Raw genomic sequence first — 120,924 nt, forward strand, 5'->3', positions numbered from 1 at the left:
ACCGCACGTCCAAGTTCACCGAATAACTTTTCTCTCAGCTTCCAGGAGCCCCCATTACACGCCCGGTAGCTCCACGGCTACACTGAAGGCTAATCCCTTGCACTGTAATTCTATCCTTTAAAGAGGCAAGTCTAGATAGATAGACAGACCATCCATGGACGCCAGTCGGACAGGAAAATAATGATAACTTCTAGAAATCCTCATTTAAAATATTAATTACTACGTTTGAGACTCATGAATGCCCAGACGTCCAGCTACCCAGGACAACCTTTCCCAAAGTGACCGTAGCCCCAAGACTGCCCTAAGTCTATGTTGAAGTGTGGGGGTTACGACCAACTTAGCGCTACGATATCGCCTTGTGAAAGAGGACTAGGATCAATATACGACACTGACATTAAAAGTCCCAGCAAATGGGATATCAAGCTTACACTAATCCTCCGTGTCAGTTCAGTGTTTGATAGAGAAAATCACCAGTGTCATATACGCAGTGAAAACCACCCCTCGTCACTCACCGCGTTTGCAGTGTATGGTTTTTACTTGTTTCTTGTAAAGAGATGCGGGCTGTTGAGGGAATTGTGACACAGTGATTGACACGAATCGTCGATATGTGTTTCTTGCACGTGTTCCCTGAATAACAATTAATACCAGTGTGTTAAAAAGTGTCAAAAATTCTAATAAATTAAAGTGCTACAGTGTGCTCGAGTGACGCGTAGGAGTAAAAGTCCAAAGCTGGAGAGTGAAAATTGAAGGCATATGCCGAGGACGGTGATGTCGCAATCAATTTGAACGGGACATCTCTTACATCTTCCCCTCTCACTCATTTTCTTGCCGCTTTCTCATATATTTTATTTCACTGTCTTATATTTCATCGTGAATTTCTTTATCTAAACGTAACTCAGTTTGCTTGACTAAATGCCTCAACGGAGCACTAATAGCTGAGCTGATGAAAGCACTTTAACATATTAATTAATTTATAACTCAAATTTATTTCGTAATCCAGACACACAGCTGAATGAAACATGTTTTGGAATCATATTTCTAGGGTGTTGTAACTTAATCGTGCTCATTTTGAATAATTTACATTCAATTAAAAGTATCAAATTTAACATTAACAGCACTGGATTGAAATATATTTACAAATAAAATTCTACCTTGATAACATATCTGCAGTAATGTGAGAAGAGTGCTAGTGTTTTTCAAGAGAGTGTTTGTTTGTTTGCTTGCTTGCTTGAGTATTTAACGCCGCACTCAGCAAGAACGTGTGTCAACCATGTCAGCATCCAATCCCGGTAGTCACATGTTGAATCAGTTCTAGCCGGGATCTTCATGGGTTCTCAAGAGAGTGAATTTCTTTCATGCAACAGACATTGACATATGGACTATGCTGGCTCAAACGTTGTGACGAGATATTTGAAGAGTTTATAGAGTTGTTTCCCTTGTTTGTGACAGGACTCGCTGTTACGCTGATTTGTCCTGATTATGAACTTTGTTTTTCTTACTTGTGTTTGAGGGTTTCATCGAAGGATCAGTCGTTTATCACCTTTGTCATTTTCCTCCCAGATCTAGTTGACGCTCATTAACTGAAAACACTGTGATAAAATCAACATTGATGTGCGTTCATTTGTATACTCTGCCGGTGGGATAGCCTTGTGGTTAAAGCGTTCGCTCGTCACAATGAAGACACGGGTTCGACTCCCCACATGGGTTTAATAAGTGATGCCAATTTTCTGGTAATATTGTTGGAATATTGCACACTAAATATTGTAGCATTGCAAATCTTATACATACAATTGGTGAGCATTGTCAGATCTTGGTAAGCACCGGTGATACCGACACTGTCATTTAACGGCAATCCAAAAAGTGAGCAATCTCAGGGTCAAGGTCACGTAAAAGGAAATCCTGCGAATGGAGGATGTCTTACGGGGAAGTGGAGTAAAAGTTCCCTCTACCTGAACTGCGTCCCAGTAGAGCGTTTGGTAAGCAGAGGAATGTAAGAGTGCTTTATCCCAGGCATTCTTTTCTTGATCGTAAATCGCCTCTGCGCGAAAGATAGGAGGGTCAAAAACATGCTTACCCAGATCAAACAACTCTCCCACAGGGACACTCAAAAGTCAGGGAACTGCTATTTGTATACGGCCACACTTTGCTATTTGGTATGGACTCTATCCTGCAAGATGGAGAATAGGACTCGCTGGAAAGTGGGGTTTCACGACGGTTTGCTTGTCATCAAAGTTGACTCGTTTGTACCAAAGTACTGATCGACGGGGTAGCCTTGTGGTTACAACGATCGCTCGTCACACTGGAGACCCGGGTTCAAATCCCAATATGGGTACAGTGTGTGAAGCCCATTTCTGGTGTCTCCCGCCGTGATTTTAATGGAATATTGCTAAAATCTATAACGATACTCACTCACTCTTCTGTAGGTCCCTATGATACAGATCATATTGATCTTCCTGTAACTGCTCACGATCTATAGGCAGTTATAGAGTTTATTGTCTTGTATCGAAATAATTTTTAAAGTTACATGAACCATTTCTCGTGACGTCACGGTGATACTGCAGGCATATTCCTAAAAACTCCCCCAAACCTCACTCATTCACTCCTCTACAGCAGGGCTGATTCTATTGACTGTTTCCTTTGAGTTGCCTTGGCATCATCAAAACTTACAGAAGAATAAGCACAACAGAAACGCATTTAATCCGAAATCCGAGTACATATGATACCAAAGAGTCACAACCCGAGTACAATTGATTCAGTTGGTTCGTAGCTCCTCTGAAACTGATTCAAAGGAGTAGAAACCCGTATGCAACGGTATCAAAAGGGTCGAATCACGAGGGTAGCAGACTGAAAAGTGGCTGAAAACCAGAAGGCAGTTGATTGTAGAGCAACCGACTCCAAGGAAGCAGAAGTCCATTCAAAAGGGTCAGAAATCAGAGTCCATTTGATTCAAATAAGCACTTTTCTTAAATGCCGACCCTAAAGCATGTCATTATGTGGACTAAGACATATTTAACAGCGAGCGTTTCCCAGCAACACAATTCATGAGTAGCTGCACGGTACACACCTCCTAACTGTCCTCGAATAAAAAGGTCACATCTCGACGAGTTGATATATGTTTCGGTTTCTCCACCTGATGCCCAAATCGCATTACCTGCGAGACTGTGTCTAATATCCTGTGAGAATGTATATGGGTTGAAGTGGTTGATCTAAGATCTTTTACAAAATCACACAGTGGCCCTTTTTAAAAAGGTGCCCTTCTAAAAGATGCAGAAATATTACTAATTCAAAGCACTAAAGGGTCAGTGGGGTCGCCTGATAGTTAACGTGTTCGCTCGTCACGCTGAAGACCTGGGTCCAATTCTTTACATGGGTACAATCTGGGAAACCCATTTGTGGTGTACCCCGCCGTGATATTACTGGAATATTTCTAAAAACGGAATAAAATTAAACTCACTCCCTGGGGTAAGCAAAACGAGCGTACGTTATTCCAGCACATGTTATTGTTATTAAGTTATTTTGAAGGTATGAGAGGACATACTCTTTCTCACTCTAAAAAATGTCATCCAACAGCACTATGGTCCTCTATCACACTCTGTGCTATAAAATGTTTACGAAGGTGTACCTGATTTTCGCAATGGTCAGAATCATGTGGAAATACCGAGCCATATATTTTGTTCATCCCACCCCGGGGCGGTGGGGTAGCCTATAGGCTAATTCGTCAGCTCATCACGCTGAAGACACAGGTTGCATTTCCAACATGAGTAAAATGTATGAAGCCCATTTTTGATGTCCCCTGTGTTGCTGGAATATCCTTAAAATCCCCTTAAATCCATACTCATTCATCCCAAGGTAAATTTCTATACAGCTGTATATGCACAGGTCAATGACACAATGTGAATTTACCTGCTACGCGTTTCAACTTTATCTTACAAGAAGGCAGAACCATGCAAGGCTTTTAATCAATATGAAATTGATCCTGAAAAATATATTCTTAAAACACAAATCCCTGAGATCGGATAATGCCCTTGCATACACGTCAACAAATGCTGACTTCAACCGCAAGCTTTGAAATATCACAAGGCAATGGATGTGCTCAACTTCTCAGTAGGTTGTAGCTGTTTGGAGGATCGGAATTTTCCACATGGAATAATTAGATTTCTATGTCTGATGTTTGACGCGAAGTCATAGAGCATGCAAAAGCTGAGCCACGTGTCAGTGGCACTTGTCAAAGTAAGATGTTTTTGAGTTCTGTTTTACACAACTTCAATGACATCGTTGTCAAAAATTCGAACAGCGAGGTTGTTGCCAGACAACACCGAAACTGTTATCGCGGCACGTGGAACAGAAGATGAATCGATCTTGGCAGTAACAATTGAGAGAGTGGATGACTGACTTTGGTTTGACGCCGCTTTTAGCAATATTCCAGCAATATCACAGCAGGGGAGGGCCGAAATGGGCTTCACACACTGTACCCATGTGGGGAATCGAACCCGGGTATTCGGCGTGACGAGCGGACGCTTTAACCACTAGGCTACCTCACTGCTCCTGGCTGAAATGACGATGATTTTTCAAGTAGACATATTGTGTATGCAACAGCTCTTGAAGGTAGACATCTTGACTAGTTTTCAGTCAGTCGGTTGATCAACAGGTTCGAAAATGAAACATATGGACTTTTCTAATTACTAGTGTCTACCACTGCAGATGTCTGTTGATCTTTCAATCCTCTTCTACGAGGATGAAATATTGTTAAGGATATTCTTAGACAAAGTATCGCTATCGCCACGAGGTGACAAATCAAACGATGGCGATGACTAAATAGGTTTGATATTTGGAGCGACGGAAGCACCAGCCAATTATTTTCCGCTTCGCGCGCGCGGTCTCCCAGTCGAACTCAAGCGAGTAGCAGACGATAACTCTCTCAGCTGATTCCGTTGTATATCTCAGTATAAAGTCAGGAGGGGCTCTCGTCGGATGATGTTGGCAGCGCTGTAAAAAGTTGAAAAGTTTGAACCATCTCGCCGTGTAGATGTTTGTTGGCTTGCCTGTGTTTCATTTCCGCTGCGAGGTCGCATGGTAACGGTGACATTCCATAGCAACCCGAGGTTTCTGCATCTTGACCACACATTCGGAGCGCGTCGACTGGTTGGTTGTTTTGAAAACTCTATGAGAGGAAGTCTGCAGGTTGGAGTCATTACCACGCACGTTCATTCTTAATTCGCAGATTTAAATAATTCCACAAACTGGCGGCACATCTACACGAAAACCAACTGTCTGCAACTTTTCCAAATTTGAAACCTTCAATGCAAAGACGTGTTCGAGTTCCTTGATGATGTATTCTTATGTCGGATTTCTGATCACATTCCTTGGGACGGCGTCTGTGACGAACGTACACGCCTTCAATATCGACACTCGTGATCCGAAATTTTTCTCCGGTCCAGAGGGATCCTATTTCGGGTACACAGTTGCGATTCTCTCGGAGTACCTAGACTATCACGGATACCAAGAAATGTGGTGAGTGGAACTTATATTACTTTCGGGGTCTTGCTCTATATTATACGCAGCGATGGGCGTAGCGTATCATACGCCATGTGGCGATGTTCCTTAGTTTCTGTTTATTGTTGTTCCTTTCAGGGTTTTTTCCGCGAAGGATGAACATACTCCCTCCGTGACGTTCATGGGTTATCTTTGAGACATGAGTAATGAATTGTTACGGAGAGGCGAGCTAAGCTGTTACGGTTTCAACTGGGATGTTGTTTACGTACACAAATTACCCGCCGTGTGTGCTGTCGGAGAAAACATTTTTTACTTATTGATGATGAACAGATGATGATGAATAACGAAATATGGATATTATGATATTCAGGTTTTGTTATGAAAAACTTACAAGATATGTCAACACATTATTTCTAGATCAGGCATTCAATGGATTGCACTGGAAGCGAAGATATGCTCTTTCTTCATGTACACGCTGTAATAACACTTTCATATACCATTGCTAGTTTGAATATACACATATTCAATACAACGCCAGTTCTCCTTATGGTAGTATCTCCATACTATTACCCCAACTACTATCTCTTTATTCATCAAACTGTTAAAACATTTAATTAGCAGATATTTTCTCTGTTAAATGCTTCAACTTGTAAAATTCCAGCTGTATAGCTTCCGAATGTAAATTGTTTAGTCTGAAATAGACAATCCAGTGGTCGATGTCATGAATAACTATGCCCCCTTCCCCCGAGCCTTGAGTTCACTGACACGCAATTAATCAGTTCACAAAGCTAGGGACCATTCTCATCCCGACACCCCACGTGAATCAAATATTGAATTTTAAAAGATATGTGTGAGTCAGTGCACAAAGTCTGCACAAACAGAACTGTAATTAGCAATCACTGTTACTGCTAACAACCATTAAACGCGCAGTCTGGAACCCCACTGCACCAAAACCCACGATCAGCTGATCGGTGCCAGCTCCGTACAAATTCATTCAGAATAATTTATGACAGTTTCGTATTTGAATCATATGGTGGTATGACAAAGATTCATGTGTCAGTACCAATACATGTCACATGTCGTCGTTTATCACTTGCTAACACGCATGCATAAGTTACATAAATAATGCATGATATGCCCACTGATCTGTAGAGTTGTAATTGATTGTTTCGCAACTAACAGGGCGATTACTCAATCTCCGCATGTGTGTTTGCACACGCCCCTGACGTATCCACACCTGCTGTGATAACGTGTCGTACGTAATATGGAATATTGATGTCACATGTGAGTATACGCTCACGTTGTCAAAAAGCGTTTCCTCTTCAATGTATTTTCAAAGTTTTTTTTCCTTTTTTTCCCTGATGGATTGCAGGCTAGAACTGGTCTCTTGTTGCCAGTGCTTGTCGCATTAAGGAACGTAATGGCGTGGTCAAATTCAAGGCTTGGAAGTGTGTCATTAAAGTATGTCACCAGAGTGTGTCACCCTAGTCTGCCATCATAGTGTGGCACCCTAGTCTGCCATCATAGTGTGTCACCCAAGTCTGCCATCATCGTGTGTCACCCTAGTCTGCCATCATAGTTTGTCACCCTAGTCTGCCATCATAGTGTGGCACCCTAGTCTGCCATCATGGTGTGTCAACCTAGCATGCCACCATAGTATGTCACCCTAGTCTGCCATCATCGTGTGTCACCCTAGTCTGCCATCACAGCGTGTTACCCGAGTTGTCACTGTAACCTGCCACCATAGTATGTCACCCTATTGTGTCACCCTAGTGTGCTAGCATAGCAGTGTGCTCAAGTACCAAGCCAGTTCAAGCTTTCTCTAAATACCCATCACTGAATTGTCCGATCCAGATTCCACTATTACCAGACCACCGCTACTAACATTCAGAGCTCAGTGTTCCAAACTCCCAAATCACTTCATTCCAGTGATAACCAGAATCTTTACTCTTGGAGAGTTGTTTGATTGCTAGTACGTTTTCTTGTCCTCATTTAAATATACGCACAGCAGCAATATTGTTAAAATACCCCGGAGAACTTATGTGGTTTTAGAGCTGTCGGCTCTTAAAAACAGAGATTCATATCTAGACATATGTTTATGTATGTTATCACACCATGCCCGTTGGTTCTTAGCACAATGATCCTATTTGTGTAAGTCCGGTAAAATAAACAGAAGAGATAGCTTTCACTCTCACGACACACGGGTTTTCAAAGGTTGCCGAGGTGTGTTCTAATTGAGCTATCTCTCGACAGATAGCTTGGATGCTTGTTTACTGGGGGGTCGGCGAGAGAGATCATTTTTTTTTTCATCTCATCCCCCCATTATCACAAAATTGGATCAGATTTTCGCATCCAAGTATAAGATTTCTTTCGCGGAAGAAACGCGGTTGAGCACATGTGTCACTTGGTATCATACGATCTTCATGCTTCCTGCATTTGGCTGGAACCACTGACAGTTTCTGTTTTCCTGGGATGAAGGCAACGTGGCTATTAAGAATGCCACTAGTTAGTCTGTTTTACAGTTCCTGAACCACAATATTTTCCTTCCATCTAATTTGTCTCAAAGTCCCTGAACCATATTTGGTTTCCCTGCAGCCCGGACCTCCCCGCAGTGTTAAATCACTGAATGAAGCAAGTCGAGATTTCCCCAAGCTTCAATCCCTGGTCTCCTTTGGGGTCCTTTCAGTTTAAATGAGTTTATTTGTTACAAGTATAGTTATATATATATTCAGAGACTATGCGTTTGTCTACCTCCCACCACGTCTTCTGTGCAATATGAAACTTTTATGTTTGGAGTTTATAGTTTAGTCCCAGTTCTTCGTGGAATGCTATACAAGAGATAATTTATCCTCTCTATGAAGCAGTTTTTTGTTTGTTGTTTTTTGGGGTTTTTTTTTTGGTTTGGTTTTTTTTTTTTGGTTTGGTTTTTTTTTTTTTTTTTTTTTGTTGTTGTTGGTTTTTTTTGTTGTTGTTGTTGCAAGTCATCGAGCGTGACCATCTGATCCGTTAATCGCCTTTTACAACCATGGTTTACTGAAGATTAATTATAACAAGGAACGTCCCAATCGCGAGTTGGGATATTTATCTATTTAAATGGAATTATTATTCAGTCAGAATTTTATGTATTCAGAGACCTAGCTTTTACCTGTTAGAAGGCAGGTTTGTCTGTCTCGGAGTTCGAGAGAAGTGTACACAGAATATAGGTATGTGACTGGAGAACCACCCGAACCCCGAACCCCGAACCCTTGGATTTGCCAATGTCGATGTGCAAGCTTGCGTCCGTTCAGCATGTTGGAATTTTATGATCGTTGTTTTGTGTCCTAGATTCTGTTTGATAATGGTTCCTCAAATGTCAGCATTATTCCCGCGATTGACGGCTTCACCATAGTGGTAAATATCTAGGCCCTTCTCTTAAGTGGTAGATATCCAGGCCTGCATTACTCCTGGCTTTATACCGCACCAGGCTGACATGGTGGTTTGCAACTGAAATGCTGAGACCTGGTTTAAAAGCTACATAATTAGTTGTCCTTCCAGAGGTACCGACAGTTATGTGTCGTGTCTGACCGCCCATGGATAAAGTCCTGTCTAACCTGTCCACAGTCGTTCCTAACACCTCCTTTTTACCTAAGTTGTCTCTGACACCTTAATCTTACCTCGGTGCTCTCTGACATTTTATACTGAGCTCGGTCCTGTCTTACACTTAACACTTATCTCAGTCGTGTCTGACACCTTATACTTATCTCAGTCGTGTCTGACACCTTATACTTATCTCAGTTGTGTCTGACACCTTAAACGTATGTCAGTTCTGTCCGACACCTTATACTTACCTCAGTCGTGGGTGGCACCTTACACTCATCTCAGTCGTGTCTGACACCTTGTACTTACCTCTGTCCTGTCTGACACCTTGTACTTACCTCTGTCCTGTCTGGCACCTTGTACTTACCTCTGTCCTGTCTGACACCTTATACTTATCTCAGTCGTGTCTGACACCTTATACTTATCTCAGTCGTGTCTGACACCTTATACTTATCTCAGTCGTGTCTGACACCTTATACTTATCTCAGTCGTGTCTGACACCTTATACTTATCTCAGTTGTGTCTGACACCTTAAACGTATGTCAGTTCTGTCCGACACCTTATACTTACCTCAGTCGTGGGTGGCACCTTACACTCATCTCAGTCGTGTCTGGCACCTTGTACTTACCTCTGTCCTGTCTGACACCTTGTCCTTACCTCTGTCCTGTCTGACACCTTGTACTTACCTCTGTCCTGTCTGATCTATCCATGCATCAGTCCTATCCGCCCAATACATACTCGTATCCTACGTGGCAGTACTTACCCGAATCGTGTCTGTTCAATACATAGTTACCTACATCGTGTCTGACCCCAAACCACCACACCCCATCCCACCCCAATGCCGTCGTTACTTATCATTACAGGTTTACAACCAGTACTGTCGTTACTTATCCTTACAGATTTACAACCAGTCCTGCCGTTACTTATCCTTATCTTTACAGAGTTACAACCAGTACTGTCGTTCTATATCCTTACAGATTTACAACAAATGCTGTTGTTGCTTATCTTTACAGAGTTACACAGGCCGTTTCAAACGTGCCAATGCAAACTTAGGTCATGCTGACATACCAAATAGGTCTTTGACCTGTCTATATATATGTTGGTCCTTTCTGGGGTGCCCATCCGTATCTTAGTCGTGTCTGACCTTCATGGATAACATCCAGTTTGACATGACCTCAGTTTCCCATAGGTATTCTTAAGTGCCAATACTTACCTAAGTCCGTCATTCCATCTCATGCTTATCAATGCCCTGTCTGGGACAGATAATTGCTCAATGATCATGCGTTGCGTGATACCAATCCGTCAAAGTTCGATTTCTAACGTAGTGCAATACAGTAGACAATCAAACTTTCAATTCTGATTTGATTAATAGCGAGTGTATCCAACCTTCACGGTGAACCGACAATAATTTGCCGATATGAAGACACGGTCTGAGAGATAATCCGACTCCGTTGACCAGTTCCCGACCAGTGCTGATACAAGCACCATCCAATGTACATCTCTCGCGATTAGTCTTACTTATCCCGACGCCAAGAAACTTTTAGATATACATGTAAACCTTTCTCTGCTTCCTTCCGAAAACCTGCCAGGCGAGCTGCCAACGGATGGGAAGTCGGTTCGTCTACCATCTATCTACCCTGTCTATCTCACTACCTACCTGCCCGCCTGGCTTGTCTATCAGCTCTCAGTGAAATCCGTCAACCTGTCTATCTATTTTCTGAAAACGGCAGCATGTCAGTTTCTTAGAAAACACTTCTCTTTGGAATGCTATAGTTGGGCATGAGACACTGATCAATAAGTATTTATCTCTGGTTGGAATAAAACATCAAGAGTACAGAATACGTGTATCGAGAAACGCCATTCTTTACAGATGTCTCGTTTGAAGTGATCTGAACATATAAATCGATATATGATCGTTTCAAATATAACACATCGACGTTTGAGGTTTATTTGTTATATTTCATTTTTTTTTTAGAATATATTTCACTGAGGTCGACTGTTCCAAATATGTTTTTCAGCGAGTTAAGAAATATTTTCCCCTAAACGTATTGAGGGATAACGAGGATAGCTGCGCAGACCGTTACTAGAAATAGACGTAAACGCGCATAGACATCACGTGACAATGTTGATTGACAGACGCACCCTCCGAATTGGTTACGTGAATGGTTAATCTTGTTATAAGGGGCTGTCATTCAGTTTCGCAGTGAATTACTTTATCAAATTTACAAGACACGCTTGATGTGTAATGTTTTCTTAAACGTTACTGTGTTATTGCAGGTTGAAATGAAATGGCATATTAGGGTGACTACAGATACTGCAGAATATGGATTCTGTATTGTGTTAACTTCATGGGTTAATGATAATCTTTCTCAGGAACGTTCTGCATGGGTGACGCGATTGCTATCGAATTACAACGAAGTCCTATAACTTTAGCCGATGTATCCAAGGGCCTAGATTTTCAAAGGTCTCTAAGTGCGAAGATGGTCGTAAGTGCCAAACATTACCATTAACTTACGCCTATCTTAACGTTAAGAGAGCCTCGAAAATCTAGGCCCAGATTTGCACAAATGCCTTTCCGACTAATAACTGTACTACCTTGGAGCCGTCATGCAAACTGCATTTAGATCTGTAGGTTTCTTGTTTGTTTGGTCGCATGTTGTTTAACGCCGCTCTCTGCAGTTTTCCAGCAAAATGGCGGCGGTCTGTAAATAATCGAGTCTGGACCAGACAATCCAGTGATCAGCAACATGAGCATCGATCTGCGCAACCGATGACATGTGTCAACCAAGTCAGCGAGTCTGACCACCAGATCCCCTTAGTGCCAGAAATAGGGTGCGATGGGATAGCCTAGTGGTTAAACAGTTCCATGAGTTCGCTCGTCAGGCCTAACACTCATTTTCGATTCCCCATGACAGATGCGAAAGATGTACGTAAACAATACATAGCATAGAGTGTCATGAGTTCGTCATAAAATGTGTGTGCATGTGTGTGTTTGTATGCGTCTGTTTGCGCGGCCTCATGCATGTACTCCAATGTATGAATCAACCAAGTCAGCGAGCCTGACCATCCGATCCCGTTAGTCGCCTCTTACGACAAGTATAGTCGCCTTTCATGGCAAGCATGGGTTGCTGAAGGCCTATTCTACCCCGGGACCTTCAAGGGTCTCCAGTGATTGACATCATGAGCATTGATCTACGCAGTTTGAATACTATGGCATGCATAAGAATGTCAGGGGATCACATGAGTGAGGGTAGTTTTACGCCGCTTGAGCAACACACAATACCACTACGGTGAACACTAGAAAATGGGATTCGCTCATTGTACATATACTAAACAGCAAGAGAAACGCGGGTTTCGAAAAAAATAAGTGAGTGAGTTTAGTTTTACGCCACACTCTGCAATATTATAGCCATATGGCGGCGGTCTGTAAATACGAAAACAATTAAATCCCAATAAGGTAAGCTATCATGTTTAAGTCTTTTAATTAGTGTTTCTTTTGAAAGTATATATTGGGAATAGAAAGTGGGTCTGACGACGAACAGTGTGACGAACGAATGCTTTAAACCTGAGACAAGCATGGGGTACTGAAGATCAGTGATAACAGGATCTTCACGGGTTGAGGGGGTCACGAGGTAACAGCAGTCATTCGTTCCCTTCTTGGATTATCTAGGCGTGAGTAGTGGCGATATCAAAAGTGTGGGCAGGTACTTTGCGTGTGTACATAGACCACATGTTCAGTGTACGTTTTCACACGAGGCAGCCTCATGCGCAAAATTGTTTCTGGTGACAACATACATCTCACCCCGGTACAATTTGGATTGAACCGTTCATTCGTATTCATTGAGGTCGTCACACAGGTCTTATTATTCCTTCCACGAGAACCATCAATATATTTATACGATCGGCATGCCTGTGAAAAACGATAGCCTTGTGATAGCTTGAGTCCCTTAGCTTCACAGGGAGACAAGCGTATCATCATCGAAAATAATGCGAGGCGACAATAGGTGCCCGCAGCGGTGCCAAATGTCCCCTTAGTATGCAGCCACGTGTTTTGCTTTTAGCATCACGCTTTGCACGAAGGGACCTTGCTGTGTCGTCGATTGTAGTCAGCAGTAGTGTCATACCTTTTGCATGTGCTTCACGTGCAGCTTGATAATAATGCAATGTTCTGTCCGTGTTGTTTTGGATGACGTCACATTGCAGGTGATCGTACAATCTTGTTCAGAAAGATGTTTGTGATTTAATGAGACTGGGAATCGTGGAAAGACTATGTGTGTCCAGATCAACCCTGGCTTTGCTCCGATTTACAAATAATATCCGAAAAAGTTCTTATCATGCTGATGGGCACGAAATGTATACAAAATAACGGAATATCAGTATTATTAAGGACTCTGGTGCACGAGCTCAGCGTTCCCGTTTCTTTCATCTCGAACCAAGTTCCATTTATCTCGGAACTCTATCTGTTTCATCTCCAACCCTGTCCCATTCTTCTCCAACCCTGTCACTGTTAGTTTTTTTCCATGGACCGAGATTATAGTATTGAGTTCCTGCCGCCAAGTCAGACCTGTGCCCCGGAAATAAACCTGTTTATTAAGTTGCCGTTTAACGCCACACTCAGCTATATGAACAGAAAATCCGGTGACCAAAGCATCAGCATCAGACTTCGCAACTGGGTCACGGTCACAGGTGTCATGTGGTGTTCCTTGTGGGAAAAGCGTCCGCTCGTCATCTCGAAGACCCGGGTTCGATCTCCACATTGGTACAATGTGTCTAGCCCATTTCTGGCGTCCTTCGCCGTGACTTTGATAACAACATTCATTCTCATCATTATATCCGATTTTCAAGCATGCTATCTCAAAACGTCGCGATGTAGCCAGAAGGATATTTTGTAACAACGTAAAATAGCTTCATTGGTCCGCAAAACAAGCTACGACATTCATTCCCGCTCGCTCTGGACTATAAATGCCGTCTGCAGCTGGTCGCCATTTCTTCATTATCCGCAGTTGATATAAACACGTCATTACTGAACTAGGGGTCACTCCCGCGATACCCCCGATTTCCTCAGACGGAGAGCGACCCAAGATCGCAAACACGCAAACAGACTAGGTGCCATCTACAGTGAGCATTACCGCGCGATATGCCCTGCCTCTTGAACACGTGATCTCGAGAACAAACCTAACGAAAGCATCCAACACGACTTTGTCGCGAAGTGACCGACCACTCCATTGGGCGCAATCTGCTGACGTCGGTGATGCCCAAGAAAGAGCAGTTGGATATTGCTTAGAAAAAGACATGTAATGCACGGATGTAGTATACTATTATTAGATTATTAAAACTCAGACGATATCCTTTATTACACCAGGATCAGTTGTGAGGGGTGAAGTGATGGTGCTGAGGTGTGAGGGCTAGAGGGAGAAGAGGGGTATGGTGACTTAAGTCTGTGGGGTCTTATGTAGTCTTCAATTACGTTTACCTGTTTTTCATACACTGTAAACGAAATGCTGCCTTTGTTGATGGATATCTTAAATGCATACATCGATGTTCATGGTCGCTCTTTATTCCATTTTCGATTATGATTAAGTATGGTGTCTTACAGATGGAATATTACCTCCGAGTTTAGGTTTAACCGACAAACAAAGAAAACGTTTGAATTGTGACATTAACACGTCTCCGTTAGTATTGATGACTCAGCACAATGCGCCGAGCCTTCCTCCTGAACTGGCAATGCTGCCTTTGTTAATTCATTCATAGGAAGTAGGAGTATTGCTGACATCCAGTGTTCTGTATCTCAGCACGTTGCACTGATAATTGCTGTAGCTGACAAGCATGTCTTTGTTTACTTGGTGACAGGAAGTATAACGGAGATATATACGTGGACAGTCTCGCACATCGCGCATACTATAACTCCATTGTCAGTATCTGTACTACTCCGGACCTGCGAAAGCTTCGTTTGAATTCCGGAGTGGAAGGTGAATGGTTTGTGTGTCTCTGCGTCCGTGCATGCGTGCGTGTGTGAGAGACAGTCTAGTTTGACGCAACATTTAGCAATATTCTAGCTACATGGCGGCGGTCTGTGAAAATTCGAGTCTGGACCAGACAATCCAGTGACCAACAACATGAGCATTGATCTGCGCAATTGGGTACCGATTACATGTGTCAATCAAGTCAGCGAACCTGACCACCCTATTCCGTTTGTCGCGTCTTACGACAAGCATAGTCGCATTTTAGTTTAGTTTATTTATTTCAATACTGAAAGGCCTCAGGCCTATAGTATAAAACACACATCATACTACTCATGATATAAAGTAGTATAATATCATGGAGTCATATCATACCATATAATGCTGTATCACGTCATATTAGATCATATGATATCAGATGGTACCATGTCATGTCATGTCGTATCATATATGTTCTCACATCGGAAATAGTATCATACCATATCATAATACATCATATCATCGTCTCACGTCATATCCTATATATCATATGTCAGAGATCAGCTTGTACATCATATATAATGGCATATCAAATCATATACATGACATTTTAGCAAATGTAATATAGTATCATGCTAAATCACTCACTTCTCGATATCACACATATCTTTATATCATTTGTAGGGCGCACTCCATATACATATCATTTATAGAAGAATTGTCTGGATAGCATAGCTTTGTGAATAAAAATTGCAATATTTTGGATTACCTTTTCATTTGAACACGTCAACAGTGAAGAGAATTTGGCAATCGATGGATGTACAAAATAGTATTCTTTCATATATTTTCTGCGTAGTGTATCAAATGCTGGACAGACAAGAAGGAAATGATATTCGTCTTCTATTGCATTGTTAGTGCAACATTTACATAGTCTATCTTCTCTTTTTATATTCATAAATCTCCCCTTTTCAATCAATAAATCATGGGATGAGCAACGAAAACGTGATAATGCTGTTCTGAATTTCTTAACATTTACACATGATAGATAACCTTCAGTATAAATGTGGGTTTTTAGTGTTGAGTAATACTTACACTTTGTTGATAATGAAACAATTCCCAACCACTTTTGTTGATATATGTCGCATTTTGTGGCAAGCACAGGTTGCTGAAGGTCTATTCTACCCCGGACCTTCAGGGGTCGTCGATGGTGTGCAGTGTTTATAGTATCATTATTAGATATTAGATATTAGATATTATTAGATGTGTGATACTTGCTGTATCAGTGCCTGATTTTGGCAGTCTGGTTGGCTGGCACTGTAAAACTGGAATTTGCCGTAGACTGGTACAAGCAGACGCGCGCAAACGCACGCGCAAATGCATGCCCGCACACGTACATATTATTATGCATGTCTTCCTATAAATATTGATTGAAATGCTAGAAAATAACCCTAAAACATCCATATACACCCAAAAACACATACGCACGGTCACGAACGCGCTCTCATATATACTCATAGGCATTCACGCACGTACATTCATACATTGGAGTACATGCATGAGGCCGCGCGAACAGACGCATACAAACACACACACGCACACACATTTTATGACGAACTCATGACACTCTATGCTATGTATTGTTTACGTACATCTTTCGCATCTGTCATGGGGAATCGAACATGAGTGTAAGGCCTGACGAGCGAACTCATGGAACTGTTTAACCACTGGGCTATCCCACCGCACCCTATTTCTGGCACTAACGGGATCGGGTGGTCAGACTCGCTGACTTGGTTGACACATGTCATCGGTTCCCAGTTACGCAGATCGATGCTCATGTTGTTGATCACTGTATTGTCTGGTCCAGACTCGATTATTTACAAACCGCCGCCACATGGCTGGAATATTGCTGAGTGCGACGTAAAACTAAACTCACTCACTCACAATTTCTGGCGATTGTGTGAAGGTTTGTGATGAGAACTGAATGAAACTATCATATACCTGCCATTCTAATCGGTATAGGGGTGGTGAGTCGAACCCAGTGGTTTAACCGTTCACTCACCACACCAAAGACCCGGGTTCGATCTCCCATATGGGTACAATGTGTGAATCCCATTTCTGGTGTCCCCGCCGTGATATTGCTGGAATATTGCTAAAAGCGGCGTAAAACCATACTCACATACTCACGCTATCTGTTAACGCTCACACATGGGATGCTAGACCGATATTTGGTGACAGTGACAAGTCTGCTGCGTGCAAGTTTTTGCGTAGTCGCTAATTAAGTCCAGTACTAAAGCTACTGCGCGCAGTCTGGTCCACTGATCATTGTCTTACGCCAAGGACCCGGATGCAGGCACTACACGCTTAGACACACACGAAGCCGTCATTGAGATCGCTACGTCGGTCCGGGGAGCGGGGAAACTGGTCATTACGAGAGAGACAGTTCTGTTTCCAACACACACACCCTCCCCCACCCCTCGTGATAAATAGCACATAAAACCTTTAACTTTCGACCAGCTCGAAATTCACGGCACGGCTTCGTTGCCATGGGGATGATCTTGCCCACCTTCCGTCGCCCTGGGTTCGCAGCTTCTTCGGCCGATGCTACTTTCTGTTGAAGACTAATGTCGCCTTAATGTGACACTGGAGCCTAATGTTAAATTTTAGGCAAAACGTGAGAGTCACACGCTACATTGGTTTTGCTTTAAGTGAATTTACAGGGTGGTATAATCCCCAGATGCCTCATTAAACATCTGAAGTGTTCATCAGGACTGCTGTGTGTACTGAAAGATAAGCAGTGCCGAGGGACCATCATTTTGTTTTCTTTCAAGGTGAGGTGAGTTTATGTCTACGCAGCTTTTAGCCAAATTTCAGCAACATCACGACGGGGGACACCAGAAATGGATCTCACACACTGTGCCCATGTTTGGAATCGAACCGGGTCTTCGGCATAACGAGCGATCGCTATAATCACGAGGCTATCCCACTGCCAGGTGAGGTAAAACTGAGCTCTGAAAAAGGACAACGGACAGGCTAGTAGCGGAAGCGTTTGTTTCGTCACGCCGAGTTCGATTCCACAAATAGGTGTATGATTTTGAGCCAGTAAGTGATGTCCCCGCCCTCATGTTGTGATCGACAAATGCCTTTTTTCAGGTATTCTTGTTAAGCAACTCTTCTCCCTAGGGAGTATTCAACTCATGCAGCCTGTTGAGCGCAGTGAGCTTTCACACTCCTCTTTCTCACCTGATGAGTGAGTGAGTTTAGTTTTACGTCGCACTCAGCAACATTCCCGCTATATGACGGCGGTCGGTATATAATCGAGTCTGAACAAGACAACCCAGTGATCAACAGCATGAGCATCGATCTGTGCATCTGGGAACTGATGACACGTGTCAACCAAGTCAGCGAGCCTGACCACCAGATCTCGTTTGTCGCGTTTACAACAAACATAGTTGCCTTTTGTGGCAAGCATGGGTTACTGAAGGCCTATTCTACCCCGGAGCTCACAAGGTACCGAATTCAACGGTAACTTACATATGTGAGTCAGTGAGTGATTATCACTTATGTTTGTTTAACGGCCAACGACTCACATCACTGTCGTGGGCATCGAACGCGGATGATTTCAAAAACGACGACTTTAAATCCTGCACGAGCTCAGTGACTTGTTTTACATGCTTATTATACGGACACTTGATACTTCTGACTTTGACAAGAAATAACGAGTGACGGAGGATGACATATTATCTTTCCCGAGGTCTATTATTTACGTAATTCTCGAGCTTTGGCAAGATAATTACATCATTAATACAGCGCGGGAAAGATAATCTGTCATTCCCCGTAAAGAGTTTGTTATTGTTTTCATATCCATATCAATTTTCAATCTACAAAACACTAAAATTAAAGCAGCATTCTGCATAAGAAGCCCGCGATGTAGGGAAATCCGCATATCTCCACGCGGTCACTGGTTGTTCTGTTTTCTCAAACAGCCAATCAACACTCACCAAAAAGTGAAAACTCCCAAGGAACTTACAGGGAAATACTACCCTGTGCCCTCCTACCCATATATGTCCCGGGGTAGAATAGGCCTTCAGCAACCCATGCTTGCCATAAAAGGCGACTCAGCTTGTCGTAAGAGGCGACTAACGGGATCGGGTGGTCAGGCTCGCTGACTTGGCTGACACATGTCATCGGTTCCCAATTGCGCAGATCGATGCTCATGTTGTTGATCACTGGATTGTCTGGTCCAGACTCGATTATTTACAGACCGCTGCCATATAGCTGTAATATTGCTGAGTGCGGCGTAAAACTAAACTCACTCACTCACTCACCCTACCCATATATGTAATAAACTATCGAGAATCCACTGAGAAAGACCCCAAATGATCCAATTTAAACATATGTGAACGCTCTCCAGAACATTCCATTTGAAACAAGAGGGAAACAGGTTGTCGCCTAAATATTGAAAAGTTCAATTTCCTTACGCGAATCGTGTCGTGATGGTGTTTTGCTGAACTAAACGGTTATTAATAGCACGCCACGGTCAGCATGTATTGCATGTGCTTAATTGCCAATCTACCTTTAGGAACCAAGTGTATTCGTTCAGATTACTTGCCCCGCCTGCTTGACACAAACACGTTCACTGCGCTGGCTTATTAATACTTGTCAAGCAGTAACTGTAGGAAACACTGGAATATTGTTCAAGCGGTTAACCGCTTACTCAGTCAAAACCGCACACACTCGCTCATTCACTTTACTTGATAAATGTCTTATTCGATAATATTGTATTTTGAAAAAGAATATAACGTATCGGTTTCAATATCAACTATTACATAAACATGTTTTTTATATCAATCCCTAATTCCACACTCATCACGTCTTCAACTATAGCAAAGGCTGTGGGGTAGTCTCATGGTCAAAGCGTTTGCTCGTCACGCCGAAGACCAGGTTCGATTCCCCACATTGGTACAATGTGTGAAGCCCATTTCAGGCGATATTGCTTTAATATTGCCCAATGCGGCCTAAAACCAAACCCATGCATTCAGCGCTACCAATCAATGCGTCTTAGCAGGTATACATTAAGAGGCTGTAGCGGTCCTTTAATACTACTGGTAGCCTAGTGCCTAAAGCGGCCTTTTTGTCACATCAGAGCTCGGGTTTGATTCCCCACATGGGTTCTATGTGTGAAGCCCATTTCTGGTGTGTCCCGCCCTGATATTGTTGGAATACTGCTAAAGCGGCCTGAAGCATACTCACTCCTTTATTTTTCGGGACGGTGGGGTAGCCTAGTGGTTAAAGCGTTCCCTCGTCACGCCGAGCACCCGGGGTGGATTCCCTATACTAGTTCAATGTGTGAAGCCCATTCCGCCGTGATATTGCTAAAATATTGGTAAAAGCGGCGTAAAACTAAGTTCACTCACTTTAATATCCATTGATTTTCTTGGGGAACGTTAATTTGCTTTATACGTAAATTTGACTCAGAGTTTAACCTGATGTAATTAAGCGTCCCGTGAACCGCGATATTGACGACACACGGTCAAGTTTCGGACAACCGGAGGCCATTGAACGCTGGTCAGCATGTGTCGTGACCCCTCATTAGGGCAGTCGGGACTATCGCGCATTCCTTGAAACTGATGAGAAATGTCATTGATAATTGAGTGACCCTTATCGTGTCAGTGGTAGATATCAACAAAATGGGCTCATTGAGAAATCAGTAAAAGTCAGAATGCTAATTTTGAAAATCCCCATGTCCAGGAAATTCCAAAATATGACTGAAGTTGTATCAATCTCGCTACAATTTTATAAACTACGCCACTGTAATTGTCTCTGTATAAAAGAGGGCACATGTGATGTGAAAATAAAGCACAATTAGCACAATTGAATGTGAAAAGAGGGCACATGTGACGGTGAAAGGAAGGCACATCCGAAGTGAAAAGAGGGGACAGTATGAAAAAAAGGGCGCAGGTCATACGGCACGTATGATAGTGAATGAAGGTCACATACGACAATTATAAAAAAGGGCACATCTAAGGTGGGAAGGTGGCACATGTAAAAGTGAAAACAAAGCACACTGAAAGGAGCGCACATGTGAAGTGAAAATAAAGCACCATTAGCACAATTGAAAGTGAAAAGAGGACAGATGTGACAGTGAGAGAATTACTACCTGATAGTGACAGGATTAAGGTGAAAGGAAAAGAAAGGCACGCCTGACTACAAAGGGAAGGCACATATGACTGTGACAGGAAGACACATTCAAATCTGATAATGAAGGGGGTCCTGCGTTGAATGGAAGCTAATATATAGCAATGGGTTTTCCTGTAAGAACTGGTAAGCTGTTAGACTAACAACTAGTCTCTGAAATGAACATATTTTACAGAAAAAAGTTCATAGTAAAAAATTATAATATAATGAAATGGATCCCTGAGACTTCTTTCATTCCTGAACCTAGGGGTACCAGACTTGCCACATTTTCTAGACTTACGTGGTTTTTTTGGATATATTTGCTTCAGGGTCTGTACGACAGACTAGTGAGCAGTGAGCAACGGTACTACGTAGTGATTGATGCATGTCATCGTGTCCTAATAGTGTTGATCGATGCTCACGATGTCAACCACAATATTTTCTGGGGCTGCCTCATTTATTTACAGACATGCGTCATGTAGCTGGGCAGGTGCAACGATGTATTGTACGAGGTCCGCACAGACGGGTTTGGAACTTTCTCCACCAAAATACAAAAGAAAATACAAAGGAATACACAGATAGTCCACATAAAGGAATGACTACCAGTAACCCAACAGAAGTCTACGTGTTTCATACTGAATGTTTTTGGTGACCGTGCTCACGCAATAGACCACCCCAGTGATAATTGAACAGTGAGATATTAACACCCTTCGAACTAGATACATCACTTGAATATCAACTGATGACGATTATGAAACACTTGAAGACATGTTAGATAATTTTCTCATAGATTAAACTTTGATAATTTAAAACATGAATTTTTGGTTTCAAACAAGCTGGTTTTAGAAACAACTTTATAGATTGTTCATATATCGTCTTATATATGCTCATCAGCTTTCAGACAACGAACAGTTTTTGGATTTGGCAGATGGAGATTTGAAAGTCGACCATGTCGTGGTCGACGACGGGTGCGGGTTTAGCTCACGCAGTTAAACCGCTCAGTTGCAAATTGTAAATAAGATGGAACGGATTCTACCGGGAGGAGATCTAAACTTCGCAACACTTCATGTTATCTCTTAATTCACTCACTTGCTCATCTCAAGAATTCGGTATTTTCTTCATTAATACATGCATTTCAAAGCTAACAAGTTAGGAAACAACCGTCATTTATCAAAACACTAGACAAAAATAGATGATTTTTTTCTCTGCTCATCACATATTTCAGACGCCATCAACAATGTGTTGATGGTGGCAACGTCAACTCTCGATAACGCTGTGAGGAGTAATGCAACGTAGCGTGCTCCGAGCTCCGTGCACGTGCCGGGTATTCTCTTTATAATGATGTTTTCTGTTGTTCGGTCTGTCTACAACAAATCATACACCTTTCTTTGTGTCTATTATACCAGAATGTTTTTAACGTCAGTGCGATTTTTACGTTGCCAGCTACGTCGATGGGTTTACCTGCCTCGGTGTGCGTTCCCACGGACGTCGTGTGTGTTACACGTCAAACGGAGCCATTTCTTCTCATTTAGTAATCATGAAAGTCATAGAAACACTGAATTTACTCACAGAATGTAAGATTAAAATGAATTTAATCATGCAAAAAAATAATATGTGACAAAACAGCTTTTCGAAAAATGTGTAATATGATACGCTTACATCACATTCCTTGGAATACTAGATTCCCACTTTGAAATATGACCTGTTTTTCATGTTATTGTCTTCTTAAATCATATAGTTGTAGGGAAATAGCATCATTTACTCTTTGTTTGCTTGTTATATGACGTTATGTTGCCAATCTGACAAGGTTATGCTGTTTCTTTAAGGTATAAGTTTACGTACATGCACTCACGTGTTACACAATAACCGACACAGATATGCAAGTCCCATATGTTGATTTCAGAAAATAGATTATACTAGGTGCATATGCTCGTGACAACGTTATTATTTACATGTTAATACGATAAATTATCAATTGATTGTTTTTTACGCCGCACTTGGCAATATTCTAGCTGTGTGGCGGCGGTCTGTAAATAGTCGAATCCGGACCGAACAACCCATTAGCACGAGCATCGATCAACGCAAATGGGATGCGATGACATGTGTCAACCACGTCGTCGAGTCTGACCACCCGATCCCGTTAGTCGCCACCCGATCCTGTTAGTCGCCACCCGATCCCGTTAGTCACCACCCGATCCCGTTAGTCACCACCCGATCACGTTAGTCGCCCTTTACGTTCAGTTATTACATACATGGTATTAAACTACATGTATCTGAATTTGTAACTGACAAACTCAGCAACAACCAAAACTCCTTCTTTCGTAGCAGCAGTTAGTAGATGTATCTACAGCAAGTAACAAAAATGTCAACATTCTCACATATGAAATTGACACTATTTATGTCCTGGAAGTAGCTCGCTTGGAGTGTATATTAAAATCAATTTGCATCCATTGACATTTCACTGTGGAATGCATAAACCGATGAAGCCGAATCAGAGGTTCGATGGATCTGTGGAGTGAACACGTGGTCTTTGTGAGTGAACTTCTTTTACGCCGCTGTCCAACAATGTCACTGCGGGGGACACCAGAAATGGACATTGCCCATCGTACTCATGAGAAGAATCAACGCCGAATTCTTTTCGGGGTGGGAGGTGTGTATGGGTGGGGGATTGGGTTCTGTTGTTTTGGGTTTTTTTGTTTTTGTTTTGTTTTGTTTATTTGTTTTGTTTTGTTTTTTGTTTTTATTGTGGTCGTGTGCTTGTTTGGGTTTTTGTTTTGTATTTTGGGTTTTTTTTGTCGTTGTTGCTTTTTCTTAAATAACTGAATATGTATTTCACGATTAACTGATTGATCAATCAGTATTTACAGTGATTGATTGCTTGCGCGTCGAGCTTCATAATAGATGCAATAGGTATAAATATTTCAGCATTATAACTACCAAAACATAAACGTTTGTTTCAAGTTTGTTTCGAAAACGTTTAGGAAAGTTTCAGGAAATCATTTCTGCTGAAGGAAAATCTGATAAAGGATACGAACAGAAATGTTTTCGGGGAAGATTGGTTTCTTCTCTTACGGCCAAATTGTCTTAATAGGCACATGCATCATATATTTTTAAATCATCTTGTTTTTCCTAGTTACCAGAGGTTAGGAACTGCCGTATGATGAATCGATGTAATATTGGAAACGTTATCAGAATTTGTTTCATGTGCATTGGCAGATGTCAGGTCAACCTGACATGGAGTGTGAGTGAGTGAGTTTAGTTTTACGCCGTTATTAGATACATTCTATCAATATCACGGCGGGGGACACAACAAACAGCCTTCACACCCTGTACCTGTGGGGTATCGACCTGCGTGACGAGCGAACGCTAAAACCACTACGCTACCCCACATTGCCCTGAAATCAGAAAAACACATACCAATTATTATCATAGTAACAAGAACTATTATATTTAACGGCAGTAAGTATTCTCGTGGAGAAGGCCGACAAAGCGGCACCTTGGAATTAGAATCCTATCGGTCGTGGATTGTCTGGTCCAGACTCGAAAATATACTGGCCGGTAGGTGGTGGAGCAGCTTGGTGGATAAATTATGGTAGATAAATTAGAGATTTCCAATGGTCACGGGGTACTCATATTTGGAGCCCTTTTCTTGCGTCCCTGCTGCAATATTGCAATAAGCAAAAGAGGCATAAAGCCCAGTTCACTCACTAACAGCTACCTCTTGATAGCAGTAACACCGGTGACTGTGTAAAACGGCGTTCACGTACTCCTTTTCTGTGTACTAGATGAGCCAGGTCAGTGAACGCGTTTATGACAAGCAGGCGAGGCAAGTAATCTGGACGAATACACTTGGTTGCTACAGGTAGATTGGCGATTAAGCACATGCAATACATGCTGATCGTGCCGTGACACCAGTACCGCTACTGTGTAACACGTGTCTCGTTAAGCGATTTAGTTCATCAAAACACCACCACGACACGTTTTGCATGAGGAAATTGAACATTTCAATATTTAGACGACAACCTGTTTCCCTCTTGTTTCAAATGGAATGTTCTGGAGGATGTTCCCATATTTGCAAATTGGGGTCATTTGTCAGGTCGTGGCTCATCTATTACATGTCAAGCAGTAATAGGGGATACGGTAGCCTAGAGGCTGAAGCGTTAGCTCGTCACGCTGAAGTCCCGGGTTCGATTCCCCTCATGGGTACAACGTGTGAAGCCCATTTCTGGTGTCCCCCGCCGTGATGTTGCTAGAATATAGCTAAAACGGCGTAAAAAATCACTCACTCCTTTGTATAATAAGTAATGTCTGGGAGGAGACAAAATAGATGCGTCCTTTGTGAAGTTCCTTTTGTGATTCAAATGACTAAACTGGGGATGTTCGACCAAAAGAAACTGACGATATCTCCATGCACATTTGAAATCATACGGACTCCACGCATGGGCACGTAGAACAAATAATTATGGTGAATGATCTACCTCATTTTGGGGCGCCCTTCAAGGATAAAGAGCCCTGAATTTGCAGCGCTAACCACCCCGAAAACAGTTTATACTTTGTTTTTAAATCGGATTCAAACGGATGTATATAGTGTCACAATGTACCGTTATCCGACTCCACATGTAATACACATGTAATATAATATTCATAATTATACCAAAATATCAGGGTTAGGCTGTTTAATACATGAATGTAATACAGATTGTAGCTGTGATATTTGCCGAACCATTACGCGACTGAAAAGTTAGTATGTGAAATGTCGAACCAGATAACCGCCAGGCATTCCGTCGGGCAAATTATCATAATGTATCGAGCTAATGTTTCCAGAGATATTGGCCAGATGGGAAATTAAATACTACTGCCGCTATGTTATCACGCGCAGGAACGTCATATGTCTGTCTGATGGAGACTAGTCACATGCAGTGATAACGGTACTTTTTGACCTCGTTACTGGAGGGTTTGTCGGTCAAGAAAACAAGATGGTAAGTTTCAAGGAAGACACGAGAGAGTGAAACGTGTTTTGACAAAGACGTATAGGAATCTATTTTGGACTCGGTTGATGTCATTTAGTTTCAAATGATATCGCACTCCTTACTTAAGCTTAGTTATGAGAGATTCTGAACGCATCCGTTAAAATTGGACTTGTTATGCAAATCAGATTGACTTCAGGTTAATGGCTGACCAGGGCCCGGTTTTACAAAACTCTCGTAGCCGTGAGACCTCGTAACTTTCCTTTTAGCATTCCTACCTATTACACTGTACAGCTTTGTAACACACTGTAATTTGGCCCCCCAAATTACTCCCCTTAGTCATAGCAGAATCCGCGTTTGGCAATATAAAAATATATCAACATGCATTAACTCAGCTTCTGGTCCAGCCGACCCGTGAAAGTCCGGGGGGAGAGTAAGCCTTCAGCAACCCATGCTTGCCAAAAAGGCGACTATGCTTGTCGTAAGAGGCGACTAACGGGATCGGGTGGTCAGGTTCGCTGACTTGGTTGACACATGTCATCGGTTCCTAATTGCGCAGATTGACGCTCGTGATGTTGATCAGTTTATTGTCTGGTCCAGACTCGATTATGTACAGACCACTGCCATATAGTTGGAATATTGCTGAGTGCGGCGTAAAACTAAAATCACTCACTCACTCACTCTGGTTTCAGCATTTCTCATTTGTATCGGATAGAAATCAAGAGTAAAGAATAAAAACTACGACTAGTGACTAATGATTCTCATACTCTGTATGTAGCGATTTAAAATAGCGCCACGTACCACATCTTTTGTAGAGGTTTTTTTATTACCAGCGATGTACGGTGGGGGTAGCCAAGAGTGTAACGCGTTTGATCGTCAGTCAGAAGACCTGGGTTCGATTCCCCACATGGTATTGCTGAAGTATAAAGCATCGTCAACTAAACTCTTTCACTCTAAACCATCCAGCAAAACCTCATTATTTAGGATGGTATCGTTATCCGCGAGCCGTCGGAGTAAACGAATGTTCTAATGAGCGAGTTATTGGTAAAAGATCGAGCTGTTTTGTACTTTATTACTTCAACCTTCCATCTCTCTACTTCCTCGAGATAGAACACTTTTCTGAACCATAATACTGGTAGCTTGGTGGTTAAAGCGTTCGCTCGTAACACTGAAGGCGGGGGTTCGATCCTCCACATGGTTGCAATGTACGGAGCCCATTTCTGGAGTCCCTGGAATATTGCTAAAAGCGGCTTAAAACCCAATTCACTCGCTCACTGAACCATACAACATGTTGAAAAAACACGTTATTCTAGAAGGCCCTTGCGAACAAGTCGATTGGGTACAATATATTGATTGAAACAAAGAGAGAACGTGTTTAAATTCTGTTTCAAATGAACAGCTTTTACTTGCCTTCCATTACAATGTACCTAGTTTTTACTTACGGTTTCTTGACTCTGAAGGCATTAGCAAGGGAAAAACGTACTTGGTCTGGTGATATTTTTGCCTTAACGTACATTACCTCATCTTTGGCACGACGTCTCAGCCTCAAGCTGAAATTCAGGCAGGTTTCATTGGTCACCGTTTTCGTGCTGAAAAGCCATAAGAATCTGGGGAAAATCTGGGATTGGAACAAACGGTCAAAGGTTTCTGACACACCAAGTGAGTGAAAGAGTTGGGTTTTTTGCCGCTTTTGCCAATATTCCAGCGACATCACAAGGAATGGGCTTCACACATTGTTCCCATGTGGGGAATCGAACTCGCTATTTCGGCATGACGAACGAACGCTTTAACCACTAGGCTACTCCACCGCCTGACACGCCAAGGTGACACATCCTAGGGTCTACATATTCTGCGTCATCTACCCTTACGTTCAGCCTTGTCTGCAGTGCAAAGGACAGAAGAGTAGCCTAGTGGTTAAGATTTCTGGTGTCTCCCACCGTGCTATTGCTGGACTGTTGCTAAAAGCGGCGTAAAAGCCTCCTCATTCTCTCTACAATGCTTTGACCCTAAATGGAACAGGTCCTTTGGCTCTGGATCTCCCATCTCACTTATTTATGCATTATTTGTTTCTGTCACAACCAGATATATATTCGGAGACTAAGCGTTAGTCTGGGATCTGTACAGTGTGGAGGGTTAAGGCGTGTTGCGATTTGGTGCTGACAAACCATGAACCAATCAGGTTGACCCTGGGATTCGAATCCATGATGATAGGTCGCTGATACAACTGGGTGAGGTTGCATCGAAGAGAGACGCTGCCACTCCACTATGGTACGTTCTCGCTCGCACAGAATCGATTGTGAATGTATATATGTGGACTCTTGTTTCAATAAACCAGACATTTTTCTTAACCTGCCACTCGCATACGAAAAGGAAAGTTGAGGGTGCTAAAGATAAGGAAGTTTATAGAGGCAGTTTTTATTAAGTGATGGTAACGTGCTTTTGTTAGTTTTTGTAGTAAAACCATGAAAGACAAGTTTTTCTTCTCTTCCTGTTTTTATCCAATTTGGATCTGCCATGTACTGAAAAACGTTCTTTGTAAGAAACTAATAATAATAACTGAAATAGGCTTGTGCCGTCACTTGACGTTCATTAAACATGATCAAAGTCTCACTAACTGTATTTCAAGGGGGAAACGTTTTACAAGTAAAAAATACATTGTGATATATCTTTCATGAAATAATCATTTGACGAAAAACTGTTTATGTTTTTGCATTTTTAACTTGTTATAAGGCAAAATGTTATGGATGTCAACTTCTTTATTGTTTACACAACGTTTCTGGGCTATTCCTTGCCCCTTCGTCAGGTGAACTGACAGTTATGCAGGATATGTATACAATATATTATACATGAAGCCAGTGTGATGATTTCAAGCATGTATATACACTAAACAGCAGATTATAAGGCTGCATAAAAAAATAAATGTTTCTCGGGCACATATTTTTCAAAAGAGTCGAGGGCGGTAGGACTTTTTTATAGAAAAAAGTGACGAGGGAGGAACACATTTTTATTTTTTTCTCTCTCGGAAATACAGCTTGGGAAGTTTGGCACGTGTTGATGAGTTGTAGATTCAGTCACACTCGTTCTTCCAGACACTCATTTTTGTAATGGACAAACGGGTGAATTATTTTTTGTCAAAGGGCAATAAAAATTGTCATGCGCACAAATAAAAGTGAGAGAAACATTTCACTATTTTTATTTAGTCTAAGATGAAAGATAATGAAATATATTAAAGCAGACATGGTGCTGTTACACTGGGTTAAGACGATAAGCGATAGAAGACATTTGTGTGTATGTGCGTGTAAAATTTTGCATTTTGAATTTGTTTTAGTTGTGGGTTTCAGATTCTTTTCGGAACAAAAACGGTTCACCGTAGTTTTGTCCAAACTACTACTGACAAGTCAAAAGGACTTACAGTCCCGCCAAAACCATCAACACATTTATCCCACACAGCCTTAATTAGACCCTGCAGCAAATATATCCAAGAAAACCCACGCAAGTCTAGAATGAAGAAGGCCTGAGAAATTTTTACGCCTCAGGGCTATTTCATTAAATTTGACTTAACATTCTTGTTTGGTTTTTTTCTTTTTGAATATGAACTTTTTTCTGTAAAATATGTTCACACCAGAGTCTAATTGTTAGTCTAAGACACAACAAACATTGTGAATCTTGGGAGTTACCTGCCTTTGGAAAAATAGACGGAAAATATTTAAGCCCGTGAATGTTACGCGGGCGGGGCCAGACACAAGACCTAGTACTTATAGAGTCTTTAATGAAATCCTATCACCCTTTCTTGATTCCTTCCGAAGTGTCAGACGTTTACTACTTATGTGAAACCCCTTACGTGACACATAAAACAAATGAGAACCTAGATTCGAACACAAGATCAAAGGGTTTAGTGGCTAGAAATAAATTCCACACCCGTGTTTCATTTCCATGACGATACCTGTCTTGGTTGAATATTTCCGTTTGAGGACTACGTACCTTCAGTGTCCTTGATTTTATGTCATTATCGGGTAAATGCCCGAAGATTGATGTTGATGCTATTGATCACTGGATTGACTGGTCCAGACCCGATTATTTACAGACCACCGCCATATAGCTGGAATATTGCTGAGTGCGGCGTAAAACGTACTCTCTCATACTGTCAGGTCCATGATAGTATGAAGCTATTTATTTGTTTTATGTTTGTGATGATGGTGATCCACGAGGACTACATTGGTGACCATGAGCTTTAAATTCCTCTGCATTCGGTCTAGGGGACTAGCATGAATTTCACGTGTAGTCAGTCTTGATTGTTAGTTAGCTTTAGGTAAGTCTGTCATGCAGACCCTGAATTAAATATGTACAAGAAAGCCCATGCAAGTCTAGAATATGTTTATATTTTCACAATTACAGTTTCATTATGTTTTATTTTATTCATTTTGTTTGCGTCATTTCTGTAAAACATGTTTATTTCAAATGTCTAGCTTCACCCTTCAAATGTCGCATAACTGACTAATGTGCCACAAGTGCAACCAGTCTGGGCAGCGTCGGACACCGTGGGCGACGGACGGAATAGAGACCGTTGCTGTACATACGCAATTACCGCTGACCCAGGGTCAAGGCTAACGCAGATATAACGCACTCGTTCAACTTCCCAGTGCCGTAAGACAGGCCTGATAACGTAGTTCCGCACCGTATAAATGGGTAATGACAAAGAGAGCAATGGCGTATTTCAATCTCGGCTAGAATTACCCACCCTTCTTCCGATACCGTCACCCGACATCTAGTTTATTACAACACAGCTGTTCAAGCCTTCAGAGACTAGTTTTAAGCAAAGGCGTGTAATTATACAGCAATGGTGCTTCAGATTTGGACTTCTAATATACGTGTTCCTTAATGATGGAAAGTAACTGCTCGTTTAATGAACATTCTGGATATCTAGAAGATGTCTTACGTGCTTCAAACAGAGTAAATATAATCAATTGTATGTTTTAGCTGTGACTGGACAATGTTTCTTTTTTCGTCTCAAAGACCCAAACCCCGCCCGTCCCCAGACTAATATATAGGTATGCGCTTTAACAATATTGATTACAAGGTTTTCAACCATTGGCAGAATAAATGCCCTTGACATTTTCTGTCTGTTCCAACATAGCGATTTGTCATGTCGTCTCGACACCCACGGTGCTCATTTGTTGCATGTCAGCTGCAAACGCTATTTACTTAGGCTTACTTGAAACATCCCCTTGGATGGGGGAGGGGAGGGAAAGTAGCGTTGCCATTAGGCTAGATCAGTGGAACGAAGTGGAATGAGAGAAGGAAGAGGAGTATATGTAGTTATGCCGCATTAAGCAACATTCCAGCTATATCGCGGCGATCTGTACCTAACCGAGTTTGAACAAGGCAATCTAGTGATCAACGGCAACAGGATCGACATACGCAATGGGTATACGATGACATGGCACCAAGTCAGCGAGCCTGACCAACCCATCCCGTTGATCACCTCTTTCGACAATCATGAGTTGCCGAAGATCAGTTCTAACCCGGATCTTCACGGATCAAACGTTCAGCGGATCCACACATTGTATCTATTTTGGAAACCGAACTGGGTCTGCGGCGTGACGAGGCTACCCCAACACCCTAGAGTGAGTGAGTTGAGTTTTACGCCGCTTTTGCCAATATTCCAGCAACATTACGGCGGGGAACACCAGAAATTGGTTTCAGACAACATACCCATTTGGGGAATCAAACCCGGAAATTCGCTGCGAACGTTTTAACCACTAGGCTACCAACACTCCCAGAACATAGGAGGTATGATGCACTGCATGGACTGGGTCAGAAAGAAACACGGAAAGTACGGCATCCTCATCTGTCTCGTAGCCATGTTATTTTAGCTACAGCCGCCTCGAATTATTTGCTTCTATCAACATTTTTCAACATCAGTCAAACGGTGCCTGTGATCGTGGTTTTACCAAAGCAGCGCACATCCAAAACCATAATGGTATATGCAAGACAGGACTAGCAATAATTGTCTTGTTTCATATTATGTCCTTTAGTGTTTATCTTTCGCGTAAAGGTGGTGAGTTTTTATGATTTATTGATTTTTGTGAAGCAACAGACTCCGCTCTGCGCTTGGTTGCCATTGCTCAAACAAGATTTGAGTGCGAAAATGCATAAAATGTGACAGTCCATGGATAATAATGTAACGGCTTTAGTTCGTTCAAACAACAGAGTGTCTGGTACATTCATTTTAATTGAGTCATGTGTGTGCGTCAGGGATCTATCCTTTCTCCCTTTTTGTTTCAGCTTTTTCTAAACTAATCGGTTGGTAAAACTGAACTGAAATGTAAAGGTTATGCCGTTTCTGTGTTTAGTTACATGTGTTTTGTTTTATGCCTGTGATTGTCAAAATTTACACATAAAGTGAAAAACACTGAATCTACCTAAAACAAAAATAGTTGTTATTAAAAGGAGAGAGGTTTGTGTCGTATAGTAGATGAAATTTTGATGGAATTTTCCTGGTACATTAAACGTTCGCTCGTCCCTTAGAAGACCCGGGTTTGATACCCCGTGATTGCACAATGTGTAAGGATAATTGCGGACCCCGCCACCATCCCCACCCCACCCCCCATCCCCCGTCGGAATGTTGCAAGAAAGCGGCGCAAATCCTACACTCACCCTTTACCTCACTTGAGCAAAATTTAAGAAATAGTTTTCTATGCGCAAAGTTTCAAAGGTCTTGTTAAGCAGAATAACAGAGACAGGTTTATTAAGATTTATGTAAACTTTATACTGGCCAAATGTTTCTTGATTTAGCGATAAAAGGTTAACATACGTTTGTCGGTGCTTATCAAATGCACACTTCAAGTGATGAGGCACGATTTTTTTAAAATATAGGTATACGTACATATATATAAATCTGAATATTATTGTCTGTCCTTATCAATATGCGGGGATTTCGTTTTTCCAGATATACTGAAATTGGACAACGAAAAAGGACGCGTAACTAGGGTAACGAAACTTGAAACAGTTATTTTTGGATTAGGATTTGTTGATGTCAGACTGTTTCAAACCTATGGTTATTAAATTCTATTTCAGGTACGTCACGTGTATGTTACCACAGCTCTTACATGTTTGCACTGTGATTTATCCGAAAGTCCCAAACTGACTGACTATATTCCCGTTCTAAAGCAATAACTTCATGTGAAAACGTTGCAATTTTAATTTTCTTTGCAAATTTGAAAAGCTTATAAATCACACTTGAAATTGTAATTTTAGAATGATCACGTTAAAAACCGAAATTCCACATCTTTTGGTTTGGTGGTCACGCCGAAGACCAGTGTTCGGTTTCTGGTGTCCCCCGCCGTGACATAGCTGGAATACTGCTAAAGGCGGCGTAAAACTAAACTCTCTCACTCCACATCCCACAATACACTGCTGTCGTTAGAGGAACAATTTGGCAAACTTGCAAAATATCCCATGGCAATGCTGTGGAAACACAGATATTTCACCTGTATTACATGCAATAATATTACCTTTAGAACTACTACAACTTGCCAGTGAAGAACTCGCTTTCGGGAGCCAATGCTTGTCGTAAGAGGCGACTAACAGGTGGTCAGGCTCGCTGACTTGGTTGACACACCGGTTTGTCTGGTCCAGACTCGATTATTCACATAAAGTTGGAATATGCCCGGGTGCGGCGTTAACCAACCAAGCAGCCAGCCATGCTTACCCATTATCATTCTTTATTTATAGATAGCACTGATGAGATAGCGTTGATGAGATAACGCTGATGAGATAGCACTGATGAGATAGCGTTGATGAGATAGCACTGATGAGATAGTATTGGTGATATAGCACTGATGAGATAGCGCTGATGAGATAGCACTAATGAGATAGCACTAATGAGATAGTATTGATGCGATAGCACTGACGAGATAGCACTGATGAGATAGTATTGATGAGATAGCACTGATGAGATAGCGCTGATGAGATAGCACTAATGAGATAGCACTAATGAGATAGTATTGATGCGATAGCACTGATGAGATAGTATTGATGCGATAGCACTGATGAGATAGTATTGGTGAGATAGCACTGATGAGATAGTATTGATGAGACAGCGCTGATGAGGTAGCACTGATGATATAGCGCTGATGAGACAGCGCTGATGAGATAGCACTGATGAGATAGCACTGATGAGGCAATAGTCCTTTAGTATAGTGTTTTGGATGCGTCACAAATTCATTACATTGTTACATTTCTTATAATAAATGCATTGCATGGCATATGTACATAGATATACTAACCATCAAAAGTTTAGACTCAGTTTATGTTACATATATCATATGGTTGCGACGAAGATGAATTCCCTACTAACTTGGGGGAAACAACCGCAAAACCTTTGCAGATGAACTGCGCGAGGATCATGCTTCAGACTGCTGAAAAATATGCGCAAATCTCGTGCATGTAAACAGCTTCGTTTTGGTGTACAGTTTCTATTGGACAAAACTACTAAATGTTAATTTGAATTTCCTTTTCCATGCTCCGTATGATACTCACCGAAATCAAGTGAGCCAAGTAAGAAACTTCTGTCGAAAGCTTGATAGAAGAAATAGCTCATATTCATTTCCAACGTATAGTTTTACGCCGCATTCACCAATATTCCAAAAATATCACGGCGGGGGACAACAGAAATGGGTTTCACACGCTGAACGCTGGGAATGGAACCTGGTTCGTAGACATGGCGAACGACCGCTTTAACCTCTAGGCTACCCCAACCTCCCCAGAAGAGATAGATCTTGAGAACAGTCCTTAAGGTGTAATAGTTGGGAGACGAACAGAGTCAACTGAGTTACTTAGTGTGTCTCACAGTTCTTGAACCACATTACTTTCCTTTCTACTCAGTCCCCTTTGCAATGCTAAAGGCCTAAGAGGAGCAAGTCTAGATTTCCTAAAGTTCTGAATCCCTCGTCTGCCATGGGCTCCCTTTCGGTCTATAGGGGTTAGTTTGTTCCCATCAAATATACATCTTCAGGGAATTAGTCTGAGAGTTACCCTGACAAGAAGCTGCAAGCGGAGGTTACATTTTTGTTACCAGAAATCTATGCGGGGACGGTGGGATCTGGAAAAATAGTTGTACGTGAATGACAAACTATTTAAACCTAAATTGTATTTTCTTATTACTGACATAAACCATATTTTCTTCGCGGGGTTCTACAAACTCATGACAAGAATAGAAATCTGAAATATTGTACACGTCGTATGTCCCAGTTCAATAACAACCTTCTTTAACAAAAAATGCTTTTTTTCCGCTGAAATACTAATTTTAAACTTCCCACTTAAGACGATGTGGTAACTTCATCAACGGTTACGCTGACTACCAATGATAACTCCAGTTGACTACAACACAAATCGCGAAGATCTAAGGAATGCACGATGAAGCTGCCTGAATCAGTTCCTGTAATTCTATTACCGGTGTGGAGTCTGTGTCCTTTCCGTATTGAGGCAGCCAGGCGTCTGAGATGTTAACTCGATAGTGACGCTGATTCACTTTGCGAACGATATTTTGACAGGCGTGTACCGAAAATTGAATTTCTGGAGCCAAAAGAAGGACATTTCACAAGTAATATGATGTGAAACATTAACTGACTATTTGTTTCGCCAGAGAAATAGATGAGTTTTGTTCGATGGAAAGCTTACGTGTGTTTGAGTAGCGACAGTATTTCATCGTATTCAAATTTATTAATTATAGATCTATGACTAAAGGAATCTACGGACTGATTTTCAAAACTAAATGGTCCAGATCTAAGCCACCTGAGACTTGCCAAATCCGTCTAGATTTGATATTGATTTTTCAAAATCTCTGGACCTGAAGACAAAGGACACGCCACACTATGATCCATATAGATAAACCGTAATCGAGTACAGCTCTCTGTTGTATTGACCAAAGTGATTGTCCGTTGGTTATTTTAATAATCGTAATGGCATTTATGTTGCATTGACCCGTGAAGGCCCCGGGGTAGAAGAGCCTTCAGCAACCCATGCTTTATATAAAACGGGATAACGGGATCTGGTGTTCAGGTTCGCTGACTTGGTTGACACATGCCATCGGTTCCCAAATGCAGGGATCGATGCTCATGCTGTTGGTCAGTGGATTGTCTGGTCCAGACTCGACTATTTACCGACCTCCGCCATATAGCTGGATTATTGCTGATTGCGGCGTAAAACTAAACTGACTCACTTTATATTACACTGTCACCACGCCTTGAAGGTTTGTTCAAAGCGCATCACACCTTATTACCCCTGATAACCCACGCTGCTTTTGAGGCTCTAGAAGGTTCTGTCTGACTCATCCCACCGGGCACCCATTTTCTACTGGGTGAACAAAGGCAAGTTTCAACAAACTCTAAAACGTAAGACCACATAGCTCGCATGTGCTTTATGGGGTTCGACTTGGGTCTTAAAACCTCTCAGAGGTCAAGCTGCCAAACACGGTCACCCATCCAAGGACTCTCCGCGCTCAATGTTCTTTAAAGGTCACATGCAACCAAAAAATCAAACATAATTAAAACACATTTATCACTTATTCATGACATATAATATACATTGCTGCTTTTGAAAAAACAAATAAACACAATTATAAGCGTACAATCGCGATTCAAAAGTGCAATAATTTGTACTTTGGCTTACTTCCCCCGAAACGAAGCCCACGGGAGACCGAACCCAGTCATAGCGGATGGATATGAACTCAAGTGTAACGACGGCTTCCGATTGGCTGTTACATTTGCTGATATACTGAGGGCTGATTGTGTGTACAGAAAGATGATCTGTTTGATGGGCATTTTAGAAGTATAGCCAGTCACAAGAAAGTAAGATTCTTTGTGGATAACAACTTCTTTTTGTGTACTTGATGCGTCGTTTCAGTATGGATTCATATACTGTTGTCAAACAAAATCATATACACGAAAAGAAGTCGTTATCCATGAAGAATGTTTATACAGATGTTGGGTTTAGAAAATACATGTTCTTTGAATTTGCACTCGATCCAATAAAAAATCATGTCAGTAGAGATGGTAAACTACTGCGTGGCTGGAATCTGTCATTCGTCCAAGTACAAAGCAGGACTTGAAACTGACAAGAGTTTGCACATGTTTCCATCAGATCCAGTCATCCGAAAAAAGTGAATGTAGTTTGTTTGCAACCCACAGACATAAAAACATGTCATGTGTATCACACGTGCCTAATTACATAATGTGGCACACACGGGACTCGGGTGCACGAGTCATAAATCAACTTATTTTCTTTATGTCGTATAGTCTGATAGGTGTTAAGTTCAAATTGCATGTGGTCAATGATTAAAGCTGTGTATTGCATGTTGTCTTAAGCAGACAGGCAGGCAGGCAGACATATAGGTGTGAATAAACCAGACACTGAGCTTTCTCTGAGACAGAGACTGCTTACCACAATCAACAAGTTGTTTTACGTAACGAGTAGATTATTTACTTGTTTATGTACACAACCAAGATTAGACTACTGCTCACGACCTCAGACACTGGTCATGCATACTGTTTCAAGCTCCGCGAACCTTTTCACTGCGCATGCGTTATGGACGCAGAGCAGCACAGCTGTTGAAACCAGTTTTCCCCCCAGCGCTGGGGGGAATTTAGTGAAACGTTTGAACTCCGATTTCGCGGGCTTTTTTTTCATCGCGTTTTTTTCCACTTTATAGGTTGAATTGGCATTTTTTATGGTTTGTTTCAGTAAGTGCATACCGAAAGGTACCAGAATCTGCAAAGTTGTGTTTTACGTTGCATGTGACCTTTAACTTCCACTTGTATGTGACATCTGCCATATGCTCAAGACCACACATGACCTATAGGTAATACAACGCATCATCACTGAAGGTAGCTTTGTCTCTTATGGCATTGGTACAGCTTGTTGAAACTGACACAGTCCAGTCAGGTTGCTTTCATAAACTGACGCACAAAAGAGAGTACACCTTGTGCTTGGGAATATGTCAGGAAGTGAGAATCAAACCTTGCTTTACGATATCTACATTGTTTTATGGAATATTATCGCCAAGCCCAAATGTGCACTTAGTATGTATATATGTGTATATTAATTAGTACATGAATGAAATATCTCTCATTGACTACAGATGGTGAGGTAGCCTGGTCGTTAAAGCGTTCGCTCGTAAAGACCCAGGTTCGATTCTCCGCAAGGGTACAATGTGTAAAGCCCATTTTGGTGTCCCCGCCGTGATATTGCTGCAACATTGCTGAAAGCGGTGTTAAACTCACTACATTCCACTACATTCCATCATAACTAAAGATTATTCACCCACAGATATCGTTGTTCAGTGTGGCTCAGTGTGATAATTAATACCACAAACTCATTGTTCGTTTCTCCATCTTCCCAGTTACCCATACAACAAGCCACCTTCAGAGCTAAGATGGTGTTGAAATGCTTGTCTATGGGGAGTTTATTTTCGGGGATAGGTGATTAGTGCAATAAATAGTTCGATCACTCGCTATTCAGACGACCAAAGTTCGAATCCCCATTCGGGACCTATTTGTAATGCTATTCATTGCTTCCTTCAGTGCAGGCTCCCAAAATGACTCATTAGGCAAACAACAAGGGAACCTCATCTGCATCATCCAGCTGACAATTACTACAACAGAGGCTCAAACTCACCTCCAGATAACCCTGTAGTTCAGGAATATTTTCCGTTACAAAAACAAATTTGGCAATTAGCAGCAAGGTGACGGGTGAAACAGTCTTAAAGATCTCCAGGGAGATAGATCCAACAATGGTACCGCCGTTCTTGCATCAACTACATTCTTCAGCATATAATTGAAGCTCGGTTAAATCAGTGCTTGTTTCAGACATCTGGCGTTGCGCCACGATGTACACAGAATTCGCTCGGGGTACATTAAAATAGAGTTTGCAATTACAATTTTTTTAGAAAATTGTCAGTCTTATTCCTCACTTAGTTTGTATTGCACTAAGGTAAAAGTGAAAACTCTTAGATGTTTTTCTACCACAAAGCAATTCCTTTCCAAACACTTCTCAAACCACAATCTGCTATGAGAGGAGCGAAAATGTGGCCATTAGGGTGTTTTATCGGAGAGATGTTTAAACGGGAAACTGCCTTGAACTGTATCAGTCTGCTCTAATTGCTTCAACCTCAAACAAGGATACGTCAAAGTGGGATTTTCAAGAAACATGGTCTCCACGCAAATGTTAATACAAGTGGGAAAAATATTGCAATTAGCTCCAAATGAACCATTTTCTCCCTCGACTTCTTTTCAGTTTTGATTGACTTTTTTTTTGCTTCTGCCAATATATATTTTAATAGACTAAGGGTTAATTACGCTGGGATAGTGGGTTATCTTATTTCAGTAGATTATTAGTATCTGGCAGCCCAAGGATGTGCGCTTCAAGTCATTTAAAGGCAAATTGGGGGTTTTCTTACGTATGTTTTGTGGACAATTATTTTTCTGACAGGTGATTACAAACACTGCGGAACAGCATCCTCTACTTTTCATTATTTGTGGTTACATTCCTTCTTATGCAACTTTCACTCCGATAATCTCCGTGTTTCATTTTACCCATCATGCATTTTCCTATATGACAGACGGTGCACTGGTGACACACAAAAAACATTTCACGGTGGCGAGAACCTTTGTGCACAACACTCTGTTCTGTTACAGTAAGGCTAACCCATATCAAACTATCAAACATACTTTTTTCTTTAGAGCACTCTCTGTCGATGTTTAGGTGAGTTTTGAATAGCCCTCTCACGATTACCTTGCTGGGCTCGATGTAGAGCTTTGTCACTTTGCACTAGTGCAACTCAGTACTATAAAATGCAACCCAGTTAATAGTCTAAACTGCACCAAGGTGCATGTCAATTGTTGGTGGGTAAACGTCTGACTAGAACATCTAAATAATTTAAAAGCATATTTCTTTCATTACACATTGCAGTACAATAAGTGCATCTGGAATTTGTATGGTGCAACTAGGTTTCTATCTCAGGTTGCACCTGGTGCAAGTAGGTTAATATCTCTTACATGAAGTCCTGCCTTGTAATTCAAGAGAGTTTGCTACTGAAACGGCAGATTCGCATGGGCATTAAGGAAACATGAACTTAACTGAAAATGAATATCACTTCCTACTTGTATGTCTAGTTCATAATGATATTCCAAAAAATACGTAAAGAAATATCACAATGCATTAGTAACAATATTTGATATGAGATTGTAACAATACCATTCTAAATCTATCTAAGTACGTATTCCATGAAATGGATTTTAAAAATGTCAGATTGTGACTAATTAAACACATCCCGGACCCTGTACTTTGGGTCTATGAATAAGACTGGTTGGTTGGTTGGTTGGTTGGTTGGTTGGTTGGAAAACAGTAGATTATCGAGTCTGGACCAAACAGTCCAGCGATTAACAGTGTCTGATCCCGTTAGTGCCCTCTTACTACAAGTGGTTGCTGCAGATCACTTCTAACCCGGGATATGAATAAGAAAAACTGAACTCTCATACGACTTTTAACAACAAGCAAGAGTATCATGTTGACATTGAGTTACCTGCCCTTGGCGTGTGCGGATATCAGAACAAATAACTTTCGATTGCGATTGTAATCGTAGCGAGAGAATGCCAAAAAACGAAATGATTATGTCTGTCTTTCAAACACGTTTTTCAGTTTCAAACAGTTGGCACCAGCTCTCAAACACGACTTTTTTCAACATTAATCGTGAGTCTAGTTTTACGCAACGGACGTACTTCAAGATAACGCCCTCCAAGAATTAGGTATCACAGTGTCCCAGCTGTGTCTCAACGACAAGCCACATTTCGTCAGAATAGACTCTTCTTTCATGCGAGCCTTTCCTCACAAAACCACCCTTTGTTGCTGCATGATAAGGTTCAACATAGAACTACGCGGAACTGTTCGGGATGTATCACGTGACGCTATAAAAAAGTCACGTGATGAATATCGCGAGCGATGAGACATGCGAGTACACGATAGCAGCATGTAAGTCCTCAGGATCTGATAACGACTGTAACTGGCATGTCTGTCGTAACATAAACATTAATTAAATTCTAATCTCTGGGTGAGCTGGTGTTGTTAGAGAGGGGGTTAAAAGCCTATTAAAAATACATCTAAATTACAGCTTATTTTTTATTTTATTTTATTTTTTTGGTCGATTAGAACTGCAGATAAACAAGACCTAAAACCAAACTAATGTCAGTCTAGAAATCTTCTCGGAACTAACGTTAGAGAGCTACTGTGCGCGAATTTAGAATGTAAGAGTATGCACATCAGCAGCTTGCAACGTTCAGAGGTCAGAGTTGACCTTCATTTACCCATATTTGTCGTAAGAGGCGACTGACGGGACCGTGTGGTCAGGGTCGCTGACTTGGCTAACACATGTCATCGTACCCCATGCAGTCCAGTGATCAACATCATGAGCATCGATCTGCGCAATTGAGATACGATGGCACGTGTTAACAACGTCACGGAGCCTGATCACCTGATCACTTTTCGCAGGTTTTAAGACTGACACCATGTGTAATTTAACTGGTGACGTCAATTACATATACACATACCAGTTCTGTGTCGGATGTATCAACCCCACTTGAGCATAAGTCGTTAAGCAGTTCAACATGTGTGTATTCCACTCGTGCTGCTTAATGCTTCAAGGATGGGCCATGATGTTACCTGAGCAAAAACATGTGTCTTGCACATGTGCATGTTCTCAGCAGTGGAGTAGCTTAGTGGTTAAAGCGTTCGCCAAAGTCTCGAGATCGATTCCCCACAAAGTACAAGTTCATAGAAATGGGCTTATGTCACTGTATGAATAACAGAGATCACTAAAAAAAACCGAGGTCTATTTGTTCTTGCTCTTGGTGTTCCAAATGCATACAAAAAGCCTTGGGAAACAAATGCTTGTTATTTAATTGTCTTATTGGTCCGGGTATTATTTACCTTAACAGCGAATGGGTGAGTATTGTTTTACGCCGCTTTTAGCAATATTCCTGGAACATCACGGTTGGGGTAAAAGAAATTGGGTTCACTCGGTCATTACATATTATCCTTCTACGCGGAAGGGACACAACTCTTCACTGCTAATCGCATCACCATGAACCACTCGCCATCTAGTGGCACTGGATATTTATTCACATGATATTCATGGCACCTTGTGGACAACGTGATGTTTATAGCACAAGCTGGTATAAACATACCATTGTGGACAACGTGACATTTATAGCCCCTTGAGGACGTTATATTTAAATCGTCTTGTTGAGAACATGCCTTCCAATTCCAACGGAATCTGCACAGTACTTATTCACCAAAAAATCTTCGATAATTTTTTAACGTGAGGTGGCACCCTTTCATTCCAAATATATTTTTTTCTTGGAAATGAGCTAATTACGGAAATCGATCAACAAGACACCAGTGCTAGTCTGTCGCTTTTATGGTTTTAAATTAACTTATTCTTTCGTCGGGGCTGAAAATCCAGTAATTTATTTTTTAAACTTGGACGCTCAACTTTCAATTTCAAGTTGATAGAATGTCAGATGTATCCGGCGGATACAATTACTCAGTGTACCTAGAATAGAAAGTGTCTACAGACTTTGTATATTTATTATTGATGTTATACAGAACATGTTCAAAAATGTAATTTTATGGGTCCTAAGCAACAAAATACGTATGCGGATTGTGGGATCTGAAGTTTGCAGCCTGAGAGAGATGGTTCGTATATGTACACCAAAGAAATAGTTACCAAAGCTTTTCGAAGCAACAACTTCATTTATGATGTAATTTGACGTTCAAAATAAACAAATAGGCAGAATATAGCGACGAAAACTGAAGTTTTTTCAAACAATTCATGGGAAGAAACCTGTCGCGGAATACAAATACGTAAATACGATATCCATATAAAATGCATTATTGAATGAACATACGTGGTTTATTCATTTTACGTCAAAGCTAAGCAAGGGATTGTGGAGGTAGAGCGAACGTCAGAGTTTGGTTGGTTGGTTGGTTGGATAACGCTATACTCAACAATATTTCAATTATATGGCAGTGATCATGTCATTTCATTAGAGTATAGGTCTTCAGTAACCCATGCTTGTAAGAGGCGACTAGCTGGATCAGGTGGTCAGGCTCGCTGACTTGGTTGCTACATGTCATCGTATCGCAGTTGTGTAGATCGATGTTCATGAGGTTGACATCTGGGTTGTCTGGTCCATACTCCATGACTGTTTCACACTATAGGTAGACTATTGCATAGCACGACCTTAAAACACAGACAAGCAAAGAAACTGAAACAGGAATTGTTAGATTTACCATACCCAAATTGATCCGACAAAATGCGACCTATAAAACATGTGATGAAATAGCAACATGAACGACTCTTGATACCACCCCCAATATATATGAACACTCCATTTATGTTTGGCTCCAAGGTAAGCACGAGGTATAACATCACTAGACCTTTATCGGTCTCCTAGACCCTAGAGATCGAATTTAAAAGCTCCAGTTTTGAATGGTTGAGCGTGTTCAGTTAACGTCGCTTCCAGGCAGAATTGACACTCTTAGTGGAACATATAAATTGTTCTGGGTTCCTTTAGGATTGTTGTCTTTCCTTGTAGATATACATTTTTAAACAGTATAATCTTATTTCTGGGACTAAATGTCAATGTGATGGGACCTATTCTTCCAGAAATCCCATCAGGTCAGGCTTTAGAGCGGAGTAGTGCGCGCATAGACGCCACGGCTCTCGTCCTCGTGTTTATGCTGGTCTAACATGTGATCAGCGTGCTTTGAATCACATATAGATATGGAAAATATGTGCACACTGTTTGTCTTAGTCCGTAAACCACACTTTTCCATTTCGTCCATCCCTTTCTTTGATCCCCAAGTCCTTTCTTTGAAGCAAGCGTCGAATTTCCTCGGGATCTGAATCTCTCATGTCTTTGGGTAGACCAATAACTAGTCTCTGAAATGAACATATTTTACAGATACCAAGCTCATATTAAAAACGAAACTTTATCGAAAAGGATCCCTGAGACTTTGTGGAAATCTGGACTTGTCACATTTTCTAGGTTTGCGTGGGCTTTCATGGACATGTTTGTTTTAGTGAGTGAGTGAGTGAGTTGAGCTGAAATGAAATATATGTATATCATAAAAACTATGTAAATGTAAAACAACTAGAATATCACAGTTACAATTTAAAATTAGCGTGGAAGGGTAAAACCAATATCACTATTTGGACAAGACGAGATGAAATACGGGCAATATACCACCAACAGCTGACGGTAGCTCACCATACTAGGGATGTTTGTTTCAGAGTTTGTATGACAGACTAGCCTCTGGGGCTTCTTTTCCTTTGGAAAGGAGATATTTTTTACTTCCAGCTAAAATATATATTTTCTCAGAGACTGAGAGTTGTTCTAACGGTACACAAAGTACCGTATTCGCGGTTCTATAGTGGGTACCAGGAAGGGTAACTGGCCACTAGTTTTTAGTGAGACTGGTGTTGGTGAGATCTGTGGTACAAAATGCAGCTACATACAAAATTGCAAGGTGATGCAAAATTCAGTAAATAGTTTGAGACGATGAATGTCGGGACGACACTTAACTCCATGTACTCGTTTATATCGTAGTACTATATATTAGTGGGTGATTATATTTGAACGCCGCTTTTGGCAGTCTTCCTGCAATATCACAGTCGGGGGGACATTGCACCCATGTGGGAAATTGAACTCAGGCGTTCGTAATGATGAGCGAATGTTTTATCTGCGGGGCTACCCCAAAGCCCCTTAAATATCCCCTAAAGTTCGAGCTTGAAAGCGTAAAACCATACACTCTTATCCACTGTAAATATATGCCATTTGTCGGTGAAGAGTAACGACCTGTGAAATACGTGACGGGTTGAAATGTTCAACGCCGATTCAATAAAAAAACCACTTTAGAACGACAAATCAGTTTTCTTTCACAAAACATATGTGGAGATGTCAGTACAGCACTACGAGAGTCCGTCTGACATGGGTTCATTTTTCACTGTCAGATATTGGGTTTTTTTAGGCACCAGAGCTGAAGGAACTCCGATTTTTTACACATACATGTGAATTTCTCACCACTTACATGTTTTGGGTGTGGATGAGTTTTTTTATTTATTTATTTTCTTAAGGGTTTTTTGTTTGCTTTTGTTTGTTTGTGGGTGTGTTTCTCAGTTGTTTATTACTTTCCTTTATGGTGCGTCAAATACATAGCCGTAGAATTGTAGGTAGATATTATTTTTAAAAACTCTCTTAGATAATTTAGTCAAACAACCCTTGAAAGTGGAGAAAGCACCCCCTAGGACCCAATCTACAAAGTATTCATGGCGCTACGATATTCGTAAGCCGATGGTAAATTATATAGTTTCGACACGTCGTAAGGATAGAAACGCTTTCTGTAACGGGACCCTGGTCCAGTCACTGCTGGGTCAGTACCGGTGACCACTGAGGGGAAAACAACTATTGCGATAGCGATAGTCTTTACTCTTTAGCAACATGCTATTGCAATAGTCTTTTGTTTTCTCCTTGAATTGTCTCCTTTTAAGTCATTCCCAAATTAATGTATTGTGACGGATATATCAACCCGTCATGTGTGTTTCTTACCAGTACATGGGTTTTGTTCGGTAAAGTATGTTACTTTTCCGTTTTTTATGATGTGAAAAGGCAGAAATCTCCAGTTTGGGAAAGAGTTGTGAGTTTGACGTCGAGTAACATGCACGTGGAATGTAGAAGAATATTTCACTCCCCTTAAATGGGTTGAGGATGATGTGTTTACAAACGAGTACAGCAACACAGCTGTGACAGTATAGCTTATATGAAATACTAGTTGAAGTTAAGTAAATCTCTTTTCATAAGTGACAAGAAACTTGAAATCCAGATCCAGCGAACAGTTAAAACAACAGTAGGGCGGATAACTCTATCTGCATCTATCAACGGAAATCAATTACAAAACTATCGATACTCACACATTCTGTCAAGTGCTCTCGGAGACTCAGTAGTTGCAATCTATACATAGTTCAATGCATCATTACATCTCTGTTGATCAGTGATTGTTTTTCGATTGTTTCCCGTGTGTGTGACCGTATCTGGAGTCTTCTACATTTCTCTACTCTGGCAACTGCTGCTATCTCAACTCAGCCTGATATATCATAGCGTTGCACCTATTTAGGAGATAAACATACTGTTATGGGACATCAGAGGTATATGACGAAATTATAATAGCTAGCGCGTAGCGTGAGGTTTTAAATACAAAATTTAGAGCTATCATAATTTTGTTATATACCGCTGATTTTCCAACACAATACGTTTATCTCCATTCTACCATTACCGTGCTATTCAGATTTTAAACAAATACTTAACGTGTTTGAAAATCAGAGGTATATAACGTGATTATATACCTCTGGATGACTTTGATTAACCAATCACAATCCAGTATTTACTGAAGTCATGGTAGAATGTAGATTATTGGGGTATTGGTAGTCTTTCTCAGGACAGGAGACGCAAGAAACTTTCTTTACACGATGCACATTTGCGAGGGATCAAACCCGGATCTTCAGCGTGACGAACTAAGGCTTTAACCACTGGCTGCAGTCCCTGCCCGCCTAACTATAAGTTAATGTAATTTCTTTATGCTTGTCATGCTTGTTATGCTTGCTACCGTGTCGGTCCCTCTCCATAGACACCTTATGGTTAATGCGTACGTTTGTTACTCATAGGTTCCGGGTTCGATTCCCCAACAGATGCAGTGTTATTAGCCAGTCCCAGAACTACGTTACTTTCCATTCTGCATATCCCTCTTTGCAATGCGATAGCGCTAAATGAAGCAAGTCTGGATTTAATCAGCTATTGAATCCCCCCATGTCATTGGGGCTCTTTTTTCAAATTAAATTTATTTGGTACTATCAATGTGATATATATTCAGAGATTAAACGTATGTCTAGAGTATTAGTTGCACTCACTTGTTACTAGTAGCTTGTTCACTGTGGAGCACCTGCGTCCCTGGGGCGAGCTGGGGGTTTATCACAAGACCCACTGTGAGGGATCATCACATCCTAGGTGATAAATCCCCCAAACCGTCAAGAAGAATTTCTCATTATTGATTCAACACGTGGCACCGCTATGACAGAGTAGCCATTTTTGGTTTGCAATTTTTTTTTCCATTTTTTTTAATCACAATCAATCACTGGAATATTTTTTTCTATTTTGACGGACACTTTATCTGAAGACTTAAGTTAGCAAAGATGTTACCTCGGATGAAAGTATCCAACTTCGAACATGTCTGTAACTAGAAATATGTTTGTAATGAATCTTTCTTCGTCTTGTTTTAACAAACACAACGGAAAATCACTCCTATTTTTTAAATAAAAATATATGTGAAGAGACTCTCTGAAAATGGGAAAAACTATTGATGTCAACCACTGTATTCAACAGATGAAGAATTAAAGGATTAACATGCTCATAAATGCCGTGTCTCTCATCAAACATGTGATACCTACACAATTTACCACCTTATTTGCATACCATTCTCAAATAACATTCAAATACTTTCTGATACAAATGTGAAATTAGTATTTTTATGTCTGTTTTTTTACGAGAAACTTGCAAGTGTTGATAAACATAAATTGTTAATCTAGTAAATAAACAGAACTGATAAACGTAATTGGTCTAAAATGTGCTTTTTCTTCTTTAATTATGAAGAGTTTGTGAGCCGAAATGTTCCGTTATCATACTCTGCCCTGTCAACGCATCTGTTTATAGACAGCGATGTGTTTCTTATCCCAAGTACATTTTATCTTGATACGAAAAGGATAACCTAGCCTGGCTCCAATGTTGTACTGAGTGCTAAGCCTGTGGATGTCTAGTGACTCTACCCTGTAAAGAGGCAAGTCTAGGTCGCCAGTTTGTTAGAGGCTTGGCTGATCAACACCTGTCCGGGTATTATTAATTTATTAACTGCAACAGTGATCACTGTTTGTTTGTTTGTTGTTAATGCCGCACTCAGCAGTATTCCAGCGATATCGCTGCAGTCTGTAATAATTGTCTGGACCAGAAAATCAGATGATCAACAGCATCAGCACCAATCCACGCATTTGGAATACGATGACTTCGTCAATGACGTCAGCGAGCCTGACCACCCGATTCCATTATCCGCCTCTTACGACAAGCATGGGTTAGTGAAGACCTATTGTCTAACCTGTACCTTCACGGGTGTCCATTTTCATAAAATTTCTACGTTAGTGAAAATGCCAACAAGACCAACTATAACCTGAACCTTGGAGAGACAATGTGATGTGATTATTCATATTGTATTAGAATTTTTTAAATTCTAATTTATTACTTTAGAGACGTGCGCAAGTCTAGGGTTGTCCTTGACGGCCATCTTTGATTTACGTGATTCTCTGCGTACTCTCCCGACACATCTCAAATGACTCCTCATCTTTTGTGGAAACGTTTGTGGCTATTTCGATGCATCACAACTGAAGCCGACCGCGGCTTTTTCGTTGAACGATGTAAAAAGAATTAGCCGTTACAGCGCATTTACATCATCCCTTCAAACGTGATTGATGTTGTTGACAACACCGCCGTCGTCAGCTGCTCTTTGTGATACAGTAGTGGAATAATCCCTCATCTTCCAAGAGACAGTGGTGGAAATGTAAAGCCAAATGTGTAGTGATAGCTAGACAAAAGCGTAGTCTCTGGATATGGGGAACTTTGGCATTGCAAGCAGGGTTTCAGCATCGTAAGGAGAGCGTGGCATTGGAGCGAATGTTTTAATATCGCAGGGAGAGCTTGGCATTGCAGGGAGAGCTTTAGCATCGCAGTGAGGGCTTTATTGTCTCAAGGAGAGCTTCAGCATCGCAGAGAGGGCTTTACTATCTCAGGGAGAGCTTCAGCATCGCAGTGAGGGCTTTACTATCTCAGGGAGAGATTCAGCATGGCAGGGAGGGCTAGACGAAATAATGTTGTGGGACTGTGTGACGGTGTGCGAGAACGTTTACGAGCAGCAGCCAGCTGAGGAAAAGGCGAAGAAATTGTCAACAACTGCTTGTCGCGAGGCGCCTAACTAGAATGAATTAGTGAGTGAATTTAGTTTTACGTCGCTGTTAGCAATGTTTCAGCAATACCAGGTCGGGGGACATCTGAAACAGGCTTCACAAATGTTAGGACTGTCTTTACCACTGTCTTCGACCTGACGAGTGAACGCTTTAACCTCAAGGCTATCCCACCGCCACCCTCTAACTGGAAGTTGATCTAACGGAAGAGGCGTATGCGGGAAGAGCCGAGATGTGCCGATTGATTCAAATATTATCCGGGGATCCAAGATGAACTCTAGAGTGAGTGAGTGCGTTGGGTTTTACGCCGCATTTAGCAATATTCCAGCAATATCACAACAGGGAACACCAGAAACGGGACTTACCCATGCGGGGGATCGAACCCGGGTCTTCGGCGTGACGAGCAAACGCTTTAACAACTAGCCTACTTCACTGCCACCGATGTACTTTCAAAGCTCTGTAGTGAGTTTTTTTCCAACCCCGCAGCCGAAGTATTATTAGCTGTTATTAATAAGCCAGTAATCGATTCAGCATAATCTGTATGTTGTGACGTGAAAATGGAAATATATACAATAATGGCAGAAAAGAAAAAAAGCACGAAAGCAAGCCACAGCTTGTTTGTATATTTGGTTTTTGCCACATAAATCAAGTTGCTCATCCAACATTTCAACATTAAACCTACATTACGTGCCGCGCTGTGCAACAGCCAAGGGTGGTGAACAGGGTGAAAATATTTACAAGATATTAGTCATTATATAAAACTTAAAATGGCATCAAGTGACGTTATTTTTGTTAACATGTTACGGACCGCTGACGTAAAAGTCCTATCAAAGTCAACAGCTGTTGTCGTATAATGGCTTTGTTTCATTCATTATATTTACAGTTGTAACACTGCAGGCAAGGAATAATCTTGTCGTTAATAGCTACATGTTTTCACAGTAAAATCGTTGTAAAAAAGACGCGAAAGACATGACGGGATAGAACCTCGACTTAATGGGAGCAAACCGTTGGGGTTAGGAGAAACGGGTTTTGAGGGCGCGTTAACATGTGTGTGGCTGTTTGTACAAGACTAGTTTTTTCTGTTAATCGTTTGTTTGGACATTTTTCTTGAAAAGCTATACGACAGCGGTCTGCAGATAATCGAGTCTGGACCAGACAGTCCTGAGCTCAAGGCATGAGCATCTTTATTAGGGATACACTGACATTTATTTATTTATTTATTTATTTATTTATTTATTTATTTATTTATTTATTTATTTATTTATTTATTTATTTATTTATTTATTTACCTTTGAATCTAATAATCAGCACACAAAACACTATCGTTGGTCGTCTTTGGGTCCTTAACCAAGTGATTGGAATAGTGAATGGGCCGTTTTCGGTGGAGGCTATAAAAAGCTTGTGGAACTGTTTTAACACTTACAAAATGTGCGCCAAACTTAATGGTTTGGAACTTGAACATAAAATGGCGAAAATATCTTTTAGTTCAGCGTATAAAAGTTGTAGAGTGCTCTGAAATCTCCAGAGGATGGTTGTATGTATTTAAGATCTATACATTACTGTGTGTGGACCGTAGCTGGGGTGCCCCAGTGAATTACTGAGTTCTGTGAACTATACCACTAAACCTGACCTGTCACTTAAATTAAATCATGTAACGAAAACAAGTCTTCATAAAATGTGTAAATCGATCATTTGCACATTTTGTGTCAGTAAATTATAATTTAATTTTGTCTAAATGTCAAAATTGTAACTTTTCCAAAATGTTCAAACGGTATTTGCATATATAATGTTAACCAGTGCTGTTATTCGTCTCTCAAAGTACGCATTGGGAAGAACATTCCTCTAGAGACCCAACGTCAATACTAATCTCACGGGGCATATGAGCACCAAAACTATCTTCCGATTCTTTCAACAATCTACAACCACAGGGGAGACGATAAGATGAGTACAATCAAAAATAAGTACGGGTGAACATAATTTCTTATTATCAAACCCATGTTTCTCAGTTAATACAATAATATCGACGTATGAAGCTGGGGGAAGCTCCGCACAGGGGAACAGTTCGCTCCAACACACGATCTCTCCCTGACTTACGAACCGAACACTGTTGAGAGATAAGACCAACCGAGAAATGTTATCTTCAACAGGCCTTCACCAAAGTAGGTGAGTAATAGGGATCATAATCTACCTGTCAGGGGGTCTGAAGATCGAGTGGTATAGTCTTTCACCGGAAATGCCGGATTGGGATCAAGATAGACTGGATGCAGCCTTTGCTTCGCGTCTTAATTTAAACAGCGATCGGAAAAATCCGACATATATTTTTTTTCTCTTCTCTGGTGTGTTTCCATTGTACGAAAGCGTCTGGGAACAGCATTTTGAAACGGTGTCTGAAATTACATTTTTGTTGCATTTTGTATGTTTGTTTGTTTGGGGTAATTTGAGGCATTATTACATGTTGCATTTGTTTGGCTTGGTTTTTTCGTTTGTTGTCGTTGTACACGCTACTTAGCAGTAATCGAATTGCATGCCGGAGGTTGTGTTACTGTTGTGAAATGGAGACCGTTGTAGTCTAAGATATTGAATGGATATTGACTTCAGATCGGATTTTCACACACGCGGCGGACACGCACGCACGCACGCACAGAGCGACAGCTAGAGAGAGAGAGAGAGGGGGTGGGGGGGGGGGGGGGGCACATTCAAACACTCACGACGTGCACCGGACACTGTCAAACATGTGCGCACGCATACTTGCACGCGAACACAGGCCTCATGTGAACTCAAACACCCCATGTGAGTCTGTTATATGCGAAGGTCCCGGGGTAGAATAAGCCTTCAGCAACCCATGCTTGCCATAAAAGGCGACTATGCTTGTCGTAAGAGGCGACTAACGGGATCGGATGGTCAGGCTCGCTGACTTGGTTGACACATGTCATCGGTTCCCAATTACGCAGATCGATGCTCATGTTGTTGATCACTGGATTGTCTGGTACAGACCGCCGCCATATAGCTGGAATATTGCTGAGTGCGGCGTAAAACTAAACTCACTCACTCACTGTTATATGCGTGTCATGTTAACCATCGTGCAGTATCGTAGCCTAGTGGTTGAAGCGTTAGCTCGTGACACCGATGTCACGGGTTCGATCCCCCATATGTGTTCGATGTGTGAAGTCCGTTTTTAGTGTCCGCCGTCGTGATGTTGGAATATTACTAAGGGTGGCGTAGTACTAAACCCACTCATTTCATGAATTAAAACTATATATTAAACATTTGCATAGTGGTTTAGATCTGGGCTCATTACGGTATTATTCATACAGCAACCCAAATTCGATTCCGCATATGATCACCAAGTACGATGTGATCAGTCCGATGCTGGTGTTGCCCGGTTTGTTTGTTTTTGTGTTTTTCTTTTTTTATTATTATTATTTAAAACATACTGCGTAAAGCCGCCAAACACAACTCAGCAGAAGTCTAAATTCCTAAAACCAAGCTTCATCGTAACACGTCTTGATGAAAACGTCCCCAGATTCAAGCGCGTCTTGTTAACTGATAAAGATGCGCACGGTTCGAGGCACGAGCCCTGCGTGCGAGTCTGGAAGTTCGTGGTTTCGCTGTTAAGTCCCGTTATACATCATTTGACCTGTTTTTTCAACGCTGAAGAAAACTGGTATTTGTAGATTTAATACGCGTTCGCGTAGGTAAATGATACGCGATGCCACACACATATTTCACAAACGCGCGTTTGTCTTTGAAGGAAGGTCGCAGTTCGGTCTCCGTGAAAAATAGATCTCATACATTTCCATTTTTTAACAAGTGTGGAATCGGAATTACAAAGGCAGCAAGGATAATTGAATCTCAATTCGTCTATTAGACCAGGAACCGAGATAGGATGACAGTTTAGAAAGAAATGGAATTACTCTCAGCTAACGGGTTTTGTCAAACGCTTGATGGAGCTAGTTAAACTGGGTTAAAGTAGGTGCTATTTGCGGTACCATTCTGACTAAATTCTAGAAATTCGAAAAGTCTCAACAGTCTGAATTATTACAGCATAGCAATTGCGTGTGTTGTAAAATGTTACACTTCAAACATCGACTAAAGGATCGATCGTGTTTTCTCTTCTGACGTCATGCCTGAAGACACCGATGAATGTTAATGGGCAGAATGGGATTTCAACGACGAACCAACCTTCCAAACGAACTTACCTATATATATATATATAATAATAATACGACAATATTTTCTTTGTTGCAAAGTGAGTGAGTTTAGTTTTACGTCGCTTTTAGCATTATTCCAGCAGGGGACACCACAAATGGACCTTACACATTGTACCCATGTAGGGAATCGAACCCTGGTCTTCGGTGTGACGAGCGAACGCATTTTACCACAAGGCTATCCCATCGCCCCATATGTTACAAAGATAAGTCCGTAAATATACAGTCGGGCGATGCACTAATGTACGTTAACAATTTAAGCGTGTACTGCAATACCCACCAGCCATAGATTATTTATTAGGCGTATACACATGACTTTCACGAGGGGCGTGTATAACGCTGTTATTTTCGTTATCATTCGTTACTGGTTTCCAGACGACATATTGCTTTTAGCACCTTCGAGATATTGTCTTTGTAAAGTTTTAGTTAATGCTGATTGGTCAGTATTTTCTGACTATTTTTGATGTTTGTTAGCTGTAAACAAAGATGTGTCTTCTTTGAGGTCGAATGAGTTATTTTTGTTCATGATTTGTTTTAACAGCACTTTGTTCACTTGGATGTATTCATACGCAAGTCAGATGAACTTATCACAGGTGACGTTACGTTTTCAGTTTCTCTTTGAACGATAAATTAAGTATGATACTGGATGATAAATAGAATCTCACCCGAGTGTCGAATATATCACCTCGAGTTATTAAAGCGAGGCTTGAGATTCTATAGTTACCTCCAAAGATGCTTCCAAAAACACGCTAAATTGTACGTCTCCTCATAGTTCATGAATTAAAACAATTTATACAAATTTCTCCCGATATCATGTGTCATTATCCGAAATTGCTATTTCCCGTAGCAGCTTTTTGAATATTCACGCAATATTTGAACACCATACTCAGAACGTCTTGTTAATGATAGACATGATCACAACCGTTCCATATCTGTTATTTATTTCGCATTTAACAGCGAAAACTTCATTTTCAAGACATCTTTATTCCGACATACATGTAGATGATGCGATATATCACATATTCGCGATAACTGTTTGTGTTTATTGCACGTGGGGGTGTCTTTATCGCCAAACAGATACATATTCCTGACCATAAAACAGTTAACGTCCCTTAACAACCTCCAACTGATGATACTAAATGGGTATGGGAGATACCGATTATAAATCATGTTAATATGTACATGTATATTGATGTATGTTAAAGAGGTTGTCAGTGGATGTAGCTGAGTTGTAGACACTCGTCGTGTTTGGCTGGCTGGCTGGCTGTTTGGTTGGTTGTTTGGTTGGCTGGTTGTAAAACGTATTATAGAGAAACGGATAGGAGAGAAGACGAGATAGAGGAATGAGAGGGTAGGAAGGATGACGAGATAGAGGAAGGGAGAGGGTAGGAGGGTTGACGAGATACATGAAGGGAGAGGGTAGGAGGGATGATGAGATAGAGGAAGGAGAGGGTAGGAAGGATGATGAGATAGAGGAAGGAGAGGGTAGGAAAGATGACGAGATAGAGGAAGGGAGAGGGTAGGAGGGTTGACGAGATAGAGAAAGGGGTAGGAGAGAAGACGAGATAGAGGAAAGAGAGGGTAGGAAGGATGACGAGATACATGAAGGGAAATGGTAGGAGGGATGATGAGATAGAGGAAGGAGAGTGTAGGAGGGATGATGAGATAGAGGAAGGAGAGGGTAGGAAAGATGACGAGATAGAGGAAGGGAGAGGGTAGGAGGGTTGACGAGATAGAGAAAGGGGTAGGAGAGAAGACGAGATAGAGGAAAGAGAGGGTAGGAAGGATGACGAGATACATGAAGGGAGAGGGTAGGAGGGATGATGAGATAGAGGAAGGAGAGTGTAGGAGGGATGATGAGATAGAGGAAGGAGAGGGTAGGAAAGATGACGAGATAGAGGAAGGGAGAGGGTAGGAGGGTTGACGAGATAGAGAAAGGGGTAGGAGAGAAGACGAGATAGAGGAAGGGAGGGGGTAGGAGGGATGACGAAATACATGAAGGGAGAGGGTAGGAGGGATGATGAGATAGAGGAAAGAGAGGGTAGGAGGGATGACGAGATACATGAAGGGAGAGGGTAGGAGGGATGATGAGATAGAGGAAGGAGAGTGTTGGAGGGATGATGAGATAGAGGAAGGAGAGGGTAGGAAAGATGACGAGATAGAGGAAGGGAGAGTGTAGGAGGGTTGACGAGATAGAGAAAGGGGTAGGAGAGAAGACGAGATAGAGGAAGGGAGGGGGTAGGAGGGATGACGAAATACATGAAGGGAGAGGGTAGGAGGGATGATGAGATAGGGGAAAGAGAGGGTAGGAGGGATGATGAGATAGAGGAAGGAGAGGGTAGGAGGGTTGACGAGATACATGAAGGGAGAGGGTAGGAGGGATGATGAGATAGAGGAAGGAGAGGGTAGGAGGGTTGATGAGATAGAGGAAGGAGAGGGTAGGAGGGATGACGAGATAGAGGAAGGGAGAGGGTAGGAGGGTTGACGAGATAGAGAAAGGGGTAGGAGAGAAGACAAGATAGAGGAAGGGAGAGGGTAGGAAGGATGACGAAATACATGAAGGGAGAGGGTAGGAGGGATGATGAGATAGAGGAAGGAGAGGGTAGGAGGGTTGACGAGATACATGAAGGGAGAGAGTAGGAGGGAGGATGAGATAGAGGAAGGAGAGGGTAGGAGGGATGATGAGATAGAGGAAGGAGAGGGTAGGAGGGATGATGAGATAGAGGAAGGAGAGGGTAGGAGGGTTGACGGGATAGAGGAAGGGAGAGGGTAGGAGGGTTGACGAAATACATGAAGGGAGAGGGTAGGAGGGATGATGAGATAGAGGAAGGAGAGGGTAGGAAGGATGACGAGATAGATTAAGGGAGAGGGTAGGAGGGTTGACGAGATAGAGAAAGGGGTAGGAGAGAAGACGAGATAGAGGAGGGGAGGGGGTAGAAGGGATGACGAAATTCAGGAAGGCAGAAGATAGGAGGGGTGACGAGATAGTGGAAGGGATAGGGTCTGAGAGGTGACAAGATAGAGGGTATGACGAGATAGAGGAAGGGAAGGGGTAGGAGGGGTGACGGGATAGAGGAAGGGGTAGGGTAGGAGGGATGAATGGTGAGGGAAGTAAGCAGAAGAGAGGGGGAGGGAGCAGCAGCGATACAGGGAAAGAGTAAGACAGACATGTACAGAGAGAGTGTTAGTTGTCTAACCCTTTATCGAAAAATACTTTTGGACAGTCATTGTACCATACACTGGAGCAGTGTATGGTACAATGTACACGTGTATCATTCTTCTCAAAGTAAACAGATACACGGGGTTGCCCTGTGGTGCGCTCGTCACGCCGGGTTCGATTCCGGGTTCCCCCTCCTTGATATTTCTGGAATGTTACTAATTTAAGACAATAAACCCTAAGTCATACCCGCCCATTCACTCTTCGGGTAAACAATGCCTTCAAGTAACCAGGAGCAATCAGACAATCCAGTGACTGTGAATCGCGAATTTCGTCCATTTGAAAAGGACATTCCACACCAAGGACAAGAACAGATATACCACGGATGTTTTTTCAATGGTCTTTGTCAGTCATCCAGTTTCATAAGCCCATTTCCATGAACCTGTCCCACGTGGGGAATCGATTCGGAGACTATGGCGAACGCTTTAACCACTAAGCTACTCCACTGCTGAGAACATGCACATGTGCAAGACACATGTTTTTGCTCATGTGACATCATGGCCCATCCTTGAAGCATTAAGCAGCACGAGTGGAATACACACATGTTGAACTGCTTAACGACTTATGCTGAAGTGGTCTTGAGAAACCCGATATGGAACTGGTAGGTGTATATGTAATTGACGTTACTAGATAAAGTGCATATTGTGTCAGTCTTAGTCAGACAAAGTTATCAGGTGACTAGGCTCGCTGACTTGGTTGATACATGTATCCTATTTGTGTAGATCGATGCCGATGTTGCTGATCACTGACTTGTTTGGTTCAAAATCCATTGGTTACAGGTCATAGCTGCGGAGTTAAACAACAGTCAACCAACAAACCATTTCATTTGACATTTACTGTGATACAAAAAAGAGGGAGCAAAACTTCTTTAAGTCTACAACAGCCCAAATTACATTTGTTAAAATACATCATGGCGGGGTTATTACATATTGTTCTGAAAACGCGATAAAATACGAAATTTATCACCTCTCTTTTGTAGCTACCGAATGGGTCGCCAAGAGATAAAGAATGGTGTTTGACGTGCACGAGTTCGTGTTCAATGTCCAGCGCCTATAATGTTTCATCAGCGGCCATGCTGTTGTCGATAATGTGATTGTAGAGTCTCTGCAGGTCTGAGGGTCTCACTCACCCTCCGGACCCAAGAAAACAAAGCCCAATGACAGTCGGAACCCATGAAGATCAGGGTTAGAACTGATCCTCAGAAACCCATGCTTGTCGTAAGATGCGGGTGGTCAGGCTCGCTGATTTGGTTGACACATTCCATCGACTGGGTAGATTGATGTTAATGCTGTTGATCCCAGGATTGCCTGGTCCAGATTCGATTGTTTACAGACCGCTGCCATATAGCTGGAATATTGCTGAGTGCGGCGTAAAACTAAACTCACTCACTCTCAGAAATCGAATAGTGGGTAACACGACCCAGCTATCAGCCATTATTCAACCCTCGCTGCATGATTGAATAGCAACGCATACCACGAGAGAGCCAGCGTTTCGACGCTATAGCTATTTTAGTCTGTTCATAAAAAATAGACATACTAACAGTATTTTCTTCTTAATTCTTGTTGTAATTCCCCAGAGTAGCTCTTGATAAATTGGAAGTGCGTATCGCTTGTTAACGTGTCACGTGATCAGGTGTCGAAGCAGAAATTGCAGATGCTCTTGCCTCAGCAGGTGTCGGTTTATTATAAATTGCTTAACAAGTCTGGCACTTACTGGCAGCGGCATCATTGCCTGTGTCTTTGGGACTGAAGACAGAACGAACACCAAATGTGAAATCAATTAGAATGTTTTTATAGGGTGAAGCGGGGTATTTTCGAATCGGCGCAAAGAGCATATTTTTATCAGTCTTTTTGGTTTAAAACTAAAGTAATGCCTATGTATTTTGGATCTACTGGTATGCGTGTGTCCACGTGTTTGGGTTAGAAAAAGACAAAAGAGATATTGTAAAGACATTAAATGGTTTTGCAATCTGTGCATAAGCCAAGTTTCCCTTGGTATCTGTCAACTGCAAATTTTTGTTGAAAGACAAACTCGTTGTTGATCTGTGTACGGGCCGGTGCAGTTTGTCTTCAGATTAAAAAGCACAATTATTTATCACACGGGGAACCTAGTTGTTTTTGTCGTGAAATGACAGCGCAGAAAAAAATACATTGAGCTAAATTACTCCGTACACTCTCCAATGTGGACAACTGCCGTTACTAATGCCTACAATAAGGTATAGCTGGATAGAGATGATTCATTATTCCGGACACTCGTTAATCCGGACAATGTGTCGTCCGGAATAACAGGGATATGACTGAAGCAGATGTCCAACGAAATAGCAGTTACCTCACCGGATGCACAATATTGCGTCTTAAATATGCGTAATAACTGACAGTAACGGCATTTTTGAAAGTTGCATGACGTGTTGTTTCTGAATGTTGAGCTCCTATACTTAAAAACAGGAAACACATTCGATTGCAACTGATAGTGAAGGAGTGAGTGAGTTTTGTTTTACGCCGCTTATAGCAACATTCAAGAATATCACGGCGGGGAACACCAGAATGTTACTTATATGGGGAATCGAACCCGGGTCTTCGGCGTGACGAGCGAACCCTTTCACCCATAATCGCCCTCGGTTACCCCGTTTACAACGTCCTTATCCTATGGTTTTCAATCTTTACATGTACCAAAACAGTAAAGGTATCGCGCTTTAAAGTCAGTGAGTGGGTTCGGCTTTACGTCGCTTTTAACAATGCTCCTGCAGCATCACGAGTTGTTAACAACTTTTAAAAGTGGTGTTTTGTCAGCGACAGTCTGCAGCTACCCTCACATACATAAGGGTGGTGGATAATCTGGTTGTTAAAGCGTCTGATAAAACCGAGTTTGATTCCCTACATGGGTGCAGCATATAGAACTAATTTCTGGCGTCACCCGCCGTGATAATGCAGTATTACTAAAGCGTCGTTAAACCATTCTCACTCACTCACTCACTCATTCACCCACCCACTCACTCACTTGCCTTTCAAGACTGACCTACATTTGCGAAAGGTTGTGTAAATTGAACCAGTACGCTAAATGATTTACAGACCAGCACAGGTGTATTTATTTCGAATTAAACTTGAAACAACATCCGCATATTCTCAAGTAGATAATAACTTTGTACCGAACTAATGATAATTTCGTGCTCGGCTCCTTGGCGATACTATCATAAATGCATCTTATGTTCAAAAACATATTTACCTGTAAAAAAAATAACTTCAATGTAACTAACTCCGACATAAAATATTCGTGTTATCAATGATATTTTAACATCCACATTTAAAGACCTCTTAATTGCTTTACGTAGCGAATCTATCAGATAAGTATTATCTAAACTTCCCAGCACTTGAATATTTTTTACGATTTAAAACACTGTACGTGGCATTGCTTCTTTTTCATAAATTATATTTAAACATAAACAAATAAGCCGTATACAATCTTTGTTTACAAAATGAACACGCCTGTGAAACATAATAGCCGTTTAAGCCAAGGTCAATCAACGCGACCTTTACGTCAACCAGTGCTATTACAACACAACCTGCTAAGACTCGACATGTGTTGATTTCATAATTGAGCTCATAGCCTACAAGCAGTTCCTTTCGCAAGTAAAATACATTACACCACACTCTCTTGTCTTTTATATATTGGCAGAGAGAGCGTACAGTTTTCTGTCAAGGGACTCTTTTTAATCTAGACGTAATGAGATTTGCGGGTCCATAGAAACGGAATTTCGCAAAAATGCTCTTTGGAGATTACCTTTAGTGGCTTTAGCATGCTTTGCACGTAGAGCCCGTGAACTGAAATTAGCACTGCACGTGCTTGGTTTTTCCACGGGCCTTTTTGACTGTAAATGCAAATGAAACATACAACAAGCGTGGCTTTTCATTTAAGAATATCTTCCCCGTGTTGGTTGTGAATAGATTCCTTATTGTCGAACCTGTGTTTACAGAAGGTATTCCAGGAAGGGTATAGTGATCATGCTAATGTTATATAGTGTGTACAATTGGAAATGTAAAGGGATGTTCAAAGAAAAGTTATCAACGTGTCCTGAACGTCAAAAAAAACTAAAATACCGCCTTGTCAAGACATAACCTGTTATGGACTGGCGGTATCACGTGCACATTGCTGTCTAAATTTTTTTGACGTGATTCAAAGTACATGAACAGGAACTGGTCCAAGACTTAGTCATAGCCTCCATTTTGGGAGATCGGCATATCAGTTCCGGAAATGACCGTTTTCACCAAATATTCAGTCTAAAAGGGTAATTAATCTCTGAAGTGCGCTATCTCCAAGAAGTCAGAGATTTTTAAGAAGTTGTGAAAAACATATGGCCTGGTGTGTCTGGTGTGGACCAGACAGTCCAGTGAGCATTGATCTGCGCAGTTGGGGTACGAGGACATGTGTCAGTCAAATCAGTGAACCTGACCACCAGTTCCATTAGTCTCCTCTTAAGACAGGCACCGGTTGCTGAAGATCAATTCTAACCCGGGTCTTCATGGATATGTCCAGTGTCAGGGAATTATATTTCCATATATCTACCTTTATATCCAGATGACCTCCAACCCGTGAAGATCCCGGGGTAGAATAGGCTTTCAGTGAGTGAGTTTAGTTTTACGCCGCACTCAGCAATATTACAGCTATATGGCGTCGGTCTGTAAATAATCGAGTCTGGACCAGACAATCCAGTGATCAACAACATGAGCATCGATCTGCGCAGCGACTCTGACCACATGATCCCGTTAGTCGCCTCTTACGACAAGCTGATTCGCCTTTTATGGCAAGCACGGGTTGCTGAAGGCCTATTCTACACCGGGACCTTCACGGGTCAATAGGCCTTCAGTAACCCATGTTTGCCATAAAAGGCGACTATGCTTGTCGTAAGAGGCGACGAACGGGATCGGGTGGTCAGGCTCGCTGACATGGTTGACACATGTCATCGGTTCCCAATTGCACAGATCGAAGCTCATGTTGTTGGTCACTGGATTGTCTGGTCCAGACTCGATTATTTGGAGACCGCCGGCATATAGCTGGAATGTTGCTGAGTGCGGCGTAAAACTAAACTCACTCACTCGCAGATGACCTCCTCAAAGGCGCCCAATCTCAACAACCTGAGGACCATACAACTCATGCAGCCGCTTGGCGCACCGAGTTGATGTGGCTTTGCCATCCTTAAGAGCTACCCATTGACAGCTGGGTCGACTGGGACACATGGTCACAACAGTGTGTCCAAATTGACAGCACGTTGTACCCGCAACTAGATGTTTGAATGTGTTCATGTGGCCACCATATTATCATCTACTAACGGATTCTTTTAAGTACACGGGGTCGAGTACTGCACACTGGGGGTTGTGACAACACTGAAAGAGTCTTGCACACACAGCTGACTCCAAAGTTCTTACACCGGGTCGCAGGTGGGTTCGATCCTGCCACCTAAAGCTCGCTGGATCACTAGCCAGGCGCTTTAGCCAGCTCGCCCACCATGCCACATAGGGTATGACGAGGTACCTTGTAGATACAGATATCGTTTCCGTTAACAAATAGGACACGAAATCTCGAGACCGTTTGCGTTCTATTGCCTCTCAGCAGGCGAAATACATCTCCTCTTAACCACTACTTATCACTGGATTGTCTGGTCCAGACTCAATTATGTACAGAGTTAACAATATCCCGACAATTACACAGCGTGATCTATAGCACGTTGTACATGTAGCCCACTGGCACAGTTTGAAGTTCGGACGAACCAGTTTCAGCTACCTGCAGACCCCCGTGATAATGGTAACATACAAGGAAATAAAAAGATTATTGCGAAAGACTCACGACGCCGAAAATATGTCAGTACTCGTTGTCTTTCGCCCAGTTCCGGGAAAGTACAATTGATTACAGTCTTTTTTACATAATGATTACATTTTCCGCTGAAACAAGACAAGACGAGACACTCAGACCAATAGTCTGTCTAACAGTCCCTGAACCACATTATTTTCGCAACAGTCTTGCCCTCCTTGCAATGCTAAAACCCTAAATGAAACAAGTCTAGATTTCCTCATGTTCAGATCTCTGGTTTCTAAGGGGTTCCTTTTCAGTTTAGATTGGTTTATTCCTTAAGATCAAAATTATAGATCTTCAGAGATTATATGTTAGTCTAGATCATGTTACAATATTACGACATTCGGTAATATTCGTGTTCGTTCTCTTGGGGAGTAAAGCACGTCTTTTCCGCCATGAAGAATTGAAAACTCGCAGTTATTTTTTCAGGATCTGAGTGTTGAACCCAGGGGAATGCCTCACGCAGGACAACTAGGCCATTGTATAAAAGTCTGGAAAGTCTTGAGAGCGTATTTGCTTCTGGAATATATTAACTCCTGTTCGGTGTGTTAGTCTGTACAGTCCGACCCCCAATGTCTAATAAACAAACTCAGGCTGGTCCGAGGTTACACACATTCACGAGATTCTCGTTTTACAATTCGAGGAGATACGAGAGATGAAGGAGGTTACAGGCTAACGCTGCAGGCAGCATTTGTTCATCGCTATGTACCTTGATCTACAGGTCATCGTGGCAGGTTTAGCATCGGCAGGACTATTAGCGAGGAAACTCACGCAGGGAAGGACATGAAATAATAGCTTTAATTTTGGAGAATGGTATATGATGCTCCCCAAACGCTGATATGATAAAAAACAATGGGCCCTTTAACCAGTAGATGTGTTCCGTTGGAGCGACTAGGTGTCCTCGGGGAACTGATGTGAATAATACTGTTTTGACGGTGATGAACACGAATGGTTCTAAGGTCCAGTTAAACACTATCCGACTGTTATGTAAATATGCATATCCTCTTGAGATCTATTGTTTGGCCACACTTCAATGTTAAATTATACCAAACAATTGCTGTTCCCAGTACTGAAGCGAAACACATGCAGGATGAAGAATATGGAACGAGAACTTGGCGGGATAAAGAATAAGGAAGCGATACGGGCGAGATGAAGAGTAGGGAAGCGAGACGTGAGTGAGATTAAGAATGAGGAAGCGAAATGTGAAGATGAAGAATAAGGAAACGACCGTGAGTGGGATGAAGAATAAGGAAGCGAAACGTGAGTGGGATGAAGAATATGGAAGCGAAACGATCGGGATGAAGAAAAAGGAAAGGAAACGGGTGGGATTAAGAGTACGGAAGCGACTGTACGTGGGATTAAGAATAAGGATAGGGAAACGTGAACTAAATGAAGAATAAGGGGGAGGTGGGGTAGTCACGTGGTTAAAGAATAAGGAATGGAGGATAATGTGTGCGGGATGAACATAGTGTGGGGCATCATTTGCCATGATACTACTACAAGTGACATGGCGTTAAATGGGTGAGGTGAAATTGCCATTGTGTAAGTTTTGTTTTACGCCGCTTTTAGCAATATTCCAGGAACATCACTTCGGGGGTTCCGGAATTCGCACATTGCCTCCATGTGGGGAATCGAATCCGTCCTATCGACGTGACCAGCCAGCATTTTCACTTTTACCCTCCCCACCGAATGTTCCTAAAAGCGGCGTAAAACCACTCTCAGTCATGGATCTAACTCACTGAGATATCCCACTCATACACAGTTTCCTACTCTAAGTGGTTCATTCCTTTATAAGACATTAACACCGATCGTCAGACAGAATAACATCTGTTAAGGACATAAATACCAAATTTATACGTGTTTAGGTTTGACCCCGCCGGGTATCAAGCCACCATCTTCCTCACTGTGAACCGACGTTCTATGCTCTCCACCACGAATGCAGCATGACTGTAAGGGATACACTGGAGTTCTGTTCTCTCTTGAATTCCCACAGGGGTAATCAAGAATGACAGCACGACCCGGGTCGTTAAAAAGCTCCCGGTTCATGAAAATTACTCAAGTACGATCTGATACAACTCGTGCTTGGCAAAACTGATGCTGAGCCGACTTTCGTTATGTAAAAATTCGGGGCAGATTGGTGCAAGCTCAAACGACACAATCTTGAATATATTTACAGATATACAGGAAACAGTAGCGTCTCAATTCTAATCTAACACCAAGTGACATTCGTTCTAGCAATAGAACGGCTTCGTTGATTATCAATGGTTGGACATTCCTAAGATAATTGTCCTCTCACCGCTATCGCCGGTGCCCGAGTAGGCGGATGAATGTATATACAGTTAACAGTTGAATCACTTAAGACATCCGCCCCCAGAGCTGAAGAGCGAATTGTACCAAATGTACAACGTTCGCCGTGAGAAGGCAGGAAATTCGTGGTTGCATGCATTACTAGATCTCCTCGATGTAACTCCCGCAGTGAACCAGACCCCACAATTAACACTTGGAAATTGACCCGCATGGTTTGCACGTGCAGTACCAATCGCGTTTATTTGCCACGTTGAGAATAGTACGTGGACATTAGGCAGCACTGCTTGCACATGCAGTTAACGCGTATTGCCGTTGGTTTGTGGGACGGGAGGCACTGCCGTGTTGACATTTATACCCGTATGTGAGTAATGTGGAAGATATGATGTATGGCAGATGTGAACTTGCTTTTCCGTTTCCTTTCACTGTACTCACGATGTTGTTTACCAAACAGTCGCCATAATGTCACAGACATAACGAATGTGCTTCCATTTCCTTAACAGAGAGTGTTTGCGCTTGAAGATGAATATTTATCCCCGCAGCGTGTTTGGCGCGAAGCAGGGAATATAACGGCGGGGAATATAGAATAAAATTTAGGCCCTGTCCGTCCTTAAAAACATTTGACTAGATTCTTTTCATATTTGGTTGCTGGGTCTATCAACTTCAACTTCAACTTCTTTATTCTCGTAAAACCACCCACCCGTGAAGGTCCGGGTTAGAATAGGCCTTCAGCAACTCATGCTTGCCATAAAAGGTGACTATGCTTGTCGTTAGTGGCGACGAACGGGATAGGGTGGTCAGGCTCGCTGACGTGGTTGACATAAGTCATCGGTTCCCAAAGGTGTAGATCGATGCTCATGTTGTTGATCACTGGATTGTCTTGTCCACACTCGATTATTTACCGACCGCCGCCATGTAACTGGAATATTACTGAGTGCGGCGTAAAACTAAACTTACTCACTCACTCATAAAACCACCACTGGTGGTACAAGAGCAAAGAATATACAATATTAACAAATGTACATAAATATAAATATTCGTCATGATGATGAGTTATTTACGTAACAATTTATGCAAGTGTGAGATAAAGAGTGATAAACATTTCCTAAGTTGAAAATTGACATGCGACATAACCTTGCTAAGAGTTTATACATTGATATCACAGTATGACCTTCATTTCAAGGTCACAAGGTGACGTTAACGTGTTACCCTTGTCAGCGATATATCTCAATAATCCTTTACTGGATTTTCTTCATATGTGATACCAAGTTTAATTTTGGTGATTTTTGACATAACATTCAAGGTCAAGATGACTGTTTTAGGATGTCAGCATGTTAACCCGCATTTTTTGATTGCAGCAACTATTAAAAAATTAGAGCGGGCTTACATACGATTTTTGCTGTGAAACCTGGACAAGCCATATTTATATCTAAATGTAAAGCTTTGCAACCTGTCTGTCTTACACGAAATAAAGGCTTGTTGCACGTCTGGTTGTCAGCAAGATATCTCAAGAACGGTTCGCTGGATTTGCCTCATAGACTTGTATTTTGATAAGCAATTTCTTTGTTACTATTTTTGCATATTTCATACACCACGACATTCACGTCAAGGTCAAAGTGAGTCTTGATAATATTTCTTACTTCATTTTAATTAACTTCAGTTTTATTAAACTACGATCATCACTTTCATTCACTACTGTTTAAGTTTGATTTGATAATTTGCGGCAGGGGATTATGTCACCTTAGTGAAAACGCTTGTTTTTATTGTTTTGTAGCCCACATATTTTTTTAATATAACCATTTTCATTTTTTTAAATAATACCCATCACGCCGAAGACCCGACCTCGCACATGGGTACAATGTGTGAAGCCCATTTCTGTTATCCTCCCTCCCCCACCCCTTGACACTGCGGGGATATTGCTAACAGCGGCGTAAAAGTAAACTCATTCACTACGGATTGTAATATCACGTGAAAAAAGAAACAAATTTGTCAATGTAAATTTTGCGGCGTACCGTGGTCCCTATCAAAGTGTTAAAATTATTGATCTAAGGAATCTCATCTGATGGACTTACTTTACCGCATGGTCATATTCTAAAGGAAGACACAAGAACTTATATTCTACAGAAGGTTTATTGGTCGTTGACGTGCAGTAAAGATAATTACTTTATACTCAGAGGAGTAAATGACAGGTCGTGTTTTTATATTTCTCAGTTAGACTTCTCTTAGAAAATCTCTTTCAAAAACCCGTTTAGGTTAATATGCCCAAGGATGGGTCTCAAGGGATTTACCATTTAAATTAAATTCTAAATTTCGAAATTCTTACCAACACCTTTTGCGTTTCGTTAAATAAGTTATCGAGGAGTGACAATTGTTGATATTCCTAGTTAGGGGATGGAGGAAGTGTTACTTCGACATTAAAAGGTTTCTATGGTCAAGTGAGTGAGTTTAGTTTTACGCTGCACTATATGGCGGTGGTCTGTAACTAATCGAAACAGGACCAGACAATCCAATGATCAACAGCATGAGCGTCTGAATCCAACCTTTCAGTAAAACATTAACCGAGGCTGTTCCAGACACTCCAATGACCATCAATGTACACAAATTGGATACGATTACATGATTGAATTCATGAGCATCGAGCTAGGCAATCGGTATGCGATGACAGGTGTCAACCAAGTCAGCTAGCCTACCCTCCCGACCCCGTTAGTCACCTCTCACGACAAGCATGGGTTACAAAGATGATCATTTCTTCACAGGTGTCTTTTGTCAGGAGATATAGGGTAGCCTAGAGGTCAAACCGGCAGCTCTTCTGGTCCAGACTCGAATAATTACCGACCGACACCAGGTAGCTGTAATGATGCTGGGTGCGACGTAAAAATATATTCATTCACTCACTTGTCCGGGTTAGAAATGATCTCCAGCCATCCATACTTGACTTAAGAGGTGACTTAAGAGGGTAGGGGCTTAGGTTTGTTGATTTGGGTGACACCTGTCATCGCATACGGATTGCCTAGCTCGATGTTTATCATTTCAATCACGGGATTATCTCGTCCAGACTCCATTCTTTAGAGACCACCTTTATGTAGCTGTAATACTGCTGGGTACGGCGTTATACCCCAGACAAAGGAAAAAACTATTTTTACGCGTCTCAGAGGGATACTAAACTCACTCACTCACTCCATGGTTTCTGGAACTCGCAGTATCTGAGCGGGTTAGGCGGCTGACTTTGTGTGCTGGCGATCACATGTATTTTTGGTGAATGGAATGCCACCATTGCCCAACTGTCATTTAGTAAGATATTCAGCGCCTTCAAACATCTTTTTGTCTCTGTATTTCAACCGTCTGGTGAACGCGGAAGAAGGTTTTTCAAGAATAGGCTTCTTGTGGCAATTCCTTTACATGACTTTCAATAAATACAGTATCTGTTTGACCATAAGGTGCCTGAGAGACATTGAGAATCCAGCATTACGATTTTAACCACAAAAAATATTCAACGTTTCCGTATTATTTTCGTTTGTAATAAATGTCAGAATTTGGAAAAGGCTCATCTTCACAATGGAAATAACTAAGCCACTGGGTTTAAAGCATTATCGCGACCATTTTGTTTTGAGCCATTATTAACATGGTGGAAATGCACAATATTTTATAAAGATTCTATGACAGAATATTTTATTGAAATATCGAAATGCTACACGTGCCACATCTTCAGTCTGCCAAGGGTCACACTGATAACGAAGGTCCAAGACCAGTATCTTGTAAGTGTTAACAGATAGAGATAGCCTAATCCAATTTATCGTGTACTTCACTCGTGGTCACACCGATATCGAATGTCCAAGACCAATATCTTGTATGTGTCAGCAGATGCATCATGTCTTTCGCTTGTCAACGCCGTTGTGGTCAAATACGTTATGAAAATCTTTATGTAATTCTGACAGATAGAGTAACTTAACTTCGCAGTAGGTACGTTATCGGTAGTCGAATTAGGCAATAGGATTTAGATACAACAACTTATCAGCAATATTATCAGTAAACCCGATTAGCTATGACAACTGGGAAAGGGTATAAAACAGGGACGACCACAGTCACAAATCATCCTGTGACTGTGGCGCAATAAACTCCTTGTTTATTTACTCAGGTAAGACCCTTTACTTTCTTCTACCTTGGCAAATCGTTACCATTACTGTTCAATGTTTTCTGCAATACATGTTCGCTATCATGACCACATGTTAAGATCCTTGGCAAGGTCGTTATGTTATGTGGAACGAGGGTCGTTAATATATTTTAGACTGTTTTACTCTCTATTGCTCCCCTAGTGTACCCTAGTGGTTAGAGCGTTTGTTCTTCACGCTGAAGGCCCGGGTTCGATTCCCCACGTGGGCACAATGTCTTAAACCATTTCTGGTGTCCTATGCTAGTGGTTTCGTGGCTGTCGTGGAGCGTGTCGTGTATTGTTTGAATTATTGTATTATGAGTAAATACTTTCCCGTGTTGAATGATCCTGGTATAATGTATAGAGTGTGTTCGACACTGTGTATTTCATTATGTATTGCGTAATGTTGTTTTGGATATGCTAGTATTATAAGATGTATTAACGAAATTGTGTTGATGTTATGTGTTAGAAATGTATCTTGATTTATGTAGTATGTGTCGTGTACATCGACGTATGATGATTATGTACTTTGTATAGCAGCATGTAATGATAATGTATCTTGGCAACTGATTACTGATTGTCAATATGTTCTAATAATTATTTGTACCTAATTATGTAAAAATCATCCTGTGACTGTGGCGCAATAAACTCCTTGTTTATTTACTCAGGTTCTCGTGTTGTGTGTGGGTTGGTATAGTTACACCTCCTAGCTGCCAAGCGAGCTGATTCCCCAAACTCGCGAGTTAACAAGTGGTGGAGAATCCGGGTAATATTATTAACATGGTGGAAATGCACAATATTTTATAAAGATTCTATGACAGAATATTTTATTGAAATATCGTGCATTTCCACCATGTTAATACCATAATAGTGCTTTGACATTTGTGTAGGCAAGAGTTAGTCTTTTTTGTACAGTGTTTTTTATTCACGTGGTCCATTATTCGTACATGTCGTAAAAGATCATGTTATAAAACTATTGAAAACATATAAGGTGGAGGATATGTTTGACATCTTAAGTTAAGTTGAAATTTCTTACTAGTCCTAGATCTATTTTTAGGTGTATACGTCATGACAAACGTTACATTCCGTTAATTTACGTCATTCATTCGATGTATTTTATTACACAAAAGTTATATTAACAGAATGTACATTACGGTACCTTACGTCACTAACTCACTCTGTGTTTATTGTACGACAAAGTGTACAATTAACGACACTCTATCGCTGTATTTTATTGTATAGAAGTCCTAACAAAGAGTACAATTTACGTCACTCAATCACTATATTTTATTGTATAGAAGTCTTAACAAAGAGTACATTTTGTTTCTTAACGTCAGACTATCCCTGTATCTTATTTATATAAGTCCTGACAAAGAGTGCATTCTGTTAATTAACGACACTCATTCACTGTATTTTATTTATATGTCCTGACAAAGAGTGCATTCTGTTAATCAACGTCACTTTCTTATTCCTTCTAACCGTATAAAAGTCGTAACAAAGAATAAGTCACTTTAATCTGCGTCTTCCTTTAACTGAAGACTTGATTACGTCCATACTAAATCTATGGACCGGTCCCTTCGGTACACTTCCATGCATTTATCAGCTTTGAATTGACTTCAACGTCATCGTCATTGTCACAGCAGCAGCAGCAGCAGCAGCAACTACTGCGATGTGTATATAACCTTCTGACAAGTGTCTACTTCATTGGAATAATTAGGGTTAAAATGAAGTCTTATTTTGAAGAATATAAGCAATGGAATACGCCACTTGTCCCTTGGGAAATAGGAAGTTTGTATATTGTTTTCCATGTAAAATTTCTGATAACGACGTTTGATTATTTCGGTTAGGAATTTCACATCTCCTGTTGTCTGGATGTCTGTCGGCTAAAAGCTATTCAAATCATTTCCAGGTTCTCAGCTTCATATCGGGGGTGTCAGGCAATCAACCAGGCTACACCTTTTATGGGTACTGAACTTAGCCAATCAATCAGCCCAGGTCGATGGAAATAAAAAAGTTTATAAATTTGATTTGGTCTTCGGGCTTTGCAGGAGGAAATTAAAGCTACTTCAGACTATAAGATTTTTTATATTTACATTCTATAGTCCGTTCAAATATCTGAAAGGCCCTGTTGTCTTTGTGTATTCTGAAACAGCGTATGATGCCTAACAAAATTGTAAATATCTGAAACTTCCAGTTTTAATTTAGATGATTTGTGTGTCTGTGTCTTTCTATTGTTGAAACCTTCCAGGGCCTAGATTTTCGAAGCTCTCTTAGAGCTAAGATAGTGCCACACATTAACAGTAACTTAAGACTATTTTAGCGCTAAGAGAGCTTCATAAATATAGGCCCAGTGCATCAAAACGACAATGGTGTGTGTTGTATAATAGTGTGTATTCGTTCTCTGAATCAATTAGATAGGAGCCCTGCTCGGGTCTACAATAATTTGGCAAGCGTAGCTTACCACTGTTCCACAATGAAGGATTGTTCTCGGCTTCGTCTGAGTTTTTTTTTGTAGGATTTGTTTTTAAATATTCAATAACATAACTTTATTTCTGTGACAAATGTCAGTGTGCACGATGGGCGTTCCTTTAATCTCAACTGAAGCCATGATATAATCATTATTTTTGTTTGTTTGTTTGTTTTTTCAGCCGCCTCTCATCAGAATGATTGGCGTATGTTGTTTTGCTTTCACTGAAATAAAACTAGTCCCATCTTCAATTTAGAAATGAATGTTTCCTTCACCAAAATAAACAGCCGTCTTGTTATCTTGTATTGCTTCAGACAGATAGTATAAAAATATGACGTATTAAATGTAGCTCTTACGTACTTAAGGCGCCTTCCTCACGTTTAACTGGTATCTTTGGCATGATCCCATGCGCAGTGTAAGCTACCGTACATACAAGTTTTTTTTTAGAATCGGGCGCCCAGTCTACTCTGGTAGTTTTGCTGTGTTGTATAAATACAGAAGGGGCATGGAGGTTCAAGGTTAGAATAAGTGTCTAGAATCCTAAGATTGTTACATGAAGCGACCATGGCTGAGTCAGTGAACTTACTTTTACGTCGTCTTTAACATTATTCCAGCAGTATCATGACGGGGGACACCACGAATGGGCTTCACACAATGTGGGGAATCGAACCTGGGTCGTCAGCGTGAGGAGCGAACGCCTTTACCACTGGGCTACCCCAGCGCCCGATTCCAGATTAGAATAGGTGTGGGTAATCCTAACATTGATACATGAAGCGACCATTTAAATAAGATCCCTTTCTCTGTGGTGATTTCCGGGTCCGAATAAATAGCATGCTTCCTAGCGGACAGCCGATTTGTTATTCTCGGTGAATTAGCTGATTGTGATCGATCGCAACGGTGTATATCGTTGATTTCAATATCGATGACTGTATTGTCTTACCCTGCCTCAGTTATTTGCTCAATTAACTAAAAGTTATTTCTCAATTTTCAATTATTTTATGAATGATGCCTTGTCAGACACATTATTGCTCTCTGTATTTATACTGAACAAAAATAGTTAGGGATGCATGTATATGTAAATTTTGAAATCATTAATTATTCATTATGAATTATTCAAATATTTGTTATTGATACACTGGCAAGATATCAATCACAAGAATACCAATATCCCTAAGTTATTTTGCAATTATCATTTGCAATTTCGGGTTGGCGGGAGAGTCGTTCAAGGGTTTGCACGAGACGCAAAACCCACAAATTTGGTTGCAGACATTTGTACAATGTGTGAAGCCTATTTCTCGTGTCTTTCTTCGTGATAATGCAGGATATTGCTATAGAGGGCGTAAAACCATAATCATTCATTAATAACTTACAATTTTGAAGTTCCAATTTTTACTCAGCAAATAACCTGTATGTATCAGTGAGTGAGTGAGATTTCACTTTGCACTGACATTTTTTCAGCCAGACAGCGACTGGTTAAAGCGTTCGCTCGTCGATCCGTGTTCGATTCCCCATATGGGTATAATGTGTGAAGCCCAGTTCTGGTGTCTTTCCGCCGTGGATATTGTTAAAAATGGTTTGGAACCATACTCACTCACATATTTATTCCACAATAATCGTGTCTATTGGTTTCCATGTTAAATGAGACTTATTCACAGCTCAGACTTTATATACGTTCACAGAACGAACTCGCCAAGGAGCTTTGTGCCATAATCTTGACAGTTCTGTAAAAGTGGCAGCGTGATGCTTTCAAGAGACAAAATGGCGCTACCATTTTGAATTAGTGTCATGTAACTTTCCAGAAAGTAAAGCGATTTTAGACTGTCTGTTGACCTTTTCTAGCGTCACATGCGTATTCGAGATGCTGCAAGACATGTCAGAATTCGTGGTAAACTCCGTTACAAGCCGAGTGGCCTTCTTGTGGCCATTTTTATGCACCCCGGCATGTACTGCGGGGGGATAAAGTCGACGCCTCGTCCGTCCGTAATCATTTTGTTTCCGGAGCATAACTCAGAAACCGTTCAATATTTTTAGACCAAACTTGATAGATATAGCAATCTCAGCCTATGGCTGTGCCTTTTGCTGTTTACAGAGTTTTGGCATATATATATTCCCGGTTTCAATGGAAACGTTTTGGACTTAGTCTCAAAATGGAGGGATGGGCTTCGTCTCCGGAGCAGAACTAAAACCGTTCAATATTTTTCTGCAAAACTTGTTACATACATTAGTCAGAACCTAAAGTAGTGCCTTTTGCTATTTACTGGTTTTTCTGATATATTATTGTCTCGGTTTCCATAGAAATTATTCGAACTTTGTCTCAAAAGTGAGAGGTGTGTTTCGTTTCCGGAGCACACCTCAAAAAGTTCCTAATATCTGTCAGCAAAACTTGGTAGATATATGTGGCAGACCCCAACGTGGTGCCTTTTGCTGTTTACAGATTTTTGTGATTTATAATTGTTTGGGTTTCGGACTTCGTCTAAAAATCTAGGGATGGGCTGCGTTTCCGTAGCAGAACTCAAACATTCTAAATATCTTTCTGCAAACCTTGGCAGATATGTAGGGGAGACCCTAAAGTGGTGCCTTTTGCTATTTACAGAATTTTTGTGATTTATCATTTTCCCAGTTTCAATGGAAACGATTTTGACTTAGTCTCAAAATGGAGGGATGGGCTTTGTTTCCACAGCACAACTCGAAAACTATTCAATATCTTACAGCAAAAACTTGGCAGATATTTGAGGCAGACCACAAAGTGGTGCCTTTTGCTATTTACAATGTTTTGGTATGTTTATTTTTCCTGGTTTCCATGGAACTAATTCTCACTTAGTCTCAAAATGGATATCAAAATGATATCTTTCAACAGATCTTGGCTGTTATATGAGACAGATCTTGAAGTGGTGCCTTTTGCTGTTTACAGATATATGGCATTTATATTTTTCATGACTTCCATGGAAACTATTCAAACTTAATCTAAGAAAACATCAAGTAACTGTCAGATGATTTGTCCTTTCAAATATGTGGGGGCCGGGGGGATATGTCATCTTCTGATGACGCTTGTTGTAACTGGGATCCGTCTAAGTGCATAGCTAAAAGAACTGTCAACTCGAGGGAATTGTGGAATTATGAAAAGTTTAGAATTACAACATCCACAAAGTTTATGGATAGCAAAATCATTTAGCTGGTGAGTGCGACGTTTTACAGATTACACACAGATTCCTGGTTGACAACGGTACAAGAATCAGTATCAAAATATCGCGCTCACCAAAGAGAAAACTAGTACACGGAACTCGAAGGACTATTTTCAACATGGCTGCACATTGTTTTCTACTATGCATAAAATGTTGCAGATGTATTTTAAACTTACAGGACTTCGGTTGATATACGGATATACGGTATGGTTAAGACAGATAATCTGTATCTTGCGTTAATTGTTATATGGAAGAAGTGGACGAAATGAACAATAATTATCTCTGATGGACTCTGACGATGTTTTTGACGTCATATGCGCGTACTGATCGATAAGTTGTAATTTTGCACAGAGCTTTCATCGATGGAAGGGTGGGTCCTATGCGGGTTACGGAAACGGACGAATGTCGCCGAATGATGTCAGGTGACAGTGCAATCGCTGTGCTGCGAACAAAATCGTTTATGACATCGACTGCAAACCCTCCATGTGGGCGATATTTTCAAGACAACGTATGCTCCTAGAGGAATTTGAACAGAGACTAAACATATCGTCGTATGTATCTGTTAAAAACGTTTCAAATTTGAAATGACAAGAACAGTCGGAAGTGATTCACAATGTCGCGTAGGAGGTGTTTTCCGAGACTTTCCGACTGAGAACACTTGCTGACAGAGCAGCACGTCACCCCAGAGGCTATAATTTGACAGATTAAAGAAATTAGTGAGCTCCCATGTCAGGCACTTGTAATGTATGCATTTCCTGTCATAGAAGGACGCTGTTTACATAACGACTGACGGCCTTGAAGTTCTTGAATGCTTAAAGTAGCTATACCCTGGCTGTTTCACGTTAAAGCACCCCGGCAAGATCCGGTTAGAACTGGTCTGCAGTAGACCAGACTCGTCGTAAAATGCCATTATGGGATGGTCGGATTTACATGCTTCTCAAATAGGGTTAAAAGTTGTTTTCAGAAAACGTGACCTTCTTTCGCGAACTCGAGAAAAAGGGACTTCGACGATAAGGTCCCACGGAATGATATTGGTGGAGTAAGTAAATGCGGAAAATATCTTCTGCGATATTTAAGATGACTGGTTTATCTCTTAACATGATCATTGCTTTTCTCCGTTATTTCTACACGGCCTCCAAGTTGACGTAACTGATCAGGTTTAACTGAAATATGTAATTCGGATCATATGTCACTTGACACTGACGCCTTGCACAAATGTAAATGATAGCAAAAGAAAATCTCTCTCCCCCCCCCCCTTCTCTCTCTCTCTCTCTCTCTCTCTCTCTCTTACGCACGCGGTCGCACACACACACACAATCTTTGCTCAGATAGTTTAAATCACAGGAACAGCACCTCTTTAACCTTTGTCTTGTCAAATTAATATTCTCCAAAGTGGTATTTGTCAGATTAATATTCTAGAAAGTAGTAAGCAGTTTCTACCTCCCTCATAACCGGGAACTCATATGTTTTCCAGTCTTACGTTAGACGTTATGGCCTTTAGTACACTAGTTGTATAAAACTGAGTGTTACTCTCAAGTACCCAGTCTGTTATTGAGCTGAAAGAGGACTTCAGACTCGAGTGCTGTCTGTTTGTGGTTTAAGGGAGCGTTAGACTTTCGTTCGCTTTCTTCTACGGGTTGAAAGACGGTTTTGGACCTTGAACACTAACCGTTTGTGTTTAGTCAAGTGTGTGAGGCTCTAATAGTTCCCTGGGTTAGTGATTGAGTGAGTGAGTATGATGTCACGCCGTTTTAGCAATATTCCAGCTTAATCACGGCGGGGACCACTAGAAATGGGATTGACACCCATTATGGGAATCCCACTTTGTACCCATATCGTGACTCGAATCCCCCAATACTGGCTGAGTTTAATGGGGTAGTACCTACTGTTACCACTGTCTGTTACTGACTTACATATATGTTGGCCTTCAGTACACTGTCTGTTACTGACTTACGTATATGTTGGCCTTCAGTACACTGTCTGTTACTGACTTACGTATATGTTGGCCTTCAGTACACTGTCTGTTACTTACGTATATGTTGGCCTTCAGTACACTGTCTGTTACTGACTTACATATATGTTGGCCTTCAGTACACTGTCTGTTACTGACTTACGTATATGTTGGCCTTCAGTACACTGTCTGTTACTGACTTACGTATATGTTGGCCTTCAGTACACTGTCTGTTACTGACTTACGTATATGTTGGCCTTCAGTACACTGTCTGTTACTGACTTACGTATATGTTGGCCTTCAGTACACTGTCTGTTACTGACTTACGTATATGTTGGCCTTCAGTACACTGTCTGTTACTGACTTACGTATATGTTGGCCTTCAGTACACTGTCTGTTACTGACTTAAGTATATGTTGGCCTTCAGTACACTGTCTGTTACTGACTTACATATATGTTGACCTTCAGTACACTGTCTGTTACTGACTTACGTATATGTTGGCCTTCAGTACACTGTCTGTTACTGAGATGCAGATGGCGTTGAAGATGACAGTTTATGTTTTGGTCAAGTCAAGTCAATGTTAGGTTGAAGTGCATTCCCTGTTGTTGCAGTGCAACCTAGACTTTTCGTAAAACGCCTTATAGATATTTCAGGTGGACTCGGGGCTTGGGGTAGCCCAGTGGCTAAAGCGTTCACTCGTCAGGCCGAAGACCTGGGTTCGATTCTCAACATGGTTGCAGTGTGTGAAGGCCAATTCTGTTGTCACTTGCCGTGATGTTACTGGTATATTGCTAAAAGCGTAAAACTTTGCTCACTCACTCCAGGTTGGACTAAGTCCCCAGCAACTCATCCTTGCAGTCAGATTCGGCGAAGTGGATCAGATGGTCAGGTTCGATTGATTTGTTGATTGGATCGTTCGATGCTCAGACTACAGATCACTAGATTATCCTCTCCAAACTCGATTATTTTCAGGCAGCCGTATAGGTAGGGCACGATAGGGTAGTCCAGTGGTTAAATCGTTCGCTCGTCACACTGAAAACCTCTAGGTACAGTGTATGAAGCCCACTTGTGGTGTCCCCTGCGATCATTTTGCTGGAAAATTGCCAAAAGCGGCGTACGATCCATCTCTTTCATTCATATGGAACTTTTGAAGGTACAACAACCAACCATCCATGCAGAACATGAAATCTCTTTGTTCAAAAACATATATGAAAAATTACAAGATAAAAGAAAACACTTCCGACTCGTATTCTACCAACTCATCGATGTGGTGCTGTGTGAGCGACAGCATGGTGCCATGGTAACTAGCGTTTATGACGTACAATAACACAATTACATGGAAGCTAAAATACCATTTAGTGCTTTGGGGAAAAACGTAAGGCTTTAAACACGCATCTATCCTACAGTATAATTGTTCATTGTGTGAGAGCCCTTGAAATATCGCCGTCGGCGAATGACACTTGCAGCTTTTTGTGAAGCGGAATTGTTTGGGTTTTTTTTGTCTGCTTCGTTCATTGTGGTTTGATCAATTTCGAGCATGGGCACTGACTCGACACGCGAGTCTCTTCTGACGTACTCTTGTATCTATCAAACTACGACTTGGATATTTTTATGGTAAATATAAATCTAGGGGCTCCGGAAGGGAACGGACCCTAACCTTGTGTTACAAAGGTTATACAATAAGAGTAAATCTTAGGTTTTACTAGCGTTAATTGTACGACTGTCTGTGAACAGTCGAGTTTTGATCCGCAAGATGCCAGTAAAAATCGAGTTCGAACCAGGCAGCTAGGTCACCGATTGTTTTAACAATACACCGCTTTTAGTGGCATTAAAATCCTAGCAGCATCTCTCTATTCAAGATGGGGCAGAATACGCCACAATTTGTACCATTCGAACCTTTTCAAAGGCGGACACAATTTGCCGAATTAACAACATTCCCATCGTATAAAAACATGCACAATTTGCCGCATTTACTACCATTCCAGCCCCCAATCAAGTACAGTTCGCCGTATTAACAACATTAATCGATGATATCAAAATCGGGCACACTACGCCGACTTATGTTAACATTCCAACCATATCAAAAACTGACACAATACGCCGACTTATCTTAACATTCCAACCATATCAAAAACTGGCACACTACGCCGACTTATGTTAACATTCCAACCATATCAAAAACTGACACAATACGCCGACTTATCTTAACATTCCAAACATATCAAAAACTGGCACACTACGCCGACTTATGTTAACATTCCAACCATATCAAAAACTGGCACACTACGCCGACTTATGTTAACATTCCAACCATATCAAAAACTGGCACACTACGCCGACTTATGTTAACATTCCAACCATATCAAAAACTGGCACACTACACCGACTTATGTTAACATTCCAACCATATCAAAATCGGGCACACTACGCCGACTTATGTTAACATTCCAAACATATCAAAATCGGGCACAATACACCGGGTACAGCAGTAATAATGATAAGGAATATTTATAAAGCGATTCGTGCAATAATAGCATAAAACAAAACTTACAGATGATAGCCTGCAATAAAGCCTATGACTAATAGCAGGAGAGAATGTGTATGAATTATAGTTCATGAATAAAAGGGTGAAACAGTCTATGAATAATGGCCTGAACATAGTTCCATATTCTGTATGAATATTCTATTCATAGCAGTTGCACAGAGACCCACAATATACCACTTGTAGCGATATTTCACGCATACTGGGATTCGGCCTTTAGCGGCATTCCAGTCACATGAAATTGGGGCACATTAATCAGCCTTTAGCAGTATATCAATAACAAAATGGAACACAATAAGCTGCCTTCAGCAGTTTGTTAATCGTCAGTGCATGCCATACAAGGCGTGGACTTTCCAGATCAAGGGAATCGACCAAAGTCTCCACAGTGACGAGCTAACACTTTAAACTCAATGCCACTCTGCCAACCATAGTGAGTGAGTTTAGTTTTACGCCGCGTTTAGCAATATTTCAGACATTCTACGACAGGGGACACCAGTAATGGACTTCACATATTTTTCCCATGTGGGGAATCGAACCCGGATCACCTGAAATTGGCTACATGTTTTACTTATGTGGGGAATCGAACCCCGGTCTTCAGCGTGACGAACGACAGTCTTAACCACAAGGTTACCTCATTATCCCCCTGCCGACACTAATTAAGGCAACAATTACGAATCGGATAAGCGGTGGTGGGATAGGCTAGTGGTTAAAACGTTCGTTCGTCACGCCGAAGACACGGGTTTTAATCCACTGTCCCTACATGGCTACAATGTGTTAAGTCGTTCTGGTGTCTCTATCGCTGGAATATTAGTAAAAGCGACGTAAAAGTGAAAAAAAGTGAAACTCCGATACTGGCACTTTAAAACGGGTCTTTTGCTTCCGCTGCAACTGTCAAGGCCTGCGGAGAAATCCTCCCCATGACACTAGTCTATGAAGACTCAACTGTATAGATCAGCCTCGCTGTATAACGCCACATAAAAACAATCTTATTTCAATCCGAGGATGTTATCTCTGACTTCAAGTCCCTTGTGAGCAGAACGTTTAAATTTTAACTGACTTACAAAGAGTATTCCATTATCTCTGTTTGAAGGTGAAAGAAACAAAAAACAACAAATGATAAGAACCTCGATCTCTCGTTCAGTCAGTCGACTGTATGTCTGGAGCGACTGCAGCAAACAAGACGATTCATCACACGGTGTAGTCATCTGCTGTGGAGATGAATGGCGAGATGTTGCTGATGCCGATGGCTACTTCGTTTTACTATTACATCAGTGTTCACACTGTCAATTTACCCTGTTTGTCTTGTCCATCAATGTCTTGTTTTATCCAGATCGTTTAACGCCGTGCTGGGTATTATAACTGTATGTAAAAATATATAACTTAGTCTGGACCAAACAATCCTGTGATTGACATCGTGTGCATCGATCTAGGATTGGATTAAGTGAGTGAGTGAGTGAGTACTGTTTTGTGCCGCCTTTAGCAATGTTCTAGCAATGTCAAGGCCGGGGACATCAGAAATGTGGAATAAGTAACCCGATCCCTTTAGTCGTCTAATTTGTCACGAGAGTTTGTTTTGTTTTAATTTGAGTACATAGGTGCATGAACTAAATTTAAAAATAAATCATTTTAATTACCAAACATATAAACATAAAAACTGCATAACAACGTATCTTGTGCAGTCAATACAACGTATGTTATATTTGGGATTACACTCTCTGGTACAGAATGTATTCTAATATTTAGGGGTTCCATTACCACCGGAATTCGAGTGAGTGAGTGTGTGAGTGTGTGAGTGAGTTGAGGTTTACGCGGTTTTGAACATTATTCCAGCAATATCACGACGGGGGACCCCAGAAATGGGCTGGTATATATTGCCACATATTGCTTTGACCAGTTGATGTATTCTTTTGTACAATGTATAGCCATCTCTCGACAGTATATGCATTGTTCGTGAACAAAGTACTGCAACAAAAGCAATAAAAAAATATGTAAAATGGGCTGGAAGAACTTTATCATATACTTTGCGTAGCCGGCTGTAATTGGGCAGCGTGACCTACAGCTCTATAGGCGCATCACCGAAAGTAGACGTGAATAAAAAATCGTTTCTTAAGCAGTTTTATATATACTGGGCGCGGTGTCGGTTAGTGGATGAATAATGATAAACAATATGTATATCGTAACACCGCATCTATACTTACACGCCATTAGTCTCACTCACAATCTATCGACTATACCCATTATTAATCATGTATGTAAAATGCACTAATATTTTTTCCACTTACTTACGCCTTGCTCCACAGTTTAAATCCTCTGACATTAAAGGCACAGTGTTGCACACTTTCGACAATATATTAGGATATATGCACTCACTTCAGCTTCTTGTTGATGCAATGAAAAACTTATTATCTCTTACCGCTTGCCTAAAATTGATAACTGAAACATATATCGAATGCAAACAATTCCTTCGTACATATACAACTGTCGCACGCAGTGTTGTCGGATTTTTCCGAACTGGTTTCAGTCAAGGGGTTCACTTGAAATAATGTCGTCTGGAAGAGGGCGAGCGAGTCGATCTAATGCAACGTTGCATTAATTCATTGGAACATTCTAATGCAATTTTATAATCTAAATACGTAATTTCCTTTGGAGTAAATTATGTGGCAGTTTCCCCGAGGGTGATAGTTAATATTACTGAGAAAAATGCATTATTTATTTTTTGAGAAGTTTGGTGTGGTATAGTGCCTTTAATGTATGACCTACAAGAAATGGACAGCCTGGTCAGGACCACACTATACATATGTTAGCTATAGAGTCCGTTCCACGTGGAGACTGTTCAATGAACAGCGCACAAAGCCGCTTCACACCCAGTTTGTAAATGCTGTGACCTTTACAAAGGTCAGGAGCGCTATTTATTGCCCATAAGTATTAGTTTGATCTACTCACCGTAACACAGAGCTGGGTATTATCAACGACTTGAGTAATTCATTTCCTACAGGCATATTGTATTAGAAGTGGCCACTCATTCAATGATACTGGGTTAATCAATTCAACGCTTTGGGATAATGTTACCTAAGTAGGGGCGGTGGGTAGTTGTTAAAGCGTTCGCTCGTCACGCAGAAGACCCGGGTTCGAATCAGACCGGGTTCGAATCAGCTCATGAGTACAATGTGTGAAGCCCATTTCTGGTGTCCCCCACCGTGATACTGTCGCTATATTACGATGCAGGTGTGCGATTACACACGGAAACACATTGCGCTTTTTCAGTTAGCTCACCCTCCCAAATTACAACAGGTCCAGTCGATCTCACAGTCCTTGAAGTACATTATTTTCCATTCCACTTCCTCTTTTTGCAATAGTAAAACATAAACAAAGTAAGTCTAGAATCTAATCAGATCAGGTTGGGTGACCAATCTCACTGTGTTCCTTTTCTACACAAATGTAACATTTTATTTATGTCCCACTTAATAATATTCACAGATTAAGCGATAGTCTACTCCTACCCTGACCTGCAGACATACTAGTCTGACGTTCTCAGTCAAACAGAGATACTGACGGTCTCCGTGATGTTGTGGTTAGAGCGTCCACAAACAAATCGGGAGGTCGCGGGTCATAAAATATGTGCTTTCTGGTCCCTTAGCTGGCACTGGGCATTGCTGGGTGAAACAAAGACCGGTGGGCTCGGAGTCAGTATGTGTCTGAGTGGGGTATTCATACTTAACTGCGGCATGGTATCTCAGTGAACAAGCACAACACAAGTGTTTAAAGTCTGCGCAAGTACAAGCAGCAACACACAAGCATGCACTTCGCAATATGACCGAAATATTCTCAAATGCGATGTTAAACCCCATATCACCTCGCCTAACCGAGATACTGGTCTCCTCAGTCTCATTCTTACTAGTTCACATCGTCTGTCTTTCTCTATCCGTCTGGTACCGAAGGCTATATTGTCCATAGGCTAAGTCTACTAATCTCCATGAGGTACGTCTACTGGTCCATCACGTCTACTATCCTCCTGCCCAGGCATGTTAGACACACTCATCCAACTCGATCATGAATCTGAGTGAGATTAGTTTTACGCCGCACCGAGCAATATTCCAGCTGTATGGCGGCGGAGTGTAAATAATCGAGTCTGGACCAGGCAATCCAGTGACCAACAACATGAGCATCGATCTGAGCAATTGGGAACCGATGACATATGTCAACCAAGTCAGCGAGCCTGACCACCCGATCCCGTTAGAGGCCTCTTACGACAAGTACAGTCGCATTTTATAGCAAGCATGGGTTGCTGAAGGCCTATTCTACCCCGGGACCTTCGCGGGTCGATCATGTATCTACTGTCTCCATGTACAAGTCCCAATCTGTCGTGTATTCACCAAGGCCTACCTTTACAAGATCCATTATCTGTCTGTTATCTTCTAGTCTAAATATTCTGGGGTGGCGGGTTAGCCTAGAGGTTAAAGCTTTCTCGCGTCACGTGGACAAGACCCGGGTTCGATTCCCCACATGGATACAATGTGTGAAGGCTATTTCTGGTGTCCGTGATATATCTGGAATAATGATACAAACGGTGTAAAACCATGCTCACTCTTTGACTCTAAACATTCTAATTACAACACTGTCACTGGGGCAGACTGGTGGTTAAAGCATTCGCTCATCACGCTGAAGACAAGGGTTTGATTCCCCACAGGGTTACAACGTGTGAAGCCCATTTCTGGTGTCCTATACTGTGACATTGCTTAGATCGCTTGAACTAAAACTCACCCACTGATACCGATATAGCTGGTGATTACACACGTGGACATAGATGGCTAATCATTTTTTTCAGTTAGATCAGAACCCACAGATCGATTCCCCATAACTCTCTCACTCACTCAAACACTCTAGAGGTCTAATTCTAGAATGTTATACCTAATATTCTCTACAATCTATGTCCAGATATTCCTCACTACCAGTCCACTGCAATCTACATCTCCAAGTCTGTTGCTTTCTGGTGTATTCCGTAGGAATTTGAAAACACTTAGCCCTATGAGGGTTAAAAGCTTTCAGATTCAGCTGGTATGTCAAAGCGTTGTTGTCCTTTCTTTCTGAACAAGCGTGTTCACTGTCAAGGAAAACATAGGCTTCAGCGAAAATCCCTAGCACGAAGTCATGAAAACACGTTTCAGTTATTCTGCCAATGCCTGTAAACAGAAAGAAACAGGCTTTTGCAATGAAAAAGAATGGTTTCCGTAAAACTTCTTCGCACTATGTCACGAAAATTTCTGTCAGTCATTTTTGTTACATAAACTGTTTTTAACATAAGGAAAGACACTTTCTGGAACACACAGTATTAAAACAACCAGATCAGAACAATGTTATGGCGTTACAAATAAAACTGAAGCTGGATATTTGCCGCCTGTGTCAAACAAAATAATAGTAACTGAAGCTTGACATTTGCCATGCTTGTCATTAAAAATACAAAAGAATGTTGGCATTTGCTGTCTCTGACTCAAACTGCCTTTTCTGTCGAAAAGAAATATTGTATGGACAAAAGTAACCTTAAGATGAAGACAAAACCGAAGTAACTATTAGCACTGGGATGCTTTAATTCAATCTATCCTCATCGAGGAATGTTCTGCCGAAGGTTCCGTCTCTGTATGCACGAATCATCAGTTTCCCTGCCTCTTTGAAGTCGGGTCGTAATTTGTAGGAATTATTGGAAAAATCACGAACTTTCAACACTTTCTTATTTTTTATGGCAATGTGAGCCAACACATCTAAGATATTGTCTGTAGCTTTGGGAATCTCGAAAACTTCAGTATATGCGAAATTCCGCATTTTGTTCATTCTGAATAGCAAGTAGTCTGCTATGGTTTCCTCTTCAACTAAACAATCTGGCAGACATGCGCAAAGAGCAAGTCTCATGCCTGTTTCAACATCCGGGATCTGTGGAGTAAATATTCCTGGCGTGTCTATGATGTAGACCGGCGGGGCTGCATTAACTTTGATCTTGGAAGCCACACTTTTGGTAATTCCAGCCTCTGAGCCTACGGCAGCAGCCCGACCCTTTCGTTTTATGTTAGCCCATCGCACAGTGTTTATAAAGGTCGACTTCCCTACATTTGGCACTCCTATCACCATAATATTGTATTCATTCAATCCCTTTCGACTGAATCGGGGTCTGGATTCTGTCAGGTTGATAATAGCGGGAAGGATTTCGCTCTTGAGAAATTTGCTCTGCTGAAACTGGCGGAGATCTGTGAAATAAACACTGTCGATGCCTTCCGAATGCAAACGGGTTTTCACGAGAGATTGACGAGCTGTGTCAAGGTCGGCGAGATCTAGTTTGTTTAGTAAAAGCACGTGTGGTCTGAGTCTTAAAATGTCTCTAAAACGAGGGTTACGGCCTGAGAACGGTATGCGCGAGTCGTGCACCTCGATCACACAGTCTATGTCCTTCAGTGTGGCTTGTATTCTCTCCATGCCTTTGTACATGTGGCCAGGAAACCAGCGCAAAACGTCCTTACTGGGCAACGTGAAGGTTTGGCGGAACATCCCGGAGACTTGAGCCATTTTCTGCCTTCCCTGTCACGTTCAGAATCCGCTGTTTAGTCTGCCTCCACGCAGACGTGGAGAGCACATGTTGTGTTGTTTTCTAAAAGCGGAAGTAGCTTCAAAGGGACCTTACTCTAGCTCGTGCGATAGGGCAACAGGAGTTGCGTACCTTGTATTGAGTTGTGTGAAGCTCTCATAAAATTACTACACCACGTTAGGCGGCACTAACGTGAACAATTTATCGTACTTGTTTAACTGGGTTGGTTTTCAAAAATATTTACAACATAAATGAAAGGGAAATATGCTTTAATTTTCGCCCTCGACGATAAACTCGTGACTGACATTTTTGTGACGCTGTCGAGCTACCCATTCACGAGCACGACTTGTCTATTACCCACTAATAATGCTTCAACTTTACAAGGAGAATGTGAACAATTCTGTACCTATTTTACGTTATATCACTTATTGCGTTTTATTGTATTGTTTTCTTCTATCTTATGTTTTGTCTTGTTTTCATTTTGTTAATAAAATTGTAAATTCTTTGTAATTTTACTCTCTGTTAATTTTACAAAGAAATATGTTCATATACTGAATTAGGATTTGATACCATTTCTTAACGATTCGTTTTCTCAACTGTCAACCATTCACAAATGGTTGAGTGGATGTTGTGAACGCTGGATACGATTATGAGTGAGTGAGTTTAGATTTACGCCGCACTCTGCAATATTCCAGCTATATGGCAGCGGTCTGTAAATAATCGAGTCTGGACCAGGCAATCCAGTGATCGACAACACGAGCATCGATCTGCGCAGTTGGGAACCGATGACATGTGTCAACCAAATCAGCGAGCCTGACCACCCGATCCCGTTAGTCGCCTCTTACGACAAGCTTAGTCGCCTTTTATGGCAAGCATGGGTTGCTGAAGACCTATTCTACCCCGGGATCTTCACGGGTCGATACGATTTTGAAGCTTTGCGGCTCTAACAAACACTATATGGAATGAGCATGATGGAATGTGTGTGTGGTGTTCATTGTAAGGTTTGTGTTACAGGATGTTGATAGGGGCTCCTCTAGCTGACGACGCAGACCTTCCTGAACTGGACCGCCCGGGAGTGCTGTACAAGTGCTCCTGGGCCTACAACTCGTGTGAGAGAGTACCCGTGGATGATTCAGGTGAGAGAGTCAGTGGATAACTCAGGTGAGAGAATTCTGGTGGATGATTCGGGTGAGAGTCAGTGGATGATTCAGGTGAAAGAGAATCACTGATTAAAGTGAGAACGTTCAGGTGAGATAGTCACTTGATGATTCAGCTGAGAGATTCCCTGTTAACTTTTGAGGAGAGGGGGTCAATTTGGATAATTCAGGTGAGAGAGTGTCGGTGAATGGTTCGGGTGAGAGTGAATAGATAAGTCAGGTGAGAGAGTCAATGGGTGAGTCAGGTGAGAGAGTCAATGTGAGAGAGTCAGTGTGAGAAAGGCAGTGGATGATTCAGGTGAGTGGGTCAATGGATGAGTCAAGTGAGAGAGTCAGTGGATGATTCAGGTGAGAGGGTCAATGGATGTCAGGTGAGAGAGTCAGTGGATGATTCATGTGAGAACGTGCCGGTGGATGATTCAGGTGGCAAAGTCACTTGATGATTCAGCTGAGGGATTGCCTGTTAATGGTTGAGGGGAAAATCACTTTGGATGATTCAGGTGTGAGTGTCTCTGCACATGTCTCTATACTACATCGTAGCATTTTATGAATAAAGGAAGTTGAAATGCGTAGATTAATCCTGCTTTAACGCCACATTCAGCAATATTCCAACTGGTGGCGGTCTGTCAATAATTGCCTGCACCAAACAATCCAGTGACCAGCTGCATGAGCATCAGTCAACTCAACTGGGATACGATTAGATGTGTCAGCCAACTCAGCGAGCCTGAAAACCCGATGCCGATAGTTACGTATTACGACAAGCATGGGTTCTTTGACTGGGATCTTCAGGGGTTAGACATAACACCAGCCACAAAAACTGACAATGAAATTGGACTAATGATCTTATCGTTTTTTGTATTTTCAGGAAATATCCGCCAGATGGTGCCTAAGTGGGACAACGTCACTTTGCACCACAGTAAGAATAAACAATGGCTGGGTGCGACGTTAGATATCAATATGGACGGCGACAACCGAGTCGTGGTGAGCTGCTTGTACCGTTCTATAAATCTGTCAACCGCAATCACACATTCATCACACCATGATTATTGACATTCAAAGACACAGAAATTTACTTCGGCTTTAGAAGTTTCTTACTTTCTTTTTATTAAGAGAATGGTAGGTTAGCCCAGTGGTCAAAGCGTTCGCTCATCACGCCGAAGACCCGGGTTCGATTCCCACACGAGTACAATGTGTGAAGCCAATTTCTGGTGCTGGAATATTGCTAAGAGCGACTTGAAACTAAACTCACTCACTCACTCACTTTGGGGTTACACTATGCTGGAGCATCCATTCGCTAGTTGCATTAGTTGGCGTGCCTATTACGATACATAAATCTCATAATCTATATATTTAGTCCGATTTGACGACTCGCGATGTCGTGATGAACAAATTGGCTAATGTATTTTTCAAGTAAACATCAATCGACACATGTATTGTATACACAGTATTCGGGGTGACGGGGTAGGCTAGTGATGAAAGCGTTGGCTCGTCACGCTGCAGACATGGGATCGATTTCCCACGTGGTTACAATGTGTGGAGCCCATTTCTGGTGTCCCCGGCCGTGATATTGCTGGGACAGGGCTAAAAGCGGCGTAAAACCATACTCACTCACTCTCAAACAGTATTCGGTCCGATCACCTGTCTACAGTGAAAATCAATCACTTTTTCACGGGATCTAAATATTGACGTTTAAGGCCTTAGAAATAGGTTTCGGGAGTTGTGGCAATCGACAATTACGCAACTGACATTTGGAACATTGTTTCTTAAGTGGTGGGGCCAGACATTCGCATTTTGATTTTTTTTTTTTTTTTTTTTTTTTTTTGAAAAAGTTTTATTTATTTTCCGACATTGTGAATTTTGAACTTGTTCCGATCTTAACATTGTTACATCTAATAGTCGATGGCGTCAAAGTTTTTTCCATGCATTTAAGCATCCCCACTGAATCTACTTGACTGAATAAGCTGACATCTGAAATGTCCGTTTTTTTCCTTTCGAAGACAGTACGTTTTTTAGCTCACTTTGATATAATTTGTAGTGTTTTAAGAACGTTCAACAAACCTAATTTACAATTTTTATAATTATGTTCTCACGAAACCCCGCGTAGAAAAACTGACATTTTGTTTCAGTTATAATGTCTATGAGAAGCACTTTACTGGAATCAGGAGACAGTCCTTACCATTCCATCGTGACTTGCCGTCAGCTCCGATGTCGAAAACAGTGTTTGATTGGTTTATACATTTTTTTTCTTGAATGGCCAGCTCCAGTGTAATTTAATCAGCTCCGCAATATCCGAGTGAGTTTCAGATGGTGTGACTGTATTTCTTCACTTGATAGTATATCTGAAGTTTTCCGTACATATGGAACCAGCGATTGAAACGTTCCTTCGTCGTGGATGTGTATTTACTTGGTTTCTTTTTATAATTTCCATTTAATCCAGCTGGACTTGGATTCATGGCTGCGATCATTACACGACCGGAACTGAAAAGCTTGTTATTGTTTAGGATTTCTTGCTGGCTTTATTGCACTCAGCAATATCTCAGCAATATCTCAGCAATATCTCAGCAATATGGCAGCGGTATGTGCAGGATTATGCAAAATGTATTCGGACGCTTGACCTATTTTCCAAAGACTTACATGTTAATTTAATCTCGCATAAATGAATTCAATTTTCGTAAGATATCAGTCAAATTTTGGACAATTGTGGGAATCATCTTATCTACAATCACATAGTTTCTGTTTATTTTTCCGTGGCTTCTTTATCGAGTGGCGACAATTTAATCAACATATGTACTGTGCCGTAAACTCAATTAACATGGCGACCTATGGGATTGTGCATTGTGGAGCCACATGTAGGGTGATAAATGTCATGCCATTAGTTATTTACTGAAATTATGTGCGCAGAACAGAGATGATTTTAAACGCCCCAAATTTGAAAAAGATCCTTCCTAAACTCACTTCATGAAAATTATCCCTGAAATAACATGTTAGTCTATGGAAATGGCGTTAAGTGTCCGAATACTTTTTGCACGACTCTGCACATTATTGTGCCTAGATCAGATAATTTAGCATGAGCATCCATCAAGACAACTGCGATCCGATGACATGTGTCAACGGGTCAGCGAGCCTGACCAACTGACCACGTTAGTCGTCCCTTACGACAAACGTTTGTTGGTGAAGAGCAATGCTACGACAAACGTTTGTTGGTGAAGATCCGATCTTCACGGGTATATTTTTTCAGAAAGAGGTTTCTGTAGCTTTTACCTTCTTAGTCCTATGAGAGTCTGGAGAAGACGTGCGTTAGTCGACTATAAACATTCACAAACGTGTCAAAGGCTGAGATTAAGTGTTTGCTCATAAGATTTTAGATTGTCTTGTTCATCGCAATGAGAATTGTAACTAATCATTTGGAATCCATTCTTGGAGCCTCACGTATTGTCTTGAGTTTGCTACAACATTTTTAGATGAAATGCTGTTTCCTGATTGTTATGCTTAATTTTTCCAGGTTTGTGCACCGAGGTGGAGGGACAGGGAGTTTTTTGTTCAAGGTCATGAGTTTATGAACGGACTATGTTACGAAGGCAATAGTCAGCTTGTGTTCAACGAAAGTAGTTCTTGGCCTGTGCTGGAGTCATTCAGGAAGCAGATTCATCCGCATGGACATTACATGTACGGCATGGGGGCTATGGGATTTTCTGCGGAGTATTCCAAGGTACGAACAGTTTGAACATACAATATGGTTACAACTTACATAGTCAAGAAATCGAATGAACAGAAGTGCGTGCGTGCGTGCGTGCGTTCCTGCGTGCGTGTGTGTTCCTTGTGTGTGACTCCGGGGACTCTCGGCTGTGTGCTATGTTTTGTGAAGACTGAGGAGTTCTGTACCTGTCACTATGTCATGGAGTGTTTTCCGTACTGCCGCAGTTTTTACTACTCTGTTGTTGTTAAAAGTACTGTAGAACCTTTCTTTTCACAACACATTTTTCCATGTGCAACATCACTGTGAAAACACTTATTTTGGAAGAAGATCCTGGTGACAAATTATGTTTTTGTACTCTATTTCATCGCGAACATTTTTTCTTCTGAAAAAAAGAGAGAAAAAACAGGACAGCACAATCGGACTTTTACTCCTGGGATGTATTACAAATATTCCGATTTGTTTTTGTCTCTGTGCTTTGTTTCTCTCTTGTCTGTTGGTTTCGTTTGTATAATATGCTGAGTGAGTAAAGAAAGTATAAACCTGTTATTTTTCCCCAGAAGCAATGTGCGTCAAAACAAACCTCTTCTTGATATATTTACAGTGTTTTTGTAAAATTGGTCCGAAAACACATTGGGCGGTAGGGTAACCTAGTGGTCAAAGCGTTCACTCGTCACGCCGAAGACCCGAGTTCGATTCCCTACATGAGTACAATTTGTTAGGCCCATTTCTGTTGTCCACTGCCATGCTATTGCTGGAATATTGCCAAAACCGACGTAAAACCAACTGCAGTTGTAATTATTTAGTCTCCGATAGCAACAAATCGACGGTAGAAACGAAAACTGCCGATAATTGACTTCCGTTGATAAATGCGCAGGGAAATGCAGGAAGTAGTAGATTCGTTCACTTTGATTTAGAGTTATCTGCCCCTGTTACCTATTACGCAAACATGACTGTTTACTAGATTTGTGTAACATGTTTCTTGTCGGTTATTAAAAGAGAGTGAAACTACTTCGACTTATTTCATATAAACTATACATCTATTTGGGAAATGACTTCACATCAGACAATTCCAGGAGACAAAAATTATTGCAATAGCCTCAATAGTCACCCCTACTGATTACAGATAAGGACTCGGTGAGATTCAAAATCCTCTCGTCCACAATAATCTAACTGGTATCATCCCTCACATAAAGTAACCCCACCCCACCCCACACCCCCAATCGCCCGCTAACCTGGATCCCGTTACACCGGAAGCGCTGTTTTCAGGGAGATCACTCTCAAAACGTGTACTATTACACTAATTACATAAATCAAGATTGGTTCTTGCGGAAACCTAGATCGGTATCACGCTGATTGACAAGGCCTTACTATATCATATCGATGTCATTTTAATCATTCTCAATTATGTCCTTGATAATAATTAATTATGCACATACATTATTACGATGTTTCAGGACGGAGAGTTTCTAGTAATGGGATCTCCCGGGTTGAACGACTGGACAGGTATCAACCATCTTGAACATTCCGTACAATTCGAATCATTACGTTTTCAAACGTACCCTTTGGCTAGGATATTTCTTCCATAATGCAAAGGGATCCGTTTGTCCGGACATGCATGATGAAAGCTGAAACTGTGCAGATTAGCAAGGTTCCATTCTAGAATAAACTTTGAGTTATGGGTATTTATTTGCGTTTGGATGCTTAGAAACGACGCGTGAAGATCCCAGTTAGAATCGGTCTTCAGCAACCGATGCTTGTTGTAACAGGCGACTGATGAAACGGATGGTCAGACTCGCTGACTTGGTTGATATATGTCATCGTACGCCAATTACGTATGTGCCGCCTATGGATGCTCGTGCTGTTGATCACCGGTTTGTCTGGTTCGTTTATTTACAGACAGCCGCCATATAGCTGAAATAATGTTGAGTGCCGCCATTATTAACAAGCAAAACCTATTGGCCAAAGTTTTAGTCCAATGAATACTCTTTTTTGCACGGAGGTTTACTAGCCTTATATTAACTCATGTTAGCAATTTTGTTAATTTAGGTGGAGTTATTCGTGTGAGCGGTGGTCATCAGTCCAGACCGAAAATATTCGAACCGTCTCGAAGGATATTTAATAATTCTTACATCGGTAAGTATTTAATTTACAATGATGCCATTTAGCTGGAACATTTCTGAGTGGGGCGTAAAACAACAAAAAAGGAAATCAAAAGTGGAATAATCAGGTTTGAACTTGCATTTTCAGGTTACGCGATAACGACGGCCCACCTTTCCTCTGACGCAGTTTTTATCATCGCAGGGGGTCCACGTGCAGAGAACAAAGGCAAGGTTAGGTGTGTTATATTACGCTACTATGTACAGTAAAACGGCTTATGACGAAAACACAGGTAGGAAAATAAATTAATACAGCTGACCAATACGTTGACCCTTGTGAATAAGTTGAACACTTATTTGAATTCCCGATGTGATGACCGTGAAAGTGGCTTAAAAACTGCAGCACATTTGGACCACGCCCACTATGGGACTACCTTTTGTGATTGGCTGAGACTGAAATGAGCGGAGCGTGTGTTGCACTTCAAGGCAAAACGATTTCACTGATACTTATGTCTCTGAAGTTTGCTTTTGTGATAACTATTGTGGATGAATGTATTTAGTCATCAACAGACCACATATTGTATTTTGCACTGATAGAATCATTCCGTTACATTTTCCATACTGTGTAATTCAGAGTAGAGCATTTGGATTATATTTCGAAGTATATCTCAATAAACACAAAAGATATAATGTTAGTTCTTAAAGGCACAATGTTTTTTATTGCATCAGTGAGGGCATATGCCCAATATATAAGATATAGACCAAAATGTCGTCGATAAAGCCATTGTGCATTTAAGTATACTCTAAGTCTGACATGATATATAAGAACCCGTACAAGCTTGCATTCTATCTATACCCAAGGAATTGTTAATTTTGTACTCTTTAATTACTTCAACTCCCCTTAACCGTCAGTACCGTGGGTTCGAATCCAGGTTCCCAGTGTATGTTCCACGGCTGGTCTGCTTCAAACCTTTGCCCGTGGATTTCACCAAAGTGGAGGCTGTTGGGGTAGCCTTGTGGTTAAAGGGTTCGCTCGTCACGCCGAAAACCCGGGTTCGATTCCCCCCATGGTTACAGTGTGTGAAGCCAATTTCAGGTGTCCCCCGCCATGATATTACTGGATTATTGCTAAAGGTGGCTTAAACTCAACTCACTAACCCACCACAGTGGTAAAAGTGTGACATGCACCACTTTCGGCTTTCCGTCCACATCAGACTGACGCACCGTTATATAACCGGAATATTGTGTAACGCACCGTTATATAACCGGAATATTGTGTAACGCACCGTTATATAACCGGAATATTGTTTAACGCAGCGTTATATAACCGGAATATTGTTTAACGCACCGTTAAGGCAGTGGGATAGCCTAGTGGTTGAAGTTTCGCTCATAACGCAGAAGTCCGGGGTTCGATTCTCCACATGGATACCAGTATGAAGCCCATGTCTAGTGTATCCCGCGTTTTATTGCCGGAATATTGCTAATAGCAGCGTAAAACTAAATACACTCATCAACGCAGCGTCCAGGCAAGTCCACTCACTCACCCACTCACTCACCCACTCACTCACTAAATCTCACTGCGTTGCAGGTGTTTATATACGACTACAACTTCGACGTGATGTTGGTGCTGGAGGGTGATCAGGTAGGTGGCGCTGTCAAAGAGCTTCTTCAACGTTCTTTTAACTCCCATTCTGTCACGCATCGTCAAGATGACGAAGACATTTTGACCTTACATACGTTGGTCACCTCGTGTCGCTGAGAGCCCCTAACATGTTACTTGTAAATGCCAATATAACCTTTCACTCTGTTTCACGACGAAAATGCGACTATATTCTATTTCAGTTCGGCAGTTACTTTGGCGCATCTTTATGCGCAGCGGATTTAAATGGCGATGGACTTGATGACCTTATCGTTGGCGCACCTTTATTCTCGGAGGTCACGGACGAAGGTCAAGTTTACGTCTACATCAACAGGGAGTTTGTAAGTGTTCTTATCACAAAAAATGTAACATTTTCTGAAACCAGTAGTCCGATGATGTGGATAGTGTATTTCTATCCAGAAAGAAACTCCTCTTGAGGCGCACCTACAGGGGGCTCGAATCTCTGTTTGAACAATAATTTGAAAAAAATATACTGTAAAATACCCCTGTGAGCGCGACTACCCAACGCACTGGGTGTTATGGTGTGGCCTGTATCACAGCCCGTAAAGCCTTTTACCAGTTGCCCCTAGTCCTTCCTATAACGTAAAATCCCTTTGTGAGGAAAGTCACTAGTATTCACCACAGGTTCAGATTCTGAATCCCACTTGGGCTCCTGTCCAGGTAGACAAACACTTAGTCTCAGAATATATCATTTTGATGGAAACAGACAATTTCTGCTAGCCCCAGTGAGTCGGAGTAAATCTAGACTTGCTTCATTCAGAGCTTGAACATTGCGGAAAGGGCTAGTGGAAGGGAAAGTAATGATGTTCAGGACCTGTGAACGCGCGAGTTCCGGAATTATCATTTGTGTTTATATCAAAATCACAATGTTGGAAAGACTAAACCTCAATGTTATGATGTGTACAATAAAATATTTGTAGAAATGTATTATGTCTTCGAGTTTATGGTTTCTGGTATTTACACTTAATTGCTGAATCCCCCAAATGGGAAGTCCATTTCCGTGATACTGCTGGAATACTGCTAAAACCGGTGTAAAAGCATTCAGTCACTCACTGAACCGTTCTGATTATAATCCTTGGTCTCTGAGCACTGTGTCTTGGGAGTTTTTATCAGCAATTTGAGTGTTATTCCAATGCTGGGGCATTCTGACATTAGTGGAAGATGCGGATCATTTCTTTTTAAATGTTCAAAGTATGCAAGCTGCCGGTTTCATTGGATACAAGGCTTTAAAATCCTAAAAGTTATTTTAGATACTAAACCCATTGTGTCTGCCACCTGCTATAAATGAAAACAGTTTCAGTCACGCCAATAAATTCATTATACCTAGTAAGCGTTTCAGAAAGCGTGTATTATGTCTTGCCTCTGTTCCTTGTCCATCATGTGCATGTAACTGTCGGGAGAGGACTTTGATAAGTTGAATAACTTGTGCCCAATACCTTTCAGTACTGAATAGAATATGTTCAAACAAGTATTCTGATTCAACTGAAATCTTGTTCATGGCGACGTGTTATCCTTTCATTCATATCAGTCTTATTGCTGGTTTTCAGTTCAACTTGGAACTGGAGGCCGAGCTGTCTGGATCGAACACCCCCGCCGCTCGGTTTGGGACCACTGTGGGCAACATCGGTGACGTCAACAGAGACGGGTACCAGGGTGAGACAAACAGCTCTGGCCTGATTAAAATGTTCAGTGTATCAGCAACTCAATGATGAAACCCGTGTCTACATTCAAAGTTCGAACTAGTGAAGTAATTTATAGGCCGGGTGTATTGCATTCACTCCGGGTGTATTACATCCATTCTGGATTTATTACATTCATTCCAGGTGTATTACATTCATTCCGGGGGTAATACATTCATTGCTTGCGTATTACAGTAGACTTACTATTGTTTGTGCCAGACATTGCCGTGGGAGCTCCGTTCGAGGACGACGGCAGAGGCGTGGTGTACATCTACAACGGAGCAAAGAGTGGACTACACAAGAAATTCTCCCAACGTGTCGCCGCCAGGGACCTCTCGTCACGTCTGTACAGCTTCGGTTGGAGCATCTCCCGACCCGTCGACGTCGACAAGAACCAATATGTCGGTCAGTGTCCGTCACTATCTGACCAATAACCTCTTATTTACTCCCATCCATTCAATCACTCCCTTTATAGCGCTATACTGACGGACAAAAGAAAGTAAGCACTCGATGCTTTGGGGATAAGTATGGTTTTACCACGCTTTTAGCAATATTCCATCAATACTACGGCGTGGAACACCAGAAACGGGCTTCAAACATTGTGCCGTGACAATCGAACGCTTTAACAACTAGGCTAACCAAGCGCCGTATTCCCACAGAAGCTATGCACTGATCCATTGGCGGTGTAATGATACGTTCAATTAAGTGAGATTTAGAACACTTTAAAGAAATAAGTATTGTTAGTGTAATTGTTGTATGTTTTTCTAATTATCATCATCATAATCGACTTCTTTGTGTTATTTTTAATTGTGTTCCAGACATCCTGATCGGAGTCTTTTCATCCTTTGTGTTCCAGATATCCTTATCGGAGCCTTTTCATCAGACAGTGCTGTTCTTCTGCGCACACAACCTGTCATAAATCTTCGAGTTACCATGGAGATAAGCCCACGTGTCATCCGCCCGGATGGACAGGCTAACTGCCTGTACAGGGGAGCCCCGGCCATCTGTATCACGGCGCGTATCTGTGCCCAGTACGACGGCATCAACGTCCCAGAGACGCTCGGTGTGTATTATCTGAAGGCAGTGTGAGTGAGTTCAGTTTTACGCCTCACTCAGCAATATGCCACCTGTATGACGACGGTCTGTACGTAAGCAAGTCTGTACCAGACAATCCAGTGATCAGCAGCATGCCCTTGGGTCAACGCAATTGGTGTACCTGACATGTTTCAACCAAGTTAGCGAGTCTGACCACACGATCCCGTAAGTCGCCTCTTACGACAAGCATGGTTTGCTGATGATCAGTTCAAAGCTGGAGGTGTTGGAGAGGCACCACTCACTCATTTACTTGATGTTTACATCGTACATTGTGAGATAAAGATCAAGTAGTAATCAATTAACTAATGATAAAGGTGTGAAAATATAGGCATTCTCGAAGGTGACATTTTTTTGTTTTCAAGATTCAAGATTCTTTATTAAGTATACAAGACAACCGGCCCATAGTACATGGGTAATTGACCTTGGTCGGATTAATTCCTAATCAACATAAGCACAATCACACTGACCATTTAAAGGCATGAATTACTTGACCTACTGATCATCCTTCGAAAGGTTGTTGAGAGAAATTACATTAACTGTTTTCGGTCATCCTTTCCTTTTGTGTCCCAGAAGTTAATATCATGCCTGTCAAAACATTCTGTTGCAGAGATTGACGTCATCCTGAAGGTGGACACGTTGGAAAGACACCGCAATGTCAGAAGGAGGCTATTTCTGCAGGACACAGGAAGTAACCAGGAAGTGGAGTCAATGAAGATCCCAATGAGGCTGTCAGCCGGACGATCCATGGACTGCATGCCGGAGATAGCAATTTTTACACGGGTAGGTCATGCGATATCCTGCTCTCGACGGTCCTTGTGTGTCAAAGGGCCCGGGTTGCTTGCCTAGTGGTCCAATTTCCCTGAGCAGAGTTGCTTCCCTTTGGTAAGTTACTCGTGGTCTGTTTCAGCGTCTGATGCGGACTGGCATTCCTCCAGTAGTAGGTTGACATGCCATGATATGACAGGAACGCTGTTCAAATCCACATTGAGCCAAACTCACTCAAATATATATAATATTTTTAAAATGTTTTACACCTATTTTGCCATTTTGGATACGCAAACTCATTTTTTTTTTACTAACCATAAAAACATCTTTTGGGCATCTCCAGATGTGACATTGGTGGAACTGTGTTATTTCTGCATGAATTTCTGTGTTATTAGACAAAATATTATGTAAATGTTTCCTTACATTTCTGTCCACAGAAAAGTCGTGATGTCATCACCCCATTGCAGATGGAACTGGATCACTCGATCAAACCGGGTACAACTGGTGTGGACCGGCACTGTGATGTATGCGCTGTGCTCAACATATACCACCCACAGACATATAGAATACAGGTGTGTAGAAACAGAGAACTAGGCGTTAATGGTAGTCGGACAGAATAGGCTTCCAGTACAGTCAGCACCTACTGTCAGTAGAATACTCACTCATGAAGATCTGGGTCTTCAACCACCCATGTTGGAAACTAATGAGATCGGGTGGTCTGGCTCACTGATTTGGTTGATACACGTTATCGTATCCCAGTTATGTAGACTGATATATTTGTCTGGCCCAGACCCGACAATTACAGACCACCGCCATATATCTATATACAGCCACCCATGTTGGAAACTAATGAGATCGGGTGGTCTGGCTCACTGATTTGGTTGATACACGTTATCGTACCCCAGTTATGTTGACTGATATATTTGTCTGGCCCAGACCCGACAATTACAGACCACCGCCATATATCTATATACAGCCACCCATGTTGGAAACTAATGAGATCGGGTGGTCTGGCTCACTGATTTGGTTGATACACGTTATCGTACCCCAGTTATGTTGACTGATATATTTGTCTGGCCCAGACCCGACAGTTACAGACCACCGCCATATATCTATATACAGCCACCCATGTTGGAAACTAATGAGATCGGGTGGTCTGGCTCACTGATTTGGTTGATACACGTTATCGTACCCCAGTTATGTAGACTGATATATTTGTCTGGCCCAGACCCGACAGACCACCGCCATATATCTATATACAGATGGACTACTGAGTGCGGTGTCAAACACCAAATAAACGCACATGTAGAGGCTACTGGTAATAGCTCCTGAATAATGACGTTTTATGTGTTAGTCCACTCGGACGCTGGGTTCAGATTAACACACATAACTCGTACCCATTCTACCTCAGCTAATTCATGCTTTATCCCAACAACATGTACCATCTTTCAACATCAGCCAAAGTCTTTGCCTGCTTGAAATCGGAATCTAGGTCTGCAAGTTGACCGAAACACGAGGATGTTCTCATCAAACATGCATTCTCAGTTAGTGTTGGAAGTAGTGCCAGTCCACCTGTTTTGGAAGTGTAGAATCTCTACGAAATGTCCATAGTCACATGGTACAATATTCTTGTTTCAGGCGGTGTATGACAGAAGCTGTGGATCCAACAACATCTGCAACTCTGACATCAATCTGATGGCCGTGGCCAGGTACTCCCAGAATGACCGATACCTTGTCATGGATAGCTCGCCCGTGTTTGAGATCGAGGTTGACCTCTATAACACCGGCGAGACAGCGTATCTCACGGTCGTGACCTTGACCTTCCCCGACAGCATCAGCTTCAGCCGGGTCCGGCGGTGAGTGCCGGTCTAGTAACCATGGAGACGGTTCATCCTGCTTTATCCTTCACAACGACTAAAATGTCTACAATTAGATAATATCATTTTAGATAAATAATCTTCCAAGAATATGCTGAGTTTTAATATGAGAAATAACTTCTTCACTGGAAAGCTTGATGTTCTAAAGCTGTTGTTCGGAGAGCTCAAAATAACTGTATGTTCCAATCTCTAAAGAACACAACATACGAAATGTCAACTGATGAGAGACTTGAAAACATTTTTCAAGATCTCAGTGTAAGTTCAATGCATGAGTTTCATTGTCGTCTTGTCTGACATTGCTGTAGGATCATGGGAAAGAATGACGTCACGTGCCTTTCTCAGAACGAGGCCGACACTGTAAATGGCACCGCGAGAATTGAGTGTGACGTTGAGAATCCTCTGGAGAGGAATGAAGAAGTGATCTTCAGTATCAGGTTCTATTCTCCTATGTACCACCACGACGACCTTGAGAACTACAACTTCACCGTCGTTGCGACAACAGCCAGCGTGGACGAGGACTGGGAGAACAATCGGGTCAATGTCATGGTCCCTGTTAGAATGGAGAGCAAGATCAAGATATCAGAGTGAGTATATTTGCCTGTCTCACGCCGCACACTGCATAGAGATTGACATCATGAGCATCGATGAAGATAAATTGAATACGATGACAATAAGACATCGAGCTCGAGAAGCTGATGTTTCAGTAAGCATAGATGTAAATAAGACGAGTGTGCTAACCTGCAGCTAGGCCTAGCATTTCGAGGCTCTCTTAGCGCTAGATAGTCGTAAGTTAACATTAATTTATGGCACCATATACGCGCTAAGAGAGCTTCGAAAATCAGATATACACCGTGACAACTCCCGTCTCCTTCACCTGTCTCTCTCCTTCCAGTGCCTCCTTGCCAACACAGATGCTGTTCTCACTTGACCCCAAGATCACGGATCCTGAATGGGAGTACGTAAAACACGTGTACGGTGTCAAGAACTACGGACCCAGCCTGTACCCTCGGGGACAGATCGTTATCCTCTTCCCTATGTCTGCCTACATCGCATACGTCAATCATACGGTAAGCTTGACACAGATCTAGGATGCGTCAAATACACAGATTGAAAGGTCTTCGGTGAAGGTACATTAATCATACGATGAATGAGATCGCCGGTCATGAAAGCATGCCAGACATAAGGTAAAGTTCGTCGGTCCTACGCCATGAGGGCATGTGGGCATTGATCTAGGACACGGTGACATTAACAGGTGGTCGTTAATAAAATTTTGCCGATCCTGTGGTGAGTGAGACAGATGGCCATTGATCTTGGACACTTCACATATACAGGAACAGGTAACCATTCAATAAAATTATATCAATCACACTGTAAGGTACGTCAAACATGCGGTAAGTAGGGTAGGTAGCCACTGATTGTGACATCAAATACACAGGGCGAGGAGGACATCAAATAAAGCGTGGCAATCGTATGGAAAGACACGTCAATCATACGGTGGCATACATCAGTCATAAGGTAAAGTGTGTCATACATACGGTAAGTAGGACATGTGATTGTTCACCTAGGACACGTCAACCTTTCGGCGGCTGAGACGGCTGAACAGTCGATAAACTATTGTGCGTCAAGAGAGTCCTGTGACTTTCTCCTGAACGTTTCCAGTCTCTCAAGCCACTGCACAATATATTATCCGGGACGAACTGTACAAAATGTACATGAAAGTCATACTTTCTTCTGTGTTTCCAAATCCATTCCACCAAGTGAAAGAGGAATACACAATGCGGGGTACTCACAATGAGAAATATTTCCTTTCCTATTTTAAAAGATGAGAATAAAACTTGATTTGTTTCACACAATTATATTAATTTCATGATGTATGAGAGTTTTGGCTCACTGTCTTCTGAAAGGGTCGTCATCGACGTCGTCATCATCATCATCATCATCATCAATTCCGTATAGATGGCCATGAGGCCAACAGTTCAACGTGTACTATAAACATACTGCGCCAAAAGCAAGTGACCTTTTCCTTGAGCAATGATTTCAAAAGAAGAGTTTTGGATCTGATTATTATATATAATACATTGTCACTTTCAAGTAAATGCAATATTTTCACCTGTCCACACCTTTCCCCCAGGTGGATCCCCCCATGAGTAGATGCAGGTGGACATACACTTCCATCTCTTCCGGGGGGTTCAGGACAACGGTCGGACCCACCCTGTTCGCAGCCAATGAGAGGGAGAGCTACCGCCCGGTCGAGCTGGTGAGTGGACATTGATGCCCAGGCTCGAACAGCATGGCATTCAGATTGTACGCTTGTAATGTTGTTTCTTTCTTTCTTTGTTTATTTGTTTATTTTATTTATTTATTTATTTATTTATTTATTTATTTATTTATTTATTTATTTATTTATTTATTTATTTATTTATTTATTGCCGCATGTGACCTGTAAGGTTGTCGTTTTCAGGAATAGAAGTCACAAGTACTTTAGCTTTTGAAAGAGCAACGGTTATCAAAAACACGATCTTTGCAGACAAGGATAGTCAGTGGTAATAGCAGTTTATGAAATAAGGTTCGTCCGCCCGCCCGAAAAGGGCTAGATTTCTGATTGACGGTTTACATTTACAGCTAGATAGCTCGGTGATCTGCTAACATTTCTAGATGTTCCATGCATAGGAGTAATTTTTCCATACCTTGGTGTCCTGTCTGCTTAAATCCATTTTGGGCTGGTAACAATTTGAAGATACCAGTCCTGATGTCTGGCTGGGTTTTTGTCTTATTTCATAGAGTGGTTGTACCCGTCAATACAATACTGACATACAACAGAAGCTACAGATCTTGTGCCTTAAAAACAACGTAAATATGTTGAAAAGTCTTCTTATTGTGACTTAAAACTCTCGACATTATGAACGCCAGTTTGTATGGTCCTAGGACCTGTCAAACATAAGTATAATATTTATCAAATTAGCCAGTAATGTGGCTAATCCTGACGTCAAGTTGGCATCAGCTGTATACGAAACCGTGCTGTAGTCATATTGCTGGTCTTACTGCTCTAGCTAGTGGTCGGGATATTGGGATACTCCACCACTGAGTCTAACAAAACCTAGTAGAAGGCCGCGTCAGGTAACCTTTGAGCGACCAATCAAACGCAAGACGGTTAAATAGATTTAACCAATCAGACAACGGCTACTGTTTAGGGATCGGGGGGACTTTCAAAATATGCAGGCCACTGACACAGATCGCTCCACAAACAATTATCCGCATATAACACAGTTATTTGTACCTGAAGTATATACGCTTTGGGGTTTCTGTTGACATGGTAACCATTAGCTAATATTTCGGCAAGGTGACATCTTTGAATATTGTCAAAAACACTATCTTTACTTAGTCTGAGACATGGCCATAATGTGTGAAGCCCATTTCTCTGGTATTCTTTTTCTGGTGTCCGTATATTTTCTGATATTACTAGAATATTGTATACCTGGTAAAACCTCATTAACAATTATCTCCTCAGGTTTGTACTGAGAGCGGCTGCATCAACATCACCTGCCCTATAAAATCACTGCGTGTGGACGAACAGTTCTTCATCACAATCAACTACAAGGTCAAAGTGTCCATTCTGAAAGACCTTGAGGTGAATATACGTATTGCTTTAATGGACATAGGTAGGTGTTTTTAAGTACCCATGTTAGTTTCCTAGCTGATGTCGACGTTTTGCAAATAGTAGTCCAACGCCATATAGCTGGGAAATGGCTGTGTGTGTGTGTGTGTGTGTGTGTGAGAGAGAGAGAGAGAGAGAGAGAGAGAGAGAAACCCTAAATATGGCATATTGGAAAGGAGGCCTTGTACTCGGTTTAACTTCCGGGTCAAGATCACATATATGACGTTGTGATTCTACCGGCGAATAACCATTTTGTAATTCATTGATTAAGAAAAGTGAATTTTATGATTTCTCCGAAGTGGTCTGTCTGCCCGTCTCCTCACCCAAGTAAGGTGGCATTGCAAATTTAAAACAAGTTGACTATATGTATGACATAAGTGTGAATAACTAAATTATGAAATAAAAAATTATTACATGAACTCTCCTATGCCAATCAAGCATTCCGTTTTTTAATTCATAAAACACTATTTGTTTCAACTTGCCAAAATGGCGCCGATCACCTGCCTCGTTTTTATGTGATGTGCGTTCCAGGTGAAGAGGGAGCTGCGCATCATCTCCAGTGCGGAACTGTTTGAGCCGTATTCTGACAAGTTTATATCTCTCAGCAAGCACAGGAATGCTTCAGTAAGTACAAACATAGTCACGGACCCAGGGTTTTAAACTGACTCACAAACACAAGGTATCGTTTTAGGGGTTGTTGCTGTTAATAGGAGGGTCATGTGAAGAAACGGTGTCGATAACTGCATGTTTTATATTTTGTTTGAGCCAGGAATGGATTAATGAACATGTGGGCTGATGATGAAAAGATGCACGTAAATGCTGTAAAAGAAACCACAGACTTAGCAAGGTCGAAAGTGTGTCGGGTACAGAAAATAGTGAGCGTCCCTGGGCGCAGTGAATTTGTTTGTTGTGCCCATTCGCTGTATTTTGCACGTTCTGGACTCACATTACCCAACGCGTAAAGGCCTGCTGACCAACAAGACGGCCTGCTGACCAACAAGACGGCCTGCCGAGTCTAGTCGATAGAGCGTCAGATTAGACTGACAGAAAGTAACAAAGGAGAAAGTACTTTATTGACTGTTGTCTCAGTCCTGGATGGATTTTTTTTCTCTATGACTTTACATACTGGCACTATCCAATATCCATAATAGATCGTGCTTGAATCTGATCATTTTTTGTTACCCCCTTTCAGGCCACGACATATATAAACGCGGAGAGGGTCGGTAAAAAAGGTTTCAAAGTCTGGATTTTAGCTGTCAGTATTGTGAGCGGCTTGCTGTTACTGTACCTGTTGGGCATCATTCTCTGGAAGGTCAGTAGCTGGGTCAGTGAGTGAGGGAGCGAGTGAGTGATGAGAAGTCTCCATAAAATCACATGATGAGCAGTCTCCTTAAAATCATACCATAACTCAAGGCCATTTCCTCAAAACTTTCGTAACGTTCGTAAGCCTGTGATAAACTATTAAGCTATGACAGGTCGTACCATTTTGTGGATCATGACCCAGGTTGGTTGGTCCACCATAAAAGCACAAGGGAGAAAGCACACAACATGTGCCATGTGTCTTAAAGAATTCTTTCTTTACCTCAAATATTTAGGGATTGTTAAACCTTAAACACAGTCTCACATTTAATTATTTAATTTTGTAAATATTTGTGATATGATGACAACGGCCGTTTAATTTAGTAACATATTACTTCTTCTCTTCTGCAGTGCGGGTTTTTCCGAAGAAGAAAACGAGAGGAGTTACAGAAACTGATCCAGTCGTCCGAGTCGGAAAAAGAGGCCTTGAACACTGTTAACCTTCCGGGTCATGACCCCGTCAATGACGTCATGGTACTTCCGGCGAATAACCACTTTCCCCCTCCGCACGAAGATGTAAATTTTAACAATAATCTTAATAACCACTGGCCGCCACCGCATCCAGCGTTCAGCAATGACACATACTTAGAACCAATCAACATGAAATCATAAGGGGGTAAGCATATATCACTGTATGCATTAATCTTGAAATGTTCGTAGGTGCGAAACGGAGACCGTCCAAACTTGGAAGAGTTCGTGGGTTGGATTTGGACTTTAGCTGCTTTCAAGCGCTTCCACGCAGTTAAACATGAAAGGGAACGGATTAGCAGACGAAAGCGAGTAAAGTGTAGAATCCAGGATTCCCAGATGGAGTCCATATTTTTTCATGACGTCAGGACCACGTGACTACTGTGCCAATGACCTTACGACAATCGTAAAGCAGAGGTGGCTTTCCAAGGTCTACTGTTACAAAACAATGCAGTTTAACAAGCTTACGCGTTCATTCAAATAAATGTTTGATCATCAGATAATTTTTTTAAACAAATGTACAGTTAAGGAGACAAAATTCAAAGTTTGAACAGACCAGAACCTTCAACCCGCAGTGGCGCGGTGGGGTAGCCTAGGGATTAAAGCGTTCGCTTATCACACCGAAGACCGCATGGGTACAATGTGTGAAGCCCAGTAATGGTGTCCTCCGCCGTGATATTGCAGAAGTATTGCTGAAAACGTTGTAAAACCAAAGTCACTCAAACACTTCCATACCCCGGCGAGTTCCTTTAAAAGAATGTAATAGAACGGCCATGCTGTTGTTAATCCGGACCATTTCACTAAGCGTCCGGATTATCAAGGTTTCTCTTTACACTGAAACTGAAAACTCTCCATGTCACTCTTCTAAGCGTTTCCGTACTCCATGAAAGGGTGCGACGTTAGCCTCAGCTGCGTTAGACATCGAATATTTCATATTATATATTTACATGATGCCATCCAGTATTTCCGTTTGCAATTTGAATACATAGGGCGTTTGTTTGTATTGCTTAAACAATGTGGTTTCGCACTGTCGGTCTTTATTTTCGCCTACAGGGACGTAGCACTGTTTTTTTTTAGGTTTTCTATCATTGTTTCTAGTTCATATTTTAACACGTGATATATCGAAGTAAACAAACGTTTATTTTTTTTGTAAATTAGTTTTTTGTTAAATCCAATTTCTTGACATGCGACATATTCGTGTGATGTAGCCAAGTAGTTACAGCATTCGTTGACTGGCTACACGTCCGGGTTCGACTTCATGGTTCCAGTGGGTATTTCTGGTATCGGGGAGATGGGGTAGCGTAGTGGTTATAGCGTCCTCTGTAAATCCGGGTTCGATTCCCTATGGACCTATTGTGTGAAGCCCATTTCTAGTGTCCCACGTCATAATATTGCTGGCATATTGCCAAGATGGCGTAAACCTAGACACGCTCGCTGGTAGTTCGCGTCTTGATATTGACGGCACATTGCCAAAAGCTTCGTGCCCTGCCACAAAAACACACGCACACTCGCACGCACGCGCGCACGCACACACACACACACACACACACACACACACTGTTTCTGTTTGAGCGCTTTTCCGTAATTCAGTTTTTGTACATGCTGGGATATGTATTAGACTTTTTAAAAATTACAAACAGCACATGAATAATATCAATTGGGGTGGGACTGGTAACCGGAAGGGGTGAGTAATTAGTTGGATACCCGGCCCATGTGACTAATACATTAAACAATGTATCCTATGTTATGCTCTCATGAGTATAAGATTGTATTCTCTTTGAAGATTTAAACATTGTGTACAGACACTTGTTTTGAATGTGCTATCTCATTAAGATACTGAAAAAGTAAAATTTTAGCCAACGAACTGAACAATACTTGACATTTCTTACAAATTTGATGTCAGGAATGAACTTATCGGGTGTCCGGTTAGCGTGGGGTAGGACCATTGGGCCTGTCCCAGCCCTAAATATTAATATGTCGTTAAACTCCTGACAATGAGGGGCGGTGGGGTAGCCTAGTTGTTACGGCGTTCGCTCGTCACGCCGTAAACCCGGGGTCGATTCCCCACATGGGGGCAATGTTTGAAGCCCATTTCAGGTGTCCCCTATATATATATATAACATTTCCATACCAAGCTGAAGTATTCCATTTTTGTCATCTGAAGCTGGTTTCATTTTGAACTGGGAGCCATTGTAAATATCGCCAGATTTGGGTGCGAAGATAATGAATAAATGAGGATGTGGTTATTTTCAAACATTTATGTGTACGAAAGTTGTGACCAACTGATGTAATTGATATTGTTTTATCTGTCCACACTGTAGTTAGCTTGTGGTGCCGTTTTGTTTGTTTTGGGTTTTATATCTACATATATACCGGTAATATTTATTTCAGGTACATAGTCACAAATGTATTTTAAAAAATACGTTTATTTATTCGGTTTAATTCATCTGTATAGAAATGGATAATACTTTCAAGCAGTTATATTTGGAATTATACGCAATAGGCGATTCAACGTGGTGGCAGCTCGTATTAGTAATATTGACTTTCGACAGCCAGAGGCCAAAGATCACTTTGTGGAACGTTACCCGGATGTATAACCACGTACAGGTCGAAGTCTCAATAACTCGACATAGCTTAATAGAGGGGATACCTGTATTCATCTGGCACACATCCAGATCAGTTCTCTGCTTTCTCGTGTCGCTAGAGTGTTATCCTGCTACCATTTGTGTTTTGTGTTTGTATTTAGGATATGTCTGTTGATTATGTGGTTCTATTATAGTTCCGTTACCCTATTTCCTCTAATGAACGTCCAGTCTTGAAGTCTGTTAAAAAAATAATTATTAGAGGAAATACGGTATTTTATAATGCATTGTCAGATCATCTTCGATAATGCGGGGTGATTATTACTGTAGTATTATATTTACTCTTAAGCAGTTCGACGCCGCCGGGGCTTTGTCCCGTTTAAAAAGAGTTTAGCTTAACTGTGCTGCTACTTTATACAGAGTGTACGCTACATACGAGGATGTGTATTACAAGGATATTAGACATGGATGAATAACTGAGCGAATGTATGAACGTCATTCTGGAGGTATATTTGTACATGTTTTGTGGTCCCTGACAGTGGAGGTGACGTTATAAGAATTTATATTTATTTATGTCATGTTGCATATTAACGATTCATATATAGCGCATTGAAACATGCGGAATAATTACACAAAATACTTGTGAATCATACGGTGCTGGAGAAAGAAAATGTTTAAAGAAAGATGATATAAATATTCGCCCTGCACCACAAGATGGCATACTCTCACTAATCCGGACCAATTTCTCTAAACCGGACTCTGTCTCCCAGACAGAGGCGAGGCGCCATTGTACATAACGTTGCTATCACTAAAGTACTCCAATAACCCATGGCCAGCAATGACTTACGACAGTTGTAACGCTGATGTGGTTTTGTACACGGCAACCTTTAGCCCCTTTATTCGAAACATGAATAAATCAATTATTACCATTTGCTAATATGGACACTTGTTAATCCACACGATCTTACTGCGACTTGTAACACAGGTTGATATGGATAATGTTATGTGAATGCATTTATGGGAATGTAACATTGTAACACTTCTCTGCAGCCTTGGTGGAATTGAATACTTTGATGGCTAGTTTTGCTATCTTCTCATAATCATTATCAGTGTCAAAACTACTACATATATGTCTTAAATGTGCATCGCTAATTTTGATTTGATTCCATGGTATCAACAGTGTCGCATCAATATTAAGGTTTTTCCTCTGCTAGCGCTAGCTTACTAAATCATTACACATTTGAAGCGGTAAGCAAAGACCGTATCTATTATGCTAAGCTAGTAAACTAAAAGTAAATGAAAGCCCTATCTGGCTCATATTTTTTCAGATTTACACATAGTTAAGTAGTGATTGTCTCGTTTTTAGTACACAAGGACAATTTATCGCTTTCTTATGTGTATCTTACGTAAGCCTGATAGCAGTGTCTTTGTCCGGATTGGAAAGCAGCACAATTTAGACCTTATTGAATAGTTCTCTCAGACCGGTTCGCAACATAGAATGCGCATGAGCTCAGCGAAGCAGAACCGTCGCCAACACTAGGCAACCAGCTTCAATTCTCAATTACATAAGATAGGCTGTAAACCGGATGCACATTCTAGTGGTACCGGATGTAGATCTTTATGAAATCGGAAGCAGATGTCTGCATGAACTGGATATTGCTTTGCTGACGTGACTCGTGTCACTGTGCTAGTCTGGAGTCACGCTCGGACAAAACCGAGAGTTTAAAGTGTGGGTCACCAAGTCATATTGTGAAGTTGTGCCAAATGTGTCTTTTTATACCTAATATGTATATATTTGAAATATTTGTAAAATACACGTCTTGTATTTTGTACCATACGGACTTGTTCTGCTGTTGTGTCAGACTCTCAAATCTATTGTTCATATTTTCGAAGGTTTTACTGTGAGTGAATGCGTTTGTGTAACGAAACTATTGCCGTCGTATTATGCATGTATTATTGTGAGATAATGGTGAGGGTAAATGTGTTCAGACTCACTTTTATGATCATTGTACTTACATAACGGCGTGACTGCGTTCGTGAATGCGTGCGTGCATGCGTGGTTGCTTGTCTCAGTCCCGACTAATGCCGGATTTATGGTGCTACAAAGATAACATAGCTCAGTTTAAAATCGTAAACACAATATACTATCTCTTAAGTCCTTCTTTTTGTCCGCTTAAAATCGAATGCCAGACAGGGAACTAATAAGTAACATAGTTTAACTGGTACAGCTGGGGAACAAACACCCACATTCAGCACGTATTTTAGGAGTCAGAACAGAAAACGGTCTCTAGGTGTGTTAGCCTGGTGTAAAGATTGTGTTCGACCATCATCATCATGATTTGGAGATTTGAAGTGCGTTTTCAGACAAAATGCGTCTTTTGCACAATGTATGTGCTCAAAATGTCATAGCGGAATTTGACGAAGAGAGGAGTGAGAAATCGATGTCCTCATCATCGTGTCATTCCTGTACTCACGAATCAAGAGGTTGTGAGGGAGGCAGGTTACGCTGTAATTACACCGTTTAGTTTGCAAAGCTCGTAACTTTAAGATGCAGTGCATGCGTGCGTCCGTGCGTGTTCGTGTGAGTCGGGGCGGAGTTTGTATTATTAAACAAACACCTGGGAAGGAATTGAGACGCACGTCCCATTTCTTTTGTCATCTAATTAGTACTACTCACACTTGAGACATGAATAATAGGATATGCTAACAAAATATATCCCTATCAATTCTCGTGTAGTGTATGATACACTACACGAGAGTGAAAAGATTAGCGAAAACACTATTGCCTGAAACTGCTTAAACTTTTCATTAAATAACAGATATTTGTGTTTGTATGGATGTGTTTATTTGTGTTAACAAACAAGCATGTCTTAAAACTTAAAACAAAAAACGGATCCGGATACTTTCAAAAAATAACTTTTTCTTTTGGAATATATGGTAGTCCTGTGAGCAATTGCAAAAAGGAAATGAAGTCCAGTTGGTAAGATGATAGGTCATGTTTAAAACAGGAAGCGTTTACAACGAATGTATACTTTTTGTAGTATTCGTCTCGACAAATAATATTATATGTAAGCGAAATATATGCTAACAGAAATAGGCTGTTCAATGGGGTGTTTCATTAACGTTTAAAATTCGGTAAGAGGTGAAGACGTGATTTTTTTATGCATAATAGCTTTATGATTGTTCATAATGTTTAAAGCTTATCAGTATCAGTTTATCGAGTTAATATTCCCTCGATCGGTCTTCAACATGTCTGTCGTAAGACTGGACTAACGAGATCGTATTGCCACAGGTCCGTGTCTCGCTGCTTCAGTATTTACAAATAAACTATAATCTCATGAATGGTAGAAATGAGCTGTTATCTAGTGTCTGTTTTGGTTCAAAAACACGATGAATGATAAGTCGAAATAGAGATAAGTACGCAAAACATAAATAAAACGCTGTTCCACCATTCATCTGTCCCACGCTCGGTGTGAGCAATGAAAATAGAACAATGTTACATGATATAGTGTCTTAACAACTGTTTCCGTGATCGATCATAAAACGTCAGATCCCGTTGTGAACAGAAGTTTCGGGACCACGTGCCTTATGTATGTTTTATGCTTTTACCTCTATTTCCAGTTATTCAATAATTCATCGTTCTCATTTTAACCCAAATGATCTGTGCATGTGATAAAGATGTGATATATTCTAACATCCATGATATCAACTGATCTGGAAATATATAAGCAACAATTGAGCCTGTTGGTCCGCCTAGATCACGTTGTTCACATTCTTCGATCTGCGTTCAAGTGTCAACCACTTGATTGTCTGGTCCAGAGTGAGTGAGTTTAGTAATACGCCGCACTCAGCAATATCCCATCTATATTGCGGCGGTCTGTATATAATCGAGTCTCGGGTCCAGACAATCAAGAGATCAACAACATGAGCACCGATCTTCCCAACTGGGATACAATGACGTGTCAACCAAGTCAGCGAGCCTGACCACCCGATACCGTTAGTCGCTTCTTACGACAAGCATGGGTTACTGAAGGTCAGTTATAACCCCTATGTTCACGGGTTTCTGGTACAGACTTGATTGTTGACAGATAATATAGTTTGATTAATTTCGAGTGCGTTAATCAAAATGCAATCGAAATAAACGGGTTCCATTCTCACGATAAGGAGCCCCGAAACGACTTTAGAAGGATTAAGAATATTACTGTCCATGAACATTCGGAACTAGAATGAATGAATGAATGAATGAATGAATGAATGAATGAATGAATGTTTCATTTCGTTTTATTTGCTTTTGATCAGCAATATGTTCCTCTATGTTCACAGACATCTCAGATCTGTGCGCCACTCTTGCATGAACCTTATTTGTCAACTCTTGCGACGCTTGCAGTCCTTGTTGACCTTTGAAACGGAAGTAAAAAACCACTGCCATTGTCTATTTTTTCAATGCATATATGGACATTTTATTTGATCTGTTATTTTACATAAACACATTGTCTCCGTTATTTTATTTGTCAATAAAAATACCAAATATTCTCATTGAACCCACGTGTACATTTTTGTTTGTGCTGCAGTAAATGTGACAGACTGCACACACTGTGATACATTGTAATATCGTGTAGCTCTGGTCTCCAGCAACGCATGCCTGTCGTAAGAGGCGATTAACGGGATCAGGTTCGTTGACACATGTAATCGTGTCCCATTTGGGTGGATCGATGCTCATGCTGTTGATCATATGATTGTTTGGTCCATTATTTACAAACCGCCTCCATGTAGATTGATTATTGCTGAGAGGCGATAAACAGCAAACAAAACAAATGTTGTGTGTATCACCCTTGGTGCATTTACGGTGGAGTGGGTAGCGCGTTAGCCCGGAGATCAGAACTTTGATGGTTCGATTCCCTGCTGTGCCATACCAAACGACGTTGGAAGATGGTTTTTGATGTTTCCCTGCCTGTTCTTCGGTATAGAGGGTATAAACAGGTACAGGTCGGGCTGGAGTCTGGGATACCCATGTTAAATAACAGCATCATATTTGGCCTACTCTGCAGACCAGGAGCATTAGACACAAACGAAAGGTAACATTGGAAAAAATAGTAGAAAGCGGAATTTTTCAGGAAAGCTTCAGAACATCATTGCCATGTGCAAAATACAAAGTTCTGCAAATACCGCCTTGTGGCATTTTCAAAACGTGCGCCAATTTAAAGATGGGCGCCAAAATCATTAAAATGGTTTTGCAAGCTGATATGTTGTCAATGATTATGCCATGTGATATATCAAATGAAAGCTCATCTCACAGGGATTTTAAATATATTGACATCATGCCTTTTCCGATTGCTACTATTTTCTTCCAATATCATGGCTAATGCTCCTGTCCTACCAAGAAACCGACTACTCCGGACAAGAACAAGCCATCCCACGCACGCACGCACGCACGCACACACATATACAGGCATATGTATAGGTGTAAAAACGTAAACGCGACTGCCACATTGGTGTCACGTGTAGACAACACATGTGCAAAGGAAAGAACAGGAACATACAGTACAAGTCAACTAAGAATTGCGTCTGTCAGTTTGGTCATTAGTATTTGGAAATGACTTCCATATGTCTGTCAAAAATATATTAACAGCATTAGACTGGAAACGTCCTATGAGGCACTCTTAAAACATGTGAACCCCTGCCTTGAAAATGTCTATGGCACTGAGTGAGTGAGTGATGTTTTACGACGCTTTATTACGACGCAGTATCACAGTGGAGAAAACAAGAAACGAGCTCCACACATTGGAAAATCAACCCTTTTTAAGTCATCCTGAAATTAGATTCGAACGTTTATAAATTGGTTCGGTGCATGTATGTGGCAATCAATAGAACACCATTAAGGGGAATGTGTTGCACGGGAATCTTCATATATAAATTACTAAAGTACTTTTAGAAATAGAAAACAACTATAATATTTTAAAAATTGTAATTCATATGGGGCATAGTCATATAGCTGACTAAAGCGCCAGGCTAGAGATCCAGTGACATTGGGGTGCCGGTATCGAACCCACCTGTTACCAGGTGTTAAAAATCTTGGTGTCAACTTTGGTCTTTTCAACTGCCGTCCTTTGTCGGACAAAGAATGTCCTCGAGCTTTTGCAAATGATAATGCCCTAACAAAAATAGACGACCTATTGCTTTCAGTAGCTATTCTTATTTACGAGTAAGCATGTGTTTTTGGATATCATATTACGCGTCCCACTGAACACCTAGCTAGGCCGATGTGGGTTATTTCAACATATGTTATTTGCAACTGTGTAATGTTTGGCGACAGGGAATATATATAGCCAAAATTTATCAGCATTTTTCTATTTCCGACAGTACTGTTATGCCAGTGTTAACCAAGTAAAATCACATGTAGCATTTTGAGATGAATACTCTCTCTGATTCAATTCTCCGACTTTGCAAAGAGTGACTGAGTGAGTGAGTGAGTTTAGTTTTACGCCGCCTTTACCGCTAATCGGAGACACCAGAAACGGGTTTCATATACATTGAATCCTTATGGGAAATCGAACCCGTGTCTTCGGCATGGCGAGCGAACGCTTTAACCAGAAGGCTGCCCTACCACACACTGTGACAAGAGCCAGACATAGTAGACATAAAGTACTACCATTTTGAAGTGCATTTCAGTATCGAGCTACGTAAGTCCAAAAACATTGATAGTAAATTTAAGTCTACCACTGTTTTTAATCGTAGTATTCCTGTTGTTTTAATTTTGGCTAGCATATAGTACACTCGCCAGCGCCTGAAGGGATGGTGTAAATCCAACTAGGGTCCATGCAGGTAGCAAAGGTACTGTAAATCCCCATGGTCCCTAGTATGGTGATCTACCTTCAGTTGTTAGCAATCTATAGCCCAGTTTTATATTGTATTGTCCAAATGGTGATGTTATTTTTAACTTTCCATGCTAGTTTTAATTCCATTTGTGATATTCTAGTTGTTTTACTGTCCTTCGTTGACAGGTTTTATAGTAGACATATAATTGATTTTGATATTAGTTGTTCTCGTCACGATGTGGCTGAGATATTGCCGATGTGACGTAAAATATTAACTCACTCACTCACAGTATCGAGCGTCAGTGGATCCAACACAAAACTCTAAACATCACGCACCGCTAACTTCGCTGTGAGGATCGCTAAGCATTGAAAACTCTTAGCATGGTTGTACCGTCTGAATGTACTATAATTAGATTTCTGTCTGCTCGGTGCGGAGTTCCATAGCGGAAGTTGTCAAACTGTAGAAGCACATGGCAAAATGGCAAGTGATACAGAACAGTTCGTGGAGGAGTTGAACTTCAAACATCTGACTGTGCCAAATTTTGGAAAGCCAAGCGCTCAACAACACAAGGTGAACCATATATGAAATGCTTGATAACGTGTCTCAGTCGTCATTTGTCAAGTGTGTATTTTCACATTTAGACCTTTAGTTTTCGCGCACAACGGTGGTGTAGGGACTAGACACCTGATGGGTCAAACTTAATACATTGTATGTTTCTACTGCATTTTGCTGGGTGGGGGGGGGGGGGGGGGGGGGAGACGTGGGTGCAGGCAATTAAGCAACTACTACATGAAAGGAATGACCACACAGTATATGTACTATAATTTTGCCTTAAAGTATCCCAGTGTAAGGTGTTTTCGACGATGTAATTCAAAAATGTAATTTTTATATCTAATATCATTCAAAGTTTGCATTTTACTAACCTTGAGTCATAAGTGCTGTATTTGTCTATTTAATAAAGAAATATCCAGTGTTCCCTCTCAAAACAGCGTGGATGACATGGGTTAGGCGAAAATACGTCACTGTCAACATCCAGGGATTTTGTATTTTTTTTCGACGGCTCATAACCACTGGTATCGGATGCCGCACAGTTAGAAACTACATTCAACTCGGCGATACTTATTATCAGCTTCTCATACAAATAATTCAATACAGTTGATAGAATGCGGTTTGACAACAATTTCGAACAATAACACGTATTTAAGGTCACGACTTGTGAAGGTGTATGACATTCGCTGTTAAATATCACATTTTTCACTCACTCACGAACTTATTCTTCAATATGAGTGCAATGTAGGCAATGAAATGATGCATTTCCCCTGACAACACAAATCCGTGTCACTCTCGATGATATCTGCAGCAGCAGAAGCAGCATCAACGACATCTTTCTGTGCGTGCTTGCCTTTTCTGCTTCCCCTTTGCCAAGTTAACGCTGTTCCTCCCTTTACAAGGATTACTCTCAGTTCTTTTTTCCATTTTGCTTTTCCTGGTGCTTGCAATAGGACATTGTCATCTGTGATCGCCTTGCCTCCAACAACCTTGCTGAAAGTGTTTCTTGTTTTTGCTAGGTGCACGTTTTTCAGCAGCACACCTCCACAAATCTCTAGAAAAGTAATAGCTGCTGACATATCACCTGTCGTATGTTGAGGCTTTTGAAAAGACAGTGCTGGAGCGATGGACGTGTCTGGAACAATCTCACTGTCCAGGGGATATATCCCTGACTTCCTGAATGAGGATGTGATGTTTGAGATAGTCATAGTTGAAGTGTGAACTTTACGAGCCAACTTGCAAACATCGTACTGGGTGATAACCTTCCCGCCAGTTTGACTCAGGTGTGAATGGCATGCTGAAATCCACCCGCATTTGGGTAACACCCAGCGTCTAAAGGCTGTAGAAGATGACTGGTATGTAGGGGGATAATGTGGATAATTTGTTTTTCTCTAGTCCATTCAATAAGACTCAGGAGACGTGACTTTTGTGACCATCATACAACACGAGTACAAAGGTGTGTACAAAGTTAACATCATATAGTTAGAGAAAATGTATGTATTTGACCATCCACTTTCTGAAACTAGCTATGCCACTGGCTCCCACTAATTTATATTTCAACGAATTAAGAGCAACTGTGTGAAACAGCACCTCTAACTCCAGGTAATGATCCATCCAACAATTCATCCAACATGCGCTTTCCTGGGAATACAGAAAACGGCGAGATCGTGTTTCCAGATGCGCTGACAGCTCCAAGCATAATTACATTCTGAGATTTACCAGTTATTGCTTTTGGCTTGCAAAGTTTTCCAGCAACTACTGTGGGTGGCATGACATCTGTAGACAGACCTTTCTCAACAATGTTCCACAGTGGCTGTGGTTTATCCCTAAGATTGTGTTACTTAGTTATCTTAGTTAGCTCTCTAAAATAGTTGTTAATGGCTTCTCTTGAAGCACATCATGCTCGAACTGACTTAAACTTACGTGGTTTTGTAACTTTAGGTCAGGATTTCTGTTGATAAAGCTGTAGAGCCAAAACAAACTTAAAGGATGTCCTTTTTCTCTTATCCCAGATTGACAGCGTAATCAGAAGCAAGGTTTCAATTCTCGCATACCCGTAACCAATTTCACCCATAGTAAGACTGCCTTGCTAAGAAGGCCTCTTGTTCTTGAAAAAACATTGGTTGAGGTCCAGATTTGACTGCGTCAACACTTATTCGCCCCTCACTCTGTCTTTTAATGTTGTGATGGGCACATTAAAATGCCGAGCACCTCCTTTGTACAGGCACCTTATCCTTGACAGCCATGTTGAAGGCATTGTCAATGAAATCCTGCGACAAGTTCCTATACCATCCACCTCTAACATTGTAAGAAGTCTGCAAAATAAAATAATATTGGATGTCTAACGGTGCGGGCAAAAAAAATGTATCTTTCGGATATTTGTTTCCTGTTGTTAGGTGTTAATATGGGCGTTACAGGCGAGTCATGCTTTTCGCTCCGCACAGCGAAGGAGACTTGTGATCATGTGACTTCCTACTTATAGACTACCTGTCACTAGCAGACGACGGATTGTACTTAAGTTTCTCTTGCTATTGTTTTTAATATAGGCAATTGATTTTGCATTTGAAGTGGTATTAACGATCTCGGGTACATTATATTGATGTCTGTTTGCTTTTCTTGTAACTTACCCGCTGGATTTCCATTGTGAATAAAAAGTTTCATGACAGTGACTGGGCACCTGCCCTACCGAATTAACTGCTCATGCACTCCGATCGCGCACATACTCTCGCGGTATTGTGTGATAAATGTTATCATTGAAATCACCAGAACGTTGAATTCAGCTCGCTAAGATCTAGTTCATGTGAACCATTTGATGTAAGTTCATAGATAGTGAAAATATTGAGGCATGATTTCAGTACAATATTCCAAATAGGTTGTAACTCTGAGCTCCTCACGTGTATCATCTTTACTTTACAGCTCCTTCATGATCTGCTGAAACCTCACATAGAGTCATTCAACTATCTGATTCATGAAGGTCTACAAGCAGCTGTTGATGTAAGTAATGAGAGTGACAAACAGGGTGATGAGCCCAGGTAACCTTGGATGTTTGTTAACCAGTAACTGTCGTGTTACTCAGTCTTCCTCAAAAACGGTCCTTGTCCATTTCCCAATACCATTCCTGAAGTGGTGATCAATAAAGGAATCTGTATTAGGGCTGTAACGTTGCATCAAACTATTGTTTGATTGCAATTGTAGAGTCTGCAATAGCAGTTGGTCGATGACAGATGCGAAAAACTATTGATGCATTGCTAGTGTGTGTGACTAGCAATAGTTTAGTGATTGACGTCTGTTGACAAATGTGAAGAGCAAAACATTTATTTGAAAGCAGACTTGCAGCTACATTGAGTTCATGTCACTCGATCTGGGTTTCAAGGTTCTTGTCAGTTATTAAAAGATATTGTAACTACATCATGATCAACTTGTTTTAGTTTCATGTAATCAATTTGGATGTGACTTGAAATGAGACAGAGCAATGAGAAAAACACTATTGCTATAGTTTTGCAGTAGTTGCTGGCAATAGACTCTTGCATTCGTTAAAGTTGTTTCCCCCTGAATTGTCACTTATACTTATCTTGTCAATGAAGTCATCACAATCAGATTCCTTATTTCAAATGGGTGCTATCAGATCACTTCCCTATTACTTCATGACTGTTTCTGTTATTCCCCTGTTGGTGATGTCAATGTTTAATAAATCTATAATGTTAAATTAGACATTGCATAATAACATCCCATAGTGCTGTAAAGTTTGACGTAATAATGGTTTACAGTTGTGACATCACAATGCTAATGCCTCTGTCACAATAGTATTAGACTAGCTTGAGTTTCGGAAAGCTGAGGCTCATCACACTGTAAGCAGTTTCTTGCAATTTATGTTGGAAAGAAATAAACAGAATACTAAACTCTCTTCCATTAAATACCTTGGAAGAGTTAGTACCAAACTCACTGTAACTCATTTAGTAAACATGGTAATACACAGAAGGTTATTTAGTATCTTCTAAGTGTACATATTTAAAGGTCACATGCAACCAAAAAATCAAACATAATTAAAACACATTTATCACTTATTCATGACATATAATATACATTGCTGCTTTTGAAAAAACAAATAAACACAATTATAAGCGTACAATCGCGATTCAAAAGTGCAATATTTTGTACTTGGGCTTACTTGCCCCGAAACGAAGCCCTCGGGAGACCGAACCCAGCCATAGTGGGTGGATATGCACTCAAGTGTAACGACGGCTTCCGATTGGCTGTTTCATTTGCTGATATGCTGAGGGTTCATTGTGTGTACAGAAAGATGATCTGTTTGATAGGCATTTTAGAAGTGTAGCCAGTCACAAGAAAGTAGGATTCTTTATTAATAACGAATTCTTTTTGTGTACTTGATGCGTCTTTTCAGTATGGAATCATATACTGTTGTCAAACAAAATCATATACACGAAAAGAAGTCATTATCCATGAAGAATGTATATAGAGATGTTGGGTTTGGAAAATACAAACTCTGAATTTGTGCTCGATCCAATAAAAAATCATGTCAGTAGAGATGGTAAACTACTGCTTGGCTGGAATCTGTCATTTTTCCAAGTACAAAGCAGGACTTGAAACTGACAAGAGTTTGCACCAATTTCCGTCAGATCCAGTCATCCGAAAAAATGAATGTAGTTTGTTTGCAACCCACAGACATAAAAACATGTCATGTGTATCACACGTGCCTAATGACATAATGTGGCACACACTGGACTCTGGTGCACGAGTCATAAATCAATTTATTTTCTTTATGTCGTATAGTCTGATAGGTGTTAAGTTCAAATGGCACGTGGTCGATGATTGAAGCTGTGTATTGCACGTTGTCTTCAGCAGACAGACATATAGGTGTGAATAAACCAGACACTGAGCTTTCTCTCAGCTCCGCGAACCTATTCACTGCGCATGCATTATGGACGCAGCGCAGCACAGCTGTTGAAACCAGTTTTCCCCCCAGCGCTGGGGGCAATTTAGTGAAACGTTTGAACTCCGATTTCGCGGGCTTTTCTTTCATCGCGTTTTTTTCAACTTTATAGGTTGAATTGGCATTTTTTATGATTTGTTTCGGTAAGTGCATACCAAAAGGTACCAGAATCTGCAAAGTTGTGTTTTACGTTGCATGTGACCTTTAAATGTTGATGCAAAACTAGGAATGCATGTCTGCAAGTCACTGTCCAGGAAGTAACAGAAAGTAACAGTAAGATATGGCTTTTCAAGACACAAAGAAAGAAAGAAACTTGTCCTGGCAAATTTTCCACTTACCCTGATTTTTATATGATCATGATGATGTAATTATGAAGAATAAATCAACATGGTATTTGATGTTAATGTTTAGCGGACTATTTACTGGGAAGTGATAACTAGCAAAGAAAGATAATTCTACTTTTTGAGGAGATACGAAATGAAATCCAAATTTATTTGCAGTTTGAAACCGTAAGCGGAAATTATCTAGTAGCCCACGGACAAGTAAGGTATCAGAATTTGAATGCCTGAAATGAAAACTAACTTGTCGTGGGCATGAGCGATGAGATTTTTTAATTCCTGGCGTATGACCAATTGTTCACAAATGGCAACTTTTTATTGTTTGTGCAGTATATCATTGCTGTGAAATGGTACATCACGAGAAAAAAATGCTGACGGAGGAGGAAAAATCAAAGTTTACTTTTATCTTCAGTAATCCATGCTTGTCATAATAAGCGACTAACAGAATTGAGTGGACAGGATCATTGACTTGGTTGACACC

General features: G+C 41.3%; 3 protein-coding genes across 3 annotated transcripts; 2 read left to right on the forward strand and 1 right to left on the reverse strand.

The window, feature by feature from the left end:
- The first annotated feature begins 4,958 nt into the window (after positions 1 to 4,958).
- Positions 4,959 to 106,280, forward strand: LOC137256236 (integrin alpha-4-like). Its single transcript, XM_067793959.1, has 22 exons — positions 4,959 to 5,511; positions 86,714 to 86,835; positions 87,722 to 87,837; positions 90,359 to 90,565; positions 92,008 to 92,056; positions 92,600 to 92,686; positions 92,801 to 92,883; positions 94,238 to 94,291; positions 94,492 to 94,629; positions 95,857 to 95,962; positions 96,208 to 96,393; positions 96,845 to 97,051; positions 97,691 to 97,863; positions 98,286 to 98,420; positions 99,487 to 99,704; positions 100,031 to 100,309; positions 100,618 to 100,792; positions 101,857 to 101,982; positions 103,234 to 103,353; positions 103,912 to 104,004; positions 104,573 to 104,692; positions 105,091 to 106,280. Exons 1-22 carry the CDS (start codon positions 5,327 to 5,329, stop codon positions 105,349 to 105,351), a joined length of 3,240 nt encoding a protein of 1,079 aa, XP_067650060.1. The 5' UTR covers positions 4,959 to 5,326; the 3' UTR covers positions 105,352 to 106,280.
- On the forward strand, positions 55,718 to 56,265 carry LOC137256391 (high mobility group nucleosome-binding domain-containing protein 5-like). The gene is made up of 2 exons (XM_067794236.1): positions 55,718 to 55,842; positions 56,063 to 56,265. The coding sequence occupies exons 1-2, from the start codon at positions 55,718 to 55,720 to the stop codon at positions 56,241 to 56,243; spliced, it is 306 nt and encodes a 101-aa protein (XP_067650337.1). The 3' UTR covers positions 56,244 to 56,265.
- Positions 84,696 to 85,779, reverse strand: LOC137255807 (mitochondrial ribosome-associated GTPase 1-like). Its single transcript, XM_067793348.1, has one exon. The coding sequence runs from the start codon at positions 85,678 to 85,680 to the stop codon at positions 84,712 to 84,714; it is 969 nt and encodes a 322-aa protein (XP_067649449.1). The 5' UTR covers positions 85,681 to 85,779; the 3' UTR covers positions 84,696 to 84,711.
- Positions 106,281 to 120,924: the final 14,644 nt, after the last annotated feature.

This window comes from Haliotis asinina, chromosome 11 (assembly GCF_037392515.1).
Source record: "Haliotis asinina isolate JCU_RB_2024 chromosome 11, JCU_Hal_asi_v2, whole genome shotgun sequence".
Lineage (NCBI taxonomy): Eukaryota > Metazoa > Mollusca > Gastropoda > Lepetellida > Haliotidae > Haliotis > Haliotis asinina.

What these genes read in the sequence shown, in the direction of transcription:
- LOC137256391 (XM_067794236.1), top strand. Translation starts at nt 55,718, where the DNA reads ATGACGAAATACATGAAGGGAGAGGGTAGGAGGGATGATGAGATAGGG. An exon ending in GAGATACATGAAGGGAGAGG is followed by an intron (nt 55,843 to 56,062) that starts GTAGGAGGGATG and finishes GATGAGATAGAG; the next exon opens with GAAGGAGAGGGTAGGAGGGT.
- LOC137255807 (XM_067793348.1), bottom strand. Translation starts at nt 85,680, where the DNA reads ATGGCTCAAGTCTCCGGGATGTTCCGCCAAACCTTCACGTTGCCCAGT.
- LOC137256236 (XM_067793959.1), top strand. Translation starts at nt 5,327, where the DNA reads ATGATGTATTCTTATGTCGGATTTCTGATCACATTCCTTGGGACGGCG. An exon ending in CAACAGAGACGGGTACCAGG is followed by an intron (nt 95,963 to 96,207) that starts GTGAGACAAACA and finishes TGTTTGTGCCAG; the next exon opens with ACATTGCCGTGGGAGCTCCG. An exon ending in AGCTTCAGCCGGGTCCGGCG is followed by an intron (nt 99,705 to 100,030) that starts GTGAGTGCCGGT and finishes ACATTGCTGTAG; the next exon opens with GATCATGGGAAAGAATGACG.